General features: G+C 37.7%; 7 protein-coding genes across 11 annotated transcripts in view; 4 read left to right on the top strand and 3 right to left on the bottom strand.

Moving 5' to 3' along the window:
* LOC127660925 (SERTA domain-containing protein 2-like) overlaps positions 1–27,117 on the bottom strand; it is a 70,396-nt gene extending 43,279 nt beyond the window's left edge. The window contains exon 1 of the mRNA XM_052151412.1: positions 26,872–27,117. The gene's annotated coding sequence lies outside the window, so the exon portion shown is untranslated. The remainder of the gene's footprint in view (positions 1–26,871) is intronic.
* A 29,343-nt stretch (positions 27,118–56,460) lies between these two features.
* slc1a4 (solute carrier family 1 member 4) lies at positions 56,461–72,570 on the top strand. Its single transcript, XM_052151409.1, has 8 exons — positions 56,461–57,097; positions 58,810–58,852; positions 61,505–61,570; positions 63,223–63,389; positions 63,662–63,895; positions 67,344–67,538; positions 69,460–69,594; positions 71,154–72,570. The coding sequence occupies exons 1-8, from the start codon at positions 56,583–56,585 to the stop codon at positions 71,413–71,415; spliced, it is 1,617 nt and encodes a 538-aa protein (XP_052007369.1). The 5' UTR covers positions 56,461–56,582; the 3' UTR covers positions 71,416–72,570.
* A 6,811-nt stretch (positions 72,571–79,381) lies between these two features.
* Positions 79,382–91,763, top strand: LOC127660921 (centrosomal protein of 68 kDa-like). Of its 4 annotated transcripts, XR_007972703.1 has the most exons (8): positions 79,382–79,799; positions 83,451–83,833; positions 84,633–86,039; positions 86,846–86,968; positions 87,049–87,145; positions 88,027–88,155; positions 88,369–88,501; positions 88,654–91,763. XR_007972703.1 is itself a non-coding variant. In XM_052151407.1 (7 exons), exons 1-7 carry the CDS (start codon positions 79,753–79,755, stop codon positions 88,380–88,382), a joined length of 1,923 nt encoding a protein of 640 aa, XP_052007367.1. In that variant the 5' UTR covers positions 79,382–79,752; the 3' UTR covers positions 88,383–91,763. The 4 variants fall into 4 exon arrangements, 3 of the variants coding, with proteins under 3 accessions (XP_052007367.1, XP_052007366.1, XP_052007364.1); XM_052151407.1 differs by having other exon boundaries at positions 83,728–83,833; positions 88,369–91,763; XM_052151406.1 differs by having other exon boundaries at positions 88,114–88,155; positions 88,369–91,763.
* Positions 91,764–91,908: 145 nt separating this feature from the next.
* Positions 91,909–102,751, bottom strand: LOC127660931 (ras-related protein Rab-1A). Its single transcript, XM_052151419.1, has 6 exons — positions 102,591–102,751; positions 98,290–98,362; positions 96,657–96,752; positions 96,287–96,382; positions 95,763–95,894; positions 91,909–93,417 (listed from the first exon to the last, which is right to left on the bottom strand). Exons 1-6 carry the CDS (start codon positions 102,602–102,604, stop codon positions 93,220–93,222), a joined length of 609 nt encoding a protein of 202 aa, XP_052007379.1. The 5' UTR covers positions 102,605–102,751; the 3' UTR covers positions 91,909–93,219.
* Positions 102,752–104,883: 2,132 nt separating this feature from the next.
* Positions 104,884–111,129, top strand: LOC127660927 (TATA-box-binding protein-like). 2 transcript variants are annotated; one of them, XM_052151415.1, is made up of 8 exons: positions 104,884–104,986; positions 105,518–105,662; positions 105,854–106,194; positions 107,926–108,013; positions 108,186–108,277; positions 108,375–108,542; positions 110,802–110,896; positions 110,981–111,129. In XM_052151415.1, exons 2-8 carry the CDS (start codon positions 105,609–105,611, stop codon positions 111,058–111,060), a joined length of 918 nt encoding a protein of 305 aa, XP_052007375.1. In that variant the 5' UTR covers positions 104,884–104,986; positions 105,518–105,608; the 3' UTR covers positions 111,061–111,129. The 2 variants fall into 2 exon arrangements, with proteins under 2 accessions (XP_052007375.1, XP_052007376.1); XM_052151416.1 differs by having other exon boundaries at positions 104,891–104,986; positions 105,513–105,662.
* A 1,339-nt stretch (positions 111,130–112,468) lies between these two features.
* On the bottom strand, positions 112,469–115,037 carry LOC127660926 (programmed cell death protein 2-like). Its single transcript, XM_052151414.1, has 6 exons — positions 114,679–115,037; positions 114,184–114,423; positions 113,865–114,005; positions 113,685–113,785; positions 112,765–112,878; positions 112,469–112,639 (listed from the first exon to the last, which is right to left on the bottom strand). The coding sequence occupies exons 1-6, from the start codon at positions 114,992–114,994 to the stop codon at positions 112,475–112,477; spliced, it is 1,077 nt and encodes a 358-aa protein (XP_052007374.1). The 5' UTR covers positions 114,995–115,037; the 3' UTR covers positions 112,469–112,474.
* Positions 115,038–117,183: 2,146 nt separating this feature from the next.
* LOC127660929 (rho-related GTP-binding protein RhoU-like) lies at positions 117,184–125,440 on the top strand. The gene is made up of 3 exons (XM_052151418.1): positions 117,184–117,862; positions 118,857–118,915; positions 121,783–125,440. Exons 1-3 carry the CDS (start codon positions 117,613–117,615, stop codon positions 122,230–122,232), a joined length of 759 nt encoding a protein of 252 aa, XP_052007378.1. The 5' UTR covers positions 117,184–117,612; the 3' UTR covers positions 122,233–125,440.
* Positions 125,441–144,179: the final 18,739 nt, after the last annotated feature.

Raw genomic sequence — 144,179 nt, 5'->3', positions numbered from 1 at the left:
AAATACCATTTTCCATGTTCTTCTTTTTCCCCCCTTTATAATTCTGGTATTTTGTGGTCCACTATTTCAGTTATTTATAGTAGCTGTTTACTTGCCAAATACACTACAGCATTTGTTGCCATGCCTGCTTCATATGAAATGGTGTTTGGAAGAGAATGAAACCACAGATGTCACCAAGAATATGAAACAGAGAAATGAAAGGCACCAGAGTTCTGAGGATTGTGGGTAATGAAATGATGGGACGACCCTGTTCCAAAGCCACTGCTTAGATGCCACTTGGGATAAGTGCTACACCAGTGATATTACTGTAAAAGAATAGTTCACCCAGAAATTAAGGAAAAAAGAAAAGTGAAGTTTGCAGGGCCATAACCACGATATACTTAGAGAGGGACAAGTCCCCCCAGATATGGCCAGATTGTCCCCCCAATAATTGATATCCATGTTGCTGTTCTGCTGGACTGCTCGTCAATGTCATATGATATAACAATCGATGAAGACAAGACTCAAGTTTATGATGCTAAGCAGGAACCTTGTGGATTATTCTAGCACCACGCATCAGCAAGCAGTTCAGATTGAGTGTTTGTGTCATGTGAGATGTAAGTATCTAACTAAACAGGCAATATTTGACCCCTGTTTTATGATTGAAATGTTTTACTAACCGACATTAATTTCCAAGGGTGCAAACTATTCACCATTATGAGAAATTCGCCGTTTTGAATGTAAAATATGTCATTACAGTACGTCATTTGTATGTGATTCAAAACTGTGAATGTGAAAACATTAACAAAGCAGTTTTCAGCATGTCAGGCTTAAGACAAAGAGCGAATGTGTGTATATTACAAAGGAATTGAATGAATGTGGTTGTCTGGCGCAGGCTTCTGAATAGTTTTTCGAAAATTCTCTTGACATTGTCTAAAAAAATCATCAATAAAAAGCACACACAAATAGAGCTTTTCACCCAGATCAGAACTAGAACACGGTAAGACCTGTGACTTGTGACCTCTATTGTGCTTTTAGGTTTTGGCAAGACAGTGTCATATATTCTTATTGCAAATATTATTATGTAATAATTTAAAATCAATTTAAGATTTTCTACATAATTTCTTTATATCTTAAATGAATTCTGAATTTTGTACAGCATCTCCTAAGAGTCTTCTTTTAATAGAGACCATTTTATTTTGAGTATGTCTTGTCAGGTTTTTGTTTAAAAAATGAGCCACCAGTTCAAGGAGTAGTTCACCTAAAATGGAAAATGTACTTTTACTCACTCATTTACTAAACTTACTTATGTTGGGTTTTTTCTTGGAACATAAAAATATAAATTTTAAGCAGCTCTATTCCATAGAATAACAGTTTATAGTGATAACAGTTTAAGCGTAATAAAGGACAAATATTATAAAGCATTATTAAAGGTTCAGTATAAAGACATCATAACAGTGACATGACTTATGCACTACATATTCCAAGATTTCTGGGGCCATACAACCGCTATGTGTTGTATGGACTACTTTTATAGTATTTTAAAAAAAAAATGTAAATTCTCTTTGGACCTTGACAGCAGTGGTCATCAATATGAACTGTTTTAGTATGGAAAAGAGCAGCGTTAGGATTCTTTAAGAAAATATTGTGTTAAGATTCTACTGGGAGGAAAAAATGATGAGGAACAACTTGAGGGCAGGAAATAATTTTGTGTATTTTATTTTTGCTAGCCAGCTGACACAGTCATGTCATTTTACAGCTATATCAATGATGAAAAGAAATTAAAATTGTATTAATCTTTTCTTTGAGACAGCATCAAAAAGAAAAGAAAATGATGATGGAATCAGGCAAATTGCCAGCAATGCAGACACAGTGTTTGTCTTATTGTGTGAACTTTAAAAATACATGTATCTTTTAAAACCAAAAATTATAAAAATTTGGCATTTCAAGCCTTTATTCAGACAATTATTGTAGTCAGTGCCTTTACTATATTAAAGGACTAAAGAGGACAATTATATTTGTGACCTCAACACCCTTGACTGTTAGAATTCAATGAAACTACAAGCTGAGCACATGTGGGACATGTATTTCTCAAACTAGAAACTCTGATGTACTTATCCTCTTGTTTAGTTGTACGTCTGGTCTTCCACGTCTCTTTCTGTCCTTGTTAGAGACAGTTGTTCTTTGAAGACTGTAGTGTACACCATTGTATGAAATCTTCAGTTTTTTGGCAATTTCAAGCATCATATAGCCTTCATTCCTCAAAACAATGATTGACTGATGAGTTTCTAGAGAAAGCTGTTTGTTTTTTTGCCATTTTTGACCTGATATTGACCTTAAGACATGCCAGACTATTGCATACTGTAACTACTCAAAAACAAACAAAAAGACAATGTTAAGCTTCATTTCATCTCAAACAAATAGCTTTCAGCTGTGTTTGATATAATGGCAAGTGATTTTCTAGTACCAAATTAGCAATTTAGCATGATTACTAAAGGATAAGGTGTTGGAGTGATGACTGCTGGAAATGGGGCCTGTCTAGATTTGATCAAAAATAACTTTTTTCAAATAGTGATAGTGCAGTTTTTTACATGTCCTGACTATACTTTGTGATCAGTGGAATGCCACGTTGGTGAATTAAAGTACCAATTTCCTTCTGAAACAGCAAAATCTGTACATTATTCCAAACTTTTGGCCACCAGTGTAAACGCCTTATAGGAATATTCCAGGTACATAGTTAAGCTCAATGAACAGTATTTTGTGGCATAATGTTGAAACTCCAAAAGTTAATTTTTTAACTTTTTTTATAGGTGCACACTGTTTACGAATGTAATAGGACTCTAAATGTAAAAAGTAAAGTGAAGTTTTGTGCAAATTCCTTTTTTCCTGCTAATTACAATACTTACTGGCAGGGGTGGACTGGCCATCGGGAGCACCGGGCATTTTCCCGGTGGGCAACTAAGTAATTTGGGCTGGCCTGCTGCTGTGCAAATACCGGCCCGTCCTACAGGCAATATGGGCAGCCACCCTGGGCTCGGATATGCCTGCGTGGACCTCGTAACAAGCAAAAATGTAATAAACTCTGCAAGACAAGCCAATACAATGACTTTTATTTTTAAATTGCTTACACATCAGAGCGCATATCCATATTTGCTCATCATCCCCGTACCTCATGTGAACCTCAGTATTTGACATACAAATCACAATAATGGTGACAACCAAAAACAACATATTAAGAATAAGATGAGCTCTGAATAATCACTAAATGAAAAATAACTGCAAGTTACAACAAATAAAATAACAGCAGCTAAATAAAATTCCGCAAACAGTAAAGCTATGAGAAGTACATAGACATTTGCATAATTTATTCATACCACAAAGCATTTCTGGGAGCTGAAGCGCAGCTTGCTGAATAATGCTCAAGCCTGATAAACATGCAGAAAATAAGTCATGAAAAATATTACTTTGTAGTAAGGTTGCAGCAGTATACCAGTTTCACAGTATACCACGGTTTGAAAATTGACGATTATCATACCATGTACATTTGCTTATCTACGGTATTGAGAAAAAATGCAACCGGACGGAGAATCTCATATGCACGTGCGCATCTCCTTTATTCCTTGTCTGCCTGTCAGACTCGTCAACTTGCGACACACACATGCGCGCGCAGCAGAGAAAATGTCTGAGAGAACCGAGGCGAGGGGGTCTGACATGAGTGTGTGTGTGAGTTAAAGCAGTGTTTCTCAACTGGTCTATTCGGACTGGGTCACGGACAGCAGGGAAAGAGCAATGCCATGGTTCTCCCATTGAAGATATTTTGGCTGCCACCCAAGTGATAGACTATTTAGGACTGCCGAAGTAGATTTAATGATAATCTCTGTAAAACTGAATAATAAATTAACAGGGAAGTAGAGATGGCAAAATAAATGTATAATCTTGTAAAATTAAATCAATGAGCCGGTGTGTTGTGGGCCGGGTTTGGTGGGCCGCTCTGGGCCAGAAAGTCCAGGGCCACTTTTAAGTCCCAGTCCACCCCTGCTTACCGGTTTCGATAAATCTGAATAAGACCACTGGCATATATCCGTATTAATCAGACTTCTCTGTAGAGATTGACCGATGTATCGGTTTTGCTGATTAATAGGCACCGATAACAGATTTCTGGAACTATTGTTATCGCCAAAAATCCACACCGATGGTTTTCCCCATTGCGTCCGCTGCTGGAGAGGCTGGGAAGGGTCTGCTGGTCATTATACAGTATGAGAACGGCCTCTAGAGATGAAATACAAAATCACTTCACTGATGTATTGTGGTGTTTGTTTTGACACATGAGACTACACCCTGCATGGAACAGAACACTTTAGATGCGGAATCATCAACACGAAAAGGTATGTATGCAGTACATTACATTGTATGTTGTCATATCATTATAAAGTAATTTAATTTGTTGACTAGATGCTGCATTAGTAGAGAATAGCAGTATGTTTGCGAACAAGACTGAGAGGATGCTAACATTTAAAGCTAACCTCAAGGGGTTAGAACAATGTGACAAGAATACATGCAAGTCCTACCCAAATGTTTAAATGTCATGATTGTTACCATCTATTACTATCTATTTGCATTAGTTGAAATCCAGCTGGTCACGTTTATGCAATTGTTAGCCAGTTACGTTGCATATTTAAAGCTAGTGACGTGAGAAAGCAAATTAATATGTTCAAGCAGCCAAGAGAAACTTATAAACAAATTAGAAACACACCTGATTTCAATAAAAAAAATTTATCTTCACTGTAATACGATGACTTCAGATTGTTCACATTCTTGCGCTATTTAGTGCAACAAATACAGTTTAAAAGAAAGCAGGTGTTTCAATATGCTTTTAAAGTTCTTTTTAATTTGACACATCATCTAAAAAAATAGCGCTCCTGCACGAGACACTGAAGAAACAAATATGTTTGTCTTGTGCGCGATTACATAGAAAAACAAATGGATGATTGTAAAAGCGTTCAGTGTGAACAGCCCCTTACAGTTGGTGGAGGTCTTTGGCTGTTGCGTCTTGCTCTCTTATAAGCATTTTTCAGATTAAGCAATGAGTTGTTGAAATGCTTTGTCAAGAAAGATGTTCAACTTGGAAATGTGTGTCTCATGATTCTCGCGCTCGGTTCCAGTCTGTTGTGTTCCATCTGTTTGAACAGCCTCTGACCTGGGCTGATAGTCTGAGCCGCTTCACCACTGAGTTCAGCCATATACCACTGCTATCTGTGAATATTGCTACTCATTCAACTGTACTGAATAAAAAACTAAGTGGTATTTTGCTGTTATTATGAAGCTTGAGAATATTTTTTAGATTTGAGAATATGAACAGACTAAAACTTTTTATTTATTTTATGCACATTAAATTAAATGTTTTTTTTTTTTTTTTTTTTTTACAGCCAGGATAGGAATGTTTTATGATATAACATTGCAGAATGGTTTATGTATTTATTCCTCTTGTGGACTAAGGAAACAAAGTCAATTTAATAATCAGCTGACTTTAAAATTTGAATATTAGTTAATATATATTAATTTATATATTTATTAAAGTACAATACACATGGTTTAGTCAGTAATGTTTATTTTTGTAATAAAGTTTAGCACTATTTTACTTTGAGTGTTATTTTGTTCATTCAGTATCAGTTTTAAAAACTATCGGTTGATTCATCGGTTATCGACAGGTACTTCCCAGCTTGGTTATCGGTACTGGAAAAATCCTCAATCGGTTGACCTCTACTTCTCTGCATACAAACACTTTATTTGGAATATCCACTGTAATAGAATATTTATTTATATCAGCACATGTCCAAATGAAAACAATTCTGAGTGCTACATGATAAAGGCAGTTGTAAAAAGTCAAGCAATTGAGGATACACATTTTTGTAATAAATATAAAGACAGATAAAAAGCACTCTAAGATTCTCATTGCCTTAATTTTGCTATTTATTGCACTCATATTTACTGTTGTCAATAACATGAATCAGAATTAATTACTTGGATAAAATACTGTGTTCAAATTACTAGAAAGTGTAACAAATGGAAAGTGTGTGCATCTAGAGTAGCATTGAGCATATACAGAATAGCTGTAAAAGAATGTTTTACAGAATGTGTGTGTGTGTGTGTGTGTGTGTGTGTGTGTGTGTGTGTGTGTGTGTGTGTGTGTGTGTGTGTGTGTGTGTGTGTGTGTGTACATTTCTTTTGAATATGCTTATTGCCAAAGTGATATTCATTTAGCTGTGAAACTCTATATTTGGAATAAATGTCAGAATATAGACTTAACCACTTTCTTTTTCACTTTCAAGTAGTCTTTTGGATGATGTCAATACCAACACCTAGACAGCATGACCACTTCTGTTTATTGGTCAAGTGGACAAATACTTGATACTTTGGTTGGGCAAATAATTTAGTCATTTTAAAATGGCCTAATACTTGCCAATTAACAGGCCTGGTCTATAAGCAGTAGCTACAGTATGACTATATTTCCCAGTATCATCTCAAACACAAAGACATCTAAACTATAAAGCTGTTGACTACCACACCTGGGTAGGGTTGCACCAGCTGTGTGTAAGGTCTCACTTAAGTTGAGATGAAAGGTTCACACTAAGGGCTTAGTAACAGCTAGTTAGTTTATAACTAAGTCAGTGCTTAATTTGGTTGAATCACCTGTTCTTAAGGCAAGACTTAACTAGTAGGTCGTAAACTCTCCGTAAAGTAATACGTAGTCATATAATATGACGTTTACCTTAATTGATCCAATAAGCAGCCTTGAAATTTGTACACAAGAGCATTAAACAGCCGTCAATTTCAATTTGATCTTGTTAAACCTTGTTTGCGCACATAACTTTCAGCTGTAATAAATTATATCTCCATTGAAATACTATATGTAATAAAACAAGGTATCATTAATGATATATTTGGCATATGTAAATACAAATATTCAATAACTGTATCTAAAATGAATAAGGGACAATAAATAAATAAATCCTAATTCAACAGGCTGGAAAAACCTATTTTGTTTATGTTGAAACTTGACACCGGGCGGAGAACACAGGAAAGTGCACCGTTAGATCGGTTTCATGCTGAAGAAATAACTTTTTTTACATAATAGTTTCTGAGGTAAATATCAGTCTGAATTTTATATTCTTATTCCATCCGTTACTCCTGGTCTGAGGCTTCCGTAAATATTTAGTTTATACGTATGTTACATTCAACCTAAATTTAATGGTGCAACGCTGAAACATAGGCCTTTATCACAGTGCTCGTGTCGTCACTTCCAATGGCGGATAGTAGCGTAAAGTGACTTCCGGTTTAGTCTGTAGCAATGGCGGCGAGCACAGCGAGGAATTGTTGTTGCGTTGTTAAATGTTCTAATAGTTCAACTAAACAGCCTTATCTCAGTTTCCATTCTTTTCCAACCGATGAAAAAGCGTAGAAAATGTGGATTCATGCTATTCGGCGGGATGAAGGCAAAAGTTTTGCAGTTTTAAAAGGGAGTACGTACGTGTGCGGGAAACACTTCACAGAGTCTGACTGGAGAGATGAGAGTTTAATTGACTTGATGAGGGACAAAGCAGACATTTTTTTCTTTAATATATACATGAATGTGTTTTCTAACTCTAGGAGTTGTTAAACTAATACTGGTGTTGATTGATTGCTTGTTTGTTTATTGTTAAAGAATAGGTCACCCAAAAATGTAATGTATGCAATTTACTCACCCTCGTGCCATCCTAGAGGTACATGATGCGCTCTCTCTCTCTCTCTCTCTCTATATATATATACACACACATGTATACATACATATATACACACACATGTATACATACATATATACACACACATGTATACATACATATATACACACACATGTATACATACATATATATGTATACGTGTATATGTATGTATACATATATACACACTAACTCTTAAGAGTGCTGATGTGCTTAAACTAGTGCTGATGTTGATAAATTCCATTTTTGGGTAAACTACTCTTAAAGATTTTCAAATGTCTATTTTGGTTGGACAACTTTTTGTCTTAAATTTTTTATAGTGCCTATTCATAACTAAGTTCTCTGTAAATTGTCAATTAATAAATGAGAAATTGTAACTTAACTTTTTAATTGTCACAATGCAGTCAATACTTGTACATATCAATGCAGTCAGTACTTGTACATATATGTATAAAAGTGGTGCAATAAAAAAAAATCCAATTTTTAAGTTTGCAACTTTTAGGCTCATTTACTAAAAAAATGTTGCAACATTAAATGCAAGTTTTCACAATTCAATATTTTTGTACAAATTAAACTAAACTTAAAGTTATGAAATGACAGGCATTTGATTGGTGGCAACTTAAATCATGTTTCTTTTCTGTATATACATTTTATACAACAACATCATTTACATCAAGTGGGCCTTGGTAATTATCCATTAAACAGCAGTTCGCCCATATTTGGTTCACTATGCCTGTCAGTGTGAGAGGAATGGTAGAGTCCCAGATGTGGTTTTCTTTAATTCGTCGAATTACTCTTTCCACCACAATCCTTAGACGGGCTATTGATTGTGTACGTTTCGTCTCCTCTTTTGTAAATTGTGCTGCTCTTTTGAATGGAGGGATAACAAGTCTGGCTCCCACATTTTCAAGCAGTGGCTCTATGGTAAAGCCTTTATCTGCCATACAACAGTCTCCAGGCTCGAGCGGTTCCAAAAGTCCAGACTGTTTTGTTATCTCCCTGTCTGAGATGGATCCAGTGAACAGCTGTGACACAAAGGTTATGGCCCCACATGGAGCAACACCAACCAAGCCTTTGAAGGTAGGGTAGTTTTTGTAATATGAAAACATCTCTGACTGTAGTGTAAGTGCTGTGGGGTTTTCACATCTGATCTCAGTACAGTCCAAAATAACACGGACATCTGGGCAGTACTCCTTAAATTTTGCTGGCATGGTTGCTCTGACTTGCTCTTTGGTCATCCAAATAGGCAAAGACCCCAAAACAAGGTACAGAAATTTTGCTCATGTTATGATTACTCGACTGACCATTGTCGTACTCACATTAAATATATCTGCCAGGACCTTCTCTCGTAGACCTGCAGACACGCGACAGCAATAAAGAAAAAACTCATCAAAAAGCTGAAGCTTTCTATTAGGGCTTGGTCCTGGAACCGTCTCTAGACCATGTCTCTGTGCCTTAGACCAATACACAAGGTTCGATGCTGATGGTTCGCTTTTTCATCGGTTGGAAAAGAATGGAAACTGAGATACGGCTGTTTAGTTGAACTATTAGAACATTTAGGAACGCAACAACAATTCCTCGCTGTGCTCGCCGCCATTGCTACAGACTAAACCAGAAGTCGCTTTACGCTACTATCCGCCATTGGAAGTGACGACACGAGCACTGTGATAAAGGCCTATTTAGTAGTGCATAAATTGTAACTTAGTGCCCTTTTACGCCACAAATAGGCTACATTGTAACATGTATAGCTGGTGGAACCGGCCCCTGGAGTCGCAAGCACGAATCCAGGGCATGCTGTGTGAATCCAGTCAATCCAGTCAGGCTGCCTAAGCAACCAATTGGCCGGTTGCTAGGGTGGGTACAGGCATGCTGGATTAGCCTCCTTGTGGTCGCTATAATGTGGTTCTCACTCTTGATGGGGCATGTGGCGAGTTGTGTGTGGATGTCACAGAGAATAGCATGTATCCTCCACATATGCTATGTCTCCACGGTAACGCACTAAACAAGCCACGTGATAAGATGCACGGATTGACGGTCTCAGACGCGGAGGCAACTGAGATTCGTCCTCCGTTACCCGGATTGAGGCAAATCACTACGCCACTATGAGGACTTGGAGCGCAATGGGAATTGGGGAGAAAAGGGGAGAAAAAAATCCCAGTCACTTTAGCAGTCACTTTCTCTTTGTACAAATTGCACTCACTTACACAGTGATTACATGAGCTTCTTAAAAGCACTAATGCCTCCTTCAGTTACTATCAGTCTCCTTTTCCCTCCCTTTTTCCCTCTCCCTGGTACAGAGACACGCGCAATGCACACACACACTCACACACACACACACACACATACACACACACACACACACACACACACACACACACACACACACACACACACACACACACACGCACTAGGCTGTATCTGTGCATGTGCCTCAGGGCTTCTCCAGCAGAGAGAAAGAGAAAAGCTTTGGCCATCACAGCTGTTCCCAATGCTTTAGTCCCCATTGCTCAGCAACAGAGAACAAAACAAAAGCACATCCCTCCCCTCCAACCCTTTCCATCTCCTCCCATCCTTTCCAACAGCACCACTACCACATTACAAACCATTCACTCTGCCCCTGCTCTCACACACACCCTTTCTGTCCTCGTACCCTCACCCCTCCCACCCACCCACCGTCTTCACATCCAAACACCAAGTCCTTTGTCCACATTCACTTGAAAAAATATATATTCTGCAGTAAAAGAGATTAAGAGTCTAGCCAGAACAGTAGTAAAAACAGTAAACAACTCTTGTTCTGCTGAAACAAACAAAAGACTAAGCAAAACCAAAAGTGGTACCAGGCATATCATGCTATCTTTATTATAAAGTTATGATGTTTTCCTCGTGTTCCACTGGTTTTGGATCATAATAAGTAAACAACACACTTTCCCTGTACTAATCATTAGTTTGGAAAAGAAAGAATTTCAAGAGATTTGTTGAGGCTAAAATGAAATGTACACTATTATAGTGTGTGTGTGTGTGTGTGTGTGTGTGTGTGTGTGTGTGTGTGTGTGTGTGTGTGTGTGTGCGTGTAATTGTGGCATTGAATAAATAACCAAAAATGTCATGTTAAAGGGATAGTTCACCCAAAAATTTAATTATCTTATTTACGCGCCCTCATGCCACATCAGATGTGTATGACTTTCTGTCTTCTGCTGAACACAAAGATTTTAGAAGAAACTCTCAACTCTGTAGGTCCATACAATGCAAGTGAATGGTGACCATACCTTTGTAGCTCCTTTCACGTTTACATCTGAAAGTCACATGTGGTGCTTGTTTAGTTTACATCTGAAAGTGAAAGTGGAGATTTAAAGTATTTAAAGGATTTAAAGTTCAATTTCTCACCCACACTTATCATATCGCTTCTGATAATATGTATTTAAACAATGGAGTATTATGGATTATATTTCATGTTTCCTTAAGGTGATTTTTGGAGCTACAATGTTCTGGTCACCATTCGCTAGCATTGTAAGGACCTTCAGAGCTGAGATATTTTTTCTAAAAATCATTGTTTATGTTCTGCTGAAGAAAGAAAGGGAGGGAAACGGAGGCTGATACATATCTGGGGTGACATGAGGGTGAGTAAATGATGAGAGAATTGTCATTTTGGGGTGAACTATTTTGGGTTTAATTGCACCAATGGGTTATCAGTTTGACGCTAAGCTGTGTTCTTTATAGGGCTAGCTGTCCTAATATAGAGAACATGTCGTGTTAGACTAATTGTTTTAAAGGCCTATTTAAAAATAAAAAAATTCATTTTAAAAATGAATATTTTAGTGATTGTTAATGAGTTAACCAACCTAGAACCTAATTGTGTTGTAAAAAAATAAAATAAAACTAGGCAACAGGGAAATTCAGTTAACATTTACAGTGAGCAGAAAGCTTACATTTAGATACATATTAGAGCTCCTGAAAGACACTTACAGTAAATGATCGTATCGGCTTATCAGATGACAAGAAAATCGATAATCAGCATTGGCTGTAAAAATCCTAATCGGAGCATCCCTAGAACCAAAGTAAGCTATTCCCTCGTGCAGTTTTTTTTTCTTTTTTTAACTGACATTTATATGTTTATGCTTTACCTCTATTTCTATGGATCTACGATGAAGTAACATAGGAAGTTCAGCAGTGGTTGCACAAAGTTGGCAATGAATACTGACATTAAATTAAAGGCAATGTTCTGACCCAGCTACAAAAGTGCCAAAGTCCAATAAAGATGAATGAAAAACAATTGACTAAAGATCACAATAAATCACAGATTTGAATCGCATAAATATTATTGTATCGCGACCCAGATATGTAGATACTCCGTATCGCCAAGTCACTTCTGATTCCTGTGTTTCACTTGCTGTGGATCATAATAAGGTAAATGACAATATTAAGGGTAGGAATCAGTAGTGACTTGGCAATATGGTAGTACTGTATGTAGATATCTGGGTCTGTCCCTGGTCTAATCTGTCTACATACATTTGGAAAACAAAGATTGAATGTTAAATTTGTGGCAATATGAAAATATGCACTATTATACAGACCACATCTCAAATATGGTTATAAAAATCACATATATTAAGCAAATGCGCAGGCCCAAGCTAAATGTAAACACAAAGAGCAGTACCACAAGACATTATTTTAACTGACACTGTAAATATTACATAAAGTTGAAACACTGAAAGCATTTTTAATGGTTATTGCTCTCACTGAGGCATACAGTATATATTGCTAGATTGGTATGATACCGGGAGAGAGAGGAACAGTATGTGGCCTCAAAGTATTCTGACATTCTTTGGACACTTAGGTTACATTTAAAGGTGTCTGAATGTCATTGCACTGGATGCAAAATATCAAATCAAGTGGCATCTGCAAACAAATAATGCTAGACCTTTTCTCAGAACTAACTTTTCTGAGTCATTTGTGCAATTACTTTTAACTAACTAGTCTGATTTAAGTGGTCAGTTTCCTTTAAGTTCACATATGTGTCCTAGAAGAGTAACATTAAATACATGTTCCACTAACATTTGACAACAAAAAAAGAGTCAAAAATCCTTTTTGTCTTAATAATGAACAATATATCTCACTTTATGGTTTGAAAACTAACAAAGATCTATTGTGACATGTTTTGCTTTAAAAGTGATTTAGTGCTATATTTCTTTAAAATAAATGTCACTTGGTTTGATATTTTGTTAATGCAATGACAATATACAACATAATAATACTTTTTACATGTCCAAATACTTTTCAAGGACCACTGTATAAGGCTAAAGACAAACATAGGTTTGAAAAATCGTGACAGACAGGCACAGAGGGAGGGGTGCAGGGTGACTCTGTCTGAAGAGAGAGTATGTTGAACTTCAGCAGGATACTAAGTAGCTGTGTGTCTTTTAAACCCAGACTTTATTTATGTTGGATACTATGAGCAGCATTAAACAAAAATACAACATGTCTCTCCTAACAGAGCTTAAAGGTTCTCAATTTCAAAACAAACCAACTGACAATAGGGAGGAGCACTGCCAATCAAATACCAAGCCATAACATGGATAACCCACCCAATCCGAGCAGGAGGGCGTGAATCTCATTTGGCAATGGTGCCCACAGCCGTTTCTCACACTTAGCCATGATTTTGACACTAGCACGCTACGTGAACAAGTCGGATTAGACATCAAGCATCTGTTTAATGAAACAGGGAAGGCGTCTGAATGGCCTGCCTCACTCTGAGACAGCTGCTGTGCTATTAGTGCTAGATGTCCCTGATGGTTCACACCTCAACACTGACCACACACGAGGACAAATAAACATGTTTCTCCCTAAGGGATCTCTTAAATAAACGTCAGACAAAATTTTGACTCTTGAGAGTTGAAGTTACGGTGTTACAAACTTTGACCTTTCTTCATCAAATTAAAGGGATAGTTCACCCAAAAATGACAAATTCTTTCTTCTGCAGAACACAAAAGGAGAAATTTTTAAGAATGTACAGGTCACTTTGGAAGCTTTCAAGACTAAAAAAGGCTGCAAAAGCAAGAAAGAGATAGACCAAAATGAAAGGCACAATTTACCCCAAAATGAAAATTCGGTCATCATTTACTCACCATGTTACTCACCATTTACTCATGATTTTTCTAAACCTTTATGTCTTTTGTTTTGTTCCATGAAACACAGAAGGCATTATGCAGAATTTGAGCCTTTGTCTCCATTCACTTTCTTTGCATCTTTTTTTTTTTTTTTTTGATTCAATGACAATTAAATGGTGAATGAGGCTGTTAGTCCCTAACATTTTCCACCTCCAGTGAACTCTTAACACAACAACTGCTGCGACAAGGTCATTGAGTCAGTCAGCTGAACAGATCAGTTTGATTTATGACCGAATCATTCAGAACACTTTTTGATTCATTGAAATTATTCAAAAGAACCATTTGTTAATGAATCAGACATTGTTACTTTTCTTATGAACTCACTCATGAATGTGCAAAAGAGCACTAGAGCAGATGTCAAGATTTTCAGTGGATAACGACTTAAATTTCTGTCCATTCTTCACAAAAAGCTATCGGTTGTCTTCAGAAGACTTGAAATATAGCCATGGGTCATATGGGCTATTTTTATGACACTTTTATTGTGCTTTTGCATCCTTTTTGAAGCATAAAAGCTCCAGTTTCCATTCATTGTAATTGCATGGAGAGAAAATTTCTTCATCTGACAGGTTTGGAATGATGACAGAATTACATTTTTTTGGTTGAACTAATCCTTTAAGAAAACGGCAATTTCGTCAAAGCATGTTTAGAAAGACCACTGCTTATCAGAGTAAACTTGCTTCAACAAGGCAGCTTCAATGTTTCTGGGTTAACTTACAGCACTAAGATAACTTTAAGTTAAGGATCTAGTTATTATAAAAATGTCTGGCAGTGGGAGAAGAGAAGTTTGCTCAATGTGGTGCGATAATAGAAAGTTTTATTATAAGTGTAGAGTTGACTTTGCTTCACTCCATAGACAAAATGAGGAGGTTGGGCGAGAGGGCCAGGGTGAGAATGCACCCTTTATTCCTGCAAATCAGTGCCTCACTAAAGCCTCTGTTGTGTGGGCCTGGCATACATTTATGACACAGGGCACCAAGCCACCGTCGGTTCTGCATCTTTGACTACAACATGGGGCTCAGATGTTAACACATGGTGTACACTGTGCAATGAACCCACAGCAGTTAACCAGTTGATAATTACCCTACTGGTGTAAACAAAATCACCAGCCACAGGAACTAGATTGACTGGAATGACAGGAGGTTTTTTTATTTAGGTATTCTGAAAAGGTATAGAGTGTGTGAGGTAATGACCTTGTGAAAACATTAAATAAATCGTCACAAAAACTGCACATCAAATTTGTCTGTTATTGACACTTCACCAATCTCTGACCCCCTTTGTTACTGTTGCTCACTCAGACAAGATTTACAGAACAACCCTACACAATAAACAGCATTACTTGTAGTTAAATTGAATGGATATTATTCTTACTTGGGATGGAATGAAATGTGAAATTGCAAAGCATTTTCAATCTGTAACATGATAAAAAACTGCAGAAAATTGGGGGCCTGGGTAGCTCAGCGAGTATTGACACTGACGTATGCTTCGATTAGTGGTTCTCGCTCGGGCGCATGGTAAGTTGTGCATGGATCACAGAGAATAGCATGAGTTTCCACATTCTGTGAGTCTTCACGGTGTCATGCACCTTGAGTCACGTGATAAGATGTGCGGATTGGCTGTCTCAGAAGCAAAGGCAACTGAGACTTGTCCTCAGCCACCCGGATTGAGGTGAGCAACCGCATCACCACGAGGACCTACTAAGTAGTGGGAATTGGGCATTCCAAATTGAGCGAAAAGGGGATTCAAAAAAAACTTTTAAAAGATTAAAAGAACTGTAGAGACAATTAATCAGAATTGATATCAATTGCAACTGATAACTTTAGTGTAAGTGAACAACTGTTCTTAACATTTCTGTAACATGCTCACTATGGTACTGTGAACACTAAAGCTTCTATCGCTTCAACTATTAACAGGATCAATATAGAAATAAAATAACATTAATTTACAAGTTATAATCAATAATTTACTTGAAGCAAATATAGGTGTGCTTGGAGTTGAGCCCTTCATCATGCAAGTACAATATTTTTGTATTAGACATGATGGCATCTTTGTTTGCTTTCAAGCAAAGCCAAGTGTGGCAATACTTGTAATATTTTGATTCATTTTTGTAATTAAAAATATTTAATGATTCATATATACACCACAAAGAAAAACCCAACACATGTACAATGAATCAACATTTCACATTCAAACCCCACTAATATCCCTCCCTATTTACCAACCCCACCCTGACCCCCAATGAACACCCCTGTGGTCCCACACACACACACACACACACACACACACACACATTTTTTAATAGAATAGAATAAACATACATAATTATACTAAACTACACTCTCCATATCCCTTCCCCTAGAGTCCCCCCCAAAAAACTAAATAATTTACCCATTTGTTAACAAATCAGTCCCAAAACCCCAGCCTTCTACTTACCCCTTCCTCGAAAGCTGCCACCCTCCCAATTTCCACACAACATTCCGAAAAAGTGGGCGCTCCATTCGACTTCTGTCCCCTTAAAATTATTTCCCTGCCGATAATGAGACTGATCAGACTTTTATGTGATTTTAATGTGATTATTCCCCAAATGTATGACCCAAAATAGGGGCAAAGTAATCTAGAGGGGGTCCAATAGAATCTATGTAATATCTTGAATTGTATAAGGCGAACCCTTGCAGCTCTAAATGCAGACTTTACATTTTTTAGAATCCTAGTCTACAGTCCCTCCTCCAATACCAAGTTTAAATATTTCTCCCATGATCTCTTGATAGAAATGAAAGCTCCATTCCCCAGACTCTGAATTAACAGGGAGTAATATACTGATGCCTCATGACCTTTTCCAAAAGCAGTAATCACCGCTCCCAGAGTATCTGCCGCTTTAGGGGAGTGTATGCTACTTCCAAAAATATTACAAAGCAGGTGGCGCAGCTGTAAATGCTTATAGAACTGAGATCAGGGAATCTCAAAGTGTTGAACCAAATTTTCAAAAGATCGAAACACTTCACTCTCATATAGGTCACAGAGTGTAGTAACCCCTCTCGCAATCCACTCTGACAAGCAAAAAGGGGACCTTTCAATACATCATTGTTATTAAATTCTACTCTATTAGTATTAGGTTTTGTTTGAGTCATGCACACCAATGGACAAGGATTTGTTTTTATGGTGGAAAGGAAATGCAAAGTGGTATGAGAAACTCTGAAGCTTATCAGACCGTTTTGTGCGTTAAATATCTGAGCACGGGCAGGGCGCATTTTATAAAAAGACAACATTCACAACTACTTTTTCCAAATAATAACTTGTGAAATGATAAAAATGTGATAACCTTTTTATGTAGAATCAGAGATTATATAAACTCTAGGACACTGTATTTTAAAGATAATTTTTGTAAAAATACAAATAACTTTACAGATCTTTATTGTAAAGCGTTTAAACAATGTTTTCCATGCTTGTTCAATGAACCATAAACAATTAATGAACATGCACCTGTGGAACGATTGTTAAGGCACTAATAGCTTACAGACAGCAGGCAATTAAGGTGACAGTTATAAAAACTTAGGCACTAAAGAGACCTTTCTACTGATTCTGAAAAATAACCCAGTGTCCCTGCTCATCTGTGTGAACATGCTTTAGACATGCTGCATGGAGGCATGAGGACTGCAGATGGACAGAGCTACAGGGAGACAGGAAGGACAGTTGATCATCCTCGCAGTGGCACACCACGTGTAACAGCATCTGCACAAGATTGGTACATCTGAATATCACAGCTGCAGGACAGGTACAGGATGACAACAATAACAGCCCGTGTTACACCAGGAATGCACAATCCCTATATCGGTGCTCAGAATGTCCGCAATAGACTGAGAGAGGCTAGACTGAGGGCTTGTAGGCCTGTTGTAAGGCAGGTCCTTACCAGACATCACCGGAAGCAATGTCGCCTATGTGTACAAACCCACCTTCGCTGGACCAGATAGGACTGGCAAAAAGTGCTCTTCACTGACGAGTCATGGTTTTGTCTCACCAGGGGTGATGGTCGGACTCACGTTTATCGTTGAAGGAATGAGAGTTACACCAAGTCTGTACTCTGGAGCAGGATCGATTTGGAGGTGGAGGGTCTGTCATGGTCTGGGGTCGGTGTGTCACAGCATCATCGGACTGAGCTTGTTGTCATTGCAGGCAATCTCAAAACTGTGCGTTACAGGGAAGACATCCTCCTCCCTTATGTGGTACCCTTCCTGCAGGCTCCTCCTGACATGACCCTCCAGCATGACAATGTTACCAGCCATACTGCTTGTTCTGTGTGTGATTTAATGCAAGACAGGAATGTCAGTGTTCTGACATGGCCAGTGAAGAGTCCTGATCTCAAACCCATTGAGCATGTCTAGGACCTTTTGGATCCCCCCAGAAATGTCTGGGAACTTGCAAATGCCTTGGTGGAAGAATGGGGTAACATCTCACAGCAAGAACTGGCAAATCTGGGGCAGTCCATGAGGATGAGATGCACTGAAGTACTTAATGCAACCGGTGGCCACACCAGATACTGACTGTTACTTTTGACCCCCATGAATCAGTCCAACCTGTTCATTCAAAATTAGTTAGCCACCTCAAAAGAATGATTCACTTCCAAATCAGACATAACATTTTCTGTGCTACTTTTTGGGCAAAATCTGTGGAATTCTGCTAAATACGTTTAAAAGTACAAATGTGTTAAACTTAGAGCACTACATAAGCCAAAAGTGTGTGAGGTCAGAGCTCTTAATCTGATGTCTCTTAATGTACTTAATGTCCTCCTGTTCCCTCTCTGATAAGATCCTGAGACAGACACACCCCCGGATTCTTCTCATCTATTATTCAATACCAGCAATTCACAGCACAATGAGACTAGAGGAGAACCACTCTGAGAAAACAAAAGCGATGGCATACTTCTGACATAAAAGGACATCAAGCAGCAAATGATAAGTTAATATCAGTGTACTTGTTTCTGTTCATAATGAACAGATAATGAATGAATGAATGAATGAATAAGGGATCCAAAAACACAGTCCTGTAATCTGTAAATTTCAGTTCAAAATCATAATCTCTATTTAAATTTTTCCTGGATGGCACTACCTCTTTCACTTGTCAGGTCAGATATCTTATAGAATGTCCAACAGAAATGTTTCTAAATGCTTAGTCATCAGAATTCCCATGCTTTCTACTTGACACATAGGAACGGATCAAGGCAATCACCATACGTAAAAACCAGAGGCTGTACCAGTTAACAAAACTTGCCTTATGGTGCACTGTAACTACATATTACATGTGTTTTTATGCCTTGTAAACATAAACATTTTGTTTTCTGTGCATAAAGCATTGCAATTTGTTAATTTACATATGACACCAAGGTAATTTTATCTTGCTGAATTGTAAGAATTACTTATTTTTTTTTCAACTGTCATAGAATTACATCTTATCTTTTTTCTTTGTAAAATACTGTGCATTATTAAAAAATATATTATGATTTAATCATCAATCAACTATTTAAAAATCTAAATAATATTTGTGGTGAACGTTTTGGCAGGGCAAGAAAAAAATATAGCCCAAACACGCAGACAGAAATCTTTATTTTTGAGCCCTGCATTCTGTTTAACAATTTACTAAGACTTTTAGACACACTCCGATATGGTAATACCTTGGTTTGATTCATATGATGACAAATATTCAAAATTCAAAAGACTAATTTTGAATTCGTCTAATCAAAATTAATCATCAGGTTTGAGTTGACATAAGTGCTTTGGTGTATTCAAACATCTAATGACAAACCAAGAATATTTTGTGGGTTGTAGTGTAGGAAAACTCTTGTCATGTGCCACTTCCCCATGCAGCACAAATGTTTCTCATGCTTGAGGAAAGAAGAAAGGCTGCCTAAGCTTGATGATATACCAGAAAGAGAGACAGAGGAACAGACAGAGCTTCTTTATTAATTCATAACAGTCTACATCAGGGCTATTCAACTTCATCGACAAATGGGCCAGATGGAAAAGATCTTCGGGGTATGCAGGCCAAGCCAGGATATTTTGTCATCGAAAAGCTTCTATCTACAGATATTGCAGGCTTATAGCCTAATATTTGTTTACCCCCCACAAAAACAAAAATTCATTAGAAATATTTCCACCAAGCAGGAAATTCTGGGGGAAAAAATACAGGTAACTTGAGACAAAAAAAAGTGTTTTCAAAATTGGTCCATTACAGAAAGAAAAAATCTGACTGATTTTCAAACTTTTGACTTTTAAAATTTCTCGACCAAATTAATGAATAGAACTTTTCTGTTGCTCCAAACTTAAGCTTGTCAGTCGTCCATGATTTTACATCTTTAATCTTCCCCTTCCGTTAAAATTATGGATAATGATCATTTGTAGCGCAACCTCTTAAAGCATCTAAAAACGCAGCGCACATGCATGAGACACTGTAAAAACATCAAGACAGGGCGCGGCATCTGTTTAATGCAAGTTTGCATAGGAAAACAACTGAACAACAGCATGAACAGACACAAAACATATTCGATGTAAACAGCCCCTAGACAACTGACGAGCTCACACAGGCCACTGAAACTTCCAAATGGGCTGCCAGTTGAATAGGCCTGCTCTACATCTTCACTGAATTCCTAAAATCACAGAAACATTCAATATTTCCATTTTATGTTGCGTGGATACATAACAGCTTTGCTACATTAAATCCACACATTGACAAACAGTCAAATTTGAGCATATATAAACTGTAGAATGAACTTGGGATAGGGTTGCATTGTCATGGTGTGTGCAAACACTTAGCATGCTTTGTTAAGCCATGGAGAATCCTCTCTCAGCTATGCTTTTCCACGGCAGATTTCCGTCTCCGTCTCTATGGCCTCCTCCTTTCTTAAAGGTGGGTGTATGAAATATTAATGCTGCAGTACAACTGTGTGCAGAAGAGAGGCCTCTATCAATGTGAGCGTGTGTGTGTGTGTGTGTGTGTGTGTGTGTGTGTGTGTGTGTGTGTGTGTGTGTGTGTGTGTGTGTGTATTTGTGTACTAGAGAAACAGCCGGCTAACTCTGGCATTGCTGCTGTTCCAGAGACACCCGATCTCTACAAATCTCCTCAACCTGCTGGGGCCTTCACAGTCACTGCTACTGCAGCTAATTTGAGGGTAAATACTCTAAAACACTGATCCAATATCAGCATTTTCTTAATATCGTAACATTTAAAGGAGCAGTTCACCCAGAAATTAAATTTACATTTTAACCAACCCTGCATAGAGATGTTGGAGAAAGAATCACCATTGGCTAGTACATTTTGTTTTACTCACCAGACTTTTGATGACATGTAAGAGTAATGTAACTGAAAACTAAAAAATATATTAAGCAAATTGAGAAGAGGGCATATCTATAGTATTCATATATATATTACTTCACACAAATATTATGATGGATTGTAAATTTTGTTTTATATTTTACTTTACATCCTTTTAATCACATTTTAGCTTTTTAAAAATGTCACATTCTATCAATTCATATGATGTCATGAAATGGCATCAAGTTGAATACAAGCTGTTGTCAGTATTTAAATTACATACAAATTTTTTACAAAATATTCACAAGGCTGGAACCTAATAATTAACATAGAAGTACATGTATAACAATTATTTAATAATTATATTAAAAAAATTATCATTTAAATGCTACAATATCAAAACTTTTGTTTTAACAAAAACATTTATTACACTTACTACATTACTACATTTAGTTGAATGTTTTTATTTGTACTTGTGTGATTTACATTGAGTTTACATTGATGTGTACACAGATCAGCCACAACATTAAAACCCTCCCTAATATTGTGTAGGTTCCTCTCGTGCCACCAAAATAACATAACTGAATAACATTCTGAGATGGTATTCTTCTCACCACAATTGTACAGAGCGGTTATCTGAGTTACCATGGCATCTACACTAATATTATAATTTCTTTTGTTTCCATGTCTCAACATTGAGATTCATATCCCGGGTTACCAGAGCCAGCCAGATCCAGCTCTGTTCCTGCTTGGTGTTGGACTCCACTGCTATGCGTCACTGAAAGACGACGACAAACTACAGCCGGTGCCAGCCAGGCATCACTTCAGTCTTTTGACTTCAGAGGATGAACTGATACCAATTCCAACTGTAAGACATGGGATTCTTCATCTGCCACTGCCTGAACCTTGGATTTAGGATGAACAGCACCGAACCTCACCGAAATGACCTTCGGGTTGAACTGCGATGCACCTCATTAATCTCTGCCTGCATCACCTTTGTCTATTGATGGACTACATTCTTTAAATGGAATACAGAGACTATCATTTAATTGCCATCAAAAGCCTTCATCATCCAACTAACAAGGACAATGCATCTATGTGAACTTCTGCAGTTAATCCAGGATGGACTTCAAAGACATTAGTCGTTAATCTTACAGTTCATACAAAATCTTTTTTTTTTTTTAAACACTGGACCTTAACACTTATTTAGTTTACTAATCTTAAACCATTACTTGCACTGCAAATAAATAACTAATATTTGGCATTATATTCATGCAGTTTAGCCAGAGGGGAACTGGCCCCCACAGTGAGCCTGGTTTCTTCCAAGGTTATTTTTCTCCATTAACCAACGTCTTATGGAGTTTTGTGTTCCTTGCCACAGTCGCATTCAGCTTGCTCACTAGGGTTCTAAATACAATTTTTATTTAATTTCTATACACCATTTACAATCATATTTATTCAAACTACACATTGAGCACTCTCAGACTTGATAGATATTACAGGTACATTTTTTGTTAATGCATGATTTCTTGTAAAATTGCTTTGAAACGATGCATGTTGTGAAAAGCGCTATACAAATAAATATGACTTGACTACCGTAGACTTTGTCAGTTCGAACCTTTCTGTCCATTCTCCATTGGCCTCTCTTATCAACAAGGCATTTCCGTCCACAGAACTGCCGCTCACTGGTTGTTTTTTTGTTTTTGGCACCATTCTGAGTAAATTCTAGAGACTGTAGTGTGTGAAAATCCCAGGAGATCAGCAGTTACAGAAATACTCAAACCAGCCCATCTAGCATCAGTAATCATGAACAAGGTCCAAAATCACTTGGATCACATTTTTCCCCATTCTGATGGTTGATGTGAACATTAACTGAAGCTCCTGACCCATAGATGTGTGATTTTATGCACTGCACTGCTGCCACACGATTGGCTGATTAGATAATTGCATGGATGATTGTTGGTGCCAGATGGGCTGGTTTGAGTATTTCTGTAACTGCTGATCTCCTGGGATTTTCATGCACAACTGTCTCTAGAATTTACTCCGAATGGTGAAAAAACAAAAAACATCCAGTAAGGGGCAGTTCTGTGGATGGAAACGCTTTGTTGATGAGAGAGTCAATGGAGAATGACCAGACTGAAATGACAAAGTCTACAGTAACTCAGATAACCAACCGCTCTGTACATTTGTGGTGAGAAGAATAGCATCTCGGAATGCTACTCTGAGATGCGGTTTGGCATTGTTTTGGCGCCACGAGGAGGACCTACACAATATTAGGCAGGTGGTTTTAATGTTGTGGCTGATTAGTGTAACAAGTGCTAAAATGTTACTTCCTCTTTAAAGGTGCAATCAGTTACTATTTCCTCATTAAACTCCTTGTTTAACTCCTAAAGACCTGAATTGTAATTTTGCAATATATTTAGGAAATCATGACCACTCACATTAAAAGTATCCTTATAAAAGCTGTTTTAATCTACACGGAGAGTGTCCGCATATGGGGGCTGCCATATTAGAATCACACAACCAGCCGAATACTACTCGCTTAACCTCAGTAACTGTCCGTTCTTTTGACACTTTCACTCATTGATTAAAGTAATCATGGCTGATTGTGAATACTAAATTTCTACAATGCCATCTGAAACTGAAGCTCCACAATCAAATATTTACTGCTGAATTAGCACACCGCACATTAACGAGAGAGAAGTTGAATGTTTCTTTTTAGCTTTTTGTTCACTAACTGACTGTAAATAACAGAACCGATTTTAAAAGAGACATGAAATGAAAATGGGGTGCTAGGATCTTATCCTTGTACACACCATACACAAAGTAAGCCAAAAAGGAACATTAACTTGCATAATAAGTATTGAATTTCATGTACAAATATTTGTATTGTACTGTACACATTCTCAAATCTACAAGTTCTCGAGTTTTGCAACACGTTTTACCTTCCAACAGACATCAAACAGGCATGTTACACTGCTCTGTAGCCTTGCTGTAATATGGAGCATGTTGTGAAAACATTCAGTGGAAATGTTTAACCGAAATCAGAGTTGACCTGGTTAAATGCAATGTAAATTAAATATAGGCAACATGCAAGTGATTTACTCGCAATGTAGAGGGCTGTTTACACACCCTCATGGTTATCCAAACATGTATGACTTTCTTTTATGAAATACAAAAGATGTTAGGCAGAATGTATGGTACAGCCTCAGTCCCCATTCCCCATCCCCAGCGTCAACATTCTTCAAAACTGTGTTGCACAGAAAGAAAGTAATTTTGGTTTGAAATTACATGAGGGTGAGCAAATGAAAACAAAGTTTTTATTTTCGAGTGAACTAGGCTAACGGCATTAGAGAAGTAGTCACAGATCTAATTAGAAAATTATCTGTATTTTGTTCTACCTGCATAATGTTATCAAATGTCTAAAGGTCTAAATAGGTCTAAATATCTGAATTCAGAGCTCTTCCAAGACTATCAATCAAAGGGAATGACTGAAATATGAATGCTTATCACACTGGTATTGTAGTCTACAAGACTTTTCAGTCTTGACTGAATCTGAGGATTACAGAATCAACACAATCTCTATTGGGACTGACACAAAAAGAGAGAGAAGTTAATATCAGTTAGCAGTAGATATAAAGACAAAACTACCTGTATTAACCTTTTGTAAAAATCTGGTTAATCAACTAATCAAGATATGTCTGTTGCTGATCAAGCTACAGTATGCTAACATCAAATAACACAGCAATACAAAATTGTTCATGGTGCAGGCCACAGGTTACACCTTAAGGAAAGTCTTGACACATCTCTCTGGAGGTTTAACATTCAAAAGCACCTAGGTTATCAGTGTGCCTGATGCTTCAGAGTTCAATACAGTGAATGTGCTTCCTGCACAGTATAATGAAAAGCAGGTCACTGCCCCAGGCACTGGCAGTTCATTTACACAGGATTCAATGCAAATGCATGCAAGCAATTCTGTAACACTGATCCTATGATTTATAGCTCATTACAACATTATATACAGTCAGAGAATGTAACTGCGTTATGGCTTTAAGTATTCCATTGTAAACAGCCTGGGCCTAAGACCACAAGAACTTGCACTGCAAAACCCTGACTGATAGGGGAATGTTATCTCCATGCTTATTACACAGGGTATTGTGATATAAGCAAGTCATATGAACAGCAATAGAGCAGTTTTGGAAGCTTTTAAAAATAATGCCTGCAAAAAAAACCATTCATAGGGAAAGGGAAACTAGTTGGTGAGTGATTTGGAGGTCTGCACATCATGTGTCATTAAATTCAAATGATGGGTAAAAACTGATTTTTAAAGTTTGATTGCTTAATATATTATAGTAACATAACAGGCTGGCTGGGGAATGTTTTAATTGGTCAAAAGTGACCTTTAAAAGGTGATGAGTGATGAGTCTGAACTCCGAGCTCTGAATGAACACAGAATTGTGCACAGCACACAAACTAATCTGGATTATCAACTAAATTAGACGTGTCTCTAATCCGCCATTGCCTCTTGCTTTAACCAATTGATTCCAAACCGGTGGGAAACTGTAGCATGCTTCCTATCTGTCTGTCCCGGTGCTGATAGCTTACTGAAATGTTCACTTCTTCTTTGGACCATCTGATAAAAACATCATGTTTGAGAAATACACAAGTCAGTTATTTGAGTCTGCTGCAGCATCCATGTAAACAAATATTATTTGGCTATAGTCATATAATTATTGTGATAATCATGGCCTATTTCATCCGTATTCGCAGTCTTCCCAGCAAACATAGAATTAACATTCTCCGAACGTTGGCGTAAGCTTCCTGTTTGGCTATTTTCGGCAACAAATTCTAAACATTCAAGGAACGTTCTGTCTAGGCTCTGGGAACCTACGATTTTTAACACTTGGTTAATTTTATTTTATCCACCAGAAAAAAATTAAGAAAAACCCAAAACAAAACCTTTTGGAAGCCTGTGGTAGCTACATTGAGGAAACTCTTCAGCCCGTTAATTGACACACGTCTAGCAGTGATCTGTATAGGCTACTGTACAAAACGACAAGTATTGTAAGCAGATCACTGCAGCAGCAACTTCAAGTCTCAACGGGCTCAAAATACAGTTAATGACACCAAAGCATGCATTGCTTTATCTGGTCGATTTTAGAAACTATCAACACGCAACGATCAAAAGTAGATAGATAATGCCAATGCTCTGACAGATTGTGTTTAGAGATTTTTCAAATTGTGTAGATGTAGTAGCCATATTTGCAAAGAGTTAAACACTGGAGTCAACACATACACGTCCGCACGACTGCTTGCAGGGGCAACCCATCTTACTAACCCACATCAAGACTCTGGCCTGTCAAAGCACAAGACTCAGGGGCAGTTTACACCGAACGCGTATTTGCGTCTGTCCGCGTTCTTTTAAAAATTGTTTTCCTATGTAGGCTAAATATACACTAGATGGACGTCTTTGACCGTTACGCCGCGTCTCGTGCAGGAGCGCTGCGTTTTCAGACACCGTTTCAAATGAAAAAGAACTTAAACAGTTAAAAAAGCGTCTCGGGACACCTGCGTTCTGTTGCATTCGTGGTGCTCTTTTTTTTTTTTTTTTTTGCGCAAGAACGCGTTCGGTCTGAACAGCCCCTTATGTTGTTAATAAAAAGTCCACTCACCCTTCTTGAAGGACTTGTACGATCAGGTTAAAAGTGTCAATCACAGACTGCTCAACGGAACGATTCTATAATGCGTTACATTGTATCAGTGCATTCGGCATGCCTTGGTTGTCGACATGAATTCACATGGCACTTTTTGAACGTCCTGTGCCTCATCAGCCCGAGTTGCACAAATGAGAGTCAGACTTCTTAAGTGTCCCTAAAAGTATTGGGTAGGTTGTTTTCAGTGGCACTGCGTGTTAGTAAGTCGCTATAACAGGACATTGAATTTAAATAATAGGTCGCACTCTTAGTCGAGGTTGAATCTCAGTTTTATGCCTCGCCCTCTTCTCGCAGAATAAACCAATAAAAATGCATACAATTCTGCTGGTATATACGGAGGTGGGAGCCAGCTACAAATGGGCAGGACAACGCCAAGTGGGCTGTACATACGGGTGAACACGTCTGATTGGTTGAAGTTGTTTATTCCCACACGGAAATGGTCCGATTTGATCTCCGGCGGTAATGCAAACTTGCTTTATATTACATAAATTAACCCTTAAAGGGATAGTTCACCCAAAAATGAAAATTCTCTCATCATTTACTCACCCGCACTAATGCCATCCCAGATGTGTGTGACTTTCTTTCTTCTGCAGGATAAGAATTAAGGTTTTTAGAAGAATATCTCAGCTCTGTAGGTTCTACAGAACTTAAATATTATTCTAATAATCTTTGTTAATGTAAGTCAATTAGAAAATAATAAAATAAAATATATTTGTATATGTTTTGATGTTTTATTTTTCATATATCAAATAAATAATGCAACAAATCAGGAAAAATCTCGAACAAGATTCATTGCTTTCACACTAAAATTTCATTAGATGCAACTGGCGGTCAGAAACATATTTAGCTACACATTACACAAGTATTTTCTCAGGTACTTATTGAGTCGTAATAGATACACAACTTGCATCATTTCAGTAGTACCATGTCATGTCATACTGTTCATGTGTTACACTTGCTATAGTTTACTTCCATATTGTTTCTTCATGAAACAAAAGCGCTCCCTTGAGTAACAAATTATATGTGTACATGCATGTGGGATACTGATAATTCACCATTGTTGCACAGAAAACCAAGGTGATATAGGATTTATTTGTATAAAAATAGTACTTATTTATCGTGTAATAAACAAAGAAATATAAATCCTATGATAGTAAACTTATATTGATATGAAATAATCATAAAAAATATATAGAATTTTTGGAAGTGCAAAAAAAAAAAAAACTCTCTTACATACTTAGGGTCTCTAATGACCCTGTACACTTTTGGTACTTAACCTTTAAAATTATTAAAATTTGTCATTGTGTATGTGAAGTGTTACATGATTTAAAGTGTCAATGATTGTTTTTAATGATGGAGCTTACTCAATTTTTAACATGTTTGGATTTCTGTAAATACTTCAAGATTGCACTGTTACCCCCATATTTACTGTATTTCGAGGGTTGGAAGGGTTACTTTTTAAACATATTCCAACTACAGATTACAGAATACATGTTGTAAAATGTAATTTGTAACGTATTCCGTTAGATTACTCAAGGTCATTAACATATTCTAAATACTTTGGATTACTTCTTCAACACTGGTAGATTTCTTTAACTTGTTTTGACTAAAAACTGCCAGTACAGTAAGACCTAAATATCATATGCAGTGTTGTTTCTAAAACATGATGAATCAAATTGATCTTGTTTTAATTAATTTTAGATATTTTTACAGGAAAACAATATTAAAAATATTATTATCAAGAATTCGATTTTTGCCCTAATGTCAAAGGTCTTAATAGAAAAAAAGAAATTATGATCTAACGTGAATATTCATGATGAAAAAAATATGATCGGTCTGGTAACATGTGCATGTAAAATGGCTAGAAAGTGCGTTTTAGCTTAGTGTAAAGCTGACAATTTACACAAGGTTTATTTCTACATCTTGTGCTCCAAACTTACTTCAAACTTACTTCTCTGTCTGCTTGTATGAATGTAACACATCATAAGAAAGTGTTTCACTGCTGTTCAAATGCTCTTTGGATCGCATCATTTATATGTATAAATGTTTTCCATCTGAAAGAACAAAATATTAAATGAAACAAATGACAATAAAATGCAAAGTAATCTTCTCAGTAATCAAAATACTTTTTGAATGTAACTGTATTCTACTTACCAATTATTTAAATTGTAATTGTAGTTGAATACAGTTACTTATGTTTTGTATTTTAGATACGTAATCCCATTACATGTATTCCTTTACTACCCTATGGGATGATTTTAATCTCATTATGATTAATGAACGCACACACAATTATGCACACACAACTGAAAGGCAAGGCAGGCAGCTACCACTAGATGGCAGTCGCAGAATTACCGAGTTGGCCTGCCCTGGTTTGAGAACAGGTGATAATGGACAACCCAGTCTCATATAAAAACGTACCCTGACTACATTGGTCCAAAGTGCAAAACGTAGAGGGGTTACAATAATGGCCCTTGAATTGTATGACCGTTACGTTTTTTTTGCCTATTCGTTTGCGTCCAAGTCACGTGACTTTCAAGATTCCTGCATACATTGTTCGCATTCTCCCGAAGAACCTTTAAAACATGGATAATACCATTTTAAACCAACAAGCTGGTTGGGTAAGTAAAACTAATCTTTTTTTCTTTTTTTTTCTTTTATTGCATACTGCAAAAAAAATTTAAAAGTAACTTCCTATAGACTAGCAAGTTAAAAACAATGTACATTTTATATATTTCACATATTAATTACATTTTATAAATATTCATTTGATGAGATATTAACAAAAAAATGTTGGCTCTTCATTATTTATGTTATATTATTGTTTAGAGTGCGAGCTGATCAGGGAGGAGAGAATGTTGGCGTGGCTCATCTGATGTTTTCTGTACGTGGCCAGACATTAACTGCTTTATAGCACAATCAGAGGCAAGATAGATTAATCTAAGATTGTTTAAATGTCTTTAACTACTACTTGAAAGACTTGTAAATGTAATTATTTTTTGTAATTTGTCTTTTTTTAAATGAAGAGTAGATAGATCTCTGGATGGGAGTCAGTTCCACTAGTGTGTGCAAGATTTGGTAGAACACGCTGGTGACTCCCATCCAGAGATCACGCCAGGGTCTCTTATCAACTGTTCTCAAACCAGGGCAGGCCAACTCGGTAATTCTGCGGTAGCTGCCATCTAGTGGTAGCTGCCTGCCTTGCCTTTCAGTTGCGTGTGGATCGTCAATGCAGAAAAGGCGGAACGCAAGTCTCAAAATCCAAATGAACCGAACAGGATCGACTCGAACAAGGAATCAATAAATGCACGCTTGTCGCCTGATCCAGAAATGCACAGATTTATTTTTGCATGAGCAATTTTTTATTTATTAATGTAGAGCATAGCACGATGGTTCAGCGGTAGCACTGTTGCCTTACAGCAAGAAGGTCCCTGGTTTGAGTCCTGACTCACCCAGGGCTTTTCTGTCAACACATTCTCACACCCCAACTCGTCACATACGGACGCTCGGGCATATGGAACGCCAGGCAGTTCAAATATACGCGAATTTTAACACGTAGACAACACTTCAACAACACGTTGTTTGCACGTTGTTAACGTGTTGTCTACGCGTTGTCTACGTGTTAACTTTTCATGCATTGTTTACGTGTTGTTAACGTGTTGTTTACGTGTTAACAACGTGTTGTTAACGCGTTGACAACGTGTTAACAACACGTAAACAACGTGTTGATTTCATGTGATTCTGAGCCATTTGGCCACTTGTCCAGTTTGAAGGGGTGAGTGTTGCACTTTTCCATTGGCTGCTGAGTTGTAGGGTTAAACCATTTCTGTAAGCCTGGGGGGGGGGGTTGCCTGCCACTATTTAACATACTAAGATCCTCTAATTTCTTGGTCTTTTTCTTCCTTTTGTGTGTAGCCTATACAAATGCAATATTAGGATTGCAGTTTTAGGACTTAAAATAAATTATTATTATTATTTTCATCATGATAAATTGCCCCCTTTTGCTCCTTTACTGCCTATTTTGGTAAACAAACACATTAGAGGGAATTCATGCTTTTTACAGCATTCATAAACTTTAGTTTTATATCTTAAAAAACATTAACAGTTGTGCGGGGAAAAACTAACAGCAGTGGTACTCATTTAATGTTGGTGTAAGATACAGACCATTGTAATAAATACTGTATATGTCTTTGGAAAACAACATGAACCTTTTTCAGCATTTTAATTTAATGTAGGGCTTTGACCAGCAGAGGGCACATTGTGACTAATTATGGGGCTTGTTAAAACCTAACCGGACCTCTTTTTGTTTAGATATTAAGCACTCAGACATATGTACACATGTGATATTACCCATTTTGATGAAATGTACAGCCTTCCAAAGACTGTCGGGATTAGAATGAAAGTTTGTAATTAGGTCAGATAGTAACTGATTTGACTTTCCTGACAGCAGATGTACACTACTGTGCCAAACTCCTAGGTCATGCTTAAAATTCTTATTAAAGCCTAAAACCTGAGAAGTAAGTGTTTAGCCAGTTACAGCCTATTTATACATAATACATTATATATATTAATGTGGTTCAAAAGTTTTAATTGTGCCCAATATTGTGCAAATGGTCTGATGGCCCTTGTTAAATATCATCAGACTTCTCATCTAATTTTTTGGCAATTAAATCAAGAGTCTGGCTATCCATAGCTGTTTTCACACTGCATTATTTTCTGGGAGTATTGTCTCGCTATATGAAAGGTACGGAGCGTGAAAGGGGGGTCTGATTTGATCCACCTTTGCGCCAGGAACATGAGTAGTAACAGAGATGGAACAATGTCTGTGTGAAAAGCCACAGCTGGCATGCTGGTGTTGTGTCTGTTGGGTCTTTTTCTGTCACACAGCTGGTTCCGTAAAATCGCATCACTATGTGAAAGCATGGTTGTGGGATTATGCTGCAAGTTTTTGTTTAGTATGAATGAGCATATGCGGCATATTTGAGATACTGTGGGAATGAAAAATCCAGTGCATCAAGTCTTATGTATTTTGAAGCTTATATTAGTGAGAACCTGTAAGACAGAAACTATGCCGTGTATTAAGCATGTTGAAAGTAAATCCATCTTGAAGTGTCTCCAAGCCTAAAAGCCTTGACAACAGTCATCAAATCCATACACTATATCAGTCATAAATAACTATATAAATACAAAATAAAAGTTTAAATTTCACTTTAATAAATCAGTCCATGTCTTTTCACTGTTTTATTATCAGAGACAGAAATAAAACAGGATGACCACTCCTCCACCCGGCTTAATTTTTGCTAAGGTCCTGGAAGCATCAATGAGTCCAAACTGATAAAAGAGATATCAGCACACTTAAATCTATGCAGTGTATCAGTTTGTTAAGCTTTCGGTCTAACAGACCTTCATCAGAGCATGCATAACTCAACACTGGATAGACAGGCAGAAATAACCAATCACATTCCAGTCACTGGCAGTACCAACACATCTGTGCACGGCGTACTGTGATGCATGCCATTAGAAGCCTTACTTGCCCCTGATAATAGTACATTACAACCTAATCACAAAGTAAATGGGGATTTGAGAGGGATCAGGCTTGAGCCATCAGAAGTCCCCAGATCTATAAGAAAAAAGCATCTCAGAACAAAGGGCTAATGGAGAGTTATCAGGTGAGGGGCACCACAAACCATAGACCCTAAACTGTACATGAGAGATGAAGAAAAGAAACATCTTGGATTACAGCACAACACATATCACAATCCACATTGAGGATCTTCACTTGTTGTTTGGCACTGGGCACAATTGCCAGATGGATAATTCACATCTTTTAGAGGAGCTAAAATATTCTGTTTAGGACCTGCCTTAATGTTAGTCCTGCACCAGCTTGTTGCATAAGTTAGGACCTCTTCTATAGACAAAGAGGGGAGGATCCTTAAAATGCTGGGTATGCTAATGCTTATGCTTGATCAGAGGCCAAAATAGGCCAGTGTTTAAGAATAGTGTTCTGACAGAGTAACTTTTACCCTATTTGACACTTTTTTGTAAAAGATCAAACTAGAATTTAAATGCACCTTGGTAAGCCTCATCAACACACTGTAAAGAGTAGGCTCTGTCCCGAAAGCTTTATTTTTCATTGCAGCAGCTTTATCAATTAGTTCCTCATTAGAATGACATTTGAGCTCTTGGGTAAACCATATTCCAGAGCTCGATGAGCACTGCTGGCTAGGCAGATTGTAGTCTTATCTGTTTATGCCACTGCATAATTTGATCCACATATCCAAAAAAGACAAACGTTTATGATCATATTTAACTGAGAACGTAAGGTCAGGAGGTGTCTGTTAGTGTTAAAACATAACTGTGTAAAATAGTTATCCCATGAAACGGCTGCCATTTGTGTCCGCAACGTTTGATGAGAAGCAAAAGGCACAAAAAATGTCCCAAAGTGTGTTTCCAAAGCTTAAAGTTATTAAATGATGTGTTCTTGTTAACATGATATATGATAAAAATACTATTCTTAAAGAGTAACATACTATTTTTAATCATTTTTCATTAGTACATAGCCAATTTCACATGTCCGTGTTGACCAACATGACACTTGCATCTAAAATATCACCAAATAAGTTATATATTTTTTTCAAACATTTATTATTTTCAGGATTTTATGTGTGTCCCTGTATATATAAGATATATTTATTCAAAATAAATCATATTTTTTGGTAAATATTTTATGATTTATGTGCGTCCCTCAGTTTGACTTACCATCTGTCACACTAACTTGTTTTATCTTTAAATAATATACCACTGCTTTAAATCACATCACAAAGTGGAAATGACATAATTTGAGCCTTGTAGCCACCACAAACAAAAGAAGCCAAGTACTGACATTCTTTTACTTTGTTTATTTGTTGCTTTTTCATGTTAGGCAGTGTCCGTCAAGCTCAAACCAACCACCCCGTCATGCAAAATAGATAGGGAAAACTGTTTTTTTATTACTTTTTTACATTATTAATGCAAAGAAAATTATATTATAATATTTCAGATTGAATGCATTTATTCTATGTGAGGAATTTGACCACATGTGAGATCTGCAGCCATTTTGGGATGAAATTTACCACCCCATCACATGATTTATTGTGACGTGGTGGTAAGGGATGTGATGGGGTGGTTCTGCTTCCCGTTTGAATGTGAGGATGTGTGAAATCAAGGATTCTAATATAGGCTAATCAATTTATTTTCTGTTAACTTAACCCTGTTTGGTTCACTCACTCACACACTCATCACTTACTATCTCTTTCAGTCACTCACTCACTCACTCACTATATCTTTCAGTCAGTCACTCACTGACTCACTCACTCACTCACTATATCTTTCAGTCAGTCACTCACTCATCACTCACTCACTTACTATATCTTTCACTCACTCACTCACTCACTCACTCACTATATCCTTCAGTCACTCACTCACTCACTCACTCACTCATTCACTATATCTTTCAGTCAGTCACTCACTCACTATCTCTTTCAATCACTCACTCACTCACTATCTCTTTCAGTCACTCATCACTCACTCACTATCTCTTTCAATCACTCACTCACTCACTCACTCACTCACTCACACACTCACTCACTATCTCTTTCAGTCACTCATCACTCACTCACTCACTCACTCACTCACTATCTCTTTCAATCACTCACTCACTCACTCACTATATCTTTCAGTCACTCACTCACTCACTATATCCTTCAGTCACTCACTCACTCACTCACTCACTCAGTCACTCACTATATCTTTCAGTCAGTCACTCACTCACTCACTCACTATCTCTTTCTTTCAGTCACTCACTCACTCACTATCTCTTTCAGTCACTCATCACTCACTCACTATATCTTTCAGTCTGTCACTCACTCACTCACTATCTCTTTCAGTCACTCACTCACTCAGTCACTCACTCACTATCTCTTTCAATCACTCACTCACTCACTATCTCTTTCAGTCACTCATCACTCACTCACTCACTCACTCCCTATCTCTTTCAATCACTCATCACTCACTCACTCACTCACTCACTATCTCTTTCAATCACTCACTCACTCACTCACTATCTCTTTCAGTCACTCATCACTCACTCACTCACTATCTCTTTCAATCACTCACTCACTCACTCACTATCTCTTTCAGTCACTCACTCACTCATTCACTCACTATCTCTTTCAATCACTCACTCACTCACTCACTCACTCACTCACTATCTCTTTCAGTCACTCATCACTCACTCACTCACTCACTCACTCACTATCTCTTTCAATCACTCATCACTCACTCACTCACTCACTATCTCTCTCACTCACTCACTAACTCACTATCTCTTTCAGTCACTCATCACTCACTCACTCACTATCTCTTTCAGTCACTCACTCACTATCTCTTTCAGTCACTCACTCACTCATTCATTCACTATCTCTTTCAATCACTCTCTCACTCACTCACTATCTCTTTCAGTCACTCATCACTCACTCACTCACTATCTCTTTCAGTCACTCACTCACTATCTCTTTCAGTCACTCACTCACTCACTCACTATCTCTTTCAGTCACTCACTCACTCACTCACTCAGTCACTCACTCACTATCTCTTTCAGTCACTCATCACTCACTCACTCACTCACTCACTCACTATCTCTTTCAATCACTCATCACTCACTCACTCACTCACTCACTATCTCTTTCAATCACTCACTCACTCACTATCTCTTTCAGTCACTCACTCACTCACTCACTATCTCTTTCAGTCACTCATCACTCACTCACTCACTCACTCACTATCTCTTTCAATCACTCACTCACTCACTATCTCTTTCAGTCACTCACTCACTATCTCTTTCAGTCACTCATCACTCACTCACTCACTATCTCTTTCAGTCACTCACTCACTCATTCACTCACTATCTCTTTCAATCACTCACTCACTCACTCACTCACTATCTCTTTCAATCACTCACTCACTCACTATCTCTTTCAGTCACTCACTCACTCACTCACTATCTCTTTCAGTCACTCATCACTCACTCACTCACTATCTCTTTCAGTCACTCACTCACTCATTCACTCACTATCTCTTTCAATCACTCACTCACTCACTCACTCACTCACTATCTCTTTCAATCACTCACTCACTCACTATCTCTTTCAGTCACTCACTCACTCACTCACTATCTCTTTCAGTCACTCATCACTCACTCACTCACTATCTCTTTCAGTCACTCACTCACTCATTCACTCACTATCTCTTTCAATCACTCACTCACTCATTCACTCACTATCTCTTTCAGTCACTCACTCACTCACTCACTCACTATCTCTTTCAATCACTCATCACTCACTCACTCACTCACTCACTCACTATCTCTTTCAATCACTCACTCACTCACTCACTATCTCTTTCAGTCACTCATCACTCACTCACTCACTATCTCTTTCAGTCACTCATCACTCACTCACTCACTATCTCTTTCAGTCACTCATCACTCACTCACTCACTATCTCTTTCAGTCACTCACTCACTCATTCATTCACTATCTCTTTCAATCACTCACTCACTCACTATCTCTTTCAGTCACTCATCACTCACTCACTCACTATCTCTTTCAATCACTCACTCACTCACTCACTATCTCTTTCAGTCACTCATCACTCACTATCTCTTTCAGTCACTCACTCACTCACTCACTATCTCTTTCACTCACTCACTCACTCACTCACTCACTATCTCTTTCAGTCACTCATCACTCACTATCTCTTTCAATCACTCACTCACTCACTCACTCACTATCTCTTTCACTCACTCACTCACTCACTCACTATCTCTTTCAGTCACTCATCATTTACATTTTTTATATACAGTTGAATGAAAAAAGTATCGTGATGTATATGATCAAAGTCTAGAAAATTTTCTTTCATTATTACAAGGAATAAATTGTTCAAAAATTGTTTGTTAATAATTTTATTGTAAAATGTTCAAAATATCATTGGTTCTAAAGTTTGCATCCCCATTTCTGAATGTAATAGCAATGTTCTCAAATAATATCTTTGTATCTTTTTCCATTAAACGTTCATCCAACCTCTTTGGGTACTTTTGAGCAGCTTTTTTTGTAGTTTAGAGTGATGTGTGGATGTGACACTCACATTCACCATTATGATGCTCTTTTCAGGTATTCAGAGCATGACCAAAGTTTTCCATTACATCTCCAATTTTAATGTTTCCCATCCCCCAGTTTTATAAAGGTTAAAACCAGCAGATCATATAGAGAAATACTTTGTCCATACCACCCTGTCACAGTGAACCACCCCGCCACATCAGTTACCACCCCGTCACAGGGTCATTTTGTTAAAATTTTATGGAAAGGAAATGAAATGTTACAGAAATGAATGTTGAATGATGTTCTTGTTGTGTGGACTAATCAGATAAATGTAACTTTATTTGTATTTTTTAAGTGAATTTGTTTTTTCAGTACAAACAATGAGGCCATTGAAATGTCAAATTCATATTTCAAGATAAAAAAATCTAAGAATAAAATAAATTATTAAATTACAGACTTTCTATTGATGGTTTCCAAAAAAGGGACATTTCACTATTAGGAAAACATTAGATTTTAAAAATCTATTTCTTGTTTTACTACTCTAATGGCGTACATATTGTCCGTAACGGGGTGGTACAAGAAAGGCTCCCTTGCTTGAATAAAAAGGATAATATTACTAAGGATTTTGTGCCTAAGGTGGGAAAATATGTTTTTTTTTTGGAGGATTAACATATCTTTCAACTTGTAAGTAAAAAAAAAACAAAAAAAAAAAAACAAAGCTTGTTCTTCATGAAAAAAAATTAAATGTCAAAGTGTAAATGGCACCCGTTTGGTAGAATGACTCAAAAACATATAAATTAGCATATTCCGGTGCCCAGTAGAACCCATCAATGTTCCTTTAAATTGTAGGAAGAAAACTTCAATGAAGGAGAAGTAGTTCAGTTTAAGGACCAAATCAGCTCACAAATAAATGTACGGTGGTAGTGCTTCCTCGGTGCAGTCTTAAATAATACTCAAGAGCCTCAAAACCTCTTACAAGAAAGATATTTGTGTAGAGGCTTTCCACATCTAAGGTGGCCAGAATAACATCATTGGGTAACTTTTTTTTAATGTTGATATCTTGTTGAATAAATCAATCTTTAATATATGATGGAAAATAGTTCATTAATTGATAATGGCTCTAGTAGACAATCATTGATGGCTACAATAGGTTGGCATTTGGGTTTAACCAACCAAGTAGAGCAACTGTTGCAGGCAGCATGATAGAATTGTTAAGCTGTGGCCTATCAGAAGGACTCCCTCCCATACGCTCACTCATTGCCTAGACTAGATCTGCTCATATCTGGCTGCTTCAACTCAGTTTTGATTATACTGAATTCTCAGTAAATTATTATAATTACACAGTTTGTGATTATGTCTTACATCTTACATCAGAACACTTATAATAAATTAGGTAGCCTATATTCCAATCATTTTTAACTACCTAAAATCAGTGCATATGAACTTAAACATTTGGAGCTTCTGATACTGGTTTCTAGTGTTGTAATACTAGTGTAAGTCAGTTACAGGCTGCTTAATTGCTTGTTAAGCTGCAGCCAATCACAACACTGCCTCCCCTCCTCCACTCATTTGCAGCCTCTTTGATCTCTGCTTGAGACCTGCTGCTTGCTTCTGCCCGGTCGTTTGGATGCGGACGGTGCAGTATGTTGAATCGCGAAGATTACAGATTATATGAGTAACAGATATAATCATATAATTGAACGAATTCAGAACAGACATGAGCAGCAGAGTTCTCTGAGAGTCTTGTACAAAGGCAAGTACTTTGAATTAGCTGGGAAATATCTGTAAAGGACCCCAATTCACCGTGTGTTTCAAAAGTGTTAATGTTAAGTTCGCGTTCCTCATGCAACTTTATTAACGTTATTGGAGTTTCCTCTTAAGTTAACCATAATAAACGTTTGGAGTAATTTTAAGTAAATCATGTTAAAGTAGTGTTAATAAAATTTTCTGTGATGTCTCGGTGAATTTAATTGGGGAGACAGATTGAAGTGTGTGTTGTAGTGTTTGCCAACATTAGCCTAATTATGTAGCATGCTAACAAAAATGCTATGCGTGGAAATGACACCTTTAAATAGAAACATTTCTGCTGTTAAAGATTTTAATAAAGGACCGCACTCACACTCAGCAGCTCAGTTTAAAATATTTATTGATGGCAGTGGAATTATGGTCTGGCATTAACGTCATCTAACTTTCATCCTGACTTCTAGTAACCTTATTATTGATTCTGTTTATTGAATGTAGCATTCTTTGTCAAGTGACCGCAAGATCTCTGTATAAGACATGACACCTTGTTGACATCACCACGTGAGTTTAAAAACTGCGCTATTCAAGTATTTCCATGCTTTGGGAAAGGATCGCTTCCCCCCTGGCCAGGCCCCCAACTGTGAACAGCCACCGACTGTAGCTATATGGTGGTCATTCTGTCGTTTGTCACCCATCAGTTGTAGCTCTATTTGGTCAAATTTGTGTGATGTATCATGTTTAGATCAGTTGACTGGTTTAGTTGTCCTTTGTCAGGCAGGAGCAAGGAGCTGGATTTTCCATATAAATCAGATTTATGAGATGCTTTACATGACTTTTGTATTCAGCCAAAACGGTTTCCTTTCAGTTTGGTTCTAGCACACCATGATGAAGGATTAATAGCGCTTTATTAGGCTGGGAATTTGCCTCACTGCAGACAAGCGCCATCTAAGTTTAACATAGTACATCTTATGGTTAAAGCAGCCGAGGATGTCCTTAAATGGCCACCTTGCATGTGTAATATTTAATAGACCTATCTTAACATTAACCACTTTGCATTAATTATGGATATGCCATAACATTTCCCGGTCTCACATTTTCTGTCACTTTTTCAGGCTGAGGATGTTCAGTCAAAATACTCCCATTAGAGGACCAAGGCGACGGGAGTAAACAAGACTTGCAACTTTCAGAGTTGGTCTCCTCCTCCATCCTGATATGGAAACATTCCAACCACAAAAAGGTATATTTAATTACATATGCGTTGTAGTGTTTCGCTGTGGCACATAGATGGAACCACAAGCTCATCAGGTATATGCAGATGATAAATTGGTTACAGTGAGACTAAACACTCAACTAACAGAATAAATTTACAAGGCTCTACAGTGCAAGCATTTCACTCACTTTTATGAGTGAATATTCTGCATGCAAATAGGAATTTGTATTTGCCGTACTGGTGTGCATGACTTGTGGATCTGATTAACTATGATGACATCAGAATAAACAAGCACAGATCCTGAACAGATGCATGTTGTTAGGACAAGTTAATATTCAGGATTTTTGTAAAGTTTTTCCTAGTCTATTGAACTGTCAACAGGTTTTTATAAATTGAGGTGTCCTTTTATGTTACTTAATTACGAGGTGTGTGTGTGCGCGCGTGCATATATTCGCTCAGCACCTCTATGGAACGCTCACCCGTCTGTAAACAGCCCCTCTTTGTGCAGTCTGGATCAAAACATGATCATGCGCTGTAGGAAGGATTGTTGCCGGCTTTTCCGTGCAGAGAAGATTAGTGAATCAATCCGAAGTTGAATGGTTAACGTTAGTATGAACACGGCTGCACAAATCTGTCCAACACCATGCTGTCAATTTCTGAGACCCACTTTCAATTAAATTAGTAAGCATGTACGGAGCCTAGTTCATAAGGATAGTTATGTTAAGAATAGCCTGCAGCTGGGTGGCCGAGGTTAGCACAGTGTACATAGCTACTAGTCAATATCGACTGCCACCAACCCCCACGCGCCACTGTTACGCTGCCATTGTTTAAAACACTGCATTACGTACAAAATTGCACTTTACATTTATGCATTTGGCAGACGCTTTTATCCAAAGCGACTTACAGAGCACTTATTACAGGGACAATCCCCCCAGAGCAATCCGGAGTTAAGTGCCTTGCTCAAGGACACAATGGTGGTGGCTCTGGGGATCACAAATGCTTCAGAACTCATTGGACGGCGCTTCACAGTACAGATGGACAATGAACCGAAGCGTACTGCGAAAGCAACCAAAGAGTTTAAGGGAAGAAGTGGAATGTTATGCAATGGCCAAGTCAATCACCTGACCTGAATCCGATTGAGCATGCATTTCACTTGCTGAAGACAAAACTGAAGGGAAAATGCCCCAAGAACAAGCAGGAACTGAAGACAGTTGCAGTAGAGGCCTGGCAGAGCATCACCAGGGATGAAACCCAGCATCTGGTGATCTATGCGTTCCAGACTTCAGGCTGTAATTGACTGCAAAGGATTTGCAACAAGTATTAAAAAGTTAAAGTTTGATTTATGATTGTTAATCTGTCCCATTACTTTTGGTCCCTTAAAAAGTGGGAGGCACATATACAAACTGTTGTAATTCCTACACTGTTCACCTGATTTGGATGTAAATACCCTCAAATTAAAGCTGAAAGTCTGCAGTTAAAGCACATCTTGTTCGTTTCATTTCAAATCCATTGTGGTGGTGTATAGAGCCAAAAAGATTAGAATTGTGTCGATGTCCCAATATTTATGGACCTGACTGTAGGTGTCCTTTGAAGAATGAGGAGAGGGAGCTAGCCAATTGTTGAATGTTACCGTGCTCGCAAAGTGTGCGAGTGAAAATCATTAGTTGCTTTTATATACAGTCTGTTAGTTGCACTTTGATAATAACCGTGTGAATTTTTTGTAGCGGCAGTCATAATTCAGAAGCGGCGATGTGCCGAATGGGGGGGGCACTGGTTTGTTATGTGCACACCACCAACTGTCTTGTGCTGCACTTCCGAGTTCTGCCCCTTTTGTTCTGTCGACATTAAGTTACCAATTAACATTTAGGAAATCGATTTGTGAATCGATTCAGAATCATCCACTTCCGCAATGCATCAAAGTATTGATTTATTTACTTATTTCCACCCCTACTAACCACAGGGGTATTGATAAACATTTATTTTTCTCTTGTAGACCGCTATATGGGTCATTCTTCAATTGGGGTGGCAAATGAGAGGCAGAAATTGTAAAAATGCTTGTTTGTTTGTTTGTTTTCTTTTAATAAAATGTATTGCTATGCATTTAAAATTATTTTAATATTCTATATCAATTAAAATTGAAGCTTAATAACATTTAGATTTTTAAATAATTTGAATCAAACACTGGTGAAACAACCACTTATGTCTATGGTGTTACCAATATTTGAAGTAAAATTTTTATTTATTCTAAATAAACAGGCATATGCAACTTTAGGTAATAATTAATAAATAAATAAATTACTTTAAGGACTCAGTTTCATTGATAATTTAAATATAATTTTTTGAAATAAATGTTTAATTGTTCATCTTGTCCCCTATTTTTGCCAAAGAAGAGTTGTTTCTTTTTTTAAAAAAAATTGTATATACATAAAAAAAGGCAGGAAAAATGGTCTCTGCTACCTTTTTATAGTCTTCTAAAATTTTAAAACCATTTTACAATCTAAAAACATTAAATTATAAGATTAAATGGCTCTGAAGGAAAAATGTCGGATACGTTTTGTTGTAACACCACAGACATAATATTGCATAAAAGGTTTAACAATTAAAAGTTTGGCTTCGAAGAAGTTCCAGGTGGTTGTGGAAAACCCTTTCTTGAAAGGTACAGTGGACAAAAGGTAGAAGTTGTATTTAAAAATACAACATTACTGGTATATTGTCTGTGGAGTTACTATAGATTCTGTGGTGTTACCAGGAAATACAGTAACACCACAGACAAATTAGCCTAAATCCAGACTTTTCTAAAATGGAGGCTGCCATCATGATGATTTCAAGATCAGAGGACATTCTAGAAATATAAGTATGCATTTATCAAATTTTTGATAAAAATATGTAAAATCTGCAAGTTATCAACATAACACCACAGACACTAATAAAGTGCGACACATGAAATTGTCAGGAATTTAGCTAACTTTAAGAAAATGAATAAGAAAGAATGTACTCACCATGCACCCCTCAGATCAACCAGCACCTGCACTTACCTTTACACACAGGAAGTAGTCCAAACAGATTTCCCCTTTTCTTAAAGAGGCTGACATCCATTGATGTAACACCACAGACATGAATTTGGGGAACACTACTTTTTTCGTGAATATTACAAAATATGTATTTTTTAAAATAATTTAATAAAATTGTACATGTTATATAAAAACTATATTCATAACCACTTTTTTTTTTTTTTTTTGTTATATTGTTGTAATTAAATTCCATGATATCTCTCTGAGAGATGGTGGGAACATACATATTTTGTTATAAATGCAATCTCTCAAACTCAATTAAATATGTATTTTAAAACTAAAAAGTATCTATTAATAGTGCACAAATTGTTTATCCTACAGAATACAAAAATGAAAACATTTTATAATTTATTGGTATTTAAAGTTCATTTCAACTGTTGTAAAGTAGAGGGACACCACTTGCCACCACAAATGAAGAATGACCCATATGGAATGTCCAGTGCACGGAGAGAACTTTGCAGTGGGAGAGCCAGTCAGACAGCTACCCTGTAACCACTTCTTTCATTCATAATGTGGAGTACCGTGGCTGGAAATGGTGAGTCATAACAAAGTTGAGCTTTTGTAAAATAAACTCTCAAAACAGATCCTTAATAACATTTAGTACTTTATATGATATTCACAGTGCTCTTTCAGGTATTAGGACCTAAAGGAATTTAGAACATGCTTTGGCTACCTGGTAGAAACATTTATGAGGGATCGACTCAAAATAAACATTTCCTATTGTTTATTGTAATGAAGGAACCGTGTTGCCCAGTGCAAATATGTGGCTAATTAATGTGTTAATAGTTTTTGGAGAGGAATGGAGGTTAATGGCACAGAACAATAAGCTCTTGTATAGAATTTTGCCAGCTTTACCTTTAGAATTACCTTAAAGGAATGTCAAATTACAATAAACTATACATTTATTAGATGCTAAATGCAGAATGAATCACCCATGCTGAAGTTGACCTACTATACCAGTCATTTAACATTAGCAGTGGGGGATTTTGCTGAGCTATATTTGACTTGCCAGACAATGGTCAAAGAACAGCATGAGCATTGTGTGAAATAGGACCAAATTAAGGAGTCCACTTGTTAAAACTCTTGTGAGAAAACTGCCCAAAGCTAATGTAATCTATATTCTGTTCTATGGCCACACAGGATGTCCAGTGTGTAGGAAGAGTTTAAACGGAGAAGACCGCAGCAGCCAGACCCCATCAGAATATCCACCCTCTCCATGGATGCCACAAACAGAAGAGATCGTCCTTCTGAGACACCTCTCATCCCTTGGTTCTCCTCGCCTACATCAAAAAGGCCGAGAAGACAAAGCACTAGTCACGTTCTCTTTGCTATCCGTTGCAGTCATAATAATCTCAGTCTGATATTTCTTTGTATTTAATTTATTTAATGCCTTTCTGCACCATGTAAACAGTTACCCATACAGATGTTCTAACAGTCTGAGTTTAAGCCCATGTCTTCTCTACTTTCACCTCAAGCAACTCCATCTTTCTTGAAATGCACTGCTGCAATACACTATTGTGGGGAAATGCCAGACTTTATATCATACCATGTCCTCTTTACACATCTGAAAATGTGCTAATCCTGCAACTGAGCAGTCTATGGCTGTAGGGGTTACTTTCACTCTTGGCATTTACAGGGTCTGGACCTAACAATATGAACTCAATAAAATTGCCCTGAAATAAATGTTTATGAAGGATATAATATATTTTTGAGATTTTGTCAGGGAGATCTTGATTGATCTCTGGTTATTTATTCTGGTGGTGTTTTATTGGATTGCATTATAAACCCATGGGCCAATGACTGGGTGATGGGCAATTGATGATATCTTTTATGTTTACGAATAAAACAAAAAAACTTATGATTGTCTAGCTCTGTGGGTGTTTTTGATGTTGAGTCAGATGCGGATTGTAACCTTTTCTGTTAATGAAATGGCTAAGTAGGCAGCTTCAGCAGTATTCACACGGTGCTTGCTGGTTGCTTTATGATCTATCAATTAAGACTTAGTCGATATTAAATTGTTAACGGTTTCCCACCCCAAGCACCTGGTTAAAATCAGGACATCGTCCCAATTATTTTACCATTTCATCAGGATTAAGGGTATAGGCTAGTCTAGTATGCCCCCCTGCTGGTCATAACCTACATTCAATAAAAATGTTCAAAGAGTAGTTTCATGTTTTCCAAATGCATATTTATTACGATTGTCTGTATCCTAAACCAACATTTATTAAGTACCACTGTTGTAACTTTACAGCCACACAATTGTTGATGTAATGATATAAAACTAAAGATTGATGAATGGTGTAAAAGAATTTCCACTAATGTGTTTTTTGTTGGGGTTTTTTTTTTTATCAAAAGAGACAGTAGTGGAGGAAAAGGAGGCAATTTATATATGAAAATAGTTTATAACTTTACAATTTATTTTAAGTCTTAAAACTGCAATCCAAATATTACATTTGTATAGGCTACACACAAAAGAAAAGGACCAAGAAATTAGAGGATCCTTAGTATGTTAAATAGTGGCAGGCAAACCCCCCAGGTTTACAGAAATGGTTTAACCCTACAACTCAGCAGCCAATGGAAAAGTGCAACACTCACCCCTTCAAACTGGACAAGTGGCCAAATGGCTCAGAATCACATGAAATCAACGTGTTGTTTACGCGTTGACAACACGTAAACAACGTGCGAAAAGTTAACGCGTAGACAACACGTTAACAACGTGCAACGTGTTGTCTACGCGTTGTCTACGTGTTAAAATTCGCGTATATTTGAACTGCCTGCGAAAAGTTAACACGTAGACAACGCGTTGACAACACGTTAACAACGTGCAAACAACGTGTTGTTGACGTGATGTCTACGCGTTGTCTACGTGTTAAAATTCGCGTATATTTGAACTGCCTGGCGTTCCATACGGCAGGACCCCTTGGCGTCGCTTATTGACGCGCCGGGTGTACCTTTGGCGTCGTTTTACGACGCGTCCGGTTTCGAAACATAAAAAACCGGTTGGAGGGCAATTGTAGCGTAGCGTATTCCTTTTGATTTTTATTGATCGCGGTCTCGACTCTCGACCCGTTCGCGGCGTGAGCTTAGCCGAGACGTGACATTTCAACGCCGCACGCTCCGGTTCGGAGATATAGTCCTAAAAACATGAAGGTCAAATGAATTGGAAACTCTAAATTACCTGTAGGTGAGCGTGAGACTGTGAATGTGTTTCTCTGTGTGTGTTAGCCCTGTGATGGAGTGGCCACCTGCCAAGGGCGTTTCCCTGCCTTTGGCCCAAGACAGCTGAGATAGGCTATAGAGGATGGATGGATTATGTACTGCACATTGGAGGGAGGTGTTTGAACATAGTTTTTGAAAATTTATTACTATATGCACTTTTTAAATATATATTATAGTTTTGTTTTAGTTTACTAATCTTATTAGTTTGGTGCCTCTGTGTCTGTTAATGTTCTTAGACAGTAAAATAATTGCATGACCATGATAAAGACAATAATAATAAGACTGCTTGCCTTTTTGTACATAGAGAAGATTAAGTCATTATGACAACATAAAGTATATAGATCGCTTAAAACAGTGTTTTATAAAAAGTTGTAATTCTTATTTATACATCAGATGTATGGGAAACCCCTCCCCCATCTGTACTTCTTTCTCATAATAGTATGAGAGATTGACTGGCATGAGTAGACATTGACAGGAATGAAAATAAGTTATTTTCTTTTTGGCACCAATGTGTAAGCACAGTTTTTCCATTGTTAGGGTCAGAGTTAGTTAATACATAAATGAAAATTCACATTATTTACTCTCATATCACTCCAAACCTGTTTGATATTAGACTCTACTCAACATTGGCATTGAACTTCATTGGAAACACACATCGGAAACCACTCTGTCAATAGCTCCTGTGACTCAACGATTGGCATTTGGTCACTACAGCTGTGTTTTTCCCCCACAGAATCATAGCTATCAGTTATCGTATGGTTTCAGAAGACTTAGAATATAACACACAAGTCGGATGGACTACAGTATGGTTCTTGGTTGTTGTTGTTTTTTTAATCCTTTGTGTGAACCATTATCTAGGCGGTTGTTTGATCTCTCTCTCTCTCTCTCTCTCTCTCTCTCTCTCTCTCTTTCAGACAACAGTCAATCTTAAACATCTTTAAAGGTTTACTCAGTAACTGGTCTTTGTGTCATCTTGGACTTACATTGACACCTAACAGCTTGGATGCAGCATCATTTAAAATAATTTGTTTTCAGTTTCAGATGCCATTGTAGGAATTTAGTATTCACAATCAGCCATAATTACTTTAATCAATGAGTGAAAGTGTCAAAATAACGGACAGTTACTGAGATTAAGTGGGTCATGTGATTCTAACATGGCAGCCCCCATCTGCAGTCCCTCTCCATGTTGAATAAAATGGGTTTTATAAGGATACAGTTATGACTACCGGTGTCTTCATTTTAATGTAAGTGGTCATGATTTTTTTTTATTATTTATTTATTTATTTTTTTTTGCTGTCCAGACTATCAAAATATCAACTGGATATGCAAACAATCTGATTTTTAGTGGCAGACTGAACAAGGCCCGTCTCACGTTCATCATAGAAGATCTCCCAGCCTACATGCTGCACAAGTCCCTCCCACTTGGAGGTGCCGTCCACTTTTGGATATGCCCCTCCTGCTTGAAGGTGATTGACATGTTATTTAAAGAGCCTGACTTCTTGCACACATTCTAGTAATGTGTTGTTTATCTAAAGCACGACAAAGTGTAAAATGACGGAGCAATGTGAGCTCAGAAGTCATCATATATTTGCATACGAAAAAGATATGCAAAGATTTCATTTTGCATAACTTAATATTTTTTCCAAATAAAGCCTAATTGGTCGCTGTAATACTTTACTAGAAGTATCGAAGGTAAGTTTTAGAGAACTTACAGTCAAATGGCATATATCAGAGTCAGACACGTGTTCTCATGCAGAGTTCTACAAGTGGTGGAACAGAAAAAAGGCAGCATGCTTTGGCAAGATGCCCACTAACAGGTTGGCTCAATCTTTTTGTTACTTCAATCTCTACTGCTTAGCAGGAAGTGGAGTGTTCAAAAAAGCCTGCCACTGCGGAAAATAGGCATTAACTTAAAAAGAAAAGGCCTTGGCAGGTCTGGCCTTGCAGAGAAAGTGAGAGAAATGTTTCTTCCATTGGCTTGTTTTTTAATTCACCAGCAAGGAAAATATTGAGGCAAGAAAACTTTCTCTCTCTCTCTCTGATGTAGCATGGTCTGATGGAATAAGTGCAAACAGTGGGGTAAAGCTAGCTGTCCAGAGAGAATGGCAATCAGAACCTCCCTATCAGATTGCATAACCTCTTAAAAATCTTTATGTCTCCTAGGTACCACAGTAAATCACAAAAATCAAGAATCACATGGTATAACCCTAGGAAGAGGAACATTACAAATAATTTTGCAGTGCATATTACATGATTCTGTGCTTCACAAGTCAAATAAGCAATTATCAATTATGCCTGTAAAATTCTCTCATAATTTACTCACCATTATGCCATCACAGATGTGTATGGTTTTCTTTTTTCAGCAGAACACAATTGAAGATTTTTTGAAGAATATTTCAGCTCTGTAGGTCAGTACAATGCACGTAAATGGGTGCAAAAATTTTGAAGCTCCAAAAATCACATAGGTCAGCATAACAGTGATCCATTTCACTCCAGTGTCTTCAGTAGCGATTTGATAGGTGTTCTTGGATTGTAAGGACCTACAGAGCTTAAATATTCTTCTAAAATCTTAATTTGTGTTCTACAGAAGAAAGAAAGTCACGCATATCTGGGATGGCATGGGGGTGAGTAAATGATGAGAGAATTTTCATTTTTGGGTGACCTATCCCTTTAAAAAGAAAAGGGAAATTACTAGACAAAAGAATGCCATCTGGTGGTTACAAATATTATTGTATTCTTGAGGCGTGTAAACTCTCTCTCCTTGCTTTCTTATAGCCTATGCCTGATATATTCCTGCTCACACATATACCTAGTTTTGGGCCACAATTAAATAATTTAGGAGCCATTGGTGTACAGTGGTGCAAAAGTCTAAACAAGGTATGAGAAGAAATAAACATAACAGCATTATAAATCCTGTACTTATCCAACTGATTTCCTACAGTATAAATATTGCTTATAATCACACTTTAAACATTACATATTTGGCAAGGCAATGCAAGTTTATTTATATAGCAAATTTCATACACAATACAATTCAAATTGCTTTACATAAAAATGGTAATGAAAATACAAGATCAAATAATTTAACCCATTAAGAAAAAGAAATAAGAACAAAAAGTAATACAATACATTTTAAAAAGTTAATATTAATCAAATGAATAAAAAAGAAAAAAATACAGAAATACAATGGTGCAGTGCAATCAGTAAGTGCAGCACAGTGCTCAGTGAATAAATGCATAGCTAAACAGATGTGTTTACTGTTGGAGCACACCTGACCTCTTCTGGAAGCTGGTTCCAGCTGTGGGTGGCATAATAGCTAAACACAGTCTCACCTTGTTTTGAGTGAACCCTTGGAAATTCTAACTGACTTGACCCTAATGATCTGAGAGGTCTGTTTGGTTTATATTCATCAAGCATATCTGATATATATATTTAGGTCCTATAGGTCATTGAGTGATTTATAAACAGGAAACCGATGGAGTGCGTACTCCAGGTAGGGAAGGAGGTATTGCCCCAAGTGAAGGAGTTCAAGTACCTCGGGGTCTTGTTCACGAGTGAGGGGACAATGGAGCGGGAGGTTGGCCGGAGAATCGGGGCAGCGGGGGCGGTATTGCACTCGCTCTATCGCACCGTTGTCATGAAAAGAGAGCTGAGCCGGAAGGCAAAGCTCTTGATCTACCAGTCAATTTTTGTTCCTACCCTCACCTATGGTCATGAAGGCTGGGTCATGACCGAAAGAACTAGGTCGTGAGTACAAGCCGCCGAAATGGGCTTCCTCAGAAGGGTGGCAGGCTTCTCCCTTAGAGATAGGGTGAGGAGCTCAGTCATCCGTGAGGAGCTTGGAGTAGAGCCGCTGCTCCTTTGTGTCGAAAGGATTCAGTTGAGGTGGTTTAGGCATCTGGTAAGGATGCCCCCTAGCCGCATCCCTAGGGAGGTGTTTCAGGCACGTCCAGCTGGGAGGAGGCCTCTTGGAAGAGCCAGGATTGGGTGGAGAGATTACATCTCCACACTGGCCTGGGAACGCCTTGGGGTCCCCCAGTCAGTGCTGGTTAATGTGGCTCGGGATAGGGAAGTTTGGGGCCCCCTGCTGGAGCGGCTGCCCCACGACCCGACTTCGGATAAGCGGTTGAGGATGGATGGATAATAGTACTTTCAATTAAATTCTAAATGTAACTGGAAGCCAGTGTAAAGACCCGAGGACTGGATTAATATGCTCAGATGTTTTGGTTCGAGTGAGAATCCTGGCAGCGGCATTCTGAATGAGCTGCATGTGTGAGAAGTCCATTGCAGTTGTCCACCTTACTGGTAATGTATGCATGAACAAGGTTCTCTTAGTCTTGACTGACGAAACAGCTAATTCTTGCTATATTTTTTAGATGTAGTAGGCTGATTTAGTTATTGTTTTGATGTGACTGAAACTAAGGACTGACTCAAAAAATGACACCAAGATTCCTTTTCTTTAGACCCTTGGAGTCAAGGTATGTGTTCACCTTTGGAATTTTGGCTTTGTTGCCAAATATAATGACTTCTGTCGTCAATTTTGTAGTCAAGACCACCTAAACCGAGACCGAGTCATGACCAAGACCAGAGTGTATCGAGACAGAGACAAGACCAAGACTTTGAGTGGTAAAGACCGAGTCAAGACCAAGGCTGGGCGAGGCCGTGTCAAGACCAGACCTGTGCGAGTCCCACACTTCATGACACACTTAAGATAAATGTGGAATATGCAAACATAGGCACCTCTCAAATTGATCTGAAAGATCCACGTTCCTATAAAAACACCCACAAAAAGCATTCACCTTTTTTATTGCCACTCACCCAAGTGACGGAGCACGGTACCGCAGTGTTTAACTTAACTTTATTAAGTGTAGCTGACATTAGTTAACGTTGATGTAATGTAACTTTAAATTCATCATTAGCTACATAGCTTTATGTGGCCTGGCTCGTCATTGTTTTTCACAAACAAAAGCTGGCAAGCAACTGAAACTAGCACCCTGAAACATACAGTATAATGCTACATAGGCAGCTACTCACTAAATCTCTTTGGGTGAAGAGATTTCTGAAGAGTTTTGGTACAGAGGCAGATTGGAAACGTAAGGTAGCTAGCTTTGCTAGCATCACTTCCACTAAGCTTACCTTTTTCTATGTTTTCCTTCTAAATTCCGGTAAAAGTTTGACGTGGTCCCAGCCGTCTCATTGCGGAATTTACACACTACTGTGTGTTTTCTTTGGGACGCAACTAAATTCTTTGTGGTTTAGGTAACCGAATTTAATTATCGCTGATTTTGCCGACATCTTCCAGGCAGATAGCCGCTGCTTCACCTGTCTCCCTCATTTATTTTTGGGGTGCGGGGAGGGGTGATGGGTAATTTCAAATAAAAATGAGTGAAATTATTGATTGCATTTGAAGCGTGACATTTTACATACAATCACAGTAATAATATTAACAAATAACAAATAATTAAACAATGCACAGACAATTTAGCGATATTCCGCAGTTGTGGTCTTGACCGGTCTTGAAATAAAATCCTGAGTCCTCTTTGTCCGAGACAGAGACAAGACCAAATAAAAATGCGTTCGATTCCGAGACGAGACCGAGACCTTCAAAAAGTGGTCTTGAGACCGGTCTCGAGTTCTACAACACTATCTGTCATAATTGTTGTTTAACTGAAGGAAGTTTCGGCACATCCAACTGTTAATTTCATAAATTCAGTCGCTCAGAGTCTATGGGGCTGTAGTCATTTTGTGATATGTCTAGGAAAATCTGGTTGTCGTCTGCATAGCTATGGAATGCAATTTGGTTATTTTACATAATTTGACCTAGTGAGTGCAGATACAGGTTGAACAGGAGCGGTCCAAGTATTGAGCCTTGTGGGAGTCCACACGTCATGAAAGTCCACTCAGATTTATAGTTGCCATATGTTCTATATTACTATAATAAGTCTCAAAACATACATGTTTGAGATGATTAGAACATGTCTAATTACATAAATTGTATGGTGGAGTGGTGGTGGCATAGTGGGCTTAAGCACTAAACTGTTAAGCAGATTGTCGGTTCGATCCCCACAGCCACCACCATTGTGTCCTTGAGCAAGGCACTTAACTCCAGGTTGCTCGTCCCTGTAATAAGGGCTCTGTAAGTCGCTTTGGATAAAAGCATCTGCCAAATGCATAAATGTAAATGTAAATACATTGAAGTCATATATTGTTCGGAAGTCACGTTAAAGCTATATTCCAGATTCTGTACAAGTTAAGCTCATTCGACAACATTTGTGGCACAGTGGTTATTATCACAAAAAATAATTTCAACTTATTCATCCTTTTCTTAAATAAAAAAAAGCAAAAAAATTAGGTTGCAGTGAGTAAGGTGTGTTACAAGGGAAGTGAATGGAGCTACATTTTGGAGGGTTTAAAGGCAGAAATATGAAGTTTATAATTCTATAGAAGCATTTACATTTATTCTTCGGTTAAAACTTTAAGCTGCAAAGTTGTTTAAATTATCGTTTTCATGGTTGTTTTATGGTTCACATCGTTTCGTCTTCATGGCAATGGAGATGTAAAATTTTAGATAACTTTACACAACAGATTAGTAAACGCTAAAAATCATGTTATCAACATCATACATATTGTTTACGTCTTATTACGCCTATACGTTTTAAAAAGTGAGTATTTCACCATTTACAGATTGGCCCCATTAACTGCCATCAGTCCAGGTTCTACGGGAGAAACGAAACTTTAGTGCACCCTTAATTGCAAACCAGGGCAAACTACTGTCAAGCTTTTAATATTCGCAGGGTTGCCAGATAATAGATGCAACACCCCATTCAGAGATGTATTACTCGCCTTATGTCATACTTAATTTCTGCAATCTGGCAACCATACATGACAGTACATGCACTTTCTCTCCGTAAAAAACAAACAAACGACAATTTAGCGCTCAATAGTGCACGGAGGTTGTCCGAATATATAGATTTGATAGTGTCATACATTTTACTCCTAATGCCAGATTGTAGAATTTTATAATATAGACCGTCATGCCAAATTGAATCAAATGCTTTTTAAAAATCAACAAAACATGCATAATTTTGCCTTTGCTTTTTTGATGAATGTGTTGGTTGACTATCGTGTGTAATGTGTGAATGTGGTCAGTGGTGCGGTGGTTTGGTAGGAATCCAATCTGACTCTTCCTCAAGACATTGTGCTTTGAAAGTATCTTCAGGATACAACAGGAAGTCTTCCCCAGATTACTGTTCACACAAATACTTCAGTTATTGGGGTCGAATTTGTCTCCAGTCATAAATAATGGGTGTATTAAGCATATATTCCAGGTATGAGGAAAAAAGTTTGCAGAACCAGATAGAACCGTTTGAACAAGGCCTCCTGCATTACTGCAGAGCTGTGCTTCAGCATTTCTGTTATAATGTTGTCTAAACCACATGCCTTTCTTGATTTTAGTGTCATAAGTGCATCTGTCAATTCTTCTCTGATAATCTGATTGTCTAAATGGTTTTGGTTATTTTGGAGAAATTTCTTTGAGTAAGTTTTTAAAGCTTTCCATAATTCTCTGTTTTGTATGGCTATGTCTTGGCTGTGCTGTTTATTCAGTCTGTTCCATTTTCCCCAGAACTGATTATTATTAATTGAGTCTTCAATTTCATTAAGAGTGTGGTTTAGGTGTTGTTGCTTTTTGTGTCTTATTGTATTTTTATAATCCCTGAGTGCTTCACAATAATGTTGTCTGGTTTCAGCTTTTTGTGGCTCTCTGTGTTTTTGGTTAGAGAGCTGTCTGAGTAGTTTTCTTTTAATTTTACATTCTTTATCAAACCAAATTTCATCCCCAGTTTTAGTTTAGTTTTCTTGTTTGTACGGATAATTTTTTATCCGTTTACGGATAATCATTTATTTGTTGTACTGTGGAATTATGTCAATCTTGTTGGCCATAAACTGTGTCATTTGAAAAATTGGACATTTGTTTTGAAGCTAATTGCACTAAGGAGTTTGGACTCATATTTTGGGGGACGATTTGTGTGTTGGGTTCAGTTTGATCAGATTGCTGGGTCCTTTGTCTGTTCTATGGTGTTGGATTTTCTTTAGGAACACATTAATTTGACAGTGGTCTGATAAGGTAAACTGTGGTCTGACAGTGAATTCACGTATGTAGGAGTGGTCCATGTCTGTAATGGCATAGTCTAATACACTGGCCCCATGAGCAATATGTGAATCGACCTAAAAAGTCCCCTAGGATCCTACCATGAAGTATACAGACCCAGGCCTCAACAAAGATACACTAACTCCTCCTTGTTGACTGTACTGTCCGAGTTGTTCCGTGTTGTAGTGGTGGGGGTTAGATGTGTGTTGGCTTTCAGTATGTGGTTATTCCCATGGGTATCTATAATGTCCAATTCTGAATGTGTCCTTGCATTTAGGTCCCCACATAACATGACATTTCCCTGTGCCTGGAATTGGATGGTTTCCATCTGAAGCTGATCAAAATGATTGTCCTTGTAGTACGGAGACTTTGATGGAGGTATTTACGCTGTACAGATTTTCTGTGGAATTTCTGCCATGTGATTCATCTTTTAGGTTTTTAGTGAAGACTCTTACATTCTCCTGGCTTAGGTGCAAATGGACATATAAATCCTCAGTCATTAGACTTGGGTGGTGGGCAACATTGATGGCTGTAAGTCTGGAACATACGGTTGTCATCCTCTGGTTGACGCTATTGATCAGGTTGACGCTATTTCCCTCTGGGTATAGATGTTGTTGGTTCCTGTGTCAGTGATGATGTTCTGTGGGTTGTGCAGAGTATAGTGACAGAGGATTTGGAGTGGGCTGTTTGTTGTGTGGCACCATAATTTGCCAACCGTGTGTTTAGGGAAGAGATTTCGGTGGTGCAAGAACTTACCATTTGAGTCTATAAGAATTGCTGTTTTTGGTGGTTGTAGTTTCCGGACTTGTGGTTTCCAAGAGTGATTTGGGGTGTGGTGAAGGGTTTGACGGTTTTGTGTTTGAGAAGGACTGCGCTGAGCTGGATGTGTGACAGTGCTGTCGCTGGTCTCCTGACTGTTCTCTGTGCAGGTTGCTCATTGTCTGTCTGTGAGTCTGTGGATGAGCAACTCGCAAATGTCTCTCTCTCTCTCTCTCATTGTCTGTGATGCGAATTACCATGTTGATTCAGTAGATTTCACAATACAGTACTCTTATAACAAGCACATTTTGCAGATTTTTTTCAGTTAGCAAGAAGACAGGGTAATAATGGAACCATCTGGGACATAAAAATCTTGTACTGTCAAAGGACCCTCACAGTGGGGTTCAGTGTATTATAGTAACACCCGCAGAGCATACTTGCTTCCTGTGCTCCTGGTTTGGCAGCTGTGAACTGTTATTTTTGGAACAAAGTTAAGGTTCTGGGAAAGAAACTACAGAGAGCTTCAAAATATCTGAAAGTTTCACCTTAGACATGGGGGGAAATGGTGATTTGTAAAGATAGGCTGCAAAATGTTGCAATGCAAATGTTGGGTAACACTTTACCATAAGGTTCTATTTGTTAGTATTATTTAATGTTAAGTTAATGATTAGGTGTCATGAACTAACAGCATTTCTTAATACTGGTTAATGTTCATTTCTAACTACAGTGTAAGTTCATGTTAGTTCATAATCCATTAACTAATGTTAAGGCCTACAACTTGTAATGGTTAAATGTATTAGTAGATGTTGAATTTAACATTAACCAAGAATAAATGCTTTTCATTGTTAGTTAATGTTAACTAATGTAGTAAACTAATGTTAACAAATAGAACTAATGTTAACAAATATAATTTGTTGTATAGTGTTATCCATAGTTGTTCTAAAAAGTACAAACAACAATAAAATTAATACAATAATATAATAATAGTCTAATAATAATTGTAGCAGATTATCAATATATTATTACTGTTATTATTGCTAATAACAATATCGTTACAATATCGTTAACAATAACGATCATAAACTTCAGAATATAAATATAATAATATTATTATTATCTTAACATATAAATTTGCACGGATTGCATGGTAGGTATTAGCAACTCTTTCCCTTGTTGCATCATTTCATCATGATCCAGCAGTGCGCATGTACTGTGTCTTCATCTCTATGAATCTCGTTCGTCATTGGTAGATGGAGCACAGGTCTATATGCCGGCTGGTTTTTACAATCGCTCTCCAGTCTTAGCTTTGCTAAGTGTGCGCACGCTGCTGATGAGAAAAGCCTGGTTCCTCTTTTAAACGTGTGGTAAGACTAAACTAAAATCATGGAGGAAAAGAAGAGCGAAATCAACGGCCACGCCGTGCACAAAAGTCCGGTACCCGCGGTTTCAACAAAATCTGAAAAGAAAAGCTTTAAAGACCGATTCATGTTGTTTTTCAAAAGAAACCTCTTAGTGATTTTGACGGTGTCCGGGGTGCTGGTGGGCGTCGGAGTCGGAATGGGGGTCCGGAACATGAACTTAACACGAGTGCAAATTACTTATTTCGCCTTTCCTGGAGAGATGCTGCTGAGGATGCTCAAGATGATCATCCTGCCTTTAGTGGTTTGCAGTTTGATTTCTGGCGCCGCGAGTTTGGACACCCGCTCGCTAGGAAAGCTTGGAGGAATCGCCGTGTCTTACTTTTTGGTGACCACTCTTATTGCCTCATCCATCGGGATTGCTCTCGCCTTCATGATTAAACCCGGCGTCGGAGCCGGAGCGCTAAACGCCAACAATTTGGGGCTTGAAGATGTGAGCACCAACAAAGAGACAACGGATTCGTTTTTAGACCTTGCAAGGTATAATTTAATTATATATATATAAAATTAATGTATCATAACAATAATATAGCAGCATTCAACATCGGCTGCTGAAATGTAAATAAATGATATACAAATAAAGTAGCCCACTATGGCACTAGCTTCTTAATCCACTGCCGCAAGTGCCCCAGCATGAGTAACTTTATACTGTATGTCACACACATGAATGCACAAGCCATGCTGAGGTTTAACTTGGAAATTCTGAATATTTATTGTTTTCTTCTTTTTACATTTAAGTCAACTGTTGCTGTGCAAAATGTGCTACTCCACACATTTGTATAATCAATGCTTGTCTGAGAAGAGCTCAATGGAAGAGGGGCTGGAAAATACTCACATTCTTGTCAATAATAGCAAGTTTCATTCCACATACTGTATGAAAGTAGGACAAAGGTGCTCAAATCTAAAGTTTCACATTCTGCAAAATGTTTAATTAGTTTAATAGGCTGAACCATGCTCTACTTAATACTGTACTTGTGGGATTATAAATCTATGTAATTGGGGTCTATATATATATATATATATATATATATATATATATATATATATATAAAATTGTAATATTGTCACTAAAGTTTTTCTTAACTTAATGTGTTTCTTGCAGCTAGCTGAAGAACCTTAAGAAAAACGGTATAAATGTAGGCTTATCTTGAACCCCACTCCTCTTGCCTCATAGTTCACAGGGTTACTAGATTAATCCTTTCTTTAACTCGGGTCATATGATTATGTAAGAACTTAGATGAACTTAGTGTACTGTGTATTCTTGAACAAGACTGGCTTTGTTTGTATATTGCTCTTGGTGTTAAAATTGCTGCTAAATCAATGTGATGAGTATTACAATTGGGTCATATTAAATAATTTGCAATATGTGTAGAACTCAGCTGCCAGAATCCTGACAGGGGCCAGTGACCACATCACTCCTATCTTGGAATCCTTGCACTGGCTCCCTATCAGGTTTCGAGTTGATTTTAAAATTCTTATGCTTACCTACAAAGCTTTGCATGGTTTGGTTCCCCAATATTTGTCTGAGCTTTTAACCACGTACACACCGAAGCACGATCACCACTCCTCTAAATCTGTTTTTTTTTTTTTTTTTAACTGTTCCTCGGGCTCCTTTATGCTCTATGTGTGACAGGGCATTCTCTTCTTATGCCCCGAAGCTTATGGAGCTCTCTACCCTCAGAACTTAAGAGAAGTTCAGTCTTTTAGTGAGATTAAATCATGTCTTAAAACATATTTTTTCCAGGAGGCTTTTAATTGATACTATTGTATTCAATTAATGTAATACTATCACCTTATTTACTGTGTTTTATCATTAGTTGTTTTGAGATTTGTCTCCATTTGTATTAAGCTCTGTATTTTTATATTTTGTTTTTATTTTTCCTTTCTATGTAAAGCGCTTTGACAAGTTTCTTTAAAGGCGCTATATAAAATAAAAGTTTATTTATATTATTGTTTATTATATTATAATATTGCAGAGGTGTTTTAGTTTATATGCTTTATTATGTAGTCTGCGTGAATGTTATTTGGAGGTAAGGCTACTCAGTGTATGGCAATTCTGTCAGAAGTGTCAGGATTTGTCATGCTGCGTGGGAATTTACCAAAGGAACATCTGTGATGTCCATATGTAATGATAAGGGAATTACACATGTCTGCATAACTTGTTTCTCTTGCTTGCTTGTTTTTCCACTCAGAAACCTGTTCCCATCTAACCTGGTGGCTGCAGCTTTCCGTTCAGTAAGTTACTTTTTTTTTTTTGCCTCTGTCTGCTTTTGAATGTAAACACCGCTCAAAATCACATATGAACACATACATGCACCAACAGTTATATCCAGAATTAATATTTGTGTCCTTATCCATGTTAACAGCCCCTTCATCTATAACAGATAAAGTCTTGAAACCATTTTTTGTCCATGCTTCAGTAAATACCTCCCATCATTTCTCACCACTAAGCAACCATTCTTTTACCATAGCAAGCTGATTCCGTTCCTTGATGCCTGGCAACCTGGCTTGTTTCGCTGGGTGGTACCACACGGGCAACTGCTAAACGGTGATCATACTCTGATCAAAGGAAGGTCAGGGGCTACGGCAGTCGGGACAAGTGATAACATCTCTGTGCCCAGACTGGACCTCACTGACACAAACTGACCTGGGCAGTCAGTAATCAATTTGTAAAAAAGGATGTTTTCTTAAAGACCAGAGTAGCTTTAGAAAGAGAATCAGGTTCATTAGGTTGAGAGAGAATGTTTTTCTTGCATTTTGAGAATGTTTCTATATCCAGTGGGATTTCTATTGACATTTACCTGGATGGAATCCAATAAAGGCTTTACATGGGAAGGGACAAAGATTAGCAGGATTAATGCAGAAATACCTGGGAATTACTTTAACAGTCAGTTACAAATGGACTGATCCAAAGTAATTGTAGTAGATCTTTTCAAAGTTGCCTTAATTATCTTTAACTGAAATCTGTGTAGGACTCTAATTTCTCAGTTATTTGCTATCACTGTAAATTCAGGTTAAATATAGATATGGCTGCATGTGAACTACAGTCAAGTCCATAAATATTGGGACATCGACACAATTCTAATCTTTTTGGCTCTATACACCACCACAATGGATTTGAAATGAAACGAACAAGATGTGCTTTAACTGCAGACTTTCAGCTTTAATTTGAGGGTATTTACATCCAAATCTGGTGAACGGTGTAGGAATTACAACAGTTTGTATATGTGCCTCCCACTTTTTAAGGGACCAAAAGTAATGGGACAGATTAACAATCATAAATCAAACTTTCACTTTTTAATACTTGGTTGCAAATCCTTTGCAGTCAATTACAGCCTGAAGTCTGGAACGCATAGACATCACCAGATGCTGGGTTTCATCCCTGGTGATGCTCTGCCAGGCCTCTACTGCAACTGTCTTCAGTTCCTGCTTGTTCTTGGGGCATTTTCCCTTCAGTTTTGTCTTCAGCAAGTGAAATGCATGCTCAATCGGATTCAGGTCAGGTGATTGACTTGGCCATTGCATAACATTCCACTTCTTTCCCTTAAAAAACTCTTTGGTTGCTTTCGCAGTATGCTTCGGGTCATTGTCCATCTGTACTGTGAAGCGCCGTCCAATGAGTTCTGAAGCATTTGGCTGAATATGAGCAGATAATATTGCCCGAAACACTTCAGAATTCATCCTGCTGCTTTTGTCAGCAGTCACATCATCAATAAATACAAGAGAACCAGTTCCATTGGCAGCCATACATGCCCACGCCATGACAATACCACCAACATGCTTCACTGATGAGGTGGTATGCTTTGGATCATGAGCAGTTCCTTTCCTTCTCCATACTCTTCTCATCACTCTGGTACAAGTTGATCTTTGTCTCATCTGTCCATAGGATGTTGTTCCAGAACTGTGAAGGCTTTTTTAGATGTTGTTTGGCAAACTCTAATCTGGCCTTCCTGTTTTTGAGGACCACAGTTGTTTTCCGTGGTCTTCCGGGTCTTTTGGTGTTGCTGAGCTCACCGGTGTGTTCCTTCTTTTTAAGAATGTTCCAAACAGTTGATTTGGCCACACCTAATGTTTTTGCAATCTCTCTGATGGGTTTGTTTTGATTTTCCATCCTAATGATGGCTTGCTTCACTGATAGTGACAGCTCTTTGGATCTCATATTGAGAGTTGACAGCAACAGATTCCAAATGCAAATAGCACACTTGAAATTAACACTGGACCTTTTATCTGCTCCTTGTAAATGGGATAATGAGGGAATAACACACACCTGGCCATGGAACAGCTGAGCAGCCAATTGTCCAATTACTTTTGGCCCCTTAAAAAGTGGGAGGCACATATACAAACTGTTTTAATTCCTACACCGTTCACCTGATTTGGATGTAAATACCCTCAAATTAAAGCTGAAAGTCTGCAGTTAAAGCGCATCATGTTCATTTCATTTCAAATCCATTGTGGTGGTGTATAGAGCCAAAAAGATTAGAATTGGGTCGATGTCCCAATATTTATGGACCTGACTGTATATATTTGAGTGGGAAGGATAGGCTAAGACTAAACTGGGGTACTCCAAAGCATATAATTGGAGTTTTTTAAGAACAGGGTTACTGAATAGGATGGTTGTGGGGGATCACTGTCATTGTCTCTGTATGTGCCAGTCTCAAAGTCCTCTTCAGCTAAACTTTAAATGCTGCTTTTGTTAGCAATTTGGCACTAGACTTCCACAGAACAAGGGTCATTTGAGAAAAATAATCAAATGCATCAAAAAAGTTTGCTGTAGTTCATGAAGCCTCACATTGTAATGGAATGAGATAACCCAAAATAGCAGTAAAAAACTACTGTACACTCTGTAACCTATGATATTGTCCTCTTCTGTCTCTCATTTTTTCATAGTATGCCACTGATTACAAGACGATTTTTATTGGAAATGGAACCAATGGAACCCTCAACTACCAAAAGGTACTTGATCTTTACGCATTACACCAGCCACCAAATGTATTGATTTGTCATTCTTCCGTAAAATCTTTGTCAAATTAGAAGTAGGTCCTTTTACTTCATTTTCTATATTAAGCATATAATGGTATGTAAAAAATGGTCAACATTTCCAGGGATTTATAACAGATTTTTTTCACACTGCGAATTTGGCAAAAGGAGGTTGAAAATTCTGCTACTGAAACTGGTCTGTTCATGCCTAAATATGAATCACTGCTCCCAGTGGCCAAAGTGTTTCTGAATCAGATGTCCAAGGAAGGTGCTAAATGCAAGTTTTTTTATTGTTTATGTGAACAGAACTTGTGTCTTGTAGACTACTCGTGCATATAAAATAATTGCAGGTAATGTATAAAAATGTTTGAATTAAAGGAAAAATGTCTGATGGGGAATGGAGTTTATCAGTAATTGGGCAGATTGAGGTCGATTTTAGGGTATATGATAATTCGGAAGCAGCATGTCAATTTCCACGTGTTCATGTTGTTGGTTTAAGACATCACTTTTTAACATGTCATTTTATATCCAATAATTGTTCACATTTGGGTATACCTTAGTCTTTAGGGCATCCAGGCAGAAACCTTAATTTGGCTGTTTTTCTCAAACCACTCTAATACAGGCTGTTTGGCAGCCTTGAATGAGATCGCTGTGTGTTTGCATAAGGCCAGGGTTGACACAGCCAGTTTAGCTGCTTCTAAACTACTGAGCACTCAAGCAGCTGGAGCTGGCAAACCTTTCCCAGAGCGCTGGGAAATGTGCCTCCCATTAATGAAAATGAGGAATAGATGCACAGTCCGTTCAATAGGCTGACAATAGGTGGCAGCAGTGCAATGTATAAAATTAAGCAAATATGGGTCTGGAGCTTCAGTTAGTGTATACATCATCCATCAGATTGGAGAAAAAGTGTTATATAAGTGATTACGTCTGTGGTATGATTGTTGGTGCCAGATGGGCTGGTTTGAGTATTTCTGTAACTGCTGATATCCTGGGATTTTCATGCACAACAGTCCCTAGAGTTTACTCAGAATGGTGCCGCTTAAGGTCCATAATTGCATAAATAGGGCTTACAGAAAGGCCAATGCTGTGTGCCAAGTGATGTGCCATGTCTGGATATCTATAGGAGACCAGAACAATAGAGTGATTCAGTTGAACGCTAGCTCAGTCCCATCAGATCTTCATCATCCTGTGACCCCACTGCCAGCACCACTTTCTGAGAGCCAAGCTTTCACATTTTGTCTTTTCAAAGTCACTTGTCCATGCAAAATCATATCAGATTCAGTGGCGGTGAATATGGCGTTATACCAATGAATGGAAACATTAGTTAATTACATTTTAATTGTTGTGAACTGCCGGGTTCAACAGTTATCAGAAAACATTAATGTGTTTGTGGCTGTTTTTTGACAAACATTAAAGTGTTACTCACCAAAGTGGATTTCATCAGATTTGATTTTGTTGTGGCAGTGTTTGCTTTTGACCAATTGTCAATAAATATATTATTGTAAAGAATAGTAAACGAAGCCAAGTAAATATTGAAAAGGCTGAATGGCAATATTGTAATATCTGACTGTTCACTTTTGGAAGCCGCTTCTTCATAACAATAATTATAATGTTCTGGTGGGTTGTAGGTTCCTTATGGAACAGATACTGATGGAATGAATATTCTGGGCCTTGTTCTCTTTGCTATGGTTTTTGGAGTTGCTTTGAGAAAGCTTGGGGCAGAAGGAGAGGAGCTCATTCGTTTTTTCAATGCCTTCAATGAAGCCACAATGGTACTGGTCTCCTGGATCATGTGGTAAGTAATGAGCTTTGATCAAGATGATTATAATGTTAATGTTTACATAAATCATATAACCAATGGTTTTGAACCAATATATACTGTGCGTGTGTGTGTGTGTATATATATATATATATATATATATATATATATAAAGTATGTTTAAGTACATAGCCTTATTGTTTTTAATAGTCAACACTAACAAATCATACTCGTTGTATACGGCACCTACTGTCCAACACATTCATACTGCCTTTAACTGTTGTATTTATTTTAATTTTGTCCTTTAGGTATGTCCCTTTTGGCATCATGTTCTTGGTAGGGAGTAAGATTGTGGAGATGGAAGATGTGGTTCTGTTGGTCACTAGTTTGGGGAAGTATATTTTTGCTTCTATCCTGGGTCACATCATCCATGGTGGCATTGTCTTACCTCTCATCTACTTTGGATTCACTCGTAAAAACCCCTTCAGTTTCCTGGCTGGCCTCATCACACCTTTTACAACAGCCTTTGCAACCTGCTCCAGGTAATTTCCTATAATGCATATCTCTGCTGTAAGGACCAGCTTAGAACAGCACAAATTTCTATGCAGTTTTATGCTAGTTAGTGCTGGTTTGGTGCTGGTCTAACTGGTGGACCACCATAGGCAATATGTTGACCAGCAAAATATGCAGGTCGACCAATGGAACCCTTTCAAATATTGTAATTCTTTGATTTATCCCTTTAAATAGTTTTGTTATTGTAACCTATTGTATTCAGGTTGATTCATTGATGTTAAATAATATTATTTTATTATATCATTTGTCATATAAATAATTATTTTGACTTGAATAAAACCAGTTTATCATGTTACTACATGAAGCACATTTTTAGGTTAATATTTTTTTCAGTGTATTTCTAATGAAGATGGTTGAACAAGAGAGATGGTTAACTTGGTAATGACACTAGCAGTATTTCATACTGTGAACCAGTATCCAAAATGCAACAGGCACCAGAAATGCATGTCTTTTCAAACATGATATCTATAAATGTTGTCCTTTAAGCAAGTTTATTTGAGCTAATCTACAATATTGTAAAATTAATGTAGGCAAATTTTACATAGTATTTGTTTAGTCATTTTGTAAATGTTTAGGCTCAGTCAGTTTCCAGAATATGACTACCAGCTTCGTTTTTTTGTTCCTGGAATCACCAGTCTTGCTAAATCTTAAACAGTGTTGTATGATATGCAGAAACCTTAATCTGTTGACAAAGGAAAGTGAACCACTTAATCTGGGGAACAAAGAAACATTTTTGAAGGGTATTTTCCGCAAATGTATGGTTCGTTTAAGAGTGCGGTCTAAGTGTCAGAAAGTTCTATAACCTGAAACAGGGCTTTATAGTGCAAGCATTTTCGAGTGAACATTACTGTCCATATGAGTGATGTTTAACTTATACAACTTCTGTATAATTTTTATAATTTGTTCCTGACCTACAAGCAGAAACTAAAATCAACTAAGCCTGTAATGAGGACTGTAAAGAGATGGACCAATGAAGCAGAGCTGGAACTACAAGTCTGCTTTGACTGCACTGATTGGAATGTTTTTGAGGCTGCAACCACAGACTTGGACGAGCTCACAGAAACTGTGACATCATATATCAGTTTCTTTGAGGATATGTGCGTCCCTACCAGGACATTTTTATCATTCAATAACGAAAAACCATGCTTTAAAGGAAAACTTACAGATGTGTAAGGATGCTTACAGTAGTGGGGATAAAACATTGCATGTCTGATAGGCTGTGCTGACCAACTGGCCTCCACACAGATCTTCAATAGATCACTGGAGCAGTGTGAAGTTCCCTGCTGCTTCAAATGCTCCACCATCATTCCAGTCCCCCAAAAAAACAAATCACAAGACTTAATGATCACAGGCCTGTCGCTCTCACGTCTGTTCATGAAGTTGTTTGAGAGACTGGTTTTGGCCTACCTGAAGAACATCATTGGACCCCTGCTGGACCCCCTTCAGTTTGCTTACCGAGCAAACAGGTCTGTGGATGATGCTGTCAATATGGCAATGCATTAAATCCTGCAATACCGCCCCCGATTCTCCGGCCAACCTAACGCTCCATTGTCCCCTCACTCTTGAACAAGACCCCGAGGTACTTGAACTCCTTCACTTGGGGCAATAGCTCCTTCCCTACCTTGAGTACGCACTCCATCGGTTTACTGCTGAGAACCATGGCCTCAGATTTAGAGGTGCTAATCCTCATCCCAGCTGCTTCACACTCGACTGCCAAGCGATCCAGTGAGAGCTGAAGGTCACGGACCGATGATGACATGAAGACAACATCATCTGCAAAAAGCAGCGATGAGATCCCCAGCCCACCGAACCGCACACCTTCCCCACCCCGACTACGCCTCAATATCCTGTCCATGAATATCACAAACAGGATTGGTGACAAAGCGCAGCCTTGGCGGAGACCAACCCCCCACATGGAATGAACTCGACTTCGTGCCGAGGACCAGGACACAGCTCTCGCTTTGGACGTACAGGTATTGGATCGCAATAAGAAGGGACCCCCCCACCCCTTACTCCCGCAGCACCTCCCACAGTCTCTCCTGGGGGACCCGGTCATACGCCTTCTCTAGATCCACAAAACACATGTAGACCAGATGGGCATACTCCCAGGCCCCCTCCAGGATCCTTGCGAGAGTAAAGATCTGGTCCGTCGTTCCACTGACGGAACCGTCGTTCCACCTCTTCAATCTAAGGTTCGACAATCAGCCGAACCCTCCTATCCAGCACCTTGGAGTAAACTTTACCAGGGAGGCTGAGAAGTGTGATAATGTAGTTGGCACACAATCTCTGATCCCCCTTTTTGAAGAGGGGAACCACCACCCCGTTCTTCCACTTCTTAGGCACTGTCCCAGATTTCCACGCAATGTTGAAGAGGCGTGTCATCCATGACACCCCCTCCACATCCAAAGCTTTCAGCATTTCTGGTCGGATCTCATCAATCCCCGGGGCTTTGCCACTGCAGAGTTGTTTGACTACCTCAGTGACCTCACCCAGAGAAATAGAATCTGATCCCCCATCAGCCTCCGGCTCTGCCTCTAGCATAGAGGGTGTGTTGGGATTTAGGAGTTCTTCAAAGTGTTCCTTCCACCGCCCAATAACCTCCTTGGTTGAGGTCAACAGCGTCCCATCTTTGCTGTATACAGCTTGGATGGTTCCCCGTTTCCCCCTCCTAAGGTGGCGGACGGTTTTCCAGCAGCACTTTGGTGCGGACAGAAAGTCCTTCTCCATGGCTTCTCCGAACTTTTCCCACACCCACTGCTTTGCCTCCCTCACGGCCGAGGCTGCAGCCCTTCGGGCCTGTCGGTACCTTGCAACTGCCTCCGGAGACCTACGGGACAACAAATCCCGGAAGGCCTCTTTCTTCAGTCGGACGGCTTCCCTGACCACCAGTGTCCACCCCGGTGTGCAATATTCTGTGTGCACTTGTTTCTCTGATCACCAAAAATAATTCCTTGCATACGTGAGAGCACTTGGCAATAAAGATCGTTCTGATTCTGACTATGATAAGGTGGTCAGTCTAACTGAAAATATAAAGTGTCTACTGTCCTTTGGCATATATCAAGTTTAAATTAAGTTTCTGAAATCTATAGTAATTGTTAATTACATTTTTCAGTGACTGCTCTTCCAAATATTTTGCATAGGTATTTTGACACATTAGCATTACAGTCTTTGTCTCCTAGATTTTTTACTGTGTCATGAGTGCTCCTACACAAAAGTGTTAGTATAGAGCCCTGGCCTGAAAGTTTGTTAGACGATTATGGTAGAAATATGAACTATTTCCTTATATTAATGCTTATCTTCTTCATCTCACTTATGATGGTCAGAATTAAATTTGTAATGGCCATTATTTCTGTTGTTTTTGTCATGATAAATGATCAGACTTAACTGAGTCCTTTGCTGTGTTCTGTACCTGCACAGCTCAGCGACCCTGCCCACTATGATGAAGTGTGTAGAAGAGAACAATGGTGTTGATAAAAGAATCAGCCGATTCATCCTACCGATAGGAGCTACTATCAACATGGATGGAGCAGCCATTTTCCAGTGCGTTGCAGCTGTGTTTATCGCCCAGCTTAACAACGTTGAACTCAACGCAGGCCAAATCTTCACCATCCTGTGAGTGCATCTCACGTGAGGCCTTTCCTCAAATAGCAGGAGTATTCATGGACACTGTGAACATTATACTCTATCTAGTAATACTGGTTGCACGTGACATGTACTCTGTATCTAAACAGGGCAGAGAAACTTAGCTTGATCTAAATTTACAAGCATTGCTGCACACCTACTCTCAGGAGCCTGTTCCAGTGTTATGCTATAGAGATCAGATTATGCTATAGACAGTCCCGGTTCTACGGGGGTGCTAAGCACCCTCAAACAAAACTTATAGCACTCTCAATTGCAGACCGGGGCAAACTATTGCCCGCGGGTCGATTTATCATAAAAGTTCTTTATTATATATTTCATTTATCTGGCTTTTGGACCTATCCCGCATCCACAAGCTTTTAATATGCTCAGGGTTGCCAGAAAATAGATGCAACACCCCAATCAGAGATTTATACTTGCACAAATTGGAAATATTTCACCTTATGTCATACTTAGTTTATGCAATCTGGCAACCATACATGCGAGTGCATGTGCTTTCTCTCCGTAAAAAACAAACAAACAAACAACAACTTAGCACTCAATAGTGCACGGAGGCGAGTAAAACCAATTGAGAGAAGAATATATTTATTCTTTGTGTTATTTGTAAAATGCTGAAGTCCCTCACACCTCTATGTGAATGTTACTCTGGCAGTAATAATTTATCAGTGTCATGCAGCCTGTTTTATTCATTGGTGTCTCAAGGGGTGCCAAAAATTGACAAGACCTATACCATGAGCATGTAAACAGGTTGATAATGTTCTGAAAATAAAACAAGTAAACAGGTCCACTTTGCGGCCAAAATTAAAATAAGCTTTTAGAATCTCTTTCCCGAATATATTATTTTACTTTTAAACCAGACTCCTGATATAGAGTGTTAAATTGAATACTAAATTACCACTGCAGTGAAGTTTGGTAAAATAAACAATAATTATATGCAGCCTTTATTCATTTTTACTAACACATAATATAAAAGTAGCAGCAACACAAGCAATCACAGAATGGTCCCATCAGTCTGCATACACTTCAGAAAATTGAGCATTATTCATTGAGTGCATTAGTGCACTTATTCTTCTGGGCTTAAAAGATACAACTATGCAGAACATTTATCTTCTCTCTTCCGTGTTCTACTTAACGCCTGATGTGGCCCCAGTACCAAAATAATTGCACGCCCCTGCTCAATTAAATATGTAAGACTAATACTGTAAATTGGCAAGCAGATTTTCTTAAATACCAGCAAACACACAAAAATCCCTCCACTTTATACAGAGCTCCCCCACTATTTTCAGAAGCACCCTCAGTGATTTTGATCTGGGCCTGGCTATAGAGATCAACAGTTGACAGGAAATTACCTATATATTTTCCCCATAGACAACTTATTTTTAACACAGACCCACTATGAGTTCTGAGGGTGTTAAGCAATGATATGTGCTTCTGTTGACTCTTTCAGTACTTGCAGTATTTATATTTTGCAATAAACTTGAAATAAATAGTTTTAATAAAATGTTTTTTTTACCTATATAGTACAACTTTAAATCAATAATTTATAATGTAACAATGTTTTTAATTAAATTACTTGCTTACAGTGCTTTATAGGATTGTAGTTTATTCCCTCATATAAGATGTTAAGTACACAGTCTTGTTCTCTTCAGATGCTGTAATGTTGCGAGTCATCTTAGAGCTGGTGGTTTGGTTGATCGCCAAGAACTCTCTATTGGAGAATGGAGAAAATGAATGGGAAAATACTAAAAATAAATATGTTTTACATTGCTTATGTGTTATCAACATTGTGCCACTATTGAGCAGGCTCCAGGGAATGTTTCCTTGTAATAGGTGTACTGTTATTCACTATCAATAAAAGCATCTGTTAAATGACTAGTTATTTGTTTGTTCACAGGGTGACAGCCACCGCTTCCAGTGTGGGAGCAGCGGGCATTCCAGCTGGAGGAATCATCACCATCGCTATCATTCTTGAGGCCATCGGTCTGCCCACCCATGACCTGTCACTCATGCTGGCTGTGGACTGGATTGTGTAAGACATCTTTTCCCATTTCACAACTATCATAATTAAGCAGTTAATGAGAAGTCTGGGGGATGTGATTCATAATTATTATTATTCATGAATTATTTATAAAATTTTATGAATAATAGTAAGGCCTTAAAAAATTTGAAATAACAGCAAGTATGGGAATTATTTAGTGAAAAATGTAAACAAATCTAAATAATGTTTTTCAAAGTCGCCACCCTTTGCCTTGATTCGAGCTGCGTCCAAATCTCCATACTTCTCTACTATACAGTATAATATGTCATATATTCAGGTCACTTGTCAATAATACCCACGTCTCTGGATGAAGTATGTATTCAATCTATTCATACTACTCTCATGCATGCCTAAAGAATTAACTGTTTTACCAGCCGAGAATTTTGTCCTTTATCAAATACAGTACATAATCAGACAGTACACAATTTCAGATGCAGGATATCTTTATGCCCTTTCCCATCCTTATCTTGAAACATGGTAGCATTGCAGTCTATTCTTGAAAACTACTGCCCCCAGTGGCCGAAGCTGGAAGTGTTGTTGAGCTGAACTGTCCACAGGGTGGTACCAAAAGTGATTTGTATTTGTAGTTTTTAAAAAGACATCTTAAAGTCAATAGGAATATATATTGTATTAATCCTATCCCAAACCCCAACCCAAAATCTAAACTGTAAGTGGAGTAAAAATGTAATGTTAGAGAGAAAAATGCAACCTCCGATTGTGCTTGTCATTGATTATGTGAACGTGATTATTCCCTGCTTTCAACATGGGATCTGAACCGGGATTTAACCCTGCTGAAGCAAAGCGCTTCTGGCCACGTCACAGGGGAAGGTGAACACGCTTGAGCTGATGCAAACATGTCTTGATAGGAGATGCCACTTGTCAGTTAGTCAGCATAATGTGGTCAATCCTAGCGTACTGGAACTCTCAGAAACAACATGCCGACTTCCGTGTGATAATTTTTGAAATGCATCAAAAGATGTAAATTGAGCCAAACTTGAACTGAACCCGGACTCAGGGTGATAGGTGTAATTTGATTACTAACTTATTTACTACTACTAATTTAGTTTCTGTAATTGAATTACTTTTTAGTCAAAAAGTAGTGTAACATGTAACATTTTAAATTATTTTAATAAAATTACAGTTACTGACTTTAATTTAAGGTAATTACTTTTAAGTTACACATAATGTAACATTTCTAAAATAATATTAAGTGTAACAGATTTAAAATATGAATTCATGTGTTCATATGTTCAGTATGTCTGTTTGTGCTTCTATGTCAGCTGAAGGGTGTACAAAAATGAACAAGCAGGAAATATAGACATTATTTTAAATATGTTGAGTGAAAAACAAAAACATTTCTGCTGAAAATGTTTTAGAAAAGAAATTAAAAGTAAAGAAATAAGTAATGAGATTATGTTTCAATTAAGTAGTAAGTGAAATAATCTGATTACAACTTCAAAAAAGAAATAAGACATTTGTAGTGGATTACTTTATCGGAGTGCCCAGAACATTCCTTGAATCTAACTTTGTGTGCGTGTGTGTGTGATCAGAGACCGGACCACCACTGTTGTGAACGTGGAGGGAGACGCTCTTGGTGCTGGCATCCTTCACCACATCAATGAGCAAGAGATGAAAAAGCAAAGACTGCAGCAGGAGCCAGAATTCCAGGAACTGCAAGAGGTGAAGGTGGAGGTGGTGGCTAATGTCCAGGCAGAGGAGGAGACCTCCCCTCTCGTCACACACCAGAACCGAGAAGATAACTCATCACGTGAAACAATCGATGACAAGGATGGTGTGGAGTCTGTGCTGTAAAACAGTGTTGATTGTGATCTCTCATCTTTCTCTTCTCTCTCTCTCTCGCTCTTTTAAACCATTATAGACATGATTTCACCTCAGTGTAAAGTTTACATCAAATGAAAAGTTTACTCAAATCTGTAAAAAATTAAACACTGATGGCCAGTTTGCTGTCATATTGTTAGAAATAGATTGAAGTACATGGTTAGAAGGAAAGGTTGTGTTAAGATCCAATTGTGCCAAAATTATTTCTTATTGTCAGTTTTTTGTGTTTGTTCATGTGCAAAGTCTAAAAGGGAATATTTCCAGTCTGCAAGCAGTTGTCTTGTGTATAGGTGAATAGTGATGAAAACCATTCACTTGCTCTGTTTGCTTACTATATTTTAACTGGCTGTGTGAAACATTAACTTTTTTGAAGATTTACCGGAATGTATTTGCTGTAAATATTTGTGTCCCTAATGGCAAAGCCTGTGAGACTGTGCTATAGCCTGGTAACAGTGCAATTTATTGTGGACTACGTTATATTGTGCATGTGCGCTACTGAAGAACACCCCAAAATTCAACCATATTCTGAGATTGTGCTTTATGCTTTTTAGTTCTTTCAAATCTGATTTTAAATGAAAATCAATTTCAGTTAGCTTAAATGGGAACTCAGGGTCACAAGAGGTAACTGAACCCCATGATGCGCAGTCACACTGTAAGGGTCAAACATTCCTTCTTGAATCTCTATAGGTGCTGTTTGTTCCAAGAACCTGAGTTATGGTATCGAGTAACACCTAGTGGTCAATGCAATTAGAATTTGTCAATACTCTGTCAGATTAATTTAGTGATTCAGCCACCCACGGTCTGATAGTTTAATGATTTTTCATAGATTTTTATGCCCATGCTTGTTTACTTTTCCATACAGTTAAACAGTATAGGTCTAGCTACACTTATTAAAATGATAATTTGGTAAAAGCAAGATCGATCAGTGTAAAATAAACTATGAATGACTTTAATTTATTTTAATAGTTAAAATTTTTGTACCTCATTGAAAATTATTTTCGTAATCTGTTATACCACTAATCAATGGTTTGTTTTTATAAGGTATTTTAACTCCATGTACTTTTTCCCTCTCTTATAACTGTAAGTTGTCTTGTTAATGCCATCTGTGTGTCTCTGCTTACAATTAAATTAAAAGCATTAATGTGTATTTGATTTTCATGCAGTTGCTTTAACCGCTTTAGGGAATTACATTGTTATGAAAAAAAATCCTGGATTTACACTGAACACATTTTATTTTAATTTTTTTTGCATTAGATCTGAATCCGTTTCCTCCAGGGGGCGCTATTTCCGTTTTCAAATCTCAAGACTGTCTTTGTCTCACTGGAAAAATTTGTACATAAAAAATGAAATCAAACGTTAAATTAATTCCAAGTATTTATATCTGACATATTCATTTAATTCAGCCCCAGAAATCCTTAAAAAATATTATAACAATTCTTTAATCAAAATATTCAGAACCCTGACCATAAGAACAAGCAAATTGTGACAGCGCAGATTTCAACAGCGGTTTGGAAAATAATTAATAACAGAATAATGACACTATTAAACTTTTATAGGCATTTATTTAATGTTCTTTGCCCGTGGTCCTGCCAAAATAACTAGCCATTTACACAAATTCAACCACAAAATGCTCATCATGACATGTTCTTTTTTAGTAATTTTAACATCTTCCCTGAGGTCCACTGATAATGTTAGTAAAGAAACAGTCATAATTTAGTTATATGTGATAAATTTCCACCCTGTCTCTGTCTGAAACTCTCGGTGTTGGCCTAAGCGCCTGCTTTAAACTTCAACGTAAACGCCCACTGTTCTGATTGGCTAACATGCAGCCCCTTGAATACAGACCTATTTAAATCTTAATCGGAAGAGAATAAACCTGCTGCTCCACAACATTATGAAACTAAATTGCAGGGTTTTCACATACTCCACACTGTACGCACAGCAGCACCATTAACTATCAGTCATGACATTTGAAATATTAATGAATGAAACGGTTTACTCACGGTTTTGAGATCGGGGCAAAGTCATTACAGCAAGTCAGTCCACTGTCGGCCATCATTGGAACACTCTCGGTAGGCAATTTACGGTCATGCCAGTGCAGCTCCTATCTACTTGAATGGGGAATGAACAAAATCTCAAAAACGGTTGGTCAAGTTTGCGATCAAAAAACATATTTCATATTGATCAATAAAATCTGTCAATACTGGTATCACAAAGTGTGATTCTTTACCTCAGATTAAGCAAATTTCCTGGCGTGTATAGCTAATGCACATGGGAGTTCTAGAGTTGATTGACAGGTGATGCCTGGATGTCGTGTGTGTGTGTGTTTTATATCTTCTAATCAGAATCAGCTTTTTTGCCAAGTATGCTTACACATACAAGGAATTTGTCTTGGTGACAGTAGCTTCCAGTGCACAACAATACAAAAACAAAACAAAAACAGCAGTAAGACAGAGAATAATAATAATAATAATAAAAAAATAATGATACACATATGTACATAGGGGCCTACACACAGACACCAAAAATCCTCTCAGCAGTCGAACTGTCTTTTGTAGTCTTCTGAAATCTGATTTTGTAGCTGAACCAAACCAGACAGTTATTGAAGTGCAGAGGACAGACTTATTGAATGCCGAGTAGAACTGGATTAGCAGAGCCTGAGCCTGTGGCAGGTTGAACTTCCTCAGCTGGCAAAGGAAGTACAACCTCTGCTGGGCATTTTTAACAGTGGAGTCAATGTGGGTCTCCCACTTCAGGTTCTGTGAGATGGTAGGAACCTGAGGGGGTCAGTGTTGCAGTGTTTCTCCTAAAGTCCACAATCATCTCCACTGTTTTGAGCGTGATCAGCTTCAGGTTGTTTTGACTCTACCTGACAGCCAGGTGTTTAACCTCCCTTTTGTATGCAGACTCATCGACATCTCGGATGAGGCCGATGACAGTGGTGTCATCTGCAAACTTCAGGGGCTTGACAGAGGGGTCCTTGGCTGTGATGTTTAGTGGATGCGAGTTTGAATAAATCACGGAGACACTGGTTTCATGCGACTTGCTGTTTTACTGAACTTTGTTATTCTCCCTTTTTACAGGTTACAACCCAACACATCTTTAGACTGCTAGCGCCATCCTCAGGTAAGGAATAATAATACAATTACCATACATCACATCTCCCCTCTTAAGAAATAAATTCCATTACAGACTAGTTTAAACACATCTAGTATTATTATGATTTTCTCAATAACACTCTATAACTTTAATCAGTGTTGTTCCCATAACCCATTAACTATAAACATCTCTTTACTCTTTAACACCTCTTTAATGCTTTCATGGAGAATAGAGTTTTGGTGGTCTAATCAGTCTACCCCATCTTGACCTTTTGACCTGTTCTTCCTTGTCCACAATTGGTGTTACAGGTTTTTTCACTGGTGAAAGTGCAGGTGATTGCACTGGAGTGCTACTCTCTGCAAGCTCTGTTTGCTGAAGAACATTCCTCCAACTCTATAGCGCTTGGTTGTGGAAAAGTCATTTCTTTGGTTTTCAGCAGATGTCGTCGATTTCTTCTGAAGGTGTTTCCATCAGGCCTTTGAATCACATATGATCTCGGTTTTTCATGACTCCTCAACACAATTGCTGGTTGCCAGTTGTTGTTGACTTTTACTCTCAATTTCTCTCCGTCTGCTATAGGTGGTAACTGTTTTGCTCCACAGTCAATGTAACTTTTCTGTTTCAGCTGTCTGTCCTTGATGTCTTTATGTACATTTCTGTACAGTTGTGGTCTCAACAGCTGTGTTGATGTAGGTAATTTTGTTTTCAGTCTTCGACCCATAAGCATCTGTGCAGGAGATAGTTTCACACCATCCATAGGAGCATTTCTGTACTCCAATAGAGCAGTATAAGGATCACTTTGGCTCTCCTATGCTTTCTTTAACAGTTTCTTAACTGTCTGAATTGCTCTTTCACTTTGTCCATTGGCCTGTGGAAATCCAGGACTTGAGGTGGTATGTCCAAACTCCCAGTTTTCTGCAAATGCTTTGAATTCTGCACTCGAGAATTGTGGACCATTATCCGACACCACTTCATCCGGGATCCCATGTCTCGCAAAGATGGATTTAAGAGCTGTCACCACATGTTTGCTTGTTGTCTGTGTGAGTTTAGCAATCTCTGGAAACTTCGAAAAGTAATCTACACACGTCAAATATTCACCTCTGTCGAAGTGGAACAAGTCTACTCCTACTTTCGCCCATGCTCTGTCTGGAATGTCATGGCAGATGAGTGGCTCTTTGGTGTTACTCCGTCTGAAAGTATTACAGATAGCACACTTCAACACGACATCCTCAATTTGTTTTGCCATGCTGGGCCAAAACATCACATCTCTTGCCCTCTCTTTGCATTTGACAATACTCAGATGTGATTCATGAACTCTTTTTAGCATGTCTGCTCTCAAGCTTTGTGGAACTACTATTCTCCAGTTCTTGAAGAGTAACCCATTGGAACAGGTAAGTTCTTCTCTGTAAGTCCAGTACTTTCTTATGTCTGCAGGAACTTGTCTTATGTCTGCAGGCCATCCTGACTGAACTACTTCCACAACTTTTTTCAACTCTTCATCTTCTGCTGTTGCCGTTCTGAATGTATTCTGCTTTTCCTGTGAGATTGGCAGACAAACTGATAAAGTATGAACTTGTAACTCATCTTCCAGAAGTGGTTCCGCTTGTTCTTTTAGGTAGGCACGACTCAGAGTGTCTGCGATGTACAACTCCTTTCCAGGCTTGTAACTAACACGTAAATCATATAGTTGCAATCTCATCAGCATTCTCTGCAGTCTCGGAGGAGCTTTTTGGAGAGACTTTTTGAACACCGTCTCCAAGGGCTTATGATCCGTCTCCACTTGTACTGTCTTACTGACATACTGATGGAACTTCTCGCAGCCATAGACAATCGCCAAGAGCTCTTTTTCTATTTGGGCATATCTTTTCTGACACTCAGTGAGTGACCTTGAGCCGAATGCCACCAGATGTCCTTCTTGCAGCAACACTGCTCCCAGACCTTCAGCGCTTGCGTCCACTGACAGCATTATCTCTTTGTTGACATCAAAGTACTTTAACACTGGGGCGTTGCTCACAAGTGACTTCAATCTTTCAAAGCTTTTCTGTTGTTCTGACTCCCAATGCCATGCTACATCTCCCTCTAGCAGTTTCCTCAACGGAGCATTGATGTCTGACATGTTTGGAACGAACTTGGACAGATACTGAAGCAGGCCTAAGAACCTCATTAGTGCAGCTTTGTCCTCTGGCTCTGGCATGTTCTGTATCGCTCTGACTTTTCCTTTGTCTGGCTTCAACCCTTCTGCAGTCAGAATGTGTCCAACATAGTTGACTTCGGTCATCCTGATCTTGCACTTGTTTTTGTTCAACTTTAGATTGATGTTTCTGATTCTGTCTAACAATTGTCTTAGTCCTTTATCGTGTTGTTCCATGTCTTCACCCCACACCAGAATATCATCCACTATGTTCACGACTCCTTCTAAGCCTTCTAGTCTTTGTGCAATGCATTTTTGAAACACTTCTGGAGCTGACACTATGCCAAATGGAAGTCTCAAAAAACGGTATCTTTCAAAAGGAGTGTTGAACGTACATAGTTTGGAGCGCTCATCATCCAGGGGTACTTGCCAGAATCCATGATTGGCATCAAGCACTGAGAAGACTTTAGCATTTGGCATCTCAGCTACTATTTCTTCAATTGTACGCAATGGATAGTGTTCTCTCTTGATGGCTTTGTTAAGATCTTGTGGATCGATGCAGATCCTGAGTTTCTCTGGCTTCACGACTGTAACCATACTATTAACCCAATCAGTGGGCTCGGTTTGCTTCACTATGACTCCAAGATCTTCCATTCATTTCAGTTCCATTTTGACCCTGTCCTTTAACGCTATGGGTACTTCTCGTGGTGCGTGAATGACTGGAGTAACATCTGGATTGAGCTGTATGTGATGTAGTCCTGGTACACATCCTAAACCAGTAAACACATCTTGATATTCACTCAGAATGCAAGTTTGGTCTTTGTTCTCTACTTTGTACACAATTTTTTTAATCAGTCCAAGTTTTGAGCATGCTTCTCTTCCCAGAATTGCTGGTGAATCTTCATCTACAACTTGGAAGTCTAGATCAAACTCAGTGTCTTTGTAACCACATATAAGCCTTACTTTACCCTTTGTCTCCATCGTGTGGCCAGAATATGTAACTAACGTGCAGTTTGACTTCTTTAAAGTTGTTGTCTTGTTAGAGGTTTTCTCAAAATCTTTAAATGACAACACGTTGCACTCTGCTCCTGTATCTAGCTTAAAGGTAAGTATGCAGTTGTTTATTCTGAATTCTTGAGTCCATTTCTTATTTTCCCTTTCCATGGTAGAGACTGTATTAATTTGTGTCAGCCATTTGCTAGCTGTTTGCTCACTTTGTTCAATTTCAATGGTACCTATAAACAATTCAGCATCTTCTTGTTGTTCTACCTCATGGACTTTTTTCTCAAATCTTCTAGGTTTGCCTTTTTGTTGTGGTGTTTTGCACATGCGGCTAAAATGGTTCTTCCGGGAGCACTCGTTACAAAGTTTGCCATATGCCGGACATTTCCTTGGCTCATGTACATAACCACATCTCATGCACTCTTCCTTCTTTTTCCCTGTGTGCTTGAAATTTGCCTGTCTGACAGCTGATTTTGTTTTTGTGATTTTGTTCACAGCCACTTCTGCTTCCTCATGCAGCACTTTCAGATGGCTTTTGTGTTATTTCGTTTGCACGACAGATATCCACAGCCTTTGCTAGGTTCAAATCTGTTTCCCTGAGAAGCCTAGCTCTCACGGTGTCATTGCTAACACCACAGACAATGCGATCTTTAATCAAGTCATCATTTAATCTTCCAAATTCACAGTCTTTCGCCTTATTTTTCAAGTCAGTCACGTATGCATCAATGGTTTCGTTCGGTCCCTGTGCTCTCGTGAAAAACGTATGCCTCAGATACGTAATACTGGCTCACAGTATTCTCTAAACTTCTCTTTGAGCACTTCAAAATCATCCACATCATCATCAAAGTCCATGGTATTAAATACCTTTATGGCATCATCTCCCGCCACGTGAAGAAATGTCGCACATTTCACCTTGTCACTCTTTTCTGCAATGCCAGTTGCAATGAGATACAGATCAAACTTTTGAATCCACGTTCGCCAGTTTTCCTTCGAAATCCAAACTGTTAGGAGGTTTCAACTGATCCATAGTTTTCTTCTGACACCATGTGATGTTTAGTGGATGCAAGTTTGAATAAATCACGGAGACACTGGTTTCATGCGACTTGCTGTTTTACTGAACTTTGTTATTCTCCCTGGCCTTTTTACAGGTTACAACCCAACACATCTTTAGACTGCTAGCGCCATCCTCAGGTAAGGAATAATAATACAATTACCATACATCACGGCAATGCAGAGTATGTGGAGAGCACACATCCCTGGAGGGCACCAGTGCTGATTGTACAGGTGCTGGAAGTCAGTTTCCCCTGTCTCACAAGCTCACATAATCTGTTGTATTGTCTAAACAACTTGCCTTTTTTGTTTTTCTACATAATGTTATTGCTGCAAATGCAAATAAAAACTTCAATACACAAAATTAACGTGTGAATGCGTATTAATTTGACACTTTAGTCGGCATAACTGAATCAGATATTCTTTTAATTTCTGAAATAAACTCATCCATGGCTCTATCATCGGAGAGAGCGTAACGGTCAACTAACGTGCTACGACAGTATGTCACCGTTTGCGGATACCATACAAATGAATGAGGACAGTCGTAAACTGACACCTACGTGTCGCAAAAATGTCCGCGTCTTCTCTTATAAAACAATTTTATTGTTGTAAAGGCCGCACATAGTTCTTTCCAAAACGATTGTTTAGCCTAAAACATGGTGAAGATTAGCGGACAGGCGGTCAGTTTATTAAGTGATGAGTTGTTTCCTGACAAAATCAGTTTATTCAGCGTACTGAAATTTCTCCTCTGTAGACATCCATTAAAAAACGTCCTCTCGTCTCCTCGCTAGTGTACCGCCCATAGAATGTAAATGGGACGGCTGCGTTATGCTATTTTATGCTAAGCTTGTAGTAACTTTGTAGAAGGGTTCTGGATGAACTTTGGCGCCTACAGTTTTGATGTCGTGAGATAAGGAATCATAATGGCTGGAGTCTTTGGCCCGCCTTTGTGATTATGAACCGTTTCCTGAACAGCTTGAATTCCTCAACTGCATTATTTTTTTAACCATATTATTTCACTGAATCCTATGCACGTAGTTCAACGAGCTGCGAAGGACTTGATTTTTCCAAAACGGTACGTACACATAGTTTAAGGTCATGAATGCAGGACCCCTAGACAGAGGTGTTGAAGCTGCTTTTTGACATGCTTATAGATCAAATAGTAACATTGTGTGCTGCCTGTGGCTGATACCCGAATGCATCGTAGCTATCATTTCTTTATCGATGCATGCAACAGTGTCCACGCATGAATATGTATTTTTCCCCCCACAATTTCAGTGTGGTTAACTTATTCAGTAGTTTAAAAATAGCTTTCCAGGCCCTTGACTTTCATATTTCTCATTGTTAGACCGTCCTTTTATATCATTGTGTTGAATGTTATGCCTTTATCTCTCGTTGCACTATCTAGAACCGTCAAATGGACTGTTAATAACTATAATTATTGGACCTATAAGCCTAAGCATATATTTTTGCACAGAAATCGAATCACTGAAAACTTTAAGCAGATGGCTCTTTATGGCTTAATAATAAAGTAGATAGTTTCTCTTGTTTAATATTTTAATCAATTTATTAGTGTTTTGTTCCCTTTAAAGATTCTCAGTGTAATTGTATACAGGAACTGAGCCTTCTCTGGTCATGTGTTTGGTGACCAGGTTGCCATGGTAACTGTCCAGTCTAGAGCATAGTGAAGAAGGATTTTGCACTGATATCTATATTCAGATATGATGTAGTGCCATTGTAGCCCACAGGTTCGGTTACAAAATTGAATAACACATTGATGGAATTTCTTTTTGCTTCCTTGCTGTAATCATGGTTACACACACAGCCCTGCTAATACATAGAGCCCTGTCTGTAACAATGTGCTGAAACCGAATATTAATGCTCTGATTCACATTCTGTCTGCAGAACAAGAACAGCAAAAATGACTGTAAATTTATATATTTGTTGTGTTTTTAGGATGACCAATAATAAGAACTGATACGTCAACAATTACTGTATGAAAAGTGAAAGGAAGCCCAGATAGGCACTGTGTAGAAGACCTACTCTTGTCTTTGTTTGCTGGCAGACAATTATTTAAATTTACCCACGTGATCACCCCTCATGAAATGCCAGTTTTTTGTTGGTTGTCATGGAAACTAAAGCTTTAGCCAATCAAGGAAGAGTGGGATCAGTCAAAAGGTGCGTGCACACAGCCAGCGACTTTGTCGCTGCAGGTCGCCAGTGGCTGGCGGTGAAGTCGCTAGTGGGTGTTCCCACTACTGGTTGCCTAGTAACGTTTATAAATGACATTCACGGATGTCATTCCATTGCTGTAGGCAGCGAATCTCTTTTCTTGCCACTAAAAACAAACATTTTGGAGGGAAAAGACTAAATATAAATAGAATCAGTACATAAAATGCTTTATATCAAAGATGAGTGAGAAACAAGGCGTGCTGTTTGCAAGAGCGGCTGTTTATCTGCGGCGAAAATGCAAATGCCGGTCTGTCTGGGTCCATAAATCCCCGCGATCTCAGATACACCTTTCCACGCAGTATTTTTCTTAAAAATGTCCTTGTACGTGGGAAGAGACATATCATAGAGCACTGGAAAATTTCTAAGAGCAAGAATTAGCCTTTCATCCATCTTTCCGTTACTGCAGGAGCTGAGAGAGAGAGAGAGAGAGAGAGAGAGAGAAGGATCACGTGAGCTCTCCCGTCGTCTCTCCTATTGGCTGTCGCTTCCGTTAGTCGCTCCAAAGTTGAACTTTTCTCAACTTTGTCGCTTCGCTGGACACGCCCACATCTAGCGCCAACTCGTGTCGCCGGAAGTCGCTGTCGCGCGCGATGTCGCTGGCAGTGTTCTCTAGCAAGTCAGTGCAGCTCCGATCTACTTGAATGTGGAAAGACCGAAATCTACAAAACGGTTGGTCAAGATTGCAATCAAAGGACATATTTCATATCAGCAGTAAAATCTGACAACACTGGTATCTGTTTCTTTACCTCAGATTATGCAAAAAAAAAAAAAAAAGAAAAGAAATAAATTTTCCCGGCTTGTGTAGCTAATGCACATGCACATTCCAGTTTCATTGACAGACGATATCTGTATCTAAATGGTGATTACCTCCTTTATCTGTAAGGCAGTGTTTCCTTTCTACATCAGATGACCGTTGGCTGCTGTTGGGCTTTCCAATTTCTCCCATTCATTTTAATAGAAGTGGCCCATCTCTGTTTAATAATCTCTGGGTCAGTCTATGAATGAATGAACATTACATTTATAAAGTGCTTTTCTGACACTACACTTAAAGCGCTTTACACAATGAACAGGGGACTCTCTTCAACCACCACCAGTGTATAGCATCCACCTGGATCAGGGGTGCCCACACTTTTTTGTGTGATGATCTACTTTTAAATTACCAACTCTATAAGCTCTACCAACTAAAAAAAACAGTTTAATTTCAAATAAGAAAATGCTTGTTGGGACTACTGCATGTAACCCTACATGAAATTCATCTTCTAATTAATAAAAAAATATCTAATAATGTTCAATATTGATATCATTTAACTTTAACGAAACCCAAAACACCTACAGCACAATAGATTACAATAGCCAGGGCATTTACCTTATTCTGATGACTTGCACTGAATGGAATCAGACAGTTTTGCCTAATCCGGGCAGTAGCATCACAATTTCGCGCTCTGTTCTCAGAAGTCCTTGGAAAGCGCGTATGCGCAAACCTAGTTGTCATGGCAACTGAATAAACAAAACCTCGCCTAGTCAATATTTACTCGTCAAGTGCAAGTCAGACAGAAACTAAAAGAAGGAAAGACATTATATTTATTTTTATTAAAATTTAACGAAAGTACATTAAAATTTTGTGTGATCTACCAGCATTGCCTTTGCGACCGACTGGTAGATCGCGATCGGCGTATTGGGCACCCCTAACCTGGATGATGCGATGGCAGCCATACTGTGCCAGTATGCTCACCACACACCAGCTTGATTGAGAGGAGAGAGTGGCGTGATAGAGCCAGTTAATGGATGGGGATTATTAGGAAGCCATGAGTGATAAGGGCCAATGGGGGAAATTTGGTCAGGACACCTCTCGAAAAGAGCAAAGGTGTAACCCTGGTATACACTGGTGGTGGTTGAGGAGAGTCCCATGTTCATTGTGTAAAGCGCTTTAAGTGTAGTGGTTACACCCCTACTCTTTTCGAGAGGTATCCTGGGATTTGTAATGAGAGTCATGACCTCAGTTTTACATCTCATCTGAAGGACGGTGCCTTTTTACAGAATAGTGTCTACATCACTATACTGGGGCATTAGGACCTACACAGTCTGCAGGGTGAGCACCCCCTGCTGAACTCCCAGTCTAGTGTTCCTAGAAATAAAAGAAACTGCTTTGTCTGCACAGTTATTTTTGTTAATCTGAAGTAATGCAAACATTTGTTTATTTTACTTACAAGTAATAGATATATTTATAAGTACTGTAGGTTCAAAGGCTGTGGTTAGTTTTGTAGGTAGAGGTGGACAAAGAGCAACAGCATTCACAAATTTCAGGCAAGCCTGAACATGTAGCCTTATTAATGAGATTACTGATCTAGATCATAAGTAAATGGATTACAGTGAATGGGCCCATTTTACAACTTTATCCTGTTAGATATCCAAGACCTTCCTTCTATGATGATTCAAGCCTTTGCTTTGTGGAATCATGCAATGTTTTATACTTTGTCTTGATATGACCTTTTAGCTGTCATTCTGGACAAATGAGACACCACAGAATCTGGATGTGTTGCAATGGCTCTCGGAGTTGACAAGACCTTTTCAGGCCGCTCTTTGCAGATGGAGAACAAGAACTATGGGAGGTGGAAGACCAGGATCCCTGAGTTAATTCGTAGTGATCACTCAAGACCACTCAGTCATAGAGCAAGTCAGGTGTCTAGGCCTGCACATGGCCAGGAGGCCAAGGATTCAGAAAAAGAGCAGAGTGGTTGCAAAAAGACAGTAACCATGGCACCTCTTTCCAGGTATATGAGAGACAAAAGCCTCTACACCATGAGAAAACCACTGATCTCCTCACAAAAACAGATGCCCATCCTGAAGAATCCATCTATGCATGTAGACTCAAAAAAGGTAAGAATCTAATGTCACATGAGGGATGTGCTGTATTTAAGAGGCATTTGTATGCTATTTAAGGGTGTCTTGGTTCTGGAATTATTTTTCCCATTAAAGTTTTTCCCAAAGGGATGTCATAAAGAACTTCATTAAAGCTCCAAGATGAATCGCAACATTAAAAACTTTGATTTGAATCAAAAGTATTAGAAAATCGGATAAAAAAAAAGACAAAGGGATAAGACAATGTACTTAACATCTTTAATAAGGGTATACACTTCAATCCCACTACTAATCTCATTCAAAACAATGGAAAAATTTAGGCTTAAACGATTTGTTTAAAATTGATAAGGATAGAATCAATCTATATAAAGTATATTGAAAAATATTCTGATATATACAAATATATACATAGTTTGGTAGTACAGGGAGGCAACTCTGTTGCGTCATTCACAATGTGTCACGGAAGTGGCCGGTCATTAAAAGCAGATTGATGGCTGCAGCAGACGCATAAACTATTGATTAACAACATTGGAGCTCACGGTAGGTCTGTCTTTAAAGGTTTATATGCTCAATTCCACTTAAAAAAAAAAAATAATAATTTTAACTTCCAGAGCCAGACTGCTGCAATCTATTGTGCCCTTGATCATGATTGCTGAGATTGTTCTGGAGAGCTGATTGTCCCTGTAATTTATGTATTGCTAGTCACTTTGGATGGACAAAGTTTGCCGAAAGTGAAGAAAACAAAGCTGAATTGAGAATTTAAGACCTGCTTCCCAGGGTTTTCCATTAACCATGAGCTATTGTCCATTTCTTTCAGGAAGCTCAGATGAGCTATATAGCAGATTCCCCTAAAGAAATGGAAAAAAGTCTCCCTAAGCAATCAGTCAGAGGGATCACAGATGTTTCTCTATCTTACACTTTCTCCCCACCAATGTCAAGAGAGGACCTGAATACCTCCATGAGCGTATCAGACCTCCGGCTGTGGTCACGTGATGAGGAGCCTATTTTTAACACATCAACCAACAAATGCAGCCTGTCTAGTCCTCCTTTAGCTTCTATGAGTCTCTCTGCACCCCCAGTGCCTAAGTGGATATCCACTCCTCAAAACACTTTGTCCAACCATACTTCTCATTTCAACAGTAAGGTAAATACAAGAGCAGATGAGATTGAGATAGGAAGAGATTCTCTTCTTAACACCAGTTCTTCCCAGTATTTCAGTAAGAACCACCCACTTGGACTCAAACACATGTCCCCGTATCAGGCCAGTTATTGGGCCTGTGCCATCCCCAACACCATGCCACCCACTGCAGACCGCAAATCCTCAAACTGGGATCCTGAAAAGGAATACCAGGCACTCCTGGACTATACATACCCCCTGAGACCCAACATGGCCAATACATGGTGTTCACCCGAGTCAGAGTCTCTGTTACGAACTGATCCACTGTTGCAAGACTCTGGCATTGAGTTAGACTGCTTTTGCAGCTCTTCCACCCTGTCTTTTTTGGACCTATCTCAGATAGAGACTCGACAGGGAAAGTATAGTCCAGCAACAGGCAAAAGGTCAACAGAATTTGGGGGTCTAAATCTAAAGAAACGATCACATTATAAGTCCTCAGATGGCATACTGTCCAGTAGCTTGTTCTCCTCACTAGATCAAGCTGGCTTGTCTGTTAAGAGTCTGGACTGTGAGAGAAAGCCAGGGGTTCACTACCGTAAATTTGGTATCTTCTCCACCTTCAGGTCTGTCCCCACATTCATTAGTTCAACACACATTCTGCCCTGCTGTGATTCGCAGGGTGAATTGGACGAAGAGTTTCTTCGCCTTCCTGAACAGCTTCAAGAACTTCAGGTGCTTTCACAGCAGCTGAGGGACATTAGTGTTAAGATGGGCAAGCCTCTTGAGAGCGAGATTACATCTGTCAGGTCACCAACAGTTGTAGGAAAGCAGGAACAAGTGGTAGAACAAAGAGGTAAGGAAAATGTTGAAGTAGAGAGGGGATCTGTATTGGAAGTCCCTCTTCAGAGTGAGGATCATTTAGAGGAGGCAAAGGAGCCTGGTGCCCGAATGCAGATGATTAGCCAAGAGGTGAACCGGAGTAGCCTGAGGGAGGTGGAAGCCATTATGGATCAGCTGAGTGGGATGTCTATGTCTGAGCTTCAGAGGATGATACCAACAGACCAGGATGAAGAGGAGACCAAGGAGTCACTCATACAACACATACAAGTGAGTGGATTCTAAGACCAAATCCACACTAATACTTTATTGTATGAAAAGCATTGATTTTTCTATGTTTACGCCTCTCAACAATAATGGAATCGTTCTTTCCTCCAATGAAAACAGAGACTTTCAAAAATGCTCTCTATAACACTCTCAGTAAAAATGACCTTTAGACTGACTCAAATATAGTTATTATATACAGTAGACATCTACTGTATTTAGTCAATATAGTGATATCAAACCATGTGATGACACTTGGGAAAAGGATGACCAGTGAAGCAAAAATGGGGTATGCTGGTATGCAGCATATGCAGTGTATATGTCACACAAAGTGTGACACGTTGAAACATCATACACTCCTGTAAATGGGTAGCTGTGCTGATGATGACATTAGGAAACTGAAAATGGAAGTATATTTTGGTATATTTCCATCTCTATCTTTCCTTCTCGCACACGGCAAAACGCTCAGCCTTTCAAAAGATTCTCTTTGAACCTGAGCCAATACAGATGCGTTTGCACTAGGTGCGCACTACAACTGCTTTGTGATACTTATAGCAGTCAACGGCAGGCACGTGCACTGATGACGCACAAAAATGTGGACTGTCCACAATGTGTCTCAAAAAACTAGGCTCCACTTGGACAGTCTGCATATACTCTGCTGATGATAAGATATGCGTCACTTGCAATGTGCACAAGATGGATCAGCACGCAGAAAGTATGTTTTTGCCTTTGATGTGGACGTGGCTTAAGTTTCTATATGTGCTGAGAATTTAGCTGGAATTCATGAGCACTGTTATACCCTTTTCCAATAGGCATTTTGCACAAACCTTGAAAAGCTGGTCCAGTGGCTGTACAAGGTTGTAGATAAAGTGGAGGTTCTTTCTCCACCCATGGTTGACTTGGCGAGTGTTAAAGCCTCCTTAGCTGACTACAAGGTTGGTAAACCAGATCTCTTACAACAATAAGAGATAAGTGAATATATTCATTGAATAACTGTCACATGATGTTTCCACAGACTTTTCAGGAAGAAGTCCAGGCTTATAAGCCCCTCACGGCAGATATCCTGCAAACTGGAGAGATGCTTTTGCATTGCATGAACTCAGCCTCTCCATGTAAGTCACTTTAGTGATATCAAGTGCTATGAGTACAATAAGATAATCTAATTTAGTATCATAGGGTGATTTCTACAGTTTAAGGAATTGTTATAGCATCGTTGTGACCATAAGTTTGGTTAAAAATGGTTCAGCAGATTTATAAGAGAAACAAACATTGTTGGAAGAATATAGGAAGGTGATTTACTGAAGATGTATAAACTTTGACAGCTGTAAAACCTCTAAACCCTTCAGCTTGATTGTATACTGTATTAGCAAGACTACTTTGCATGGAAAGGAAAAGTTGCATTGTTACTGAATCCTCAGTAATGCCTCCAAAGCTGTGAAGTAGTAAAATACATTTTTAAATCAGACAAAACATTTGATCTTTTTATTATTCAAACACACAATAATGTCCTCTTTGTTCCTTGATTCTTTTGGTACATGTCCAGAAGTGTCTACAGCTTTTCAATTTTAGATATGCTGTGCCGTGTAACCCAATACTCGCAGTCGCATCTGACAGAAACAGGAAACGCTCTGCTTAGAGAATGGGGCCATGCATACATGACTTGGAGAGCTGTGCTGTTACCTAGCATGTTGTATTCCAGTCTTTTCTCTTATTTTACATGCATTAACATGAGGCATTAGAAGTCCTATTTTTGTGTCAACACATCACCAGCCTTTAGAAACAGGGTCCAGATGTTTTTGGAAAACCTGGAAATATCAGGGTATTTTAGAATTGTGTTGTCCAAGCCTGGGAAAGTAATGGAAATTAACAAAATATTAAAAGTCATGGAATTTCAGTGGCCAAAAAGGGTGGGAACTCTATAGAAACTATTTCTTGCTCTCAGTCTGCTGCTAATATTGAATGTTTTTGTTCTGTTGGATTTCTGGTTCCTCAGTTCTGAAGGAGACACTGATGCTCATAGAGAGACAGTCTCGTACACTGGAGACACATTCAGAGTATCTTTTCTCCTCTATTCTTTCAGCAATGGACTGCCTCACTGGCCCCAGGACTCAGGAAGCCTCAGGTAAATAATCTATTTACCCTTGTCCTATCCCTGCACCAATGCAGAGGCCAAAGGCAGCAGATGTGGGTTATTTTTGTGAAGAATAATTTTCACATTTCACATATATATAGTTCCCTCTAGTATCATCACATGATTTGATACTCCCTGTCTGTCATTGCTTTTGATTGTTAAGAGTGCCACATCCTCAAATTATTTCTCACTTTTTCTCTACAGAAGGGATTTCCTGAGAATTATCTGAACAGTCTGCTTGCTGCCTTCGTTAAGATATCAATTTTGTGCCGCTGGTGTTTTATCAATCCATATCAAGAGGACAATAACCTTCAACCACTAAATACATGATAAACATGTCAGCATTGTTTCCTTTGTTTTAGACTTTATAATATGTTTGTTTACTGTATCCAAAAGTGATGTTATTTTTGCTGTTTCTTTGAATCTCACATCTTGTGTTGTCACAACGTACAGCCACAACATTAAAACCACCTGTCTAATATTGTGTAGGTTCCCCTCGTGCCGCCAAAAGAGCTCTGACCCGTCGAGGCATGGACTCCACAAATCCTCTGAGGGTATCCTGTGGTATCTGACACCAAGACATTAGCAGCAGATCCTTAAAGTCCTGTAAGTTGCGAGGTGGGGCCTCCATGGATCGGACTGTGGTCCAGCACATCCCATAGATGCTCAATCGGATTGAGATCTGGGAAATTTTGAGGCCAAGTCAACACTTTGAAATGTTTGTCATGTTCCTGAAACCATTCCTAAACCATTTTTGCAGTGTGGCAGGGTGCATTATCCTGCTGAAAGAGGCCACTGCCATCAGGGAATATCGTTACCATGAAGGGGTGTATGTGGTCTGCAACATTTTTAGGAAGGTTGTACATGTCAAAGTAACATCCACATGAATGCCAGGACCCAAGGTTTCCCAGCAGAACATTGCCCAGAGCATCCCACTGCCTCTGCCAGCTTGCTTTCTTCCCATGGTGCATCATGCTACCATCTGTTCCCCAGGTAAACTACGCATATGCACCCGGCCGTTCAACTGATCTAAAAGAAAACGTGATTCATCAGACCAGGCCACCTTCTTTCATTGCTTCATGGTTCAGTTCTGATGTTCACGTGCCCATTGTAGGTGCTTTTGGTGGTGGACAGAGGTCAGCATGGGTGCACTGACCGGTCTGCAGCTACCCTGTTTTTCAATAGTTTGTGCTATAGTATCTCTGTGGGTTTGGACCAGTCGGGCTAGCCTTCGCTCCCACGTGAATCAATGAGCCTTGGGCGCCCATGACCCTGTCGCCTGTTTACCAGTTGTCCTTCCTTGGATCACTTTTGGTAGGCACTAACCACTGTATACCAGGAACACCCCACACGACCTGCCATCACAATTGTTAAAGTTGCTCAGATCCTTATGCTTGCCCATTTTTCCTGCTTCCAACACATGGAATTTAAGAACTGATTGTTCACTTGCTGCCTAATATATCCCACCCCTTGACAGGTGCCATTGTAACAAGATAATAAATGTTATGCACTTCATCTGTCAGTGGTTTTAATGTTGTGGCTGATGTGTATGTGATGAACTTTTGAAATTTTTCTTATAAAAACAAGCTTGTGATAATGGAATTGTCTTTATATACAGTAACATACTGCTCATGTTAGAAAATGCCTTGAGTTGACCTGATGGGTTAATTCTGTTATGCTCTGCTGAAGAGGCGGACAGACACTGTGCCAATCATGATTGTGATCTCAGGTTATTACCCTACTAAGCTTTAATAGAGAGTTTCCCCTATGCATTTGTATGCATTCTATTTTTTGATTAATAATTAGTGATTGATAGAATGATAAATATTTGAATTTACAATAAAGATAAGCCTACCAGAGCTCTTTGGCAAAGTGCTATATTTGACAAAAATCCACAGGTCAATCCCTGTTTGTCAAGCATGATTTGTGGAAGCACCATGCTGCTTGATGACGTGGAAACCTCAGTGTCATCAAAGTATCATGGAGGAGTGTTAAAATTTGCAGGTCAAAGGAACAAAACGTATAAAACTAAATTCAAGGATCCCATGCTTTTTGAACAGTTAATTTCCGTGATATTTCCACAACATCTCCATGATCTAAATTTCTAGCCTATAAAGTGCATCCGAAAAGTATTCACAGCGCTTCACTTTTTCCACATTTTGTTATGTTACAGCCTTATTCCAAAAAGGATTAAATTCATTTATTTTCCTCAAAATTCTACAAACAATACCCCATAATCACAACGTGAAAGAAGTTTGTTTGAAATCTTTGCAAATTTATTAAAAAAAAAAAAAAATCACATGTACATAAGTATTCACAGCCTTTGCCATGACACTTAAAATTGAGCTCAGGTGCATCCTGTTTCCACTGATCATCCTTGAGATGTTTCTACAACTTGATTGGAGTCCATATGTGGTAATTTCAGTTGACTGGACATGATTTGTAAAGGCACAAACCTGTCTATATAAGGTCCCACAGTTAACAGTGCATGTCAGAGCACAAACCAAGCCATGAAATCCAAGGAATTGTCTGTAGACCTCCGAGACAGGATAGTATCGAGGCACAGATCTGGGGATGGGTACAGAAAACTTTCTGCAGCATTGAAGGTCCCAATGAGCGCAGTGGCCTCCATCATGCATAAATGAAAGAAGTTTGAAACCACCAGGACTCTTACTAGAGCTGGCCACCCGGCCAAACGGAGCATTCGAAGGGCCTTAGTCAGGGAGGTGACCAAGAACCCGATGGTCACTCTGACAGAGCTCCAGCGTTTCTCTGTGGAGAGAAGAGAAACTTCCAGAAGAACATCCATCTCTGCAGCACTCCACCAATCAGGCCAGTATGGTAGAGTGGCCAGACGGAAGCCACTCCACAGTAAAAGGCACATGACAGTCTGCCTGGAGTTGCCAAAAGGCACCTGAAGAACAAAATTCTCTGGTCTGATGAAACAAACATTGAACTCTTTGTCTGAATGGCAAGCGTCCTGTCTGCAGGAAACCAGGCACCGCTCATCACCTGGCCAATACCATCCCTACAGTGAAGCATGGTGGTGGAAGCATCATGCTGTGGGGATGTTTTTCAGTGGCAGGAACTGTGAGACTAGTCAGGATCGAGGGAAAGATGAATGCAGCAATGTACAGAGACATCCTTGATGAAAACCTGCTCCAGAGCGCTCTGGACCTCAGACTGGGGTGACGGTTCATCTTCCAACAGGACAACGACCCTAAGCATACAGCCAAGATAACAACGGAGTGGCTACGGAACAACTCTGCGAATGTCCTTGAGTGGCCCAGCCAGAGCTCAGACTTGAACCCGATTAAACATCTCTGGAGAGATCTGAAAATGGCTGTGCACTGATGCTCCCCATCCAACCTGAAGGAGCTTGAGAGGTCCTGCAAAGAAGAATGGGAGAAACTGCCCAAAAATAGGTGTGCCAAGCTTGTAGCATCATACACAAAAAGACTTGAGGCTGTAATTGTTGCCAAAGGTGCTTCAACAAGGTATTGAGCAAAGGCTGTGAATACTTCTGTACATGTGATTTTTCTTTTCTTTTTTTTTTTTTATAAATTTGCAAAGATTTCAAACAAACGTCTTACACATTGTCATATTGTTTGTAGAATTTTGAGGAAAATAATTAATTTAATCTGTTTTAGAATAAGGCTGTAACATAACAAAATATGGAAAAAGTGAAGCGGTGTGAATACTTTTCAGAGGCACTGTATTTTTATTTTAGAGCAGAACTCTAAAGAAGCTAATATTCATTTTCAGAAACTTCAATTTCTTTCCAATGACTTCTTAAAATCTGACTAATTTACATGACTTTTCAAGGACTGAAAAGCCCTGTCTTCAAATTGATTTATTGCTTATTCTTATTGAAAAGTTAATGCGTTTATTCCAGATGGAAGATGATATCCAGATTTATACAGTTTTAATCTTAAAAGAGAATTAGGTGTAGACGAAATGATGACTCTTGGTCCAGTGAAGTATCTTAAATTCTAAATCACAGTATTAACCAGCCATGAAATGAAAACTAGACATGAAATGTTTTGAAGTTCATTCAAAAATGAATTAATTTGCCTTTATTATGAAAAAGAGAACATTTGTGTCACATATGTGATTGTGAAATTGTCACTTTCAGTGTATTCCGCAGGTAATGGCCAATATTGAGATATTATTGGAACAATATATTTGCATATAAATGTTGAATAAATAAAACATACAGGGTTTCTACATGTCCCTCCAAGAATTGCAGACATTGATATTGTACAGTATGGTCATACAATATTTAAATTCTTCTTAACTTGCATATTGCGCAACAAAACGACATGAGTCTGTGGCCAAAAATTAAATGCAAAAGACGGTAAAACTACTTAAATCAATGTTTAACTCTAAAGAGCTGTAAATTCAGATCTTTCATATATATGTACAGTGTATATACTTCCTAAACTGATGTTGGCTGTATATCACTGTTGTCCAGTTGGTCAGAACAAACTGGCAAAACATAATTCAAGGGATAGAAACCTACACATGCAAAAATAAACAGTAAAATAATCAACAAGGAGTTAAAGAAAAGGACAGAAATAGAGTCATTGAATTTTGACCACAGACCAGCCCTGCAGTAGGAATGCAGTGAGACAAATACACATTATTTTTAGAAACCTGCACACAGAGGATTTAAAATCATTGAGTGAAAATGAAATCCATCCTTTCTTAGGGTGAGGTTAGTTAAAAGCAGCCCCTAACTTGAGGCAGGGGTGATAGGGGTGACCATTACCAAATCTCTGACCTCTTATCAGTGTTTTTCTTTTTTTCTCTTTTTTGTTAAAAGCAAGGGAAGGGGGCAGCAGATTTTTGAACGTTTTTGGTAGTGAGGCTACATACAGTACAACTTGGGTAACTTAAATTGTTGCCTGTTTTCACACTCTCTTTTATTCTTTCTATTTTCCACATTCACTCTTTGCTCCATAGCAAATGATCTATTCCTCTCTCTTTCTCATATTGCAGGGCTCGCACCAAGATCCAGGGGAAGAGGTAAGCAGGACTGGAGGAGACGGGGCCTCAGCAGCAGCCCCCAGATGCAGGCTTCACTGGAGTGCTCTGGATCTTCACGTTAGACTTTTCAGAACCTCCAGCTGTGGCTCCAGGGCCCATTCTCTTCTTGATCTCAGCAGCCATTGTCATGAAGGCCTGCTCCACATTAGTGGCGCTCTTAGCGCTAGTTTCCAAGAAAGGAATGCCAAGGGAATCAGCAAATTCCTGCAGGGAGATATACCAAGAGGTTCATTCATTAAAAAAAATTGCAGGACTTCAACACTTAAATGCTCTGTTACAAAAACTAGTGGGCTACCTACATAGGCAGCATGTTAAGACCACCAATAAAAATATAGCCAAATCAAAAGAACAAACTAAGCTAAATCTGGCCAAAAAGAAGGTGTTTGTGAATCCGTTGTTGTGGTTCAAAACAGCTTGTCAGTGACAATTTTCAGTAAAACATTCTTACTGCCATTGGTGGATGTGACCAAGTGCTCCACCTTCTTTGACGTTGACAACTATTTCCATTTTAGTTCTTCAATCAGTCAACATGATCTGTAAACTTTTGCTTGACTCTTTCAACCTTCTTTCTAGCTCTGAGTGAAGAACTTCTTAGCTGTTAGTGTATCGGAGCCTTTATGATACAGCCATCATAGACACACTCCAAAGGCAACACTTTGCAGAGGGTTATAACCCTTTGCAGAGAAGGCAATCACAGAACTCTATTCTATTCATGGGTGTAAAAAACAGGGGACGTTTCCACCATTGGGCAAACGTGTTCATGTTTTAATCGGGCAAATAATTATGTCTTAATCCAGATTTAAAATTCACTGTTCCGATCTCTAAAGAGATTATATAGTCTGTATGTGACCTTGTCCCTTAGTTGAATTTCATTGACAATAGGATTGAAACGACAACGTCGACAATAAGAAAAATTGTCAACAAAATTGTAGTTGTCGAATAGTCATTTGATCTCATTAACGTAACACGAGATCACATTAAACTGTAATGACAGAGAGCAGCACTGCAGTTCGAGCTTGACGGAGGAGAAGAATTACACCGCTCACAGTCCAGAAGCACTCTAAACTTTCCAAACAGCCTCAGGTGATGTAGATCGCAAAGAATGAGGGAATTATAATGCAAAAATACAAAAGCACTCTCATTGTGGAATATGTGGAGCTGCCACTCTGCTGAAGCAAATCTTGGGTGTCGAGCGTCTTTAAAGGAAACACCCCGACGTTACATCTTAAATGCAGTTAAATTGAATGCGTTATAGCTTTATTAAAGTTCAAATACAAGCAGATCATGTATTTTTAAAAGATGATTTTGTCCTCTTTATTGTTTGTAAGCACGTTTAATTCAACCATTTATGTTGGGGCACAGGCTGAATAATCGGTTAAGAGCTAATTATTAATTGTTGCAATAATCGTTGAGTACTCATTCTAATAATCGTTAGCAACAGCCCTACATGACAACCTAATCAATCACGTGTAACACCCTTAAGGCCTTTGCACACCAAATGCAACTTTTCACGGCAATTAACATTTTGGATAGAAACAATGATTTTTGAATGCCATGAGAAGCCATTCACACCTGGAGTGAACATTTGCATGCCGACAAAGTGATTTTTATTTATTTTTCTTCATTTGCCCGCAATGAAATGCCCTTACCAATAAAATAATGAGCTTTGGACCCTGTGTCAGGAGCCGCCGTAGTTACCCAAACCAGCGCAACTGGTGGCGCTAAAGGACAAAGTTGTTTTGAACCCGCTGAAGTAACTCAAAGAAGAAATAATTACATGGACTTTATGCAATAGTGTTGTCGCAGTGAAATTTTTTATTGCTTTCCCCAACAGTGGAGTGTAGAATAGAATAGATTACAATAGTATAGATCAGAATAGTATTTGAATGTGCAAGTATCCATTACTGTGAGCTATGTAAACACAATACAATATAATACACTAAGCAATAACATTTCCCGTTTTTAAATGATAGTGTACTATTACAGTACAATGTGCTATATACAGTACAGAACATATGCATATCTAGCTTTTTTCTTTCCTTTAGTTTTATTGCATAAATAACCTATTAGTCTAATTAAGAGCAAGTAGACATATGAGAAAATCAACCTTGTCAATTAATCAACGGTCAGTAAAAAAATGGTATTACACTTGACATTCTCACCCCCTCACATCTGAAATGATTGCTACGCCCCTGAATCCATTTAACCCAATGTGCACGTCCTATGAATTTGTATGCTTATTACAATATAACTTCATAAGCTTTGCAATATGCCAACACCCAATGAATTAAGACCTATTGAAGCCAATTGTAATTCAAGTCTCCTGTGCGCATGGTGTAAAGAGTGATATTTATATGATGTATGGATTTGGAGCCCGAATCGGTCAATTATTTTGTTCCATTTCAATTAAAATTCTACCTTAGAAGGCAGCTGGCTATATAGGCAGTAGACTACAAGGTAGCGAACTAGGTTTTGGACCAGAGCCATACATTCCCAAAGTCTGGAGTAATATTGGAAAAACAATTCCTCTTTGAGTATAGTAACATTACCTTTGCCGTTGTGTAATCCACCACTTTTTTTGTTGTTAAGTCACACTTGTTGCCAACCAATAACTTGTTAACATTTTCACTGGCGTAGCGGTCAATCTCCTGTAGCCACTGTTTAACATTATTGAAGGACTCCTGAGGGATGAAAATAATAATAAAAAACATTCAAAAACCTACAATAGAGCAGAAGTAAAAACCCTGTCATAATTTTTTTTTTACTTATTTCTAGAGGTCTACAAAGTGAAGACTTGCTTCGCTGATAACACTCGTACATCTAGACATCTATATTTGATGTGCGTGTTATCATTTGAAAGACTGTTTGCCCATCTGGAATACGTCTATAAGACGTTTCCTTTCGGATGTCAAAAAGACATTCAGCAGATGCCTTTGAGATGTTTATGATTCAGAATTTAAGTAAATATGCTCTTTTAAGATGTTTTGCAGATGTTTTCCAGATGAAACACTCTTAAACAAGACATATCAGAGATGTACATGTTCTATCTGGGTTGAGATTTGGATAAGCTCACCTGATCTGTAACATCATAGACTACAATAATGCCATGTGCTCCTCTGTAGTAGCTGGATGTGATTGTGCGAAACCTCTCCTGCCCCGCTGTATCCCACTGTAAGGAAGACAGTATAATATGACTCCTGAACCAAACCCAAATATACTCACAAAAAATTATCCCAACAGTAGTTAACAGTTATCAATGCAAAATCACACTGGAAACACCATCAGCAAAGTACTAAAGGATGAGTGTACATTTTTACAGAAAATGTAATTGGTTAAATTAATCATTTAGTTACAGACACTGCTTAAACTATTACTGTTTGTCAAACTGCAACAAGTACATTATTTATCATTGCAAATAATCTGCGCAGGAGACGGATACTTACAATTTGAAGTTTTATGGTCTTGCTGTCTAATTCTATAGTTCTTATTTTAAAGTCCACACCGATAGTGCTAATGTAGCTTTCTGTGTATGTGTCATCCTGATAAAAGAAAATAAGTAGTTAAATTACATGTTTCAGTACACAAGACCATTCATATCTCACCCTACACTTCTCACAGTACAGTCAGCATATTAAGTTTAAATTCGATTCACTAGCTGAGTACTTATTTCTGCCAAGAGTAGTATGCCATTATGAACTCAGTTACTGTGTAGTGTATAGATTCATTGTAGGGGTGCAACGGTTCAAATTTCTCACGGTTAGGTTTGTATCACCGTTTTAAGGGCAAGGTTTCAGTACAGTTCAGTATTTGCTATGTTTAGGAAAAAAATATATTACTGCCAAATCCTAAGTAAGAATACTCCATTTCATAAATACTTCAACAGGTTTGCCCTTAATAAAAATAATGGTTTAACTAGAGTAACCATAGTTTAACCATGGTATTTGTAGTAAAATGATAGTAACCATGAAATCAACATGGTTACTGTCATGGTTACTATATATAGTAAAATCATTGTTACTATGATAACTACAGTATTACTGTAATTCACTGTTAACTGCATCAAACCCATAATTTCTAGTAATAAAACCATGGTGACCGCAGTCCTGGTTATACAGTCTTGGTTATTACAATATTACTATAGTAAATCCATGGTTAATTTTCGTTAGGGTCCTTAACTTAAAAAAGCAAAAAAAAAATAATTCTCTAATTACTAAATCAACATTTTAACTTAATACCTGCATTATTACACTACATGCATCAACATAAAATGCATTATAAACTCTACTCAACATGTATTTAGCACTTGGAAACTGTAGCCTACATCACTATTGAAGGTATATCCTTGCTAATAAAATGGGTACGAGAAGGGATGTTGTGAAGAAATGCCATAACTTTTTCAACAGAGAAGCACAACTTAATGAACACACCAAGTGCTTTGGTTACGGTTTCGTGTCTACCTGAATTAGCAATGAGTGGCTGCATTTCAGGCTCACTAACCTGAATCTTTCCTTGAGTGATGTCGGTGTTAATGATTCATTATGTATCGATGAATAACCAGTATACGACACTCACGTTGAGCAATGTCTTCAAACAGTGCCTGTTTTATAAACATTCTTTGACCATTGTTGTTTTAATTGACTGCAAAAACAAAAAGTTCCCAGACAGTAAACTTGAATAAAGTAGGGGGCTTATCTATCAGCAGCTAATTTTTTGCGCTTGCCATTTTCAATTACATACCAACGCGTGCAGAACTGTGATGTCATCAAGTTGACCCAGGTCAACGGAGTGTGAGTGTGTCTACAGTGGCATTCAGGTACATTAGCGGACAGGGTAACTGTGCTTGTTTATTTAATGCTTTGTTTGGCAAACCTTGTGCTTCAGATGCGTCATTAAACTTAAAGTGAACTGCGGGCCAATGCTTACCGAACCGTGTGTGGAGAACCGTAAGGTTCTTTTTTTTTACCCAGAACCGTTACACCCCTAATTCATTGCTATCACTGCCACCTAATCCTAATACAAAGAGGCAAATGATGGCAATGCCTCCATATGGAAAAATATAGGGAATGGTATACTTACTGCAAATCTGAGAAGAAGGCAAGACTTTCCAACACCAGAGTCACCAATCAAGAGCAGCTTGAATAAATAGTCACTGTAAAAAGAGAAAATCAAGAAAAAGAAAAACATTAGACAGTCTCCTTTAATTTTCATGCTAGCCATGGCAATATTTGTTCTACAATATTTGGCAATGCTCATAAAATAAATCAAATATAAAATGCAACAATTGATGCAACAATGTATTGCTTGACTAATTGGGTAATCTTTGTCATCTACAGCAAGGTCCTGCATGAAGCCAACCGTTGCTTTCTTTACTGTAAAGTACACATTGTTCATTTTCTAAAATGTATGTTAGAAATGGGGTCATTAAAACCCCCCTGCAACATGTGAAATGGGTCATTCCCTGGAAACCTAGCACTGCAAGTCCATTACTTGATGTAACTCAGTTGAAAATGGGGTAAATCTTTCCCAATGTTCCATCGGATCCACCTCTGCATTCAGGAGTAGAGAAAAATAGCTATTTACTTTACACGGAAATACACTATATGAGCCTGAAGACCTCTGAGGTAGGGCAACTTGAGGGCAAGTAAGCTGATTAAGCATTCTAAAGAGGGGAATTTTGCCTGTTGTGCTAAATCCTTCAGCCCCATTTAATGTTTTCTAGTAAGAAAAGCCCAAAGGAAGAAATTTTCATCAGAAGATCGGCCTGGTCAACAACTCCATCCTGCCCACTTCACTGAATTCAAGTCACGCTCTCCTTGTTAGGTCGACTGTAGTTAACAATAAACACTCCTTTGTGGGAATTCTCTACCAAAAAAATTTTTTTTTAAGTAAAGGCTCTTTCTTTAAACACTTCTAAACTTTTTTTGATTTCTCATGAACTGAATTAGTGAAATGACTGTAAAATTACAATTATGGAATTCTCTTCACAGACAAATATGGCACTCAAATATTACAACAATAATAACTAAATCCATATAATTAACCCTTAAACACGGATACCTCAGGTTTCGTGACCGGAACCTCATTCCACCCTCTGTCCCTAATCTATTTTTTTTTTCCTTTAGTATTCCTCACCCTTTCTCTTAAGAATAGTCTATAAAAAAACCTGCCTATATTGCATACCTGCCAATATTATATATATATATATATATATATATATATATATATATATATATATATATGGTTTTATTACCAAAATGTATAGGGTCATTAGAGACCAGAGATTTCTAATAATGTCTGTTTTGTTGTTTTTTTTGTGCAGTTCCATTTTTGGTTGAACAAGCGCTTTATTATAATTGAAACATGAAACCATTTTTTTTATTATTGAAATGAGTAAAAAGCATCTCCCATTTGAAAGTAAATAAAATTAATAAGAAAGCTAACAGAATTATATACGTGATTAAAGAGGTGTGATCTTTTAAAGTAATGTCCTGTGATCATTAATAATTAACATTTACTGCTCCTGTCTCTATCTTTATCTCAAATTAGGTGGTTGTCAACTGGTTTTGCTTCAGGACAGATTTTACATTGGAAATAAAGTGGCGACCCACCACAGTAAAAACATAACCTGCATTTAATGTATCCTGGGTCGCATTTCCTTTTATGTTGCATAGTTTTGTTCATGGTTTTCAAGTACAAGGACATGCATCAAGTGACATTATTTTTGTTGTTGACGTGCATCAAGTGACATTATTTTTCTCTCCCCCCTTTTAAAATTGAAGAGCATATTTATTTAGATGAGCCCATTATTATCCTGTTTGTTTCCTAATTTCAAACATAATTCAAACAGAACATACATATTGCACAGGAGGAATGTCTCATTTCCATGGTTAGGTCAGTGTAGTTAGTCTTAAATAATAATAACAATTTATAGTATTTATGAAAAAATCTATAATAGCTGAAACATCTTGAAACTTTAACTGCCACTGTTGATATAAAATGAGGTCTAATAGATTCTACCTTTAGATTATTTCATAAGAAATTATAACATTCTGTCAAAATATAACAGTTACTATTACTCGTGTAAAATCAGGAAACAATTTTGTAAAGGTTATGATGTATAATGAAAAAAAACCATTAGCACATAGCACAGTGTTGCTCTTTTCTTCATCAGTGCTATTTGGTATGTTTGAGAGGTTCAACTTCACTTCTTCTGTAATACTTTAAACTAAAAAAAGTCTCACTAGAATTTAAATAGGTAACATCAGTTTTGAGGTCTGCACTATGCAATATCGTGGGAAGCCTGGTTGTTGCAAGTGCCAGAGAGAAGAGCAGATCATGAGCATGAGCCGGTTCCGTTACACTTGTGCGAAAGTGCAGATGAGAAGCCTTTAGCTGATTGCGATATTATCATAAAATCTGCCTCGGCAGTCCAAAATAGGCTATCACTTGTGTGACCGCTGAAATATCTTCATTGGGAGAACCATGGCATTTTTCTTTCCCTGCTGTCCGCAACCCAGTCCGAATAGACCAGAAACACAGCTTTAACTCACACACACACTCACTTATGTCAGACCCCCTCGCTTCCATTTTCTCCGCTGCATGTGTGTGTGTGTGTGTGACACAAATTGATGAGTCTGATAGACAGTCGAGGAGGAAAGGAGATGTGCAAAAGCAGGTGAGATTCTCCGTCCGGTTGACACATTGGTATGTTGTGCATGTACATGGTATGATAACCGTTAATTTTCATACCGTGGTATACCGTGAAACTGGTATACTGCTGCAACACTAGTACACATACATATTATTTGTTCCTCAAAGAGAAGCTGTTGTTTTAGTGACTGACTTGATTAACATTTTACATTGCAATTTTTTAATGAAGAAACAACATGGAAGTAAATTATAGCAATTGCAACACATGAACAGTGTGATATGACTATTGACATTTGGATGTCCTACTGAAATTATGCAAGTCGTACATCTATTTCAACTCAATAAGCGCCTGAGAAAATACTTGTGTATCTTATGTGTTATGTATCAATATGTTTCTGACAGCCAGTTGCATCTCATGAAATGTTAGTGTTAAAGTAATGAAACCTGTTCTAGATTTGTCGCATTATCTCTTTGATTTATGAAAAACAAAACATCAAAATATATTTTATTATAACATTTTCTATGATTATTTTGTGAATGTATGTGCAGAGTCTCTAAAGATCCAGATATGCAAGTGTATTTGGTGAAATTTCCATGCATTTAAGGGTAAAAAGGGGACACGAAACGTCTCTATTTGTCAGAGAATAAGAATTAGAGTTATCTCACAAAGCCACAAAGACTGTCTGTAAAACATGTTTTAACCCAAGACAACTACAGTATTGGTATGTTGATACAAATCATGTGATGAACTGAAAGGGAAACCGCTAAGGAGTGTCAACTCTCATTTATAGCTTCTAAATTATAAAAGGAGCATGTTTCACCACTATTTTGCCCATGTAAAATAAATGCAACAGCTGATATGAACTCTGTTAAGTGACTGAGTTGCCCTACACTTATACAAGTGATAGTTGTAATGGAGCATGTAATTTGGCATGTGACCTACACATGACTACCTCACAATAGAGGAAGGGATGGGCATTTCAGTTTCTTGAGACATACTTGACATATACTGACTCAGACATTTAGTTAGCAGTGGGGAAACCTCACAATTTACTGTCATATAAAACAGGAAGAACAAAGGAATGGCATCGATAACAAAGCTAAATGAACAACTAATACTGAAAAGGACATGGAGATGACACAAATCAGGCTGGTGTTTTGGAAATGCATGAAACCATCTTTCATTTACAATCACAATATTAAAACCCCCTGATTATGTTTTACTTAAGTGTCAAAGTGTATTTTAATCGTACACCTGTAATAAGCCACAAAGCACATGACTGTGCGTGTGGTATTTCTGTATCCAGCACTTCAGATGATAAAACACATGAATGAAAGCTCATAAACTATACTTTCAAACTACTTTGAAAGCTGTCTCAGCAAACACATGAACGCGACTGGCTCCGGTTACTCATCAGTAATTTACATCTCCATCTTCTTACCCTGACATGTATTCAACCCAGTATAACAACAGCCGTTTAGTTACAAAAGTTACGGAGTTGTTATTAATTCAGTGATGGCTTGCGATGTGTTAGGGAAATAGAGGTTTTGAAAATCAAAAAGCTTTCCGATTTTGACTGAGTTAAATATAATAAGAAGCGCGATATGTGTTGTTAGTAAGATTATACACAGCTAGTCAACAGTGCTGCTGCCTGACAAAAAGTAGCTAAAGGTAAATTAAGAGCTAAATAACGACTAACAAGTCCAGTAATAACTCATTCACTTACTATTCTGGATTCATCGTGGACTTGAAACTGTAAAACCGCTTCTCTTCAAACTAAACAACTCCGCGGTGTGAAGATGAACAAGAAACAATAACCTTTCCTCCAATTAAAAAGTAACTAGCTAGCTACTGCCGCAAAGGCTAGTCAGTTGAAATGCAAAATGTCTGACTCTTCAACCAGGAAATAGGAACTCCTCAAACAGATTACGTAAGATAACCTTACCGGAAAGTGTAGTTTAATTCAGATGCTATCTAATACGCTTGAATGGAAGGTTCCTGAACAATGGACTACAATCTCCACAAGTATTTATAGAACATTCACGACGAGTTCGCAGTGGGAATCGTTCACGCTGAAGACTGCCGCAATCCTGCCCCCTATCAAGAGGGGGGATGAATTACGTCATTTGTGAAACGTGGCATAGGCTAATGCGAGTATGAGTGATCAATTTACGTGTCAGAAATGAGACTGTTGGTCAAAGTGACAGATGTTTTATCTTTTAAGTAAAAGCAGGGTTTTTTAAACTGGGTTCCGGGGACCCTCAGAGGTCAGCAATTAGGGAATAAGGGGGGCCGTGCAAATTTTCAGAAAAAACAACAACAACAAAAAAACAATGTCGACATAATTACTGTTCATTATGAAAGCGTGACATTATTGGCAATTACTTTATTATATTAAAAGCAATTGTTTTAAACAGTAAGAAATAAAATAAAACCTGCAAAGAATTTCATATATTATGAAAAAACATTATTAGTGCAATTAGAGCACTAATAATTTATTGTGAGGTGCTTAGTAATAAAAACAAGGCTTAATTTTTTATAATGTATTTTATAGATCAGTAACATTGATTTCAGTTAGTTGGTAAATGTCTTGGCCTTACTTGGCTTAATCGTGTGAAACAAGATGTTTTTTCTGAATTAATTTTTCTCTTCAGTGAGACAGCTTTTACATATTAGTCTCTTACATATTATATCATAAATATATCACCACAAACAGTTTTATTCTTATCAAGAAAGTCCTTTTGGAACAAAAAATAAATAAAAAATAGCACAGAAAAATGCATTGTTAAATGGATCAGTCAGCAATCTATCTTTTCTTCATAATGTTTGAAATAATGGTCAATAAACATCAACTGCTTCAAGTGCACTTGACAGTGTGTTGATACACAGTAAGCAGCTGTATGGTCAGAGAGCATGTTGTCATTGGGCTCAGATGTAAAGCCTAGTTTCTGAGCAAAGCCTCTGCTCCCTCTCAAACAAGCAAGCTGTGAGGACTCCTGTCCATCACCCTGCGAGCTGCACGATATGGCTGTGCTATACTATAAATGAAAATACAAATATGGTTCTGGGTTTTAGTACTACTCACCAAGGGAACAGAAAAAAAAATCCAACTGATTTAGTTGTATTGTCAAGGCTCTTGTTATGTTTGTCAGAGTTAAGCACTGCATTGCAGTTTTTCATTGAAGTTATTTTGTAACATAAAAAAATAAAAAAAATAAAAGTAAAGACCCTCGAATTGCAGCCATTAGCCCCAAATATTACAGGCACAACTTCCATAATAGCAACATCACATTCAACCACTCCCTTGAAATTTGGGTATCCTCTTCTGCCAACAATGTACCATTCGGTTTCGGCATAATCTTCAACCTCAGAGAAAACCTATATCTTATTCTCAATCAGAAAAAGACCATAGATGCCTTGTTGGTGTTAAATTATTATGGATGCACCGATATAAAAAATGTTGGCCGCTAATTCAGTGTGATTAATTATATAAAAATTAATGCGATAAAAAAAATGCAACTGCCCATGTCCCCGGTTCACAACAAGGAAGATTCCTGAGCAATTCATGCTTGAAGTTTATGGATCTCAAGAAGTATTTTTCTAAGTATTAAACTATGTTTAACTTGACACAGTGACCTAAAAATTTTATTTTTATGATGCGACGCAACCAAATTGAGACGCTCCAAAAGTGTCTGTGTGTACATTGACAAGCCCTCACTATAAATATCAGACTGATTGACAATGCATTATAATTATCTGAATTTTCATAATATTATATATATAATGTATGTCTGTATAATCATAATGTTATTACTTCAAAATGTACATTAATTTAGCTTGTTTCCTATATCTCTCATAACATATTATGATAATTTTATGCTTTAGTACAGTAAATATATATGCACCTTTAAGTCTGCAGGTTAATTGTCACAACCAACAACAACCATTTCGACAAAGATGCTTGACGTTATGCGAGCACGTGACCATGATGCACCGGAAGCGCGTATTAAAAGTGGCGGAAGTTGTTGTGAATCTCATGTTTTGCGCGCTCCCTGTGCTCCTTGAACTATTCCACTAAGACTCGCCACCTGAAGAAACTCGGGCAGACCCTGCAAAGTATCGGTTTGTTTGGCCATTTTTCATACACATTCAAAGTACGCCGTTTAGATAAAGAGAATCGTTATATAAGACGTATGGACTTTAGGGTTAGACTGTATCTGAGAAATTAGCGGCGCATGCCTATTAGCACACTAGCCACACTAGTCTAACAGATATGAGTTATCGCAACATCAGTATAAATAATAATTGAGACACGTTAATTGACAAGATTGTTTAACTATGCATGTGTTCGTAGGAACGCCGACTAGTGTCTTCTGCTCCATGTGTGGGCTTCAGTGTGTTACAAAGACAGCAGCGCTGCTGTGTGATTAAGTACCTGCAATCGCTGCATTCAGATTGTTTTGTTCATGTAAATTGCGCTGTTATGGATTTTTGTAGGATTTAGCGTTGATTTAAACCTCACTGCAACGAATAACATTTTAAACGTATACTGACTGAAAATCTACTTAACGATCATGTAATTTTTCAGGATTATCTCTGTGCTGTTGTCCAATATTTAAAAAAAAAATAAGTATTTTCTTTATTTCAGAACAGGTATTTTCAATTGAAAGCTGGACATTGGATTTAAGCCTTTGCGCTTGTCCTGGAATCCGCGTTACGTTGTTTTGCTTCATAACTTGACAGTATGGAACAGAACAACAGTCTACCCCCTTTTCCTCAAGGCCTGGCATCTCCACAGGTGAGGATGGAGTAATTAGTAGTGATACTGAAACGAACACAATTTTCAGATGTTTATTAATTGCAAATTTAATACAATTTGACAGATTGGTAAAGTGAGATGTGTCCAAGTAATGCAAAATGTAGCTCACCTATTATAAAAACCATGTGTACATGAAATTCATTGTCACATTGTCTGGTCTCAAATCAAAGGGAGCCATGACGCCTGTCATGCCCATTTTCAGTCCTATGATGCCGTATGGCACAGGCCTCACACCGCAGCCAGTGCAGAACACAAACAGCTTGTCGCTCCTGGAGGAGCAGCAGAGGCAGCAGCAGCAGCAGCAACAACAACAACAGGCAGCCTCACAACAGCAGGGTGGGATGGTGGCAGGTTCAGGTCAGACACCCCAGCTCTACCACTCACAGGCTGTCTCCACGACAACAGCACTGCCAGGCAACACACCACTTTACAACACACCTCTTACACCTATGACCCCTGTCACTCCTGCCACACCAGCCTCTGAGAGTTCTGGCATTGTTCCCCAATTACAGTGAGTTCTGTACTGCTGTTTGCATGGCTTACTTCACAACAGTACTGTGAAAAAAACCCAGAGTTAATTAGTTTCGTATGAAAGAATAGTCGTCTTATTTTAGCTGTACAAAATGTCAGCGATGTAAGTGCCAGTAACATGACTGCCATGTAGGGCTGCCCCTGATAGTTGACCAAACTTAGTCGATGAGAAGTGTCTTGGTCGATCAAGTTTTGATTGGTCAGTTGTTCTAAAAAAAAAAAAAAACTCCACAGGAAACTGACGAAAACATATTACCGCTGGTTTGATGCTAGGTTGTACTATGGCATAATTTTCATTAAATGGGATTAGGGTTAAGCCTACACAAAGCAAGACACCTTGATTTCAAACTTAAATTATTTTAACATAAAACTGGCAAAAAATTGTTTAAAACGTGTTAAACTTTTTGAACAGTTGTTAACATCTCTGCCAAAGAACCTGCTTCATCCGTGCATTCTCTACCGGTTGGATATTTCGTTATCTGGGAAAATATATCGCGTTACTGTGTGTGTGTGAGAATTCATTTTGTTCCCCCCTTCATGATATATATACTTTGTGTGTGTTGTTATATATAAAATAGCAATATCCAATTACTTTGGCGGGATCGGTGAATATTCTTGCTTTAGTGATTTTACATTGGAAAATAATTTATTTGAAAAACTTAAATAAAAAACAATTTCTAAATTAAAATTGCACTCCAAACGAAAAAGCAATTAAAATAATGAAGTGATATATTTCATATATATATATATATATATATATGAGTGTCCATCTAGACATGCAGGTGGAAAATTACTTAAATTAAAACACAAAAACAATTATACATTTAAAAATGATGATATTCGCTGAAATATAAATCATGGTTCAAGGTGAACGTGTTTGTATCATTTTATTTATTTAGTATTATTTTACAGGCTGCAGAGTTGCGTTCACAATTAACTGTTCTGTGGAAATAAAGTGAACTGAACTCAAAGCACCTCCTGAACCGAGATGGCTGAGGTCATTTGCAGCTCTCATAGACGATACTGTTATTGCAAAAACAAAATTGGAAGACACACAAAGAATGAGAGATTTTAGATGCGCATGTTGTTGTTAAAATTATAAAGCGTTTCTTCAAGTGCATGTCTGTGTGTATACCGGCAAATTATTTGTAATATTTGATAATAATAATTTAATTCATTAATGGGAAAACTAGCCAAATATCATCTTGAAATCGTAAAAGGCATCAGCTATTGGCGATCACTCTGACCATCGTCGATCCCGAGATCATCATCTGTCGGCACAACCCTAATGTGTGTTTCACAATAAATTAACCTAATGTACAGACAGTCGCTTGCTGTTTTTTTTCCGACACACTCCGAATCATTACCGCTTTTGCCAGTGTCACTGTGGCTCGCTTCGTGAGTGCGCTTGTAAAATTTAATGTTTTTAAGGCTCGTTGTTACGGTTTAGTATTATTCTATAATGTAGAACAGTGTTAGCAATGTTACTTATAACATTCTTTGTCAGCCCTGGAACTCAAACCATTTTCTGATGCCCCCAAAAAATATATTTCAGTAATTAAATTAATATCATAAATGTGCGACTAGTCGACTAATGGCTTAACCTAACTACTAGTCGGCCAGGAAAATCTTTTGTCGGGGCAGCCCTACTGCCATGTTTAATTTAATGTTCAAATACCATTAAATGCTTTAATTGCTTTTTATTTTAAAGGAATATTGTGTCCACTGTAAACTTGGGGTGCAAACTTGACTTGAAGACAATAGCACTTCGAGCCAGAAATGCTGAATATAATCCAAAGGTAAGGCTAGTTCTTTATATACAAATGGGACTGTACATTTTACCTAACATTTTTAAAATCAGTTACCCTATGTTGGGCAAGTTATCCACAAATTCTTCGGAAAAGAAATTGGGGGATGTCTTATTTGGCCAAATAGTCTATTTTTAACACTCATGCATAATTGTTGTTTCAGCGTTTTGCTGCTGTCATCATGAGAATACGAGAACCCAGAACAACAGCTCTCATTTTCAGCTCTGGAAAGATGGTGTGCACTGGAGCGAAAAGGTAAGTATGCCATCTGCCATTCTCTTCCTCTCACACAAAGTCAGAATAAACAGAAGTATGTGAGTTTGTCTTTCTTGTTTGTACTCCTTTTTTGCAGTGAGGAACAGTCTCGATTGGCAGCCCGAAAATATGCCAGAGTGGTGCAGAAGTTGGGTTTCCCTGCCAAATTCTTAGACTTTAAAATTCAGAACATGGTAGGCAGCTGTGATGTCAAGTTTCCCATCCGGTTAGAGGGTCTGGTGCTTACACACCAACAGTTTAGCAGGTTTGTTTTTGTATTAAACTAGTACATCATTTAAGATTTAAAGTTAAGACAAAGGTTTTGAGTATATTTTAGATTAAGGACTCATTATTGTACTACCACTTCTGCTAGGGGTTGGCGAAATGACCAATCATATATTACGAGATGTCTATTTTTGGAACTCCAGTCAGTGAATTAAATGCTTTATAAATTAAAACTACTACCTCTTTATTTGGAACTAATAAATAAAAGGAAATCAGCTTGTTTTAAAAAAATAAAATAAACCTTACCAAAATGCTAAAAATAACAGTCAAATTTCAGTTTAAAATGTTGTTGACAATATTATTATAATTTGCTCAAGAAATAAGATCTTAAAGCAATGCGACAAAGAAAATAAAACAATACAAAAAATATCCAACCAAAAAAAACACTTCTTATAGAAAATAAATATCAAATATCAGTTCTTGCAAAATAAATAAATGAGCTGTCCTAATGTTGGAGCACAAATATCGGGAAGCCTGCTTGACTGTGCATGCCGTAGTCGCATGAAATATTTGCATGTCAGATGACAATAATATTTGGCACTTTTGAAGTGTCAAAGGTGCAATGAATGTAATTGAATTTGCTTGTGCAGCTGCAGAAAAATGTTCAATGTCAGAAAAACCCTGTCCATGTTTCTTCAATTCTCTTGGTCTCATGTAAAGCTCTGCCCACTGATAGATACTGTAAGTGTACTCTGCGCACATGGATATTTGCATACACAGTATAGCAAAATCTTTATCGATTGAGACTTCATAACACTGCCACAATATATATATCATATTGCACAGCCCTAATTAATGCTTATACTGCTTATCAACTGTGTTGGGTGTAATCTGATTACAAAAGTAATTACTTTTCTAGTCAAATGAAGTACAATGCATTACATTTTAAATTATTTAATAAGATTAGAGGTACTGACTTTCAAAGTTAATTACTTTTAAATACATCTCTTGGGTTACACATTTATAAAATATGATTTATGTAGAAACCATTTAAAACTTTTCATTTGTCCGTCTGTTTGTGGCAACTGAAGGGGCAACAACCGTGAAAGAGGAAATATAGACATAATTTTGAAATCGAGCAGGAAAAACAAACTATTTTGTGAAAATTGTTTTAGAAAGTAACTTGAATGCAAAGTACACTGCCTGGCCAAAAAAATTAGTGATTTTTATGTTTCAGCTGGCAACAATTCTTTTAATCCTAACTGATGCATGTAGCTTCTCATTTCTTAACCATCTCAGAAGACATATCCGGTGGTTTTGGAAAAGAAGTTACTGTCTTTCAGAAGGGGAAAATTATTGGCCTGCATCAGGCAAAGAAAACAACTAGGGAAATTGCTGAAATCACTGGAATTGGGTTCAGAACTGTCTAACACATTATTAAAACCTGGAAGGATAGTGGTGAACCGTCAGATTTGTGGAAGAAATGTGGTCTGAAAAAAATCTTGAATGATGGAAAAGTTGACCGTAGCACTCACGGCTATGTTTAATAGTGAAAGAGCATTTGCACATGCACAATGTGATGAGAACTTACAGGTTTGGGACTAACCTGCATTGTGGCCACAAACAAGCTTGTTAGTGAGGCTAAGCAGAAAAACAACTTCAATTTGCATAAAGATTGGACTGGAACAATAAAGACAAAAAAAAGGTAATGTGGTATGATGGTCCTGATTTACCCTGTTCAAAAGTGATTTGGCATGGCATGTCAGGGAAGCACATGAAGTGATGCAACCATCATGCGTAGTGCCCACTGTTCAAGCCTCTGGATGCACCATTACGATCTGGCGTTGCTTCACTTGGTCCGGTCTAGGCTCAGCAATGTGTCCTTACCTTAACCCCATTGAAAGTCTCTGGGATGTGCTAAAGAAGGCTTTACGGAGTGGTTCGACTCTCCAGTTGTCAGTACAAGATCTCAGCCAAAAATTCATGCAATTCTGGATGAAAATAAATATGGCATTAACACTTTAATCAAAGCTAAAGGCCCAACTAAATATTGGAGTATGCAACTTTTTGGCCAGGCAGTGTAATTTGTAATGTGATTACTTTCCCCATAAAGAAATTTGCAAAGTAATTCAATTACAATTTTAGAGAAGTAATTTGTAGTGGATTACTATGGAGTAATTTACCTAACACTGTTTGCAACTGTAATTTACTCTTATTCAGAAACTACATCCCATGTGTGGCATAGAAAATATTGTAACTGTGGTTGTTGGGGGAACCTAATATGTTGCTTTTTCCCCAGCTATGAACCGGAGTTATTTCCCGGATTAATCTACAGGATGATCAAACCCAGAATTGTCCTTTTAATATTTGTTTCAGGCAAAGTTGTACTCACAGGTAAGTTCATTGTTTTATTTTAAATGCCATAAAGTACCTTGCAATATTAAGGGATGCTTTTTGAGCATTATTGTTTTTTTTTAGGTGCAAAGGTTAGAGGAGAAATATATGAAGCATTTGAGAACATATACCCCATTTTAAAAGGATTCAGGAAGACAACATAATCCCTGTGCAGTGCACCATTCTGCGTTCACTAGTGAAGTCATTACTGAGCCCATCGGAATGTCTGGATTGGTCTACACAGTTTCAGTGATTTTTTTCGAAGTCTGTAAATAAGAAGGACTACTTTTCTTCACTCAGAAATTTATCAGATTTAAGGGTAACTGCTTTTATTTAACCTTTTTAAAAAAAGCTTTTCACCTGCCATTTTGGTTCAAATACGAGCTGATACGGTTTTATCCATGTCTGAACATTTTAATGGTTTGTATTCTTTTATTGTTTTGTTAAATCTGTTCATACATTTTACACATTCCCTTTGAGCAAGTTTTTTTTTTTTAATGTATTGCTGATTGTCTGTGTGAACTGCTCACTAGTAAGTGGAAGTCATTCTGTGGCTAGTCATGCCCATGTTGCCCAGTGCAGGAACCATGTCTTTTATTTGGGGGACAAATTTCATTTTTATTTATTTTTTAAATTTGCTAAACAAAATTGTAAACAATTGGAAGTTACAAATTTTGAAGATTTATTTTTTTTCCCCCCATTTTTATCTTGAAATATTGTAGGTCTCTCACCTAGCCCCATGTAAAGCACTGAAATAATTTAATCTTTTCCTCAATGTAGCCAATTCTCTTTGCAATTGGATGCAAATAAATATTTCCTAACAAATCTTGCACTTATGTCTCAAAGGCTGCCTAATTGATTCCTTTTTTTCTTTAACATATAAGGGGATGCCATATTCAATGTTAAAATGCTTTTTCTTATGCCAAAATTAATACACCGAGCCAATTGAAGATCGGTTCATAGGTGCCATCAAATCATTGGTATGTTTGAGCATCCTGAGCAGCAACACTGGCTCAACTAAAGGTGCGAGTTTGGGGTGGTATTGATTGTCAAACCAAGGGCAGGTGAGGGGAGTTTTTGGGACACATGTTAGAATAGAGACATGATTTTTGTAATTCCATTTGTTGACTCTTTCAGCATACTGATAGGATATTAGTTGATAAATATGCAAAGCCTATTTATGAGGTGTAAGGAGATTCAGCAAATTCTCATACATCTTTAGTAGTCATAAATGATATTTTTTCATGACTGAAAGGACTTCAATGAATTGGACCAGGCCTGTGTAACAGCATTTCAAAAAGTGCTATTAATTTGGATTTTGTTTCAAAAGTACTTTTAAGTATACTGAAACTGGTACTATGGAATATTTTGTCTTGATTGTTTCCTTATAGATTACAGGCTTTTCAATGTGTCAACCTAGTTGTATCTATACTTCATTTAAACTACAGTGTTTGCTAATGCTTTAGGATTTAATGCCAGTAAGGGAAACAATGCCTTTAACACACAAAATCACTAAATTTCCCTAATGATACAAAAGTGCTTAATCCATAATGACTCATTTTTATTAACTGTGTAATTCTACACTGCTTGATCTACTGAAAAGTCTTGTTTCCAAATAAACTCAGCAAAATATTTGTTGCCTTGTTCGCAGCTATCAGCACATGTGTAGATTGCCGCGGTTCCCCAGTCTATGCTGGCATCTGTTCTATCCACTTTGAGGTGATTAAGCAACTGAGGCATGATCTGAAAGATGCAGTGACAAACATAGAAACATAAGTAGAGAGCATATCAGTGAAAATTTTCATTTCATAAAAAAATCAAATCTTAAATCAAGGAGTGCCACATTTATGCATGACGGTGTACTTTACCTGAAATTCAAAAACACGTTTAGCACCACATGGACATTTTGGAATGTCCTCCTCATGTGGCACATGTTCAGACGACACCCAAAGAGGAATCCCTCCTTTACAATACCGCAAAACCTTAATGAAAATCAGAGGTTTAACAATATATCAGATGTAAGCCATTTGTAGCCTTTGCTCTTACTCGATTACAGGAAAATCTATGACCTATCTGACCGCAATAAAAGTCTAAAGAACAGCAGTGGTTCACCCAAAAATGAAAATTCTCATCAGTTATTCATCCTCATGCAATCCCAGATGTGTATGTCTGTCTTCTGAATATCTCAGCACTGTTGGGCCATAAAATCAAGTGAAAGGCGGCCAGAACTTTGAAGGTCCAAAAAGCACAAATGAAGCATAAAAATAATCCATATGACTCCAGTTGTTAAATCCATGTCTTCAGGAAGTGATGATATATGTGTGGGTGAGAAACAAATAAAAATGTAAGTCCTTTATAAACTATCCTCTCTACCTTGTACAGTACAAGCATACAAAATATGAATCATCAAAAACAAAAGAATGTGAAACCGGAGATTTATTTAAAAGAAAAAAAGGGGGGCTTAAATATGGATCTGTTTCTCACCCACAACTATCATATTGCTTCTGAAGATATAGATTTAACCACTGGAGTCTTATGGATTACTTTTATGCTGCCTTTATTTTTATGCTGATTTTTGAGCTTCAAAGATCTGGCCACAATTCACTTGCATTGTATCCAGAGATATACTACAGAGCTGAGATATTCTTCCAAAAAAAATCATTTGTTTTCTGCAGACATAAGAAAATCAAACATCTGGGATGGCATGAGGGTGAGTTAATGATGAGAATTTAAATTTTTGGGTGAACTATCCCAAAAATAGTTCATTTTTATACTTTAGTACTCTCACCTGTTGTGGCTCATGATAAATGCGCTCCTTAAACTTCTGAAACACTTTCGATTCCTGTGTTTCATGGAAAGCCATACTCTCTAGCTCACTTTCTTCCAAACCTGTGAGGGTAAATTAATATTGTGAAAGACAAGTCAGTCAAAATGTTAAGCTGTGTAACATCTTTCCTGAAATGTATACCATTATTTAAGCACGCCACGTCCACCCGATCCAGACAGTGAGATTCATGGGGTTTCTCTTTTGCTGGAAGCTCTTCTGGTTCAGTAACCAGCTCCCACTCAGGAAACAAAAATGAATTGGGCTCCTCTGAGTTTTGAGAAACTGTATAAATATGTAGAAAACACAGATATAGATTAAATCAGTATTTTCCTGTTGTTTTTATTCCAATAAAATAAGAGATCTGGTCATTACTGGTTGTTTGCTGGGCAGGATCTTGCATAAAGTAATGCACTGCCACAAAGTGTCATATTTATCTTTCAGTATATCTGCATTCACTCACCCTCATTTGCACATTCTTTCTTGTGATGGTGTTTCCAGTCAATGGTCTGATGCTCTTTGCAGCAATATGTGACAGAGTGACAACGAGAACAGGCTTTCTGTCCGAGACAACCACACAGCCTGCACAATTTGAGGCCTGTGACCAGAACCTGATGATCTTCCACTTGGTGCACTGGCTTCTCATCAGGAGGAGGATCAAAGGGGTAAAAGTCATTTTTCCTAGGCAACTGACATCTGAACACTGGGTTTAGGGACAGTAAAGAAAACAAGGCTTTATACAGGTGTTCTGGAGATACTTGATTATTGAGGTTTAGATTAAAACTAAATAAATTATAGAAAAGATGAGAAAACACCAAAATTAAGTCTTTAATGAAAGAGTACAAACACTAAAATATAATTATCAGAATATTAAATATGACTGGTCAAATACATTGTTAACAGTTCGAAAATATAGTAGGATGTGCTCAACATAATATGTTGACAGCCTATGGATTACCTTTAAAACAGTTGTTGTCATTTCCAGTAAAACAGGCTGGTGTCTTGCAGCAGAACACAAAGAGTGTTCTGTGAAAACATCGATCAGATCCAGTAATTGGTGCATACACCTGCAGAAGAAACACTGTTGGCAGTTTGCATTTCTCACACAGTAACTCGGAAACACTTGGCAAATCCACCTGGCTCAACCACGCGGGTCTCCCTCCGACTTTACTTGGAAACTGTTTACTAAGGAGCTGCCATGATTCTGCCTCCTCTACGAAGCCCAACACTACTTCACGTGTTGCTTCAGACTCCTTGACTATATTAGCAGCCATAGATCAAACTACTTTGACATGCACAAAGCAAAAGGATTAAGACTCATGCGCGGATGAGTGTTCATCTGAGATAGGGGCTCGGGTTAGACAAGAGCTGCGAAGAGCGTTCCACTTAAAAAGCACAGTAAGAGCAATATTTTATGGACTAATATGTGACTCATAGGAACATGATATGAATGAACGATATTCGTTATTAACTAGAATTAAAACTTGTGTTGTTCTTGAGGGAATTTCGAATCTGATTTCTAGTGACTTTTGAGTTCAGCGTTTGTCCAATAGATGGCGTATTTGTGATAAAATTCAGTTAAATTCCTTGTTTTCAATTTATTTATCAAACATGCATAATGGACTTAGAATCTGGATAATTTCATTAACTCAGGCTAACAGAAATTACGTAAATTGTGGTCCTAATTTATATATAAAACGTCTTATTATTTTGTTTTAAAAATGCCTTAAAACAAAACCATTATTACCTTTCAAAAATAATTGTGGCGTTATTGTGAATGCTAGAAATTATTTAAGCATGACTGATTTTTATTATTATTAAAGAATATAATTAGTAAGACATTTTTGTAGTTTTTGTGTGATTTTAAATTTTCTTTTTAGAAGGGGTTCCTTTTTTGGAGGGGGATTTGTCTTTATTTTTTGTAATGTCTTGTTGTAACTGTGGCTTATATGGGAGAAAAAAACTTCCAAAGTATTAAACATTTGTATTTTTGGTTATTGAAAATGCTATAAATTTGTTTAAGCATGAATTCTATTTTTTTAATTTATTTTTTATTAAAAAATATAATTAGTGAGAAGACCTCAATTATTTTGTTTTTAAAAGTGTTTTAGAAAAAGAGCTGCGACGAGCGTTCTGCTTTAAAGGATAGTTCACCCATAAATGATCATTTTCTCATCTTTTACTCATGCCATCCCTGATGTGTATGACTTTCTTTCATCTTTTGAACACAAACGAAGATTTTTAGAAGAATATCTTGCCTCTGTAGGTCCATATAATGCAAGTGAATGGTGATCAAAACTTTGAAGGTCCGAAAAAGACATAAAGGCAGCATAAACAAAATCCATAAGACTCCACTGGTTAAATCCATATATTCAGAAGCTTTTTGATAGGCCTATGTGTGGGTGAGAAACAGATAAATATTTAAGTAATTTTACTATGAATCTACACTTTCACTTCCACATTCTTCTTTTTTATGACTCTCATTATTCGTGCATATTGCCACCTACTGGGTAAGGGGGAGGATTTATAGTAAAAAAGGACTTAAATATTGACCTGTTTCTCACCCACACCTATCATATCACTTTTGAAGACATGGATATTAGTAGGGTGAGTAAATAATGAGATTGGGTGAACTATATCACTTTAAGAAGCACATTAAGAGCAATATTTCATGACAATCATTAATATGTGACTCATATAAGTTATATGCATTACTAATAGGCATATTCTTTATTAATTCATTAAAACGTTTTTTTTTTTGTTATTGAGGGATTTTAAAATCTTATTTCTACTGACTTTTACGTTTACGTTTGTCCAATAGATGGCGTATTTGTGTTAAAATTAAATTGTAGTCAATATTTATTGGTTTAACATGCATAATTGTCTTAATATCTCGATGATTTATATTTTTTTAGTAATAATATTAATAATTGTGTTTTTATTAAAAAATATATTTTGGGGAAAATGTATATATGTAAGCGCCATAAAACAAAACCATTATTACCTATATTTAAAAAAAGAAGTCTGTGGTTATTTTAATGCTATAGTAATTATTTAAGCATGACTTTTATTTAAAAGTATTCACTTTTACTACAAACATTCACGAGAAGCTCATTTTCAAATTGATATCCATTGGGATAAATCAAGTGTCCATATTTAAACGAATGCTTAATCAAACTAATAAGTGGACAACTTAAAGAAATTACGAGATGCTTGAATTCCTGCCCTTCAGTCTGTCAATAATCTATGGATTTAGACCACTTTTATGTTCACTTCAGTTGTAATAGGATATTTGTTCACTTTTCAATCACACAGTTATTTTTTGAGAACCTGGTCAAGTTGTCAAGTATGACAACAGGTCTCTGAACAACTCATAGTGGATGATGTCATAGGCTTTGTCTCACACAGCCAGTGAGCTGCCTTCCTAAACAACAGCGTGTTTGCCATCATCATAATCATCATCATCATCACACTTGGAGCAGCGGACACGAAACCGCCTGTGATGCTCAAAATGCAGCACTCGCTAAGGGGTTAAAAATGCTGTCTAGGTAGACAGCTCACTGGGCTTTGTGACACAACCAGTCATGGTTTTTGGGAGTAAAGTGCCTCGGTCAGTTAGTTTTAGAGAGGGCGGAGAAGAGCTCGCCTCATGAGAGCATAACGTCAGTGAATGTGTGGGACTCGTATTTATTTTTGTTTCAGAGTTATTATGTTTTACCTCCATATAATCCAAACAATTCTTGATTTGAAATGTGGCTGTAAGCGGACTGTTTTTCCTTATCAATGTAAACCGTTGTAAAACCGGAGACTCCGCTCTCTCATTCAGAAGTGAGAAGTCAGATGGATTGCTAAAACTGGCGTTCAAACTTCTGGAAAGTCAGTGTTTTCAGAGATGCCTCCGCAGGGAGGTAGAGAATATAAGCCTGTTCCAGGTACGGTTGTACCTCCGGTACCCCCGAGAAGATTCAGGGGCAGAGATTTGTCATCAGCGGTAAAGAGCCGTTTCGGGTCCGCAGTGGATCGCCGGGTGAAGTGCGTGCTGGTCGGTGATGGTGCAGTGGGGAAAACTAGTCTCATTGTGAGCTATACCACCAATGGATATCCCACTGAGTATGTTCCAACAGCTTTTGACAATTTTGCAGGTAAATACCACTCCAACTTCTGTAAACAATAGTGAAACTGTATAAAGATAAAAAAAATAAAAAAGACTTTTCTTTTGGAAAATAATGTATTATTAATTTATGTTCATTTATAAGTCTCCCACATAATGAAGTATGATACTCCAAGAGAATTGATTGTAGTTTACCACTGACCTAATTTAATGTATCATGTGGCCACGTAATTGTTGACTGTCTGATGTTTTTGTGATGTTTCAGTTTTTCTAAGGCCAGCGAGTTCAGTTGGCACGTGCAATTTCAGTCTAATTAAAGGAACATTCTGTCTTCAATACAAGTTAAGCTCAATCGACAGAATATGTGGCATAATATTGATTACCACAAAAATGATTTTGACTTGTCTCCTTATTTATTATTTAATTTATTTATTATTTTATTTATTATTTTGACTCCTTTTCTTAAAAAAATCTTGGTTCCAGTGAGGCACTTACAATGGAAGTGAATGGGGTGAATCTGTAAACGTTAAAATACTCACTGTTTCAAAAGTATAGCCATCAACATGCATGCTAACTTGATTTTAGTGTGATAAAATCACCTTTTCAGTGTAAAGTTATATCCACTTTTACAACTTCGTTGCCATGACGATATAATGTCATCAAACCCTAAAATTATTAATAAATCAACTTAACAGCTCAAATAACACATGAGTTTTAATATAAGAATCAATTTAAGTGCTTTTATAAACATATAAGCTTCAAAATTCTGCCTTTAAACCCTCCAAAATTTTGCCCCATGCCATTGTAAGTGCCTCATTGAAACCTCTGTCTTTTTTTTTAAAGAAAAGGGGGGATGATTCGAAATAATTTTTTGTAGTAATCAATTTTATGCCGCAAATGATGTCGACTGAGCTTAACTTGTATTAAACCCAGAATATACCTTTAATCACAGTCTGTGTGTCTTAATAATACATTATTATTAAGAAAGGCGTCAAATGTCAAATTCTATCTGTTCCCCTTTGCAGCGGTTGTAGCTGTGGATGGCAAGCCAGTGAAACTTCAGCTTTGTGACACTGCGGGTCAGGTCAGTCCAGCAAACCATCTCAGCACCAACAGACCAAATCAAACCACCTCTCATATACATTGAAGACAGCGCAGGTTCATGTCTACGGTGTCATTGTATAGAGATGATGACACATTGTTTGCACAAAAGCATGCTGGTTGTAGCTCTCTGGTCTTGAATGGAAAAAGCCAGCACATTGGTTTAATCTAAAGAGGAAGACTAACTAGTGGTAAATCCTGAGTCATGTTCTAATTAGTCATATGGAAGGTTATCTGTAAGATAAGGGAGGGGGGACAAGAGTGAAAGTGATTCAGTGTTGTTTTGCTTACTCGTGTTAAAGGTTTCTGGTAAAGTTCAGATGGAGTTTACAGTCCAGAAACGTAAGGATGAGTATGCTTCATCCTATGGGAACACACTATAGGGCTAAAGGTTAGTGGAATACGTATGTCTCTCCCTTTTTGGGAGGGTTAAACCAGCTCTAGGGGATCACAAATGGGAAGCAGTCTAATTGTGATGAATTGGACCTGATCCGAGTGAAAGGGAGACCTACTTTCAGCTGAGGTACAGCTGGGGCTAGTCACTGGAAACGTGAGATCAGAGTGTTTTTGAAGATTTTAGCAAGCTAAGGAGAGACTCTGAAGGGAGGAAAGCCAAGAGAGATTCAGATCAGCCCTGTTTAGGCTTGTGGAGAAGGGGGAGGAAGAGAAAGAGAGAGCAACAGACAGCGGAAAAGTACATTTAGTTAATGCAGTATATACAGAGTATTTAAAAGAATCCCAACATACCCTGCTGTAACTACATTTTAAGTTGTCTTGCTGGTCTTAGCTGGTTTCAAATGATCTAACTGGTCTCCCAGCCTGTTCTAGTTGGTCTTTGTCTGACCAGCTGAGAAGTTTCCAAAACCCATCTTAAACAAGCATACAGACCAGTCTGGGATACAAGCTGGTTCGAGCTGAGAGAAAGGCTATGTAATATCCTATTACAACTGAAGTGAACAAAAAAGTGGTCTGAATCCATTTAAAGTTGAGAAAAAAAAAATGTGCAAAGAGAACTGGCTTCTTTTCATGGACTTACTATTAATTTTGATGCTGCATTATCCAGCAGACTATTTAAAAATAAAGTTTTTCTTAACAGGCTACACATTTTTTATGTAATAATAATTGTTTTCTCTGTTTTTAATTAAATAACATATAGATAGATGTTTGTGTTGCTTTATATATACAAGAGTACCCCCAATCAGTTCTACACAGTGAGGTATAAATATTCTAAACTGATAAAGTAAAAAACAATCGTATCGATCGGGGTCGGTATTTGCCGATAAAGAGAGTTCAGATGTCAAAATCCGTTTGGGAGAGAAAAAGTGGTATCGTTGCATCCCAACTGGGAAAAGCATAAAACAAACAGCAATTATTTTTCAGTCACATAAAACACACACAAACGTACTTGCATATATGCACACAGGTATATAAATTCTGGTGTTGGACAGGATTGTTTTCATGGGTTAGGATGTATCCAATTAACTAATATGAGAGGGGCTGTGGCGTATCAACAGGAACCAAGCTGGAGACTCAAAGGGGGAGTCAAAGAGATGGAATGCAGCTGTAATAAACAACAGATTTTATTTTTGTGTTGCAGACTTTATCGCTCACGCTGCTGACATCACATAAGCATCATAAGCATGACTTGGAAATAGTGAATTTGAATAGATTCAAGGACAAATACTCTAGATAAGCCTGTTTATTTGTTTGACAGTCATGACAGCATGAATTCAGATTACACAAAAGTACAAATGCATATTCTGATAATACTTTTCTGTATGGAAAATCTGTATCAAATCAAGATGTCAAAGCAAATATTTTTTGCTGTATAGAGGAATTTAAAAATCTAACAATTGTCTGTCATCATCAGAAGTGCTGTTGTACTGAATATCAGCTGATATTCTGTATGATAGCATGATTGGTAGTGTGATATTGCTTTTATATTGCAGTTTTAAAAGGGTGATTCTCACAAAACCTGTCCAGAAAATGTCCCGGTGCTATTTTATTTTTAAAATAATAAAGAGATAGAAATTATATTTTGGACACAGAAAATAAAGACTATTTTAGGGTCATAATTTTGTTTGTATTTTTTACAGTTTAACATTATTTTCATGATAGATATTCACATTTTAACCCCCAATTCCCATTACTGCAACATTTAAAGATGTATTTATACATCTTTTGGGACTGCCTTAATTTTTTCTGATTTTAGTTAATACAATATTTGGACAACAGCAAAAAAAATTATAATAATAATGTGTTACTGTAATGAAAATTATATAATTGAAAACAATGGGAAAAGTAAATGTAAAGCATCAGGGTGCATTACGGCAATTACAGTTGCCGGGTGGGGGTATGTGCTTATGTATCCTGAAAATAATTTCACAATGCAAAAAATCTTAATGGTCCTAAATATTACTATCATTGTAGTTATGCAAAAAATAATCCCATTGTTATTATTATTTGATTTGGGGTTAAATATTACCAGGACATTTTCCTGACAGGTTTTGTTAGAATTACCCATAAACAAAAAGTTAATTCTGAGTTGATTTTGGATAGACTGACAGCAGTACAAACACAGACAAGCACGTTATAAAAACAGTGAAGCATCCCAAGGTTTTTATACTAAATAGATTAGAGGACTGGAACTAATGGTTGTGTAATGAATATTATAAAGGTTAATGTAAAAGAAAACTTGACATAATTAAATTGAGACTGCTGAACAGAAACCCACAGGAGCTGTTCACACATTTAACTACTTTCAGTAATCCAAAACAACAAGTGATTTTGTTCTCCTATATGCATAACATTGATGTTTATCACTACTGATTCTTTCGTTACTCTGGGCAGGATGAGTTTGACAAGCTACGGCCGCTGTGTTACACCAATGCTGACGTCTTCCTGCTCTGCTTCAGTGTGGTAAGTCCCACCTCCTTCCAGAATGTGAGGGAGAAGTGGGTGCCTGAGATCCGTCGGCACTGCCCGAAGGCACCTATACTGCTGGTAGGCACTCAAGGTGACCTCCGGCAAGATGTCAAAGTGCTTATCCAGCTTGCGAAATATAAAGAGCGTCCAGTGGACACCCAAGAAGCCTGCTTATGTGCTGAAGAAATGCAGGCTGTCTCATATATGGAGTGCTCAGCACTCACCCAGAAGAACCTCAAGGAGGTGTTTGACACAGCCATAGTGGCCAGCATCCAGTACTCTGACAGCCAGCAGAAAAGACTGAAGAAGCGCACGCCTGATAAAATGAAGAATCTCTCCAAGTCTTGGTGGAAAAAATACTGCTGTCTGGCATAGAAGAAAAATGTTTTTGTTTTTGTGGACGCGGTTTGATTAGAACTTGCTTTTTAAAAATACAAATGGAAACAAATCTATCTGCTTTAGTGGATTAACTGGAGCAGAGGTGGTCATGAGACATTGAAGAGGACATAATCTGTAGAAAAAATCTGTTATCTTTTTTGTCTTAAAAAATGGAATGATTCATAGCCAGCAGTTTCCAAGCCATCTGCTACAATGGACAAAAGAATTTCACTGTACACTTGAAGATCTGTTCTACTTTTGGAAAATTCCAGTTTAACCTCAAATGGTCATTTGAACAATTCAGGGTAGGAGTCATCTGTCTGTCTTTACCTTATCTCCTGTTGAGGAGGGTTTAAGTGGACTTAAGAGCTGCCTTATTACTACAGATCAAATTAGACTACCACCTTTCCAGAACTGCACTCCTCCATCCAAGTTTCGCTACACTGTAAGAAGCAAAGACCACCTTGATCAATTTCAACAAAGCCTAGTGTTGGTGTTTTAACGTTCTACATTTCTATAAACCCACAAAGAATTCCTTATTACTTACATGAACAGTATAACTTGTTGTATGTTCTGTCATGTATTTGTCAAAGCATTAAAGGGATAGTTCAATCAAAAATTAAAATTGTCTCATCATTAACTCACCCTCATGCCATCCCAGATGTTTATGTTTTTCTTACTTCTGCTGAACACAAAGATTTTTAAAAGAATATTTGAGTTCTTTCAGAATGTGAAAGTGGATATTTATAGTAAAAAAGGACTTAAATATTGATCTGTGTGGCAGGGCGGAGGGCGGGGCCGGGTCGTGATCCTACGCACCCAGTCCCGTATTAAGCTAATCAAGCCTCCGAGGTATAAAGGTCGACTGCAGGGTGTCGTGCGGGAGAGAGAGATCGTTGACGATCCCTTCTAAAGACATAAGATTTAACTACTGGAGTAGTATAATTACTTTTATGCTGCATTTATATGCTTTTTGGAGCTCGAAAGGTCTGGTCACCATTCACTTGCATTGTATGGACCTACAGAGCTGAAATATTCTTCTAAAAATCTTTATTTGTCTTCTTGCTGAAGAAAGAAAGTCATAGACATCTGGGATGGCGTGAGGGTGAGTAAATTAGAGAATTTTCATTTTTGGGAGAACTATCCCTTTAATTGTTATCTAGATTAAAAGCAGATGTTTGGGCACACTGTCAACTTGACATCACTGACATGTATTTGGTTGTGCTGTTAGGGTGAATGATAGTCAATTTTAGAGTCAGCAAGACACTGGGACATCTCTCCAGGCTCTCTTGTTTACATTTGGAGTTAAGTCCACACCCAAACATGCTGTGAGGTCAGGGCATTTGTAAGTGCAAGTAGACTTAGTTGGCCAGTTGGACTGTATATCTGGTCATTGAACCTGGAGTTTCATCAACAACACAATGTTTTGGGATAAGCGATTCAGTTCAGGTTCAACAAAGTTGAAATCTGTTGGACACAGATGTACTTAAGTATTTGTATTTATACATTGTTCATTCATTTGAGATGACAGACTAACCAACACAAATTTGTTTCCACATTTTCAACTGGGAATTACAGACCAGTGGTCATCATTTCTTTCTAATTACTTCCCATTAAAATAAATGAAAAAAAAGAAGTTATTATTACATCTACATTCCAGACTCTTCATGGCAATGCGATTTATACCATTTTTTTATGTCAAAATTGTCACAGAAAATCTTTTAATGTAAGAAAATTGTCTATAGTTCTAGATGTGTGTTTGTTTCCATAAAAAACAACAATGTCCTCCACATCATACTTTGATAAACGTTATGGTCCTATCATTGAAGAAAGTCTTTATAACATTTGTGTTGGATTGTTCCAGGACAAATTACACTTTATATCAAGCTTTCACATCAGATGAACTGGAAAAGTCATCTGCTGCTATGCGATATGTGATCAAGTGCAAAGTGAATGACAGTAATAAAAAGTTAATGGTTCACTACATAAGCTGGGGTAGATGTTGAAGAATTACTGCATCACTAGTGGCAAACATTTTCCTTCATGAGCACCAAATGAACCCTGAATTAACAGAGATACAGTAATTGCTCACAGTTCTTTGTATGCCACTTTTAGTGTTAGATTATGCCTGATCCTGCTAAAAAAGACCAGCTTACACCAGCATCACTTTACATTATTTTAGTCTTTCTTTTTTTTTCAGTAAAAAACATTCTTCTAACAATATAAATTTACTTGAGAAGAAAAATTACAAGATATTTGGATATTTGATAACAAAATCTACTAATGTTTATGCTTAAAACAAGTTTATTTTTCTTACCCCATTGACAAATAGTTTTTCTTGTTTTAAGAATAAACCCTAATTATGAGTTATGTTACATTTCTCTGTAGCTGCTGATTCTGAAGGTGTAAGCTTTTTGACCATGGAATTCTCGCTGTTTAGTCTAGTTACGATGTCTGGTTGGGACACCATCACCCAAAACACAACATACTGTAAGCTGGTATCTTTTCAGCAGGGGATTGTGGCAAAGTGTTTAAAGAGTGTTGAGACTGTTGAAAGTAAGTGGCTCTCAGCAAGTGATTATAGTCCTGTAAACTGCAAGTGTTGAAGGTGATGGCATAATGTGAGTTGTACCCCCAAATCAAACAATCATATTGGTCAGAAAACAAACTATGTAATGTGATGTTGTGGAAAGGATAGGCATGCTGTAAACAGTACATTGTAGTTAATCATTTATCAAAAAATATATTTGTGGTCATATAATGTGAATTTCAGAATTACATATGTTGAAACAATACATGTAGTTTACAATACATTTATTTACTTAAACATTGTTCTAAACCTGTATGACTTACTGTTTTCTATGAAACAATGAACACAGAATTTTCTCTTGTCAGTGAACAATCCCTTTTTAGTTCAGACTGACCGAACCATATGAGTGCTACAGTGCTGTATACTTTCAGGGAAAGATCAATAGCTTGGTCAGAGATTTTTGACAAGTAGCCAAATGTTCACTTCAAACAGATGCTATTTGTTTATTCACTGATTTTTTTGTGCATGTGAGTTGCATTGCAGTGATGTATATTTACTTTGTGAGTGAGCTCATTGCTGCAGCGTCCCACCAGACGGAACTGTTCAGGATCTGGTGGTAGTTCAGATGAAACTGACATGTAATAACAGACATGCCTGTAGGTTATCTTTCACAAAATAAATATACTTTTCTTTTTGTACTCTTTGTCTGTGCATCTTCTTTTACTGTGTTAATTTTCCTGGAATATGCTTTCAATAAAAAGCCATTCATGGCTTTGTAGCACAGATATAGGGGATGATTTTATAATCTCAATGCTTTTTATAGTTAATGCTTTGTAAACACACTCTTGCATTGCAGGCGTAGCCATGTCTGTCCAATACCAGGTTATGTACCATTCACTGTCTGATGTTGCATGTGGTCTTATCATTCCTAATAAGAAAATCCACACAATCACTGACAGCTAGTTAGCAATCAAGTAATGCCTTGGCCAAGAGAATCACAGATAAATTAATGTTAATCAAAAAGCCATGGATATTCTATACGGTTTTAAAACCTTAGTGTACTGTAAATAGGCTGGACTAGAGCTGCAGGCATTGCAATGAATGTGAGCAAGAATTCTTCTGAATTTGGAAAAAGCTGTTATGGTAGTTGCTCTGTGATGTCTTTGACAGTTGGGCTATGGTTGTATGTTTTATCTGGCTTTAAATCACATTTCCACAATCACTCAAGACAATTAAAGTGGCGTCTGGGTTCATTAGTTCTATTGAGCTGCTTTCTTCAACAGCTGAAATGCTGCCTAAACTGGTTACAATGACATATTTGGGCCACTTTATAAAATTGCTTCATACTGCATTTTTCTGTGTGGCAGATGAACAAAGAAAAACATCATCTTTCAGTCCTCTCTACCAAAAGATCTCATGCTGAAATAGCCTTTAACATTTGGGCTAGAATGAATCAAACATTACAGGCTGCACTGATTAGATTTTGTTAGCTCATCTGTAGCTCCAGTGGATGAGTTCCATAAAATATCCACAGCTGAAACAGATCTGGAAATCAGTGTCCACTGATGGACGATATTAAAACCACTGTCAACACTATGGTAGAGACATTTCACCTCATCAAACCTATGATGACAGCAAGTAGGTGAAATATGAATCATCTTGTTTTTGTTAGCAATTTTTGTGTTCTGCCATCGGAGTCTATTACATCCAATAAAACAGTTTGGAGGAAAGTTGTGAAACTTGGTGCATGGATTGGGAAGGATCTGAATCTTCCCCTGGCCAATTTTGGGGTATCCAAGTCAAAATCTTTAGGACCACCATCAGATCAAAATTGGACTTTTCTTCAATTGCTTCATTCTAGAAAAATAATAACAATGATAATGTTTCTTCTGCTGCTTTCAGTCCTGACTCCAAGTTGGCTGAATCTGGTGTTCGCTTACTGCCATCTTGATCTTTCCAAATCATACAATATGTTTTTGAATATTCTTTCTTGCTACTCCTACAAATCTTGTACACCAAATTTGCCTCAGATGATCTTTTGATTTTTCACAGAAGTCACTGAATAAGATCCTGACAATTGTTTTTGCAATTGTTACAAAAAAAATATGTGACTGTGGTGAAGTTTTTGCACTATGATCTTATGTGATTTCTTAAAGGTGCTCTTGGGTTTAAACTGACACCCAGCGGCTTGGAAGCAGCATTATTCAAATGCAATAGTTTTCAGTTTTTGATGCCATTGTAGAAATTCACAATTCACAGACATGATTCATTTAATCCCTGAGTGAAAGGGTCTAATAATTTTCTGAGATTAAGCCAGTAGTATTCAGCTGGTCTGTGATTCTAACATGGCAGCCCCCATAAGGGGAACCTCTCCATGTAGAATAAAACAGCTTTTATAAGGTTACTGATATCACCGGAGTGCTTCATCAGTGCTTTCAATTTTATACATGTTTCAAAATATCAATTAATTTCTTTAGAAGTAAAACATTAAAAAAAAATTACTGAGCGCAAAACCAGCTTCCCTTCCCTAATCCTTAAACCTAACAAATACTTTCATAAAAAAAAACAAACGTGACATGAAATACAAAATTGCTGGAGAAACCACATAATTTTGTAATGCTTCTATGACTCTTTTGCTTCACATGTCGGCGTGCATCGCAAGTGCAACATTCTATCACATATGCTACTGCGCAATTTGTTCACATATTTCGTTATGTAATGCAAACCTAAAAATGTATCGCCTTATAAGTCATGCTCTGTAGTAGGTGTTTGAAATGTTATTAGATGACGTGAGGATCAGTGCAAAATGTAATTATAAAAAATAATAATCTGCCGTTTTACACGTGATTTGTGTGAAAGTAAATGAAATTCATTATTCTTTTACCACCTCTATTGGTCATTTCACCAAGAAACTGTGGCAATATATAATACGAGCCGTGAAAATATAATTGTGCAAAAATGAAGGTATAGTTACGTGATTCTATGAGACCAGGTTGGTATTGCGGCCAAATGATTTTTTTGACAAAAAACAGAAATCATGCTGTATCTTGTCAACACTTTGTCCTATCCAAGTAAAACTTGCTGGGTGTCATTGATCAAAACTTTCATATTGATTGTTTGTATTCAAAACGTTTGACAAATCTTCTTGGCAATGCTCTTCTGCACGGACTCTGATGACACTTTGGCAACTGGCATGGCTATGTGGTACAGTGGGTAAAGCTCTGGCCTAGTACTCCAAAGGTTGTGTTTGAATCTCACCTAGGGTGGTATTCAAGTTATTCCTCAGTTGATCTTTGACTCTTAACAGTACGCTTACTCTAATGTCCATGCTACTTGGCTTTTATATACTGGGTATAAGTGGAGTATCATGAAACAGCAATACAAGATGCAGGAGGATTTGCCTCCCAGGGACTCCTGTCCAAGAAGGAAATGAGGGTAGGTCATATTCCACTGTGCTGACTTGAAAAAGGAAAGACAGGAAAAGAGCCGATCTGCTGGTCACAGATCTCTTTATCAGACAATCACAGTGCTGCTCTTTTTATTGCAGTCAGCTCACAGTTAATTATATGTCCTTTGCGGGTACATGTCATGCAATATAATCTCTTCACATCTTCCACATTTAAGGACATTCTTAGCAGAAATAAGAGTCAACTATGGAGTTTTTGTGAGGTGAATCAATCTTCTTTAATACTTGATATGTTTTCTCGAGACCTTGGGAAAATTCCTGCATTACTTCATTCAGTGACATCACCACACTAAGTAGCTCTGTTGAGTTATTAGTGTCCGTGCACACATTCATGCCAAACACAGTTAACAGAAATCTTTGCTGGCCTACATTGTGCTGTGACTGCTGACAATGCAGGTGAGGGTTAATTCAATCTACCAGCTACCCAAAATCTCTGAGTCTGGTAGCTTTTCCACTCGGCCTGATGCTTTGTGTGATTATGGGTCAGGACTGAAGCAAGAGCTGCGTGCCAATGTTAGGGCTCCCACAAAGAGCTAATCGCACTCTGAAATCCGGTCGTGAGGAATTCCAGAGTATCATGGTGTCTGAGAAAGCCATTGCCACGTCCCATGTAGCCAAGAAGCAATTTTCACCTACACCATTTTGAAAAGAAGAAAAACAACAGAGAAATCTCTTTCACAGATAATTTCTAACTCTTATGCAAAACTTTTGCTCCTATGGATAATTTGAGGTTACAGGGTTTACCTCAGAAATTCAGAACAATACAAACAAAATAAAACTAAATGAGGGTAATGACAGTGGAAGAAGGTAATTATACTGGATGCTAAAGCATACTTTAAGGAGGAGCAGGATGCTGATCTTAGGACAGGGGCGGACTGGCCATCGGGAGAACTGGGACTTTTCCCAGTGGGCCGGCTACAATATGCCAAAGGGGGCAGCGATATGCAAAAATGGACAGCGATACCCCCCACTCAACAACTTTTGGGCCAGATTCCCCCCCGCTCAACAACTTTTTGCCACTGTTTTTGGATGACTCATGACTGTTTGTGGCAAACAATTAAAGAACACAATAGAAAGAGCTCTATCACATCAGCTGTAGTTTTGAAAAAGTCATGGGACAGAATTACAATTTTGGTCAATCTACGTTATATAAAAGCAAATCTATTGTTTCTCTGGATATCCTTTATTGTGATATGTAACCACATATGTTCATGTGTGAACTGTGTTCATTTACTTAGTTTATCTCCTCAGTCACACTTTGTCCAGTAGTTTATCACTTATCCTCCAACAAGCAGCTGCTCATTGTAATGACAATATGTAAAATGCTACTTAAACTATATTTGGTTTGTTCATAAAGGTGTGCCTTGGCAATCATTATTACACTTAGTATAACTCCATCTAGGGCTCTGCGCATGTGTCAAGCACTAGGAAGTGTAATCAGGCTTAAAACCATGCCATTGGCAAGATGCACAGTGAAAAAGAGTTATATTTTGATCTGTTCTCACCCAAAACCAACTGGATCTCTTCAGAAGACATTGATTAAACCACTGGAGTCTCATAGATTATATTTATGCTGACTTTATCTGCTTTTTTACACTTCAAAGCCCTTATCACAATTCACTTGCGTTGTATGGACCTACAGAACTGAGATATTGTTCTAAAAATATTCCTTTTTGTTCTGCAGAAGAAAGAAAATCATACACACCTGGGTTGGCACAAGGGTGAGTAAATGAGAAGTAGATGAGAAGTTTCATTTTTGGGTGAACCATCCCTTTCAAGTCATGGTTACAAAAGTTATTGAATATTTCCACCATTATTACCCAGGAAATATGATTTACTTCATTTACAATACATTTCTTCAATGAATTTGTTAAATACCTTATGCTACGAATATTGGGAATGTTGTTGGAATATATGGGATACGTTTTAATGGAAATGTAAGACTTTAATGTCTTAATGGGAACCTGCCATTAAATATAATATTGTTGGCTATTTAATGGCTTTTCAGTCATTTAATAGCTTTTCATCCATTAAATTGAGGCTCCGGACGTCCCCCTGATGCGGCTGTGTGCAACCTCTCCTTCCCCCCAAACAAAATTCCTCACTTTGAAGTGACTAGGGGGTGCTATATATGTCTCTGAGGGCACAGGCATTGCTATAGAGGTCCATTGAAGTCAACTGACCAATGCAGGAGTTAGGAGTCAGGAAACTTTGGGAGCCAAAAATTATTTCTGGGTATGGCCTGGGATGAAGCCGACCAATGGGTGCAGAGATATAGGTGTTCAAAGTTTTACCACTGTAAAACACAGACGACACCGAGGCATTTAGAGCTCTGAAACTCACAGACGTGCCTTGGGAGGGTACCCTAAGACCCCATATTGAGTTTCCACCCTGTACGACCCTCCCCTACCATTTTCCTGCTCTCTGGGAACTACGGCTCGGAAACTTACAAGACGGGCCCGAAAGGCCCCCTGAAGCCCCCTACTGAGTTTGTTTTGTCTCTGACCTTTCCTTCCATAATTATTATTTTTTTTTTTACTTTTGAGTGCCTAGGTGGAGAGTATCCCATGGGCACGCCCATTGTCATAAAGGTCCATTGAAATCAAGTGATCAAATTAGCAGATAATGTCAAGAAATGAACTTTGGAGCCAAAGTAGTATCATGGCCTAGGAGTGACCTGACCAATAGCAGAGTCCATAGTTCAAGTGACCAGACGTCTAGGACCAATGGTTGAGGAGATAAGGTTTACCATATTATTACCGTAGTAGTTAGGATTGTAGCCCATATGGGGATACAGAAGGTAGCGCACTTCCATATAAACCAATGGCACCCCTCATTGAAATAATTGAGCTATTACATCTAGGGTAAAACTATTGCAGTTGGATCCCTAACTCATATTCGGGGATATGGCTGGCAGACCATATGCCAGCTCTAAAGCCAAAAGTCCCATTCCCCACAGTGGGTTGGATCCAAAACAGTGGGTCCCAATTCCTAACGATAGGGGTCGGATACCTATCATGGATCCAAAACGAATTTCTCGTCCAAAAAGTGTAACTGAGGCCTTCAAAAATCAGGAACGTTTTTTTTTAAATATATATAAAACGAATATATTCATCATCTGCTCATCATGCTGATTATTGTGATACCTCACTTGACCCTGTACAACCTTTCCTAGGAAAAAGTCAAAATTGCAGTATCCTCTGTTGGCACTAGTGGTCTTCTTCGGATGCTGATTATGGCACCATTAGTAGTATCCGAAAATAAAACAAGTTAGGAGTTAGGGTAAAAGAGCTAGTTAAGGATCCAGTTGTATTTTCCCAAGACTTTAGATCCAAAATTATATCTATTTACATTGAAACCCTAACTAGTTTGGGAATCTGTGTGAACAGATAGCCTGTTGGATCCAGTACCTCAATATTAAGGTTACAGTGTTAGAGAAGCATCAGTGCATAGATCCCAGTGTAAAACTTACAGAGGCATGACATGACTTTAACTCAGATAGACACAATTTGTGCCTTAATGTGGTTAGAGGCCTTCAAAATCACCAACAACACAAAGCCCTCTGATCATATATCCCAAGTAATATATATATTTTTGGTAATATACCTAACCCTAAATTTCAATAACATTAAATAGACTTTGGGAATTAAAAGTCATATCCAATGTAAGAAATGAGTTTTGGCTCCTAAAGTCTATCTATTTACATTGAAAATAGACATCTATGTAAATACATAGACTGTTGGATCAAATACCCTAATATTAGTGTTACAGTACCACAACAAACAGTTTTTAAGTTGCATAACATTGAAGTCAATTGACCCATGTAGGAGTTAGGAGTCAGGAAACACCCTTGGGATGGCTTTTCAGCAAAAACTGAATTATAAAACAATAATAAAAATCAATTCATGAAAAATGCAGCAAACAAAGATAAAAACCATTGATTTGGCAAACAGAAATTGTAATTAATATTTAAATAAAATCACAACCTATATTATTAAACATATATGACACTGTCCCAACCTGACATTTGTGAAATAAATACCCATATCCTAATGTAACAGTTAAAGAACAGGCAAGGAGGCGGTGGGAAACAGCTGAACAGTCAACAAAAAGTTTAGTGTAAAACTCAACTAAAAACTACATAAAACATAAAATGAACACACACACACACACACATGCAGTGTGGCTGTGTGCATCTCTCTCTCTCTCTCTCTCTCCCAAACTGGTGTCTCCAGTTCCTCTTTATCTCGCTCTCCCACTGATCATCTGACTTACACACACACACACACACACACACCCATCTCTGGAGGGGAGACGCTGCTCTTCCGGCTTTTCTGTCAGAAAGTGGACCACCCCGCCTCCTGGGAACCTGGGGGAGAGACGAGGGGAGGTATGGGGAGAGGGAAAGGGTGAGTGGGAGACACACAGAAAGAGAGAGAGAGGAGAGAGAGAGAGAGAGAGAGAGAGAGAGAGAGAGAGAGAGAGAGAGAGAGAGAGAGAAAAGTCAACATAAAGTTTAATGTAAAACTCAACTTAAAACAACATAAAATGAACACACACATGCAGCGCGGCTGCGTGCATCTCTCTCTCTCCCGAACTAGTCTCCCCTTTATCTCACTGTTCCGCTGACAATCTGATTCAGCGCCAGCCGTGCAACCTCATGGCTCGGCCACGCCCTCCTCCTCATCACACCTAAGAATACAGTTCAACTTTTATCCTGTAGATGACACTTGCCTTAATGTACAGTATGCCAGTGATGTTGTATTGTGTGCACTTGTTTAACCAAGACAAATTAAAAAATATAACAACTTTGGATATGTAGTTTTGAAGATAGAATTCATCCAGTTATATAATTTAAGACAAACATACTAAAGCACTGCAATAGGGAAAACAAGCATTTATGTAATTTGACCTTTGACCTAAAACACTTTGTAACATAGTTCAATGGAAAGGAGGAGGCGAGAACCGGCTTGGCAATGTAAATAATAGTTTAATTGGTAAACTGAAACAAAAGACAAACACACACATGACGGACATGTCCGTAAACTATTTCTCTCTCGTCGCACCACCGTCTGCCATCAGCCTTTATCCCTCTCGGAGGCTTAATTAGCCTGATAAGGGACCGGGTGTGTATAATCACAACCTGGCCCCGCCCTCCGCCCTGCCACACCCTTATACTGTATTTACTGAGATAAAGCCTTTGTGACAATTTCCCTGCATGACAAATAGCCTCAGACTCTCCTACATTCTTTTCTAAAACATATTCTAATACTTGGTTTGTCATATCCTGCAAGCTAGTGATTGCGAGCAAAGTAAGAAGCAAAGCAGAGGGAGCCAGAAAGGAGGGCTTTGCAGAACAACCTGGCTCAGGGAAGACTTACAATCCCCTCGCATTTATTAAGTTGCATAACAGCAAATTGCCACCCACATTTTCACAGAAATTATTTAAGGTGCTGGTTACTGGAAAAAAGAAAGGAAGGAGAGTATAAGAGGTAGAAAAAGATCCCCGTCCACGAGAACACCCCATGAGAACATGTGCTATATGAAAGAAAACTCATGTGTTACTATAGAGCATTGTGTCTACACAGTGTGATTAAAGTATAGAAGACAGCTGCAGGCCAGCTATGTCACTGTAAAGAGGTGGAATACACCATGATCCCATGTCTTATGTAAGCGCTTTCCTTTGTCGGAGTTGTTAACCAGGGGGCACTTGCGTTTGTGTGTGTGTATCTGACTGTGTGAAGAGAAGAGACTAGCAACAGATCATGTGTAACAGCTCTGGCTACAGGCCAACTTTTTCAACCACCATATGTGTAATAGTCCAGGCATTTTAGTTGTAGGGGATTGTATCTGCTTGCAATCATTAAAGCAAAAGGTAAAAAAACATGCATCATTTTGTATGCAATAAAATAGGAATTTATAATTTTTTTATAGAAACCCCTTTCAAATAATACACAATTTTAACATAAGAATTATTGTAAGTGCTTTAATGAAATTATAAGCTTCACATTTCTGCATTTAAACCCTCAAACATTTGGCCACATTCACTTCCATTGTAAGTGCCTCAATGTAACCTCGATTTTTTATTTTTATTTTTTTGTAATCAACATTATGCCACAAATGCTTTCGATTGAGCTTAACTTGTATTGAACATGGAATATTCAGGGAAGGCTCCTCTAAATTGAGATGTACACATTTTCCTGTAAATAGAGCAATATAATTCCCAACAAGGATGTAAAGAGGAACTCATAAATTTGCTCCAAACTTTTGCTCCACAAAGTTCACACAATACTTAGAGCTGGTTCAAAATCACTTGGTTTATAGCAGTCAGGGATCAATTTGTTAAAAAATCTCTTCTGCAGCAGGTGGAGATTTGTTTTGAAACCAAAAATTGGGAAGGTGCTTATATGACATTACTCCCTAAGTCAAGTTCAACTAGACATTATCCCAGACTGAAGGTCAATATTTACTTTTCAGGAAAAAAGTTCTTTATTTCCACGTAGCATCTATTTAATGGAACATCAATGACGTCAGCAAAAGCCTTAATATAGTTAACTACTATCAACTAAGCTACAATGAGTAACTTGGCAAAAGTGTCTATGTCCCAGTTTGCGCTCTATAAAACTTCTTTGGAGTTCTTTCAAAGTTGCTGGGATTGATAGTGAGCATGTGAATGTCAGTGTGAATACTAAATAGTCAAAGTGGTGCCATGCTGAGAGAGCACTACACAGAATAGACTCAATTGTGTGTGTGTGTGTGTGTGCTGTGTGCATGTGTATGTTTGTATCTTTAATCTTTGGGGTGTTCTCGTCTTCCAAACAGAGTTAAGCACTGACTTTGTGCACTCTGTGCCAATGAGTCGAAGGACAGCTTCGAAGAAACCATTAGCCATGCCTCCAAAGCCACAAATGATTGCACACAGCTGTTTGCAAATACACCTTCATGTTGTGGTATAGAGCAATGAAAGTTCTTTGTTAAGCTTGTTGATCCCTGCCGGTCCCTAAATCTTGTCTGTGGGGGGTCCTATGAATAAACCACAAATGTATGTTTCATCACAAAATGTGTACTGAACAAACTGACAATTAGCTGCTGTTTTAGCAATGACACATATGATGAATCAAATGAATGTGAACATTATTCAAAATGTACTCTGAAAAACATTTAAACATAAAATGTGCATATGGTAACATCTAAATTAACTGGTTTGATTCAAGTCAAAAATATTATTTAACATGACTTAATCAAACTGAATTCATTAGGTTATTTCAACAAAACAAATTTTAAGGGTTGGATCAGGTAATAGGTCCTTAATGTAACAATTGCAAGTGACCACTTTTTACAGTGTAGAATTGTTAAATGTTCATCAAGATTATCAGGGAATTGTTATTATGAGCTGAATTTAATTGGTTTCTGGAGTATGTGTTATTTTAGTACTTTCCACTCTTTCCACTCCACTGCTCTAGTCAAATGGATGGCATTCTTCCAAAGTGCTCTGTCTTGTTTTCAGATTTTCTCTGCTAATGCGATAAAAATGCAGCAAGTGTTTTATTGCAACTGTGAATCATTTTTTCCCACTAAAGTAGACACCCAGATTTACATTTTGGATGAGAGTGAGTTTGTGTATGACTTTTGAGATATGGACTCTTGAATAAAAACACATCTTCTTGTGCTTTCTCATGATCAGCACAAACAGTAGTACTATAAATCCTGGGAACAAGAACTTATTTATTTTCTAAGACCCAAGTTAATGTACAGTTAAAGGAATATTCAATACAAGAAAAGCTCAAACAACAGCATTTATGACATAATGTTGACTACCACAAAAATATTGACTCATTCATCCTTTTCTTTAAAAAAAGCAAAAATGGAGGTGACACTTACAATGGAAGTGAATTTTTGGAGGGTTTATAGGCAGAAATGTGAACCTTATAATTTTATAAAATAACTTACATTCATTATTTTTTAAAACGTATGTGTTATTTGAGCTGTAAAGCTATTTAAATTGTAATTTTTACAGTCGTTTTAGGGGTTGTCATGGCAATGCAGTTATATAACTGGTTCTAACTTTACACAGAAAAGGCTAGTAATGGATTTGATCACACTAAAACACACATATTGTTTATGTCTTGTGGCTATACTTTTGAAACACTTGAGTATTTTAACCAGGGCTGGCCCAATGTTTTGTGGGGCCCAAAGTGAAATCATGAAAATGTGCCCTCGGTGTGAAAATTGTCTTAAATGTTAAAACATCCTTAGAACCACAGCAAACGTGATGAGCAGATTTATTTAATAGAAAGCACTAAAAAACAAGCACTATACTGTATAGCTCAGTGTGTGTCAGTAGCTTTTTTCACTACATGAAAATGTTAGTTAAAAACGTGCATGCGTTGCTGTGACAAGTAACCATTTTATCGCCTTATTTTATTGCCTATCATCTTTTTTATAGAAGTATAAATAAACCAGTGTCTCAAATAATATGAGGTCAAACTGCATGTAAGATAATTACTTGGTAACATTTTACAATAAGGTTTGCATTAGGTATCATTAACTATGTATAATACAATTTTCCATCATTTATTTATCTTGGCTAATGTAAATTTATAAAAAATACAACTGTTTAATTTTGTTAATGTTAGTTCATATTCTGTATTAACTAATGTTAACTTATACGATTTTGAAAGTCCCTCTCCAGTCACTGGTTTAACCCCTAAAAACTTTGTTAATCCGAATTACATATTCTATAGTTTTTACCATGAATATAATCCCTTCATGCCTTAAATGGGATAGATATAATTCTACACCTTTGCCTCATTAAGTATGTACGGATCTATGAATATGCAAATGAGTCCCGTCTCAATCTCCACTCACTCCTGGCTCATTGTGTCCCCAGGATAAATTGATGGAACCGTGTTGGGCTTCAATATAAGTTTAGTGGCAAAACCCATCTGTTTTTGGGTAAAATCTTTCAAAACAGTTCTCTGGAAAATGACTACTACAAACAGAGTTTTCTCTGAAAGATTTGCTGGGACATTGCAATTTTTTCAAATGAACTGCACCCATTTATTTCGGATTTCCAGATCCTTTGGGAATACCTGAAGGATCACCATTTGTCCTTTCGCAACTTTGCATCTGAAAACAGAACATGTCTTGCAAAATACTGATACGTAGCGACAACTAGCTTCTCCTAATACCCCTTGCTTTGTCGTAGCATATGATATTGTTATGGAAAGCCCCACCTCGCAAGTGGACGGAATCGGTTCGTTCGGTTTGTGACGTATGAAATCCTGGCTGTCTGAATCTGTGCTTTTACACTGCAGTTCCAAGGCAAAAATGCTCAGCTATGGCGTTGACTGTTGATTTCACTCATGGTATGTCTTCTAGCATATAAAAAAAACACCAATGGACATTAAACCAGGTTAAAAACTTGATATTCACTGGAGGGGGTCTTTACAAATGGACTAGAATATGTAGAAATTAACATTAAGATTATTAAGTATTGTTCATTGTTAGTTCATGTTAAATAATGTAGTTAACTAATGTTAACAAATACAACTGTAAGTGTTACCCATTATAGTAGCACAAAATAAGAAAATGTAGTTTATAATAGTTTTGGATAGTTTTAATTGTACAGGACACTGCTGACAATGCTTGAAATTCCATTTAATCTACCCACATAACTATGTATAAATGTTGATTTAGAGCAACAAAATCAATGAAATCAAAATGTTGGCCAGAAAGTGTGCAAAAGTGAATAAAAGTTAAAACATTAGGGAAAATAAGGTAACTGCAGCAATGTATAATGTATAATTATGTATAAATAAAATTACATATTTTACATGGGGCCTATAAACACAACACCTTAAAATATATATTTGAGAACAAATGTAAATAAACAAATACCTCTTAGAGAGTGAGCTGACATCTTTGCAGATAGGATGGTTAGGTTATTTCCCTGATTAATCGCTCATATTTTCACTCCGTGTGAGTTTTTTGCATCTTTATATCGGCAGTGTCTGAATTCCTTCCTGTCTAATAATACTGGGGAAAAAAGCTGCGCTCTGTAGTTCCCAACAATGATTTGAGTTATGAATAAATTATGCAGATTAGTGTGTGCTGCTTAGCTTTACTTCTTGCCAATTTGAGATACACTGTTATTTTATTTGTTTTCACTTTCAGTTATCTGTCTTTTTGTGATTATTCATAGCTCATTTTATACGTAATATGATGTTTTTAGTTTTCAATGTCATTGTGATTTGAATGTTGGACTATGGAGAACTTAAAAATTGTTTGATTTGATTAATTATATTGCCTGTGTTCGCAGTGCCCTCTCAGGCAAGTCGGGACTCTAGGCGACCGCCTGTAGGGTGGTCCAGTCCTGATTTTAATGTTTATGGTTTTACCCCATTCACTTCCATTGTAAGTGCTTCATTGGAAGCCACATTTTTGCTTCTTTTTTTGAAAGAAAAGTAGGGACATGTAAAAACTTTTTTGTGGTAATCAACATTTTGACACAAATGCTGTTGATTGACTTTAACTTGTATTGAACCCGGAATATTCCTTTTATAGACAGCTTTTGATGCAAGCCCTCAAATAAATGATAATGACAATAATGGTACTGTAATTTAAATAATAAATCAATAATAATAAGTTAGGTATTTGAAACCAACATGAAAAACTTGCAAAATGAGAAAACAGGCATTTGTGGAATTGGACTTTAGACTCAAAACCTTACTTAGATATTTTATAGAATTACTGAGATATAGCTCTTGTGACAACTCGTGACAACTAGCCATGCTCTAGTACGGTAAGTATGATTATCCATATTACCCATTAATCACTTGCTAAATTAAGTTAATGAAATGCAATCCATACTGATCATATATACTGAACAAGATCTTGTCTAGGCCAATTCTGCTCTGGATGTGTGTTGTTGATTTATGCTGAGAGGGTGCAGAGGTCAGCAGCAGAGTGCAAAGCGCGGAAGTGAGTGGGAGAGACACTGTGTGGCTTTCTTGGGAAAAGGAACATTTTTGGAGGACAGATTTGTTGTTAGATTGCCCTTATATGCCAGAGTTTATGCTGAGAATCTATTGATTTTAATCAGGGTTTATGAAAGTGATGCTTCATCTTGCAAGCAAAAGCTGGGAAAATTTTAACATTTGCGACAACAAACTTTAATGCAGACATCCATTGACACATGGCATTTCAGAGATAGACAGGTCCAGTTGTATGGAACACAATTTGCTTTTCCCTCTTAAGTTCAAACCCGGCTCTTTTCACACTCTGTAAATGGCATTCTTTTGCATTCCTATCCACCAAACGCTCTGTCAGAGCTTCCTTTTAATAAGTGCCTTTAAATTCAAATGCAAGTTTGGTGAGGCATCTCATCTGCTGCAATTGGCTCAGCTGTGAGATGATGAATAGATATAACAATGGAGGGGAAATTATTTGAAACTTTACTCAAGTTAAACACATTTGATCTGTTCTCTTGTGCACTTCTTCAGTTCAGATGCCTCTCCTTTTTCCTTTGTTTATTCCACAGTCTGAACTCTGTGATCTTCTGACAATAAAAGGCAGGATTTGGATAGAATTAAGTCAGCAGATCCTCTCTCAGTGGAGGGCAGAATTCTGAGGAAGCCTCTTTTAAGGCACTGTATGTTTGTTCTATGGGTGTGGCTTGATTTAATCCAGAATGTCCAGTTGACAAGGGTGTAGGTTAGCTCTGATCATCCAATCTCGTTGGACGAGCAGCTTTCCAAGATTGTTGATATTTAGTATAACAGCACTGGGAAAGTCCCTATGCTGATAGCTATCAGCTTTGCATTTGGTGCTTGATGACAGGCAATGGCTGATCCTGCTTTGGCTTCTTTTGCAACGTTACGTCCCCTAGGGGTAAAACGCAACAAAGTAAAGGGAGGTGTGCTCCACACACAACCATCAGACCAAAAACCCAAAGATCCAATATTTGTTTTTATTGGAAGTAGAATATGCAGCAGGTGTTTGGGCTTCAGGGTGACCCCCCTGGCACAAAATTATGAATAAAATAACCTAGAAAGAAAAAGGAGATAATAGCTAACCTGAAAGAAGGAAATAATACAATTCAACTAATCTGACTGAACTAACAAAACTGGATGAACAGTCAAATAAACAGGGCAGATCACTCACTGCTTAAAATATAGTCAACATTATTGCTGAAGAGCACAAATGCAGAAAACCATCACAGTTCTCAAAACTCAAGTTGTTGTTGTTGTTGTTGTTGTTGTTGTTGTTGTTGTTGTTCTGGCAGCTGGTAGGAAGCATAGAGAAAATTGACTGGCCAAAGTCACCACATCTTGTATCTGAATGCCAGCACAGAGACGTTATTAGCAGTGCAATCAGGAACAGCCAATCAATCGCCATCACACAAGTGGAACAAATTATTGGCAAATCAGCTGCACCTGGAACAGACACACCAAGCACAAATGAAACACACTCACACAAAGACAGAGAAGGAGCAAACCACAGTTGCAATAATGCACAAAACAAACGTGGGACGTAACACAACTATTTTAAGCAGAGCAAAAAGAAACAATAAAAAAGAAACTCTCTTATTTATAGAATGGTTGTTTAAAATCAGTATCACACTTGCAAACATGCTGTTGTATATTTTTACAGTACAGTCACTAAAATTAACTGAAACGCAGAAAATATGGAAAAAGAATGAAAGTTAAGTTACTTAGCAGGAATATTGTATGTAAAGGGTTTAGATGACCCAAAACACTTAAGCATAACAAAGATTATAGACTAAAGCTTCTCTGTACACTGTTAAAGATTTTCTCATCCAAAAACAGTATAGAACTGGCAGCAGGGTTGCCAGCAAGTTACTGTAAAATTAATGGTGTCTTGCTGTCGCTGAAATTAACAGCTAGATCCTGTTTTTTACAGCTACAGTATACAACTGTAATTTAGCAGCATATAGATGTCAAATTACATACTATCTACTGTTGTTGAAATGAACAGCTATGTACCCAGCATGCACTGCGGCATGAATAAATTATTTTGACATTGATTTTGTTGTAGTCTAAGTTACTTAGATGTTCAGCTTTTAAATTTTTACGTAAAAGTATGTTTGTTAATTGTGACTATTGTTGTACATTTTGTATGCCGAGAGTTGATATGTGTGTGTCTTGTAAACAACTTCTGTTATTTCATGAAAAACATAAAAAACTCAGATTGCTGATCAAATGTGTCTGAAATATCCTTTATTGTTTTTTATGTTATGTTTATATGTATAATGCATCATATAATAATGCCACATATAGTGCCATTTACAAGGTATGATCAGATAAACAGTCTGACCTTAGGTTTTGTCTGCCAAGTAGCACAGAGTAACACATTTTGTGTTACTTAAACATAAAATCACTGACTGTAAGAACATAATATAAAAATAAAGAAGGTCCTACGTGCCAGCTCAAGAGATCACCATGATGGTGACTTCAAACAAAACACAAATATTGTTAATAAAAAAACAACACTAATTAAACTAAGACTTCTATTAAGTCTGAATAAAAATGTTTTAAATGTTTTGTAGCCCCAGTGCATTGCCAAAGCATACATACTTATTCAAGCACAAAGGCTTATGAGTATTTCACCATTATAACCCACAATGCAGTGCTATACTGATATTTTACTGTGTGCAGGTTGTTGTTGTTGTTTTTTCCATAAAAAATACACTGTTCAATCCTGGCCAAATTGAACATTTAATATTCACATTGCTTCAAAGGTTGATTTTTTTATTTGACTTCTCATTAGACAGACAAGTGAAGGCTGATGTGAGATGATAAAAAACAGAGGAGTTGGTCATAAACATCATGAACACTATCCATGTGCCAAAATCGTGATTTTAAATGTTAATTTTCCCCTATTTTCATAGAACAGCCATATACCGTAAAACTAGATGCTTAACAGTGAGCCTGCTCTTGATCTCCCAGAATGCAACATTTTTAATGGCAAACTACTGTATTTAAGAATCACAGTTGATTCCTGCAGGAATTTGACTGTAAATTTACAGCAATTTTTTACAGCATAAGTTCACAGTTATGTTGTACTGTCTAAAGCTGTCTATTAAAGAACGCTTACAATCTCAGGTAGTATCTTTGTGCTACACCTAAAGTGGCCTTCTATTCAAAAAATGGTATATTCCATTTTCCAATGTTAGCCATGAAAGCTCTTAAAATAGTGTTTGATTTAAAGGTCTTCAAGTGCATGTTATTTGTCACAACACATGTATTATTGTGTCCATTGGTGTTGCCTTGCCCAGATCCGGTATTTATTCAGCTATCTGTGAGAGAGAGGGAACAGCAGCCGTTATCTCCAGTGATAATAGCACTCTGACATAAGAGGAACCGGCGGTTTGGGGCCAGAAGTGTTTTGGAGATGGGGCAGAGGGAAAAACAGAAAAGATCATCTACCGCTTGCAGAGTTCACAACATGGAAAAGCAGTGCAGAGCCAGTTGTGACCAGATTTTGCTGAATAAAAAAACATTAAAGTCATCATGAATGCACAGAGTGAGATAAATGCTTTAAAGCAAATCAGGCATTATATATTTATCTGGCATACACACACTCATACCACACACATTTTGTATCCATCAACTGCTTAGAGATAGCACTATGTTTCTAAAGTAGAAAACACTAACCCTAATCTAACCTAACCCTTGCAGAAATATTAGTGTATATATTTATATGATACTGGCATTAATACTGGAAAATGTGTTACAATTTCATAGTTTTCAACTTTTGAAACATAAAAAAAAGATGCATTTGGCATGAAAACATAAAACCAAAATTTAATGCATTGACATTTTGGGGTGTGTAAATGAGCACGTTAAAGCACAACTAAAGCTACAACGAAATAATTTAGTATAGCAGTCAACTGCTCCAGGCAATACATTTGTCCAAGGTTATGCTATGGAATCGATTATGCAATTGCTGAAGATGGCCAAGAAAAATATGTCACTGCATGGATACCAACTGTATCCCATCCTTGGTCAATCCATTACAGTTCATTGGACAACATGTGAATCTATCACTTTTATTTCACCCACTCTTCAGTTCAGCCATGTCATCAGCTATGGCAATCATATGGAAAAATCATCATGGTATCAAGCTATTTACAGTAAGTGAATTCAAAAGCATTTTTAGGGATCACCAGCATACTCATTGACAGGGAAATTATAAAGACACAGAATTATTGATTTAATACAGTCCTGTTTCATATCCAAAATATGCAGGAAACTCAGTGGCGTGTAATGATGACTGCAGATTGTCTGTATTGCATTGGTCGCTTCTCTTCTCCTGCTCCTCATTTGAGTGTGCAGGTCCTGTGAAATGGCTCATGACAGGAATTCAGGCATGTTCCCAGTTAGATAAGTCCGCTATTTCATTTTCCACTTATCTATATCCTTGAGCTGTCCCTACCTCCTTCCACCCGTTCTTTGTAAAAACACTGCACAGTATCAGATGTTTTTTAATTAATTGAGGGTTATTCTGCTTTAGGATATTTTATGTTATTGTCCCAATCTTGAGCTGTTGTTTGGCTGATTTAAAAAAATTGCATTTTGAAAACATTACATTCACTTTCGCTCAGTACTTGGGCACCACAATAAAAGGTCAAATAATTTTAAAGGGATAGTTCACCCAAAGATGAAAATTCTCTCATAATTTATCCCTCATGCCATCCCAGATGTGTATGACTTTCTTTCTTAAAGATTTTTAGAAAAATATTTTAGCTCTGTATGTCCGTACAATGCAAGTGAATAGTGATCAGCACTTTGAAGGTCCAAAAATCACAAATGGCGCATAAAAGTAATTCATCCGACTCCAGTGGTTTAATCCATATCTTCAGAAGTGATATGATAGGTTTGGGTGAGAAACAGATCAATATATAAGTCCTTTTTTTACTATCAA

Source organism: Xyrauchen texanus, chromosome 20 (genome assembly GCF_025860055.1).
Source record: "Xyrauchen texanus isolate HMW12.3.18 chromosome 20, RBS_HiC_50CHRs, whole genome shotgun sequence".
In the NCBI taxonomy this organism is placed as follows: Eukaryota; Metazoa; Chordata; class Actinopteri; order Cypriniformes; family Catostomidae; genus Xyrauchen; species Xyrauchen texanus.
Note: the sequence above shows the minus strand (reverse complement) of the source record. Positions and strands in the feature narration are given on the sequence as shown.

Excerpts from the sequence above, each read along its gene's own strand:
- slc1a4 (XM_052151409.1), top strand. The coding sequence starts at position 56,583 with ATGGAGGAAAAGAAGAGCGAAATCAACGGCCACGCCGTGCACAAAAGT. Across the intron at positions 58,853-61,504 it reads TGGCTGCAGCTTTCCGTTCA|TATGCCACTGATTACAAGAC; the intron begins GTAAGTTACTTT and ends ATTTTTTCATAG. Across the intron at positions 63,390-63,661 it reads CTGGTCTCCTGGATCATGTG|GTATGTCCCTTTTGGCATCA; the intron begins GTAAGTAATGAG and ends TTTGTCCTTTAG.
- LOC127660921 (XM_052151404.1), top strand. The coding sequence starts at position 83,498 with ATGGCTCTCGGAGTTGACAAGACCTTTTCAGGCCGCTCTTTGCAGATG. Across the intron at positions 86,040-86,845 it reads CACTCATACAACACATACAA|GCATTTTGCACAAACCTTGA; the intron begins GTGAGTGGATTC and ends CTTTTCCAATAG. Across the intron at positions 86,969-87,048 it reads CCTCCTTAGCTGACTACAAG|ACTTTTCAGGAAGAAGTCCA; the intron begins GTTGGTAAACCA and ends ATGTTTCCACAG.
- LOC127660931 (XM_052151419.1), bottom strand. Across the intron at positions 96,753-98,289 it reads GCCTTCTTCTCAGATTTGCA|GATGACACATACACAGAAAG; the intron begins GTAAGTATACCA and ends TTCTTTTATCAG. Across the intron at positions 95,895-96,286 it reads TCTATGATGTTACAGATCAG|GAGTCCTTCAATAATGTTAA; the intron begins GTGAGCTTATCC and ends TTCATCCCTCAG.
- LOC127660927 (XM_052151415.1), top strand. The coding sequence starts at position 105,609 with ATGGAACAGAACAACAGTCTACCCCCTTTTCCTCAAGGCCTGGCATCT. Across the intron at positions 105,663-105,853 it reads AAGGCCTGGCATCTCCACAG|GGAGCCATGACGCCTGTCAT; the intron begins GTGAGGATGGAG and ends CTCAAATCAAAG. Across the intron at positions 108,543-110,801 it reads ACACACCAACAGTTTAGCAG|CTATGAACCGGAGTTATTTC; the intron begins GTTTGTTTTTGT and ends CTTTTTCCCCAG.
- LOC127660926 (XM_052151414.1), bottom strand. The coding sequence starts at position 114,994 with ATGGCTGCTAATATAGTCAAGGAGTCTGAAGCAACACGTGAAGTAGTG. Across the intron at positions 114,006-114,183 it reads GAAAGAATGTGCAAATGAGG|TTTCTCAAAACTCAGAGGAG; the intron begins GTGAGTGAATGC and ends ATATTTATACAG. Across the intron at positions 112,640-112,764 it reads AACGTGTTTTTGAATTTCAG|ATCATGCCTCAGTTGCTTAA; the intron begins GTAAAGTACACC and ends TGCATCTTTCAG.
- LOC127660929 (XM_052151418.1), top strand. The coding sequence starts at position 117,613 with ATGCCTCCGCAGGGAGGTAGAGAATATAAGCCTGTTCCAGGTACGGTT. Across the intron at positions 117,863-118,856 it reads AGCTTTTGACAATTTTGCAG|CGGTTGTAGCTGTGGATGGC; the intron begins GTAAATACCACT and ends TCCCCTTTGCAG. Across the intron at positions 118,916-121,782 it reads TTTGTGACACTGCGGGTCAG|GATGAGTTTGACAAGCTACG; the intron begins GTCAGTCCAGCA and ends TACTCTGGGCAG.